This window comes from Netta rufina, assembly GCF_964035555.1.
Source record: "Netta rufina genome assembly, chromosome: 2".
NCBI classification, from domain to species: domain Eukaryota; kingdom Metazoa; phylum Chordata; class Aves; order Anseriformes; family Anatidae; genus Netta; species Netta rufina.
In genome coordinates, this window is record NC_140124.1 from 44,328,169 (window position 1) to 44,461,115 (window position 132,947).

Below are 132,947 nucleotides of genomic sequence, written 5' to 3' on the forward strand. Positions count from 1 at the left end.
TCTGATCTAATAGTGCCTCATGGATCTCTCTGTCCCCGAATGCATTTGATTGCTTTTTGAGCACGTGCAGCAGGCAAACCCACAAGGTGTCTGCCTGTTTCGTAAAAGTTCCACAGCAGCCTCAATGCTAGAAGTGGTCTGGTTTAATCGGCTTGGCTCTCTCGGTAAAGTCCAGACTTGCATAGAGAAACCTTGCCCAAACAATATGTCCTTTTTAATTTCATGAGACAGTGCTTAATTCTTTTTTAAAATCAGGTATATTTCTCCAGTGTTACAACTGTAGTTGCTTTAGAATGTATTTATGCTCACCTACTGCTTAGGATTAGATTGTTTTAGAATAATGATGAGAAATGAGATCATGAAATGCTCAGATGTTAGTGTTTCAAATTCCGAAGTCTACACATGTAAGCCCAAATAGGAGTGGAAAAGCCTAAGGCAGTCATAATGGTAATGATGGCAATTACAGTGTGCAGGCATCTAGCCTTTCATCCTAGAGGATGAATGTTTTGCACCCTGAGGTGTGGGCCCATTACGATAACAGTAAAAAAGGTACTCAGACTCTAAGAGGTATCCTTTAAAATGAGATTTATTAGAGCTAGCACCAAAGGAGAGAATGGTATAGATAATCTTGCATCCCTCTAGCTGCTGGGAGCCACAGGTGGTATAGCATTGAACAAGTCTCTAACCCATGTGCAGCATGCTCGGCACTTTCCATAGAAGAGAATTAAATTAAACCTAAAATTCTGGTTTTATCATCATAATCTGATCAGGAGGTGCTCCATCCTCTCTCCTTTGCCCAGATTGACAGGGTCTCTTTGGTGGGGTCTCTTTGACTTGGTCTTGGGACAAGACAACTCCCAACATCTCCGTGTGTCTGTGCCAGTGCTACACAGTTTGGGGTGGAAGAGCTGATGGAGTTCATTGCTTTATTGCCCTTAGTTCAATAAGAGCAAGTGCCGGGTCCTGCACCTGGGACAGGGAAACCCTGGCTGCACGTACAGACTGGGCGATGAGACGCTGGAGAGCAGCCTAGAAGAGAGGGATCTGGGGGTCGTGGTAGACAGCAAGTTGAATATGAGCCAGCAGTGTGCCCTGGCAGCCAGGAGGGCCAACCGTGTCCTGGGGTGCATCAAGCACGGCATCGCTAGTAGGTCAAGGGAGGTGATTGTCCCGCTCTACTCTGCGCTGGTGCGGCCTCACCTCGAGTACTGTGTGCAGTTCTGGGCACCACAGTATAAAAAGGACATGAAACTGTTGGAAAGTGTCCAGAGGAGGGCTACGAAGATGGTGAAAGGCCTGGAGGGGAAGACGTACGAAGAACGGCTGAGGTCACTGGGCCTGTTCAGCCTGGAGAAGAGGAGGCTGAGGGGAGACCTCATCACAGTCTACAACTTCCTCGTAAGGGGGTGTCGAGAGGCAGGAGACCTTTTCTCCATTAACACTAGTGACAGGACCCGCGGGAACGGGGTTAAGCTGAGGCAGGGGAAATTTAGGCTTGGCATCAGGAGGGGGTTCTTCACAGAGAGGGTGGTTGCACACTGGAACAGGCTCCCCAGGGAAGTGGTCACTGCACCGAGCCTGTCTGAATTTAAGAAGAGATTGGACTGTGCACTTAGTCACATGGTCTGAACTTTTGGGTAGACCTGTGCGGTGTCAAGAGTTGGACTTGATGATCCTTAAGGGTCCCTTCCAACTCAGGATATTCTATGATTCTATGATTCTATGATTCTTTTAATTCTCCATATTCCCTTTGATCTTCAGGCAACCTCTGATCCTGGAACTATCATGAGAGAACAGCTCATGTACATCTCATAGATATATAGGCATACATACACATACATATAATATATATACTATACATGTATTTTTATTTATATTTATTATATTTTATTTGTATGTTGTATTTTTATTTTATAATTATTGTTTATATTATATATATATATTATATGTATACTTTATATGTAATTATAAACCCTCATTCTGTGGAACATCTGAAGGAACCTGTCTTTTCAACAAGAATCAAACACGTAAGAAAACATGTGAATTAGGGGCTTTTGGAGCCAGAATTTAAGATGTAATGAGAATTAAAGACCTGCCTATATACTCAGAGAAACATAATGTTCACTTTTGTGTTAATTTACATACATTTGTAGGACTGTGTAGACTCTTTGAACAACCTGACCCTATGGGGAAATTGCATCCATTCATGCATACAGGAAAAATCCAGCAGGAGAAGTAACTGTTAGTGCTGCCTCATCCTAAATACAAGCCAAAATAAATAAATAAATAAATAATAATAAAAAAAAAATAAGGAAAGTCCAAAACTGAAACAAAACCTGGTTGATTCCATTCTGGGGTCTATCAAACAGGAGCTTGCTGCTGTAACCTGGAAAGGGTCAAAAATTGGCCTACGTTATACATCCTGCTTCCGTGTCTGCCCCCAGGGGCTGTCCACTCTCCTGCCACTAATTGCCAAAGGTATAGACTGGAAATTAAGGGAACACTCCAATTGCTCTCCTGAACTGCCAGGCTCCTCGGAGAGATATATTGAGCCAGAGAGGCAGCGTGCAGAAGTGAGGCCAGTGGCGGTTTTCTATAGCTGACAGAATAAGTAGGTTTATTGAAGAAACAAGTGGGAATAGAAGTACAGCATGCCCGGGGCAAAGAACAGTGTGTTTGTGCTCAGCACATCAGAGAGGTCACCAAAGAATAGCTGTGTGTGAACGTCTGACCTCTGTGCTGCTGCCAAGGGCAAGGAAACGTGGTAATAGGAGAAGTGGCTTTCATTAGGAACCTGCTCTTTCTGACATAAACACTACAAAAAAATATACAGCAAACTGTTTGCACTCAGTTATTTTGCCTATTTTCCCTCTTTCTCCAAGCAATGCCCATCTCATCCCTCTTACCTGGAGACATCCCAATACACTTTACAAACTGCAATAGGTCAGAAGGGAAATTTTGCCTAATTCAAAAAGTCATAGAGTCACAGAATATCCGAGCTGGAAGGAACCCCCAAGGATCATCAAGTCCAATTCCTGGGTCCCCTAGGGACCATCCCAAAACCAGACCATGTGTCTGAGAGCGCTGTCCAAATGCTTCTTGAGCTCCAGCAGGCTCAGTGCCATGACCACTGCCCTGGGGAGCCTGTCCCAGCGCCTGACCATCTTCTTGGTGCAGAACCTTTTCCTGATATTTCAGATACTCTTTGCTGGTAATTCAGATACTCTATACATTTACCCCACAAAGAAATAGAAAATCCAGCCATGAAAGAAAAGTATATTTAAAAAGAGCTTCGGGTACAGGCGTTTACAATTATTTCTTCACTCTTTTCCAGAGCAAATGCAGTTGACTTCTAGGAACTGACAGCCCCACTAACAGACTGATCTGTTGGAACTCCGCTAAAAGAACACGAGAGAGATTTATTCTTCTGAGGTCAAATTCTCTATTAGCTCAACTCCACTGGCTGTAATTGAATTGCGCAGCCATACATTTTACGAAATTAAACTTCTCAGACAAAATTAAAATACTCATTCTTCGCAGAATTTTTCCGTACGTTGAAGCTAACGATTTCAACTGATGCAACGGCTCGTGCAATGAATTCCTATTACTTTTATTTAGTGATAGTTACAATTCCATCAAGAACCTTCTCTCCTTCTAAGGCTGAAAATGAGACATAAAAGAAAAGTCTCATGTATTCTTCATAGCACTCGTGACATAAATAACACGCTGGGACTCTCCATAATGTGAAATTTCGGTTATTGACCAGGAATCTGCTCATTGCAGAGACTTTTAAAAACCTCACCACCTAAATGAGTTTTTAAAAATCAATCTGCTGCTAGAAAATGAAAATTTGGCACAGGAACGGATGTTTTTGATCAAAATTTTCATTCCAAAGCATTCTATTTCAGCTTATTTCAGCACTGGATGACATTAAATCAGTCCTCAAAGACAACAGGGAGCTTGCAGAAATTGGAATAGTTCAACAGGACGGACTGAAAATACCCCCTGGCCCTCCCCTCACAGTAGTTGGTAGCCTGTCGGTCCCAACATTTGTGTGTGAAATGGAAAGTGTGTTTGTGAATCCCCAGAGAAGGACTGAAATGCATCCAGGTCTCTTGTATCAGGGAAGAGTGTTTTTAACAGAGCTTATTATTGGCAAAAAAGGGTAAAATGCCTGACATCAGCTGAGCTTTAAAGGGTGATTTTCCTCTGCCAGTTTCCAAATAAGACCCTGGCACCCATTTCAAGGGAAGAAGGACAAGGCACACATCCCGAGAGGAACAGGGTGCTCCTCTGGGACCCCACATAAGGTCCTTCTGTCCCCAGGTCAAACAGGATCCAAGAGTCACTGCTTGATATTTTGCCCTCTGTTATCTGTGGCTGCCAGGAGTCCTGCCTAGAGGACTTGCAGAGGACAGTTCCTGCCTAAAAACACTTATTTTAAAATCAATGAGCAAGATTTTGTCTCTTAACATATACTTATCTTGCAAGCATTCTTGGTGGCTCATCCTTCTTTGTGTATGTTTATTTTTGCAGCATCCCAACTGTGCAGAACTGTGCCTGTGCACTCATATCACTGCTGCGACCTCCTCCTAGCACCTGACCATACGTAGATACAAAAAGCTTCCCAAAGCATTTTCCCACAAGCTCTTGGGAGCCTCCTCTGCTACCCTCATGCCAATGGCACTTACAAATATAAAAGAGACCTACCCCTTCCCGGAAGAATAAAGAGATACAAATCAGATCTGGGGCTGCGATGGGACACAATGCTGCATTAGTGCAGAAACAACTCCTTGAGGTTTGGCAGCTTCTGATTGTTATCAAGCTTAGCCCAGCTCCCAGTAAAGACATTTTCCAGTTGATTTCTACTGGCTTTGGCTAAAGCCCACCCTGCACATGCTGTGGATTATTCCTTTCATCCTAGGCTCTTAAATGCACAAAACAAACAGGGAGGAACTTAAAACAGGAAAGAAAGGTCCCAGCTTTGCCCTCTTTTTCACAAGGACAGGTTCAATGGGACTTTCAGGGGGTAGGTCAACAGTCTGAGGCCTTTTAATTCGATGTATTTTATTTTTTACAATATTGAGAGGATTTTCATGCTGTACTTGCAACACCAATTTCCTCCCACCTGGCCGGCTTTGTAATCATGAGTAATAACATCGTTCCACTGGGAAGCAGTAAAAAGGCACAAAAGCTACCATTTCTCTGATCACACACACTTACTGTTAAAGTCCTGAGAAGACCAAAATCTTCTGTAGAAAAATAAATAAATAAATAAATAAATAAATCACCTTAGTTTCCTATATTGCTGGTGCTCTCTGAAATTTCCTGCTTCTGGCACCAGCTCAATGATAAGAGAATTGAGAGCTATGTGGCTCCACGGGAAAAGATAACAAAGAATCAATGTTTAAGCAATTTCAGGATCATCTCTGAATTTGATGTCCAGCTGATTAGTTTATATCGTAATGGTTCCTCGGTCCTATTTTAAGCATCTTGGGGAAGAACACTTTGTAACCCAGTTAAAATGCTTCTTCATCGGGCAGAAATCAATATCAAACAGGTCAGAAATGACCTCTGCTGAATTTTGTTTTGCTTACCACAGGAGTGCTTCAAGTATTAATTCCAGGGAATTTTCTGCAAAATTGAACAGGTTTTAAATAATCCAGCATAGTCAAAGGAGCTCCTAATAGTTAATCCAGAGAAGATTACTTGTTCCAAGGACTGAAGGAGAATGGATTGGCCTTATGTTTAAAAGTCTGGTTTTGTCATCATAATCTGATTAGGAAGTGCTCCATCCTCTCTCCTTCACCCAGATTGACAGGGTCTCTTTGGTGGGATCTCTTTGACTTGGTCTTGAGAAAAGACAACTCTTAACACCTCTGTGTATGTCTGTGCCAGTGCTGCACAGTTTGGGGTGGAAGAGCTGATGGAGTTCACTGCTTTATTGCCTTTAATTCTCCATATTCCTTTTGACCTTCAGGCAACCTCTGTTCTTGGAACAATTGTGAGAGAACAGCTCATGTACATCTCATACACATATAGACATACATACACATAAATATATTTATATAAATATTCTTCACATAGCTAGATATATCGCTATGAGACGTGTCTACTTGTTTCGTTTTGGGCTGGGGCGGGTCGTCTGTTCCTGTTCAGTTTTGTGTCCACTAATAACTATTTTCTGTGCTCTCAAACACTTTGGGTTTTTGTGGTCATTCATTCCTTCCTCCCTGGCTCACAAGTTAGTTACAGTGACTACTCCTGTGTTAGACTTTCACTTGGTTTCATTAGGCTCTTATCACACGTGGCCAGGCCACACCATTGCAGAACCAGCACTGAGCCAGAGCAGAGTTTAGGCAAAAGCCTCCTGATGCTTTCCTGATTCTTGAGCAATGCCTTGCAATTACAGCAAAATACATTCATATCTACCCACAAAATCCCTTGGCCTGCTGCTAGCAATGGCCGTCCCATATTTACTGGGATTCAGAGGAAAATCTCTTGTCATCCCCTGCCAGGGAGTCCTCCCAAGGCAAGGGCTTGACCTTGCGATATAAGATGTAAGAGTGAATGACTTGTAGAGTCCATGCATTGTGGTGGTGTTATCTGAGGGCCTCCTTCCTCTTTTATGTTTATTCCCTTAAAAATGGAAAAATGACAAGAGTCAGAAGCATATGCCAAGACACCTTGAATAATGGCCAATACCCAAACCAGCCAGCAGAATATCACACCCAGATCTCTTGGATTAAAATATCCTCAACTTGATTTCTTTTTTCACTCGGTTCATTTTTTTTAACATTTTGCTAAAGACTACTCTGTGTCTACATAGAGCTTTCTGATCTTTACATTAACATCCCTCACCAGTTGATGGGTTTTTGTTTTTGTTTTGTTCTGTTTGCTTCTGTTTGTTTAATTCACAGAAATTCACTGAGGAATAGGGGGGCACCAGCTGGCTATCAGATAATTTTCCAGTCCTAGCAAAAACCAGGACAGGAGAGAAAAACGAAGGCAAATGAGAAGAGAGGAATCTGATCTGATTAAGGCACAAAGAAGCTCACGGTGCCTTCAAGAAGAATGGAATAAATTATCTGTTACGTTGATTTAATGGTCAAGAGATTATTAATCTTCAACAGTGTTTGCACAGCAAAGTGTTCACAAGGGGGAACATTTCTTGTCCTCTGGGGCACTGTCCTGCAAACACCACAGGAGCAAAAGTGACAGTAACACCACTTTGCGTGGCATGGGGTTTGAGTGGAAATGGAGACACAGTCCAGATTTGGGCTTTAATTTCTTCCTCAGGAGAGTTTGGTTATAACCACATTTTCACATTAGCAAGCTATTTAAAGCATAAGAGAGAACAGCTCTCCTGCTTGGCTCCAGTATCTTAGTCTGTATTCCAGCCAGGGAGTGCCTGATAAAGGCTCAGTATTTTTCCATGAATTAGAATGCCTTAATTAGTAGGGATGGCTCATTTAAATTAGCTCTAGGAGCGCGTGCAGCCATCGAGAGAGCTAAGAATAATGACTGTAGTTCATTCAGAACAGAGTGAGGAGATGCTCTGCTTTAGGAAAGACATTCAAGCAGGCAGACCAAGGCAACGTTGGACGTGCAGCGAGTCACCTACATGCATCGGGGTTTATTGTTGTTGTTGTTGCTTTGTGTGAGTGTATGTGTTTGTTGGTTTGGTTTTTGGTTTGGGTTTTTGTTGTTGCTGTTGTTTTTTCAAAAAGCACCCGTTGGTCCTTTCTGGAGCTACAGTCACATTTTTTTCCCTATGACGTGATCCAAGCTGGATTTTTGCCTGGACAGAAAAGGTACTTCTGAAAACTCAGTTTGCTTAATGCAATCAGGGCTATAAAGTGCACCCTGCCTGTGTCTTTCCAGTGATGGCATATTGCATTTTCCCTAGCTCTGAGACAGGGGCATGAGCAGTTATTTCCATTACTGCCCTTCTTGCACCACACCGATGGCACCTGCCAAGCAGGTACCATTTTCTGCAGGAAGAACTTGTTCTGCAAACCAGGGCCATCTGCAGGAGCAGACAAATCTGCAGGTACTGCAACATGCCAGCAGACTGGCCTGTGGAAGGATTTTGACCCTCTAGGTACAAATCAAAAGTGGTCACTGATGGGTGAAACATTCCAGCTAAGCAAAATTGCCAGAGCCAGGATGGTCTTTGTCACTGGCACAAATAACAGCTGCTTTCAAACCCTCCACAGACAGCTATTGTAGCAATGGCAGCAATTTTTCATCCTCCTACAGCTGCAGTTGGACATTTTTTGCAAGGCCACAACTTATTTGCTTCTCCCTTGCACTGGCATGCATCCCTCACATCACCTGTGAAGCAGAGCCCAACACCAGGGACTTGGACTTCTTGAAACTACTTCTTTTTTTCCTAGGAAATACCAATTTGAGATTAAAATACACAGCACTCTGTCCTGACAGGAGCACAGACTCAGCTTGATGTGCATGTAAGAGAAGATTCAGCTTGGTTCTGGAGACCGCTGATCTGCTTTCCTCCAGTTGGGAGAAAACAACACCATAGGTGTTGTGTTATTTTTAGCTCCTGTCTTTTAAAATGGTGATCTGTTGAAAAACCTGATTGCTGCTAAAGACATCAGGAAGACCTCTTCAAGCAAACAATTACACAATTAGAACAGAAGATATTAAAATAAGGCTTCTGCGATGCCATGGGATTGATTTAAGAGGGTTGCAGGAAGCTGAGCCCTGCTGTTCCATGATTGGTGTCCCTGAGAAAACCCAGTAAGGGACCATAACAAAACCACATAATGGAATTGTTTGTGAAATGTCAGTGGCTCTGGGGATTGCAATTCAACATCTAACATCTTTATTCATGATCTGAGAAAACAAAAAGGAAAGAGCATGGAGGATAAACCAGAAGGGCCCCCAGCTGAAGAAGACACTGGCAATGTCAGGCTTGTTAAGCCCATGGGGAACTTGAATGGAAAAAGGTCTGATCAGACACCTCAAGCAAGACGTTGCAGCCTGTCTTAAAAACCAAGTCTACTGAGTCATCTGGGGTTAAAGGAAGGGCAGCAAGGGCCAGCAGAATCGGAGGAAAATTTGAGTTTGTTGATGTGATGTAGGGTCACATCAGAAGCCCACATGGTGCCCCAAAGCCCTCTGAACCTACCAGGTCCAGAAGATCTTTGCTTCTCAAACACCACTGCACCCAAGCATCAGCCAAGACTGGAAAAACAAGGGTGGAGGTGCAAATTGTGCCTTTCCCCCTGAAAAATGAGGGGGGCACCTTGATTATGATTATGGCACCTTGGCACCAATCTTCCCCTGGGGCCACTGGTAAGGGCAGCTCTCGTGGTGACAATCAGGGAGGAAATCCTGCTTTTTTCCATGAAAACCAAAGCGTGCTCAGGGCACCAGAGAGCCTGTGGTGGCTGTGGCTCCAGAAGGTGCTGGTTTCACTCACAAATGAACTGAGGACCCCGCTCCCTAGGACAGTCACTTTCCTACACACCAAACTGTGTGCAGATGAGCCAGACCAGATGGGTTACGGAGCAGAAACCTTAGGCTTGAATACCATGGCCAGAACTGAAGGGTGACTGTTCAGTCCAGTCCAGATACGGACAAAACGAGTGACGCCTGGCTGTTCTGGCTTCTCCTACAAACTACACTTAGCCACACAGCTGCTCTGTATTCCCTGTGGAGCACGAGTGGCATCTGGTGGTCAGATCCCCCTAGCACTCATCACAAACAGATGAGTTATACACTCATATATATGATATATACACTATATGTATATAGTAACTACATCGTTACGCTTCTGCAAGTGGGAAGAGAGGAATGAGGACCTGTTCTATCTTGCTGAAGGCATTTTTTTCCAATTGCTTGGAAAAAATAATCATCAACATCAGGGCTTGCTATGAGAGTAGAGATAAAATAAACTTGTTTCCAATCAGCTACCGAACGTGCATCCCTAGAGATGCTTAGGGCCACATGTTTCTTGGAATAAAAGTTTGTTATTCTCCTCCTGCCTGTTTATCAGACATTCGCTGACCTGGCAGGACACGACTTCTGTAAGTCCCTGCAGCCTGCAAACCCTGTGAATATTGGGTGTGCTCGGAGGCTGAATTTCTGCCAAGGGTGCTCCTCACAGCACTGACGTGTCTGGCAAGCAGAAGTTTTGGTGCAGAAGGGCTGTGTCTGAAAGATGAATAGGAAAACAAGCCCACGCAAAGCACTGAACATAAGACAGCCTGGGTTTGGATTCTTATCTTGCAGGTGAGTGATTTTTTTACGGCTCATTAGAGAACAGAGACTGAGGGGTTGTCCCCTTAGCTCTGATAAACATGAACTCCTACTGGGAGGTTTTCTGCAGCTGGGCCACGGTCTCCCTCCTTTGCTGTCTAAGTGTGACTGTCCTCAAGCTGCTGCCTTTCCCTGTCTGAAACCTACTTTTTGCCTAGCTGTCCCCTTTCCTAAAACTCATCGAAACATGGAGTCACTGAGAGTGATTGGTACCTCTCTGCAGGTTTGGTAGGAATTGCTCAAAAGTCCCTAGGATGGACATTGTGAAAGTGAAGAAAGAGTGACATTATGTGAACACCACAATTGATTTCAATGAAGAGTGAGATCTGTGGGTGCAGCTTGTGGGTGGCTTCTCTGCCTTTTTTACCCAAGAGGCCCCTGAGGGATCAGAAATGTGATACTCCTTGATGCATCTCTGCTGTATCCTGGAAGGCTCATCTGGTGAAAGAAGCAGAGTGTTAGCACCCTTCCCTCCAGCAGGCTTGCTCTCCTGCCCCACTCAAAGGCTTGCATCCCTGATGTAGTGGAGGAAAGAGGTAAGTGAGGGTAAAGAGGTAAAGAAAGAGGTAAAGAGGGTAAATGCAACTGAGACAGACAGGGTCTTGCTGTGCTCCTAGCCTACAGAACGTAAAAGGATGAGAAGAAAGCAAACACACACTGTAAATAACAATAAATAGTAAATATAATAAAAATCATAAATGAAATGGACATTAAATAGCAGGGCTGCCTAAAGACAGCAGAACAGAGCCCTTTCATTCACCACTCTGCATTCAACAGTCATCTCACTCATGGAAAAAAAAAAAATCTCAAGTACTCAACAGGCTGCAGAGACAACCTGCTGGGTGTTTGGTGAGATGAAGTCTCAGCTGGAGAAGGACAGTGACGTGAACTGGTCCTCTGAAGGGACAGTCACATCTGTGGTGGGAGATGCCCAGCACCACAGAAATGTCATGCTAACAAAATCCTCCTTGATGCAGGAAAACCACAGGACTTCAGTAAGAATGGAAACTATCTTGACAAAATCCCATGTAACCATTTGCTTTGTCTCACTAGAGAATTGTTTTCATTCAAAGCAGCTTTACAATGAGAGAAGTAAAACAATTGGTAACAGGAGAAAAGCCAGATTTTGAATTTATTTGCCCAAAGATGAGCAGAAATTCAACTTCAGGCGGTTTCCACTGTACACTTGTACACAAGGGATAAAAATTAGGCTCCAGGTACAGCCTGCACAGTAAACCTCAGCATTCTTCCTTTGAAATCTGAGGTAATGTTTGGCAAGATTTTCAAACCGGTTGCTGAAGTCACACCTGCAAGTGCCTGCAGTCCTGTGAGCGGAGCAGAGGCACTCACGAGCCAAACCGACTCCAGCCAGCTGCGTGCCGCGACTGTGCCCACTGGGATCTGTTTGCAAAAGCTCCCTCCCCCTTTTCACATCTCCAGATTTCATGCACATCAAGTTATTAGCATTTTTCTTTTTACATAGATCCCATATGTCTTGCCCCTACAAGAGTTAGAAGGGACTCGAGGAGCTCGTCACGGTCCGCCTGCACAAACCTGGGTCGCAGGAGGTCCACACTAAAGCAAGGCAGAGATTCACATCCTCCTCTTCCCAATGTCTGATTAGGAGCGGGGAGTCGCATGGCTCTCCTTTCCCCGTCCACCTTCCTCAACCCCAAAAGGCACAGACCATGCAGAGACATCTCAGGACCACATTGAAGGTGAAGCATCCAGGGAGACCTCCGGGCTGCCTCAGAAAGGGCCCCAAACTCACTTTGGCATCATCCCGAGATAAAAAACAAAAAAAGGCAGGTGGATACATGCACAGACACAGGCGCTTTAACAGCTCATCTCTCCTAAATGACTGCACGTGCTATTTGCAGAAACATGTGAAAACAGAACTGCAAAATGAATGATGGATGTTCCCCCTGGTCAGAGCCCCGTGGGCCAGGGGCTGTTCTGTTGGAGAGGGCAGAGTGGGAGGCTGGCTTTGCACAGGATTTCGTGGTCCCTGCTTTGTAGGGAAAGAAGAAGTGCAGCAACACCACAGCACGTTGTGAAGTTGTTTGCATTCATCTGCATGAACGTGAAATCTCTGCGGACCCCCAGACCTTGCACGCTGCATCAGGAAGCTACCATCAGCTGCAACCGTCTCGCTACCATTTCCACAAAATACTAATTGCAGAGCACGTCCTGCTAGGGCTCCGTGGGGAGAAGGAGAGAAAAGCCATGGGGAAGACTGTACAAGTGGCTCATTTGCATCGGTTGCCCTTATTATTCCTCCAAGTGCTTTCTTTTTCTTGGGTATTAATTAAAGCTCGTGCAGTGACGGGGAGGGAGGCACACTGAATGACTGCCACGTGGTTCAGCAGGTTTAACTCATCCCACTACAAAACCTTTTTTCCAGATCCCGAAATCCTATGTGGGATATGAGACTGCTGAGGAATAAACTGTGTCTAGGGATAAAACACGATGAGGAAAAAAAAAAACAGGTTTTCATTGCACAAATAACCCTGCTGAAGTACCCCTGGGACAATGCACAAACCGCAGCATGCATCCAGAGCTTTCCCCCTTGCCCAGCCCTTGGGAGCCTCCCAAAAACGAGGCGTGCTGCTGACTGCTTACTGGGCACAGGTTTTGTGTCTGCAGCAAAGGGAAACAATGGCGCCCAACTGTTTGGGGCCTCTGACAGGTTAACACAGGGCTCATGTCAGCTGCTCTGACAGCCCCAGCACTGATTTACCTTCCAAAAACAGGGTTTATTTTAACGCCCTGCTCTCCGTGAGGTCTTGAACCAGCAGAACTGCAAAATGTAGCATAACCGTCAGAGCCCTGAAGGCTTCTCTCAAATTCTGACAGGAAAAGGCCTTCCACCCACCTCCATATTTTGTGTTTTTTATTTGTTGTCAGTTGGTAACATGGTTTCAAGCCAAGGTCTGCCCTCAGTGCCCAAGCATTCAATGTATGCACTGCCATGGTTTGGATGTACCTCAGTGGGAAGGGTGCAGTTATGAGGCCGCACCCTGAATACTGTGTTCAGCTTTGGGCCCCTCACTACAAGAAGGACATTGAGGCCCTGGAACGTGTCCAGAGAAGGGCTACGAAGCTGGTGAAGGGCCTGGAGCACAAGTCCTGTGAGGAGTGGCTGAGGGAACTGGGGGTGTTTAGTCTGGGGAAGAGAAGGCTCAGGGGAGACCTTATTGCTCTCTGCAACTACCTGAAAGGAAGGTGTGGGGAGCTGGGGGGTGGCCTCTTCTCACAGGTGATGAGTGATAGGACTAGAGGGAATGGCCTCAAGTTGTGCCAGGGAAGGTTCAAGTTGGAAGTTAGGAGACATTTCTTCTCAGAAAGAGTAATCAGGTTTGCCCAGGGAGGTGGTAGAGTCACTGTCCCCGGGGGTGTTCAAGGCAAGGTTGGACACGGTGCTTGGGGACACGGTTTGGTGGTGACATGGTGGTAGGTGGGTGGTTAGACCAGATGATCTTGGAGGTCTTTTCCAACCTTCATGATTCTCTGATAGGCTTGCAAAGCTTTCCCTCCAGGCCTGGTTCCCTTTTCTCCTGTGCTGTCTCGCCATCAGCACGGCCACACTGCTGCTGAGTTGCACCCAGGCACCACCTCCTGGTGCTGTGGTGAGAAGATACAGAAAATGCAGAGACTAATTCCTAGCGAGCATGAGCACTGTATTTGTGTGCTTGGATCAGCCAGGAAAACTTAGTTGTTGTGATGGTAGGCTTCAGCGTTAACATCCCCTCTTTAAAGTGTGTTTTGCATGCTAGGGAGGCCTAATTTCTACGAGCTGCTCAGTGCTCTTCATTAGATGTTGGTGATCTCAGAGCAGATAGTGCACATGTGGGTGCTCTATCAATAATAATTTTAAGAAAGCTTTTAAGAAAAAAAAAAAAAGTTTTATTAAAAATTCATAAAAGTTTAAATTATTTTAAATATTAGGGGAGGGGAGGGGTCTTTAACACTCTGTTGGGAGATGAGGTTTATATTTTCCAGCTAGTTTAAAACCAAAGCTTACCATGACTCTCATGGGGAAAAAACACTGTCCCATACCCTCAGTGTTGGCCCTTCCAATTCAGCTCTGCCATCCGTCACCCTTATGAATAGCTGACAGGCTAAACGTGACGTTTCCATGCTGCTGTGGGCTGTGTGCGGGGGAAGAAATGGGCTTCACAAGTGCAAATTGATCGACTCATTCAATTAATTAAAAATTAAACACTATAAATCTAGGGTTTACTTCAATAGCATCAGAATTAGCAGTATGTTATATCTAGAATAGGCAAGATCAACTTTTACCATGCACAACAGAACTCTGCTCCTGCCACTGCTCCTTCACTCTAGAGAAGGCTCAATATTCATTACATACTGTAAAAAACTGGAAACCTCAATAGACCTCTTTGGAAATACCTTCCTGAGTGATTAAATACTTAGAATTGCATGTGGCAGTGTTTTAAATTGATTTTCCCTCTGTATGTTTGACTGTAATTTTGCTAACTGTGCACAAATCCAGCCAAAAGCTCGGGGACAGCCTCCTCATTTTGTCAGTCATCTGACTTCATTTGTAACTCTCATGCCTAGATTTGAATAGCATTAAAAAGAACACAAGATTTAGGAGAAAACTGTTTCTTTTTGTTCAAAAATATATACGCTATTTGAATAAAAAATCATTGGAACTGCTGTTGAAAAACTAGGTGTTGGGGAAATAGCATTTTTGTACAGAATTTCAGGTTCCAATAATTTAAAAAGTGTTATGAAAGACTCCTTGTTAAAAAGTGTTATGAAAGGCTGGTGTTTTTTTGTTTTTTGAACATCATTTTGAGATTAAAAAGTGAAAATTGCTACATGCATCACTACAATTCCTACACTATTCCTACACAAAACCTTAGGGGTTGTTCAGCAAGCACTAGTGTGTGGGGAACCTGGCGTCCTCCAGGGACGCTCCCCGAGGCAGAACTATCGGGTGGATGAAGCCAGGAGGCTCACAGCAAGCTCCTCCACTGGGACGTGTGCTGTCCCACAGCTGCGCTCACACAGCAGCCTTTTCTGAAGGACAGGTATCACAGCCATCGCTGCCTATTTTCTTGAAACCCAGCAGAAAGTTAGTGACTTCGAAACCGCTTTGCTTTCTGTCATGTCTGGTTGAAATCAGCATTCCTGATGCTACTGGCAGAAGACGGAGGCAGGTATCTCTATGCAGAGTTCAGAGTAAGCATGGACACCTCCCACCAGACCAGGTTGCCCAAAACCCCATCCAACCTGGCCTTGAACACCTCCAGGGATGGGGCACCCACAGCTTCTCTGGGCAGCCTGTGCCAGTGCCTCACCACCCCCTGAGTGAAGATTTCTATTTTTTTTTTCTGATATCTAATCTAAACCTACCCTCTTTTAGTTTAAAGCCATTACCCCTCATCCTATCCCTACACCCCCTGACAGAGTCCCTCCCCAGCTGTCCTGTAGCCCCCTTTAGGCACTGGAAGACCACTATAGGATCTCCCTGAAGCCTTCTCTTCTCCAGGCTGAACAACCCCAACGCCCTCAGCCTGTCCATATAGGAGAGCAGCTCCAGCTCTGAGCACCCCTGTGCCCTCCTCCGGACTTGTCGTAGTTAAGACCACGTCCTTCTTGTGCTGCAGCCCCAGAGCCGAACACAGCGCTCCAAGGCGACTTATCCCAATTTAATACTGCTTAGGGGAAAACAATAAATAAATAAAATAAATGTAAAACTGCTGGACAGGAAGGCTCAGAACCACGCTTTTCGTTTAATGCATTTAATGACGAATTGCAATTTTTACAATGACCCCTGTAGCCCCCCCCCCTTCCCTCCCTCCCCCCCTCCCCAGCACCGCCCCAAAATGGCGGCGCCCCCCCCCATCCCCTCCCCTCCCCTCCCAACCCATGGCGACGTCACCCCCGCGCGGGCGGGCAGCCAATAGCAGGGCCGGGCTGCGCGGGGGTGGGCGTGGCCAAACTAAAAAGCGGGCGTGGCCAAGGCGGAAAACGGGCGTGGTTAGGGCGGGGAAATGGGCGTGGCCGGCGGGGCAGGGGGGAGCGTCCCGCGGGCGCGATGGAGGCGCTGTACTTCGCCTATGGCAGCAACCTGCTGCGGGAGCGCCTGCTGCTCGGCTCCGCCGCCGCGCCCTGCGGCACCGCCAGGCTGCCGGTGCGGGGGGACGGCTGGGGGGTCTGGGGAGGGGTCTGGGGAGGGGTCTGGGGGTGTTGGGGTGGGCTGCCCAGGGTGGAGGCAGCAGCCCTGGAGGTGTTGAAAAGAGGTTTAGGTGTAGAGCTGGGTGGTGTGGGTTGGTGGAGGGCTGGTTGGTGTTGGGTCAGGGGTTGGATACTGTAGTCTTGGTGGTTGGAGGCTTAATAACATGAAAATAGACTGCAAAGCCTCCGTTGTTGTTTTTTTTTTTTGTAAGCCTTCAGTTGCTCAATTTCTGCAGCCTTTTCCCGTATGTGTTAGGGCATATCACAAGAAGGTAACATGTCAGAAAGCAAATATGTTAATGTGCACAGGAGGCGTGTGTTTCAAATCAAAGTTTTTCTTACAGCTTAAAAAGGGGATGAACAGAAGTAAGCAAAGCCGTGAGGTTTCATAGTTGTTTTATTATTATTATTATTGTTGTTATTATTATTATTGTTTGGTTTGGTTTTATAATGACTTCTGCCTTTGCCAGTTTTTTGGTTTGTTGTTGTCATCGATCAGGTAGTCTTCCTTCAGGCTTTTTTCTTCCCCTCCTCTACAGCCAGTGAAAGGTGTACAAGTTGGAAAGGAAACTGGGCCTCTCTGAAGTCAGACATGAAATTACACTGGAAAAAATGCAAGAACGAGTTACTGTATTTTGCCTGTATGATAATATTTGGTATTGCTTATATGAAAAAGAAATACTTGATTTTGAAAGCAATGTTTTGACTTGCAGCACTTGAATAAGCTTACTGAAAGAGGCATATACCTTGACTTAAAAATACCCAAAAGTGTTCCAGTTGAGTGAGGAGATGGCACATAACACTGGAAAATACACAGGATGGTGTTGTATGCCTGGACACTTCTATTAGCATGTGAGGAAAAGGCTTACCATTTTGGAGGCTTATCATCACTGTTTTCCTGGACCTGTCATGGTAGCATTTACGTCTTAGAACAGCAGCAAAACCTCATGAGCTGAAGCTGGATCAGATCCTGGCTGCATGACTGTGAGTTCTTCCTTCTATGGCTCCAGCTGATTTCTTGTAGCCTCTGCTGTAGGTGCCCCCTTCTTGTCAAGGATAGCCACCAACCCGTATCATAAGTGGAAATTGATTTTTCTGCGTTGGTTTCATTTGCAGGACTTTAAGCTCGATTTTGGCCATCATCAAGGCAGGACAAGTCCCGTCTGGCATGGAGGTACAGCTACCATTGTTCAGAGCCCTGGAGACGAAGTGTGGGGAGTAGTGTGGAAAATGAACACTAGCAATTTAAGTTCACTGGATAAGTAGGTGACTTAACTTTGCTGTCTTCTGTTACTTTAGAGAGCAATTTAAAAGTACTGGCATTGTTTGTTTGCTTTTTGTAAAAAGCAGGATGGAAGCTTTTGCTGGGATCAAGAAGACACTGGATTTTAATATGTGAATTTCACTCTGTAGTGCATTTATTGGCTTCTAAAATACTTGAGATTAAAAGTGCCTTGTTTTCAAGCAAAAGCTAATTTAGGGCTATTTTTTGCCTTTTGTAATAATAATAGAATCATAGGCTATCCCAAGCTGGAAGGATTCCACAAAGATCATCGAGTCTAACTCCTGGCTCCACACAGGAGTATTTATTAATTCTGATAATCTTGGTTGGATTTCTCTTGTGGATTACAAGACTTGCACAGTACCTGAATCACAAGCAATACTCTCTAATCTCACAAGTTATCTGCTGGTCATCTTTCTTACATTGCTAGAATGATGACTAGGGAGCAGCATTCACTTTTAGAAGCTTATTTTTGGATGTGAAAGCAGTTAGCACAAAAAGTACCGGAATATGTTTTGCTTTAATTATTTTTCTCTAAGTCATGTAACCATGAAGATGAGTGTTCTGCCCTGAATTCTGTTATGTTAAATGCATAGGTTTAATTGCACAGTTTGTTTGAAAGATGTAAGATGCCTTTTACCCGTGCCTCAATTATTGACCGTGAAAGGAATATATGTCCTTTGCAGGCAAGAGGGAGTTGCAGATGGAATTTATGTCCCAATAGAAGTTAACGTCCACACTCCAGCAGGAAAGGTTCTGACCTGTCGAAGCTACCAGATGAGGGACTATGTCCGTGGTCCCCCTTCTCCCCAGTATAAAAAGGTAGGTGTTGCGCCTGGAGAGAATGAACAGAAACACGTAATGCAGTACTTCTGGCCTGTTTAATAAGGACCTTATTTTCGGTAGATAAAAGGCATGAGTAATTCTAATGTAGAGGTGTAACTTCATCCTTGTGCAATCTACTAGTGTAATGATGCTTACTGAGGACTGCCAGCTCGTAAAGATCCACTAAATCAGTTTTATTTTCTGCTTTAGTTCTGCTTTACATGAAGCCTCTATTTAATTCATGAATTAGTTATGACTGACACCAGGATTTCTGAAGGATGCCAGTTCCTTTCCATACATGCAGCAATTCTCTGTTTGGGAATGAAAAATTAATGCACTCCACTGAAAGGACAGAGGGAAGCTTCTGTGGGGAGAATACAGCACCTGGCTTGTAGTCCTAAGGACGTGGGTTATTCCTATTGCCTTATAAATTATCTTACTATCTTCTAATGCATGAGTCCAGCTGCCTCTTTTTACCAGATCAGTAGATTCACAGGATCTCTAGCACCACTGTTAGGCACTGCAGGGTTCTCACTTGACAGCTGGGGAGGCAGAAGTGTTTCAACACCGTTCTGCAACTCACTGACTCTGTAGAGACACACGGCCCAGTCACGGAGCAGGCCTGACCTGCTTAGCCTGTGAGATCTGATGCAGGACTAGCCTCAGGTGGCACGGCTGCGTGTCTGAAACTGTGAATTATGCAGTTACTAGCAACTGCAGGCAGACATCGCTGTAACAGGTTGGCCAAAAGCAAAGAAACGGGGCTTGAGCCTGTGAAATCCCACGTTCCTCTCTCAGCTCCCACAAATCAGCTTCCAGGAGCATAGTGAAGGCTTGCTGCTGCAGGATTTCTTAAGAGAAAGCTTGCTTAGAAAGCAAGCTTTGCTGCTTCCTGTCAAAACAGATCTTTAGGGTTTTTCAAGGAATTAGTACGTGGAAACTGCTGCTGCATGTGAGCTCTCACTAGGATGCCGTGAGAGCAGACTTCCAATATTGGCAACTTTATCTAGTTAAACATTCTCTCCCGCTGTTGCCAGCGTTGGTTTGTAGTTCTCTTTTTCTCCCCCCACCCTGCCCTGGGTTATTTGTTTAACCTAAGTTAACCAGACAAGAGGTCTAAAAATTTAGTACAGGTATCTGTACACAATGAGCTACATTCATCTACTGCAAGGTACTTTTTGTGGCAAAGTTTATCCCTTCCAGACACCACATCCTTGCATTTCCTGGTTGTTGAATGTGTGAAAGAATATTTACACTGGTGTCAGCTTTTAAAGTCTCTGTATTTATCTTTCTTCGTTTCTATTTGGCAACTTGCTAGTGCCTCTTTCAAGCCTTGGCTCCTACAGCCTCCTCTTTTCCTCTCCCTGTCACTTAGATTCTCTTGCACTAAAACTTAAGGGTTTGGGGTATGTAGAAGGAAAGCTGCAGTAACAAACTCTAAGGAATCTGTTTTCACTAAGCTAAGTATCTGTTTCTATTACTCCTATAACCTGTTTAGGTATTCACTGTTGTGCTTTGGATTTGATCCGAATGACTGAATTGGCAAGTTAATTGTGTCTGGGGCACTTTGGCAGCATTTCAAAATCTTAGGGGTCTCCCTTGGTGGTACCTGTTTTTCTCTTGGTCCTTTCTGTATGACTAAATGTTTGGAGGGATCTATCCCTCCTAACATTATTATTGACTCTTTTTTTTTTCCCCTTTTGACTATAGGTTATCTGCATGGGTGCGAAACAGAACGGCTTGCCAACTGAATATCAAAAGAAATTAGAAGCTATTGAAACTAATAACTATGCAGGACCAGTACCAATCTTTGAAGAAATTGAAGCTGCTCTTAAAGCAAGTAAAGCAAATTTTGCATAGAATACCTCTGCACTTGCTTGGCCATTCACCTTGATTTGGATCCTTCTCCTCACTGTGCTGATCAGCGGTTTCTTTGTTTATCAAGAAAATCTGAGTTTGCTGTGCATCTACAGGAAGCTGTTAGACAATTTGCCATCTGAAGACAAACTGACATTGATAACTTTTTTGCTTTGTATGTATAGCTTAAGTACACACTGAAGCTTTTGCAGACTTGTAAATTATCTTTCTGTAACTCTCATGGAGCTCTGCACACAAACTTATGCTATGTGTCCTGTTTACAGACTTTTTTTAAAAGAAAAAGGTCATCTTTCTAGGTTTTGGCATCTGTTACCTTCTAAGGAATAAGGGCTGCAGGATCAGGCCCTTTGTTCTTAAGTTACCAAGAATTTCAAAGACTTACTAGAGTGTAAGGTAGACTCAACTCTAAAGCAATACTAAACTTTTTTCTTCGCTGCTTCTTGTAATGGTCTTAAAGCCCAACCTGTCTGAAGCTGTGGAGTTCCCATTTACATAGCTAAAAATATTCCTCTTCTATTAACTAGCTCCATGTTTTTAAGTGTTAGCCTGAAAGGCAACGCAGGCCTGAAGATTGCATTCAGTAGAGAAACTTATTCAAAGTAGAACAGCCTCCCTCTTTCTATAGCTAATAATCAGCATAGGTGTACTAGTGAAGTACAACCAGCAGATTTTAAAGAAAGCATTTTAGATATTTGAAGTTTTAAAAATTACTTTAACTGTCTTGGTACTTTTCTAGGATTTGCTCTAAAGTCCAGAGAAATCAGCAAGACTTCTGTGAGCTCATCTTAGCATGTTTTGTCTGTTAAATCACAGATTAACAGACTCAGCCTTTTTTTCCACAGCTGTGACTATTTCCTACAAAACTGGAAGCACTTGGAAGGTTTACAGTACTTACCAATCTTTACGGTACTTGGCAACCCCTATAGTTAGTCTTCGGGGACAGGGAAAAACAGACAACCTGGAACATGTGAAACAACTGAACTTTGGTTTATTTTCTGTACTGTAAGGTATATCCAGTGTCACTGTGTGACTGCTTAGATGGAGAAATGAGAAAGCAATAAACTTACCATGTCTTCTCTGCATATTTTGTCTTCTGTAAACTTCTGCCAGGGATCTGTAGTTGCTATCCTGATGTCATATGACTGTTCCTGGAGTTGGGCACCACAACTCTAAAGCAAAACATGGTACTTTCTATATTAGCACTGTCTGATCTGAGATTGGAGTAAATAAAATTGCAATTACAAAACCTCTCCCGTGCCTATTCAATGCGTGCTTCAAGAATGTGTCACTTACATAAGCTGGAGCTGACGATGTGGAACTGTACCTGACAATTTCATTCTCTTTGCACTTTTAATGAGTGAAAGTGCAGTATTAAGAGGTAAAAGCGTGTGAAGCTCAGCTCCTCGATGCCGCAACCACTTGTTTTACTGTGTCCTCACCAGGCTCCTTGGGCACTTTTGAGGGGGTATTTTACTGTTGCAAGAAGCAAAGGGAAAGTAAACACCTGGAGGGAGTTAGGAGGGATACTTTATGCCTGCTGCTGAGGAAAAGGGGGAGCTCGGGGGGACGGTGAAAGCCTCCTCCGTCCCTGAGGAGCCAGCGGGAGGCACGGCGATGGCTGTGAGGGAGAAGCAGCCTCCGGCCATGGCCGTGCGGGGAGGAGCCGCTTCTGGCCGGGGAGGGGGCACCGTGTGCGGGGCGGGAGCCGCCTCAGGCGGGCCGGGGGCGGGGGAAGCACCGCTCCTCCCTGCCTGCCCTCCGTCCCGGCTCGCCGCGGTGAGTGCAGGGGACGGAGAGGGGAAAGGGGGCTCGGCGCCGCCGGCGGCATCGCTCCCTCCCCGCGCCCCCTGTGGGGGCGGCCGCCATGTCGCGGCGGGTGATGGGGGGCGGCGGAGGGGAGGGAGGGGGGATAATTAGAAAGCCTTTTGCTTGCCGCAGAGCTGCCCGAAGGGCTGTGAGTCCCGCTGACTCACACGGGAGTCGTTTAGGCCTCGCTGTTTTGCCCAGTTGAGGCAAAAATAAGCTTAAAAACGAGCGGGGGAGGTGGGAGCTGCTCGCAGGAGGATGTGGGGGGGTCTGCCACGCCCGCACCTTGGTGTCGGAGCACCCGCAGTGTCCTGCCAAATCGTGCCTCCTTCTTGTTTATTAAATCTTTTTCCTGAAACATGCCATAAAGGAGTTTTCAGGGAGCCCCATAGCATCTTTTTTGGAAAGGACTTGGTACCAGGGACTCCAAGCCTGGTAGCTAAAGCTCCATTTGTTTAAAAGTGTGCTGTTGGGAAATGCAGCAGCAAAACTCGTGAAGGATATAAATATTTCTTTAAAAGCCTCCGCCTTTTAAGCAAAAGCTTGTCAGGTTACCAGATGGAGTTAGAAATTATTTCTTACGTGTTCTTTATTACCTGTTGCTCTTCAAACAGCTAGAAGTGGCAATAAAAGCTTACGCTAGGAGTCAAAGCGTAAAGAGGGGGGGAAATCACTGAAAGGTGCTGATCTCAGTGACCCCAAAACCACAAGAATTGTAATGGATTTACACTAGTGTGATGTTGATGTATGGCTCCCAGGACATGTATTGATATTCTGTAGCATTGATTATGATAGTTGTAAATGGGAGTATGATTAATGAGTTTTAACTCATGGATACAGATTATCATTTTAAGATCAGTACAGGGACTCTCTGCAACCTCCAGAAATGCACCATTTGTGCTATAAAAATAAAGGGTGTTTTTCCTTACCTCTGGGAAATAAATGAATTACATCACTTCTTGTCAAAACATGCAGACTTTCCATGTAGTATACGTGCCCATTTGCTTCTAACATCTGCACGTTTTTACTGTTCTCGTACCCCGTAAAATAGTTAAGCTTCTTTTAAAGGTGAGGTTTCAATCAGAAACAACTCTGAAATTAACGCTGTGTGGAAATAAGTTCTTGTGTATTTGCTATGTTCAAAAAAGTTATGGCACGGATGAAATAAGATGTGGATAAGCAGTCTGTTTTCTGTTTCTCCCAGTGGTAGCAAGTACTTGAGTTTGGACTGGCCTGACTGAGTCAAGATTACAGCAATTAATGAAAAAGCATGCCAGGATCTCCAGTTCTCCCTTTGCTGTAACGACCCTGCACTGGGATGGTGAGCACTGTAGGACAGCTTTTCTCAGGAGACAAAGCTGACTTGAAGACTCAAAGGGCTCAGATTTTCTTGTGAAAGGGGGCACTGTTTTCGTAGAGCCACCTCCTAAGAGTAACCACACTTTGAATACTACAAAATAGTCGTTTTGATAACTACAGAAGAAACTTTCTATTGACTGAGTTTTCAGCTCTTTAGAAATACACTTGTCTGGTCTTAAATTAGCTGCTTCGAAGGACAGCTCCTAATTAATTTGTTCCTTGTATTGGCTTTGCTGCTTCTTCCTACACAATCTCCTTGGGAGCAGCGAGCTCAATAAGGAGTTAATTATTAAGTTTACCCAAATGCAGAATTCTTTTTAGCTACTCTTTAAGACCCTTCAGCCCCTCTATACACAGCATTTACATTGAGTAAGACCTTTTTGTGATAAATGTTGCTGCTACCAGTAAAACAGAGTATTCTTCGCTGCCAGAGGACTTGCGGCACTGGAAATTGAACAGACACAGCGGTTTTGTTAGAAGGAAAGCAGGCAATCTTCGAGAAAAGAGGATATGAGAAGGGCATGGCCAGGAAATATAACTATATATGCTTGTGCAATGCTGAGAGTTTAAATAGAGGGAAGTCAGAAGAGCCACTAAATAAAAGTGCCAATACCTTTTCTCGGAAGCTATCGGCACTGCTGCAGGTTATTGACATAAAACTTTGCTGTGAGCACAGATACTTCTGCTGTATCTCTTACTATGACGAATTTCATTTCCCTTTTTCATTTCCCTCTTTATTCCTGGCCTGATCCCCATCTTGCTTCCTCTTTGTTACTCTCAGTTTTGCAGGCCTGTGATAAGCAGCCCTTGCTAGTGTTGCTGTTGCTTCTCACATCGCTTCAGTCCCCACTGATGCTTTATTTGGCCAAGACTGTCTTCTGTCTCATTTGCTTTTGCAGTTGATGGGTGACCACTCTGCTCTGTGGCTCCTTTTAATTCCTGGTAGTCTGTTTTCTGTCCTCTCCACTCAGCTGAAGCTGTTCTCAAAGAGCCTCACTTAATTTCCTCTACAGCATCATTGGCAGCCTCTCGAGTAAACCTTTATTTTTTTTCTTTTTCCCAGCAGGAACAAGAAGCCCATTCTGTTCCCAGATACGAAGCTTTGCCCCATATGTGTCTGTCTCCTTGTCTCCCCATACCAGGCTCCTGCTTTGCCCAGGTATCGCTGTTCTTGCCTCTCTCCCTTCCTCCTTAGGTGGTCTGCTGATTCAGGTGCTTTACAGAGCAGGCAAATCTTTCCATTCCTCCCCATGTGTGTGCCCTTTGTACAAACCTCAGTGCTCATCTTCAGCTGTTGCTGTTAGCATCTCTGTTAGATCTCTCTTTATTGTAACTTAGCGATACCTTAAAAAGGACTGTAAGAAGCTCAGGGTGGCTTTTAGAAACGATTTCATTCATTAGGCCTTTCAGAAATGGAATGGCTGTTAAATGAGGCAGCAGTTCTCAACAGAGGATGTTTTTAGACCTTAGTGCACGGAGGTGCCCCCACATGAATGTATGCCTCAGCCTTTTCTTCCAGCATCCCCACGACTGATGCACGGGAATTGGATCCAGCAGCTGGAGTGCCTGAGATAAGAAAGAAAACATTGTACATGCTCCGTGGTCTAGCAAGTGGTTGCTTTCAACATAGCTTTCTAAGCCACATAAGCGTTTACCTTTAAACACGCTAGCTGTGTAAGCTAGCATTGTAAAGCTAACAGAACCTTGTAAGGGGAGACTCAGTATGTTGTAACCCTGTGATCCATCACTCAAAGAGGCCATTGTAAAGCACCGTGGAAGCTGGGACTCTTTCCAGAAGGAGATGATAGACTTGCAGATAAGTCTGATACCTCATAGTGTCAGCACATTGGTCTCCTGCTTCAAAAACCTGAAGCTAGCGAAGCAGAACTGTGTATGTCCGAGTCCTGTGGAGAGTTTTTCTGAAAAACTAAGCGCATTCCCACACTGACAAGGACCTGTAGGTGCTGCTGCACCTAAACCAGCTACTGTAAAACATTTTTGTGTTTGCTTTAGTCTGGGTAGGACCCGAAGTTTCCTCATGTAGCCGATCCACTTTGTTACGAACATGCAGGTACCTGCCTTGCTATTAGCTGCCTGTGCCAGGAGATAGGGCTGTTCTAACTTCAGGCGCTCAGCTCTTCATCTGACGTGACATTTTCTTTGTCTGGGGATGGTGGAAATTTTCCATTTTTCTTATTAAAAGATACCGGTGAAAGTTACTGTTTTCTCCAATACTGAATATCTTTTTTTTCTTTTTTTTTCTTTCTTTTTTTTTTTATCCTGAAGTTAATATTACTACAGAAAATATCACTGAGTACGTCATTGTGCGCGGATTTAATATTGCCAGCTGTAGCTTCCCCGTTCTGCCTTTGTGCTTTTTCTCCCTTTCTCCCCTGCTGCTTGCCTTCACCTTAAATGCTTTTCTGAATCCTCTCGTTTCTCCACTGTCTTGCAGCATCCATATGCCAACCCCTTCCAACAGCAACCATGTTCTCTGCTGACATAGACTCACTCAAATGGGGGGCACGCATGTTTCAGACCATCTGAACTTTCCATGTTTTCCATGTTTTTGTCTTTTTTTTTTAAAAAAAAACCTTCTTTATGGATGGATCTGAAAGAGTAAAGACAATATTTCTCTTTATTTTGTACCCGTGGCAGCACTTGGTCCAGTGTTACGGGCTCCTGGACGTTTGCCTTAGCCCTCCCAAACTAGGAAGAAAATGTGCTTTAGGATAATGTGGTCCTAGAGCAACCATAGCAAGCAGGAGATGTTGGGTAGGTGCAGTGGCTTGAAAGAGAAGTGTTAGTGTCTGTGTTGCCTGTGTTTTAGAGGCGACTCGATCTCTTTAACTTGCAAAAGCTCTGGAGGAAACGATGTTTTCAACATTTGTTTGGTCTTGGTGATGGAGTTCAGTTCTGAAATGAGTTTTCCTAAAGAAAGGGATGTGCCTGCGTGGCTCCTAGGCAGCGGGGTGACTCAGGAGTCCGCCACTCGATCTGCTGGGTCATGCGCGTGGTGCACTGCAGGGCTGATCTGTCTGAGCAGATGCAGTCACTCACTCGTGGTCGGAAAGCCAGCTCACTGGGTCACGTCGCGTTTGGCTGAAAGAGCTCTGCCGTTTTGGGGTTGGCTGCGACCCCAGACAGTTGTGCCGGGGATGTGCTTTGCTTTCCTTCAGCCAGGGCTGTCGGAGAGTTCACAAAGCTTCACTTCTGAGGACAGTCACCCTCCTGGCAAAATTATTTTACACAGAGGCTTTCGTTGCGACTGAAGACAAAGGGAATTGCTAGTAGAAATTAATTCCTCCTACAGAATTAATTGCTACGAAATAGAATTTGATTCCCCTTTATTTCCTTGTCGAGCTGCGTTTGGACAGATGCCCTGCTTTGTCTGTTGAAACACGAAAAGCTAATAAAAATATTCAATTATGCACGAGGAATGGGCAGTTAAAGCAGATGCAAGCGTTGTTGTTTGAGGCAAGCTGCACCGTAGTATTTATATTACAGGGGAGACTGCCTGCAGCAGTTTTTGGTTTGTTTCTTTTCCAAAAGCTGAATAAATGTCTGGAAGTACATGAGGAAGATAACAGGTTGTGGTTTTTTTTTGGGATAAAGTTGTCAGTGGTGTTTTGCAGAGGCTGGAATTACTCTTTGATGGCTACCTGCAGGATGTATCTGCACAGGATAATGTTTACATTGAGGCTCTGTGCAATTTACTTTTACAGGCTCGGTAACGTGAAGGACAGATCGCCCGTTTCCCTGAAGCTAACCCCGAGCTGACTCCTCACTGCAGACCGCCAGCTTGCCGAAGATGAGGCTAGACGGAGCAGCTTCTTGCTGTCTCGACTATGGAAGGCCAACTTTGTGCTAACTGGGAGATTTCCTTGGAAAAACCTCCAGCAGCAAGCCCGCCGTCCTGCATTGCTTTGCTGAAGATCTACCGAGAGCTTCTGGTCAGTAAGATCCGAAACACGCAGTGTTTGATCGACAACTTGCTTTACAATGAGTACTTCTCCACCGAGGACGCCGAGATTGTTGTTCAGTTTCCAACTCAAGCAGACAAGGTATTGTTTTCATTTCACTAGCCAACCTGAACTTTCTGTTACTTTCTACTTTACTGTTGGGTTTTACGGGCTTCGTGTCTTTCCCAATCTTTGTTATTTTGGAGACTCCCCACCCCGTTCCTTCTGGACAAGCATCTCCACCACATCTCTTTCCAACCCTGCTGGCACTGCTCGTAAGCCTGCTGGCAGCTGCCAAAACGAGCAGGTTGGTAATTGCTGCTCTGTGTCCCCAGCTGCAGCTTTGTCCTCGGATAAAGAGGTGGCCACCGTGGCTGTCAGTGCAGCTTGCTGCACAAGAGCCTTCATTATAATATAGAATATTTTAAGGAAAATCTACTTTAGGAAATGTTTGGACGTGGTAAATGTTTGTAAAACTGATATCTCCTGGCACGTTGGGGTTTGGAATTCAACTGTGGGCATCAGGAGCAAAAATTAATTCCTGTTCTTTTGATAGGAGAAAATCATCAGGTGTGCACAGTTGCTCTGTGCATCGTGACCCAAAACAAGCTCCTCGTTCCCCGACCAGTCGTGCAGCTTCAGAATAGTGTCACAATTAGGGGCAGGCAAACCGTAAAGAATTCAGAGAGCTTGGACTTGCCTAACAGTGCAGATTTTCATAAAATAATCGTTCTTGCTGGCGAGCTGAGACGCTAACACAGTGCTCACTGTGTGCAAGGTCAAAGCTGAATAAATGCACACTGTACCATCATCCCCTTTTCTTTTTGTTCAGCATAATATACATGCTTGTTGTAACAAAGCTGAGGGGGAGGCTGTGCACCAGGACTCTAAGCAGAGACAGGGAGCAGGCCACAACAGTAAGGGAACTGGACTCTGTGGGAGCTTGTCTGGAAGGGTTAAAGTTGTTTTTCAGAGCACACAAAATGTCAAAAAAATACCATGATTTTGCTGTGTCCCGTGTAACTCGCCCTGCTTTACTCACACAAGGCCATAGTCTCTCGAAACCCCTTGCTTAAACTGAATTCTTGATTCATTCTCAGCAAGAAGAGGATCCAAACATTTAAACTGAACCCCAAAAGGATTGCTCTGTCCTGAGGAGGATTCGGTACTGGGGTTGCCTTGTGCTGGTTGCACAGAGATCAGGCTCTGGTTTGCCTTTGGAAGGATTCACCTTGAGCTGCTCCAGACACTGTTTGGTAGCCATTGGCTTCAGTAACACTTGCAGGCAACAAGTAAATTGTACAGAGATAGCTTGCTGTAGTGAGTTGCTGTGCTAAAAGAAAGAATTGCAGGTTTTTTGGATCTGCATTAAGATCCAGAGAGAGACTCTGCCTGCCCCACCCTGGATCTAGCAGGATCCAGAGGTAAATCTAAAAGTGACTGGAATATCTACAAATAAGAGAAATTAATTTAGGGCACTGAGAAAACCCCTCCATCTTTTTTGTTTTAACCAGCCTGGGGTTTAAAATATACTCAGCCAGGCTGAGCTAATCCTTTAGTTTCCATGTTGAGAAGTATTTATCCACGTTGGGTTTTTTTAGCATATGATTTAGCTAAAAGTTGGGACCTTAATCTGCAGAGCTGACTTTCTTGCAACATCCCAATACAGACAGAAAGTGAGGGTTTTGATGGTTGAAATTCAGAGCTAGATTTTGAATTCAAGTTCTTCAAGCACCAGTTTTGATTTCAGGATCTTGTCCCAGTCCAAAAGGGATCCTAAAGCAGCCCAGCAGTACAACAGTCATCACTATGCATCACCGGTCTTCCATGTGTTGTTTCTTCAGGTTCGCAAAATCCTAGACTTGGTCCAAAGCAAGGGAGAAGAAGTTTCGGAATATTTCATCCGTGTCCTACAGAAAGTCACTGATGCTTACTATGAACTTCAGCCTTGGCTGGATGAAATAGCTTATGAGCCTTCGGAGAATATTTGTAGCAGACCTGTGGTAAATACAGATCCAGGTAAGGCCGTGCATCCATATCCCTTTCGTTAGGTCTGCCCCATACAAGAATTACTTTGCCAGTAAAGCTTCTGTTGCAATAAAAACCCAGTGCAACATTGCACAATAGCTAGGATTTTCATTTTCTGTGTCAGCCTAACAAAGATCTTTTGAGATGCCTGCTTTCTAAAGGACGTGCTTTCATGCGTTTGCAATAATAAAAATTACCAAACAAGTTAGGGAAGAGTGACCACCTACCCGATAGAAGTAACAGGTAGAATATAAACAGAGGGAAAAGGCAGATGCCAAAACCAATCTGTGATCAAAACCCCCTGCCTTTGCAGAGACAAATCTTTAACAAAGGTTCAAGGGCTTGACTTTGAGTCTCAGCTGAAAGACGGAAGCCTCGTAATGCAGTGCAGCGTCTTGGAGTCAGTACTGGTTTTCAGGAGATGGTGACTTACTCGTTAACTCTTTCATTAGCAAGTTCATTAGCAAATCTCTGATTTTTCCAAGAGACTAATGATGGCGGCCCAAATCCGTAGCAGCAATCTGCCAAGGAACTGATTTTACAGAAGAATTATTTTAACTTATTGCCCCTCACAGCTCCCACAGAGACGGGTGATCATACGCAATGGGCTTTTTAATAACACTTCCCTGTCTTTTCAGTTAGCAGGTATTGCCAGAAGCTCAGATATGAGCTGGGACGAGACTCCAAGTTCGTTATGTCGTATGCTCAGAGGGAAGAGATGCTGCTTGAAGAAACTTACTCTAACAGCGTTATGGAGCTGGTCAGTTTTACCAACGAGAGCCTAGGTGAAGTGTGTCAATTAGAAGCCCTTTTTGACGATGCAGTCGGGCTAATTAATGAAGATGGAGAGACGATTTATGTCTTCGGCGATGCAGGAATTGGAAAATCGATCTTGCTGCAGAAGATACAAAGCCTGTGGGCCAGGAAACAGTTGGACGTAGGGGCCAAATTTTTCTTCCGTTTCCGATGTAGGATGTTTAGTTGCTTTAAGGAAGACGAAGCCGTGTGTTTGAAAGACTTGCTCTTCAAATATAATTGCTACCCAGACCAGGACCCCGCGGAGGTGTTCCGTCACATCTTGCAGTTCCCTCATACGGTTCTTTTCACCTTCGATGGCTTTGATGAGATCTATTCCAACTTTGATCTCAGCAGCGTTCCCGAGATGTGTTCACCCGATGAGCCCAGCCACCCCCTGGTGCTGCTGGTAAGCCTGCTCCGAGGAAAGCTTCTGAAGGGATCCAAGAAAGTTCTTACGGCACGGACGGGAACTGAGATCCAAAGGAACATCATTAGGAAGAAAGTCTTGCTCCGTGGCTTCTCCAGCAGTAACTTGAAGGAATACACTGCCATGTTTTTCAAAGACGAGGGGCAGCGAGCACTGGTGTTGAACCAGCTGGAAGCCAACCCCAATCTCTGCAGTTTGTGCTCGGTGCCTTTATTTTGCTGGATTATCTTTAAATGCTACGAACACTTCCGCTCCATGTATGACAGCCACGAACTGCCAGACTGTTCTGTTACGTTGACAGACGTGTTTCTGCTCATGATTGAGGTCCACCTGAACCGGTCTCTGAAAACAAGTTTGCTGAAGAGCAACACCAGGAGTCAAGCAGAGATGTTCAAGGCAAGAAAGGAAACCCTGCTAGCCTTGGGTAAAATTGCCTACAGAGGGATGGGGAACTCCTTCTTCATCTTCGAGCAGGAGGAGGTCACGGCAGCAAACATCTCTGAAGAAGATTTGCAGATGGGTTTTCTCAGGACAGTCAAAGGTTATACCGGCTGTGACAGTCAGTCCACTTACGAGTTCTTGCACTTAACCCTTCAGTCTTTTTTCACAGCTTTGTTCCTGGTTATCGAAGAGAGAGTGGGCACCAAGGAGATACTGCAGTTTTTCAATGAATGCTCTTCCATGGAGACTGCCCAGCCTGCTTGCCTTCACATCCCTTGGCTGAAGAAACAGCTGGCAGGGGAGGATCCTTTCCGAAACAACGAGCACTTCCATTTTACCAACCTTTTTCTCTGTGGCCTGCTTTCCAGATCCAAGCAGAAGCTCTTCAGGCATTTAGTTTTGCCTGCGGTCATTAAGAGGAAGAGAAAGACCCTCATCACCTACCTCGGGGAGAGCATGAAATCCCACCTGAAGGGCCTCACTCGGTCCAGGCTCCTAAACTACAATCAGATTCAGGTGCAGCCAAACTTTGTCTGGATGCTGAGGTGCCTTTATGAGACTCAGAGCGAGAAGGTGGGGAAGCTGGCTGCCAAACGCATGCACGCCAACTACATCAAGCTGACGTACTGCAATGCCTACTCCGCTGACTGCAGCGCCATTTCCTTTGTCGTGCACCACCTCCAGAAGCGCCTGGCTCTGGATCTGGACAACAACAACATCAACGACTATGGAATAAAGCAGCTGCTGCCCTGTTTCAGCAAGCTTGCCGTGATCAGGTAGGAGTTTGTACGAGCTGGTTCCTCCTCAGCCTTCATTCCACTGGCAGCGGGGCTGGAGGAGGTGATCTTCAAAGTGGAGAAACAGAATTCTCACTGCTGCTGGAAATTAAAGTGCAGTTGGCCTTCAAAGCAGAGACCAAAGCCTGGAAGTAGCCCCACGCAGCATGATTTGGATTAGAGGTTTGATTACCCCCAGCTCTGCCACTTTCAGGTCTCATGAAATATTTGTTCAGTCAGTGGCAGGAGCAGGGGTGAGTGAATTTGGGAACTCGAACAGAAAAGGTGGTAAGAAGTCCATAGAAGCCAGGACTGTTTACATCTCTAGGTTTAGGTAGCTCTATCACAAACTTTTTTTTTCTCTCAAAAGAGGATTTTTATAGGAGAAAGTGCTTAAGGGAGATGAAAGGAAACAGAAATGCTTCCTCTTTTATCTGAAGATTGCCTGAGCTGGTCTCTGCCCTTGGACATACAGGGTGAGAGCGAATCTGCCATTCACAGTAACCCACGACCAAATGCTGCGAATGTCTTGCTTTTACATCCTGCCAAGGCGTCTGGCTTTCACAGAATAAAAGCTAACATGCAGTACTTCATGAAAGGAGGTGGCTGAAGTGTTAGTTGTGGGATTTCCCTGAGGTGGTGTGGAGGGAGGACGTGAGCTGCTGTGATCGGGGCAAACTCATTCATTCCACCTCTAACATCACAGGCCGCGTTGTTCCACCTGCTGAGGTTGTGTAATGTAGCCGGACCTTATTTGTCCAAATAGTCAGGTGCAGAAAAACAGGAACTTCAAGCATTTATTTTTTGAAGCTCCTTCAGCCTCACGAGATTTTATTTTATTTTATTTTTAACAAATGGATTGATGACTCTTGCTTGGCTTTGCTCTGCCTTTATTTTTTTCCCCCTCTATAAATCTTCTAGAACTAGATCAAAGCAAGTGATGCTCAGGGGGAGCTCAGCGCTGTCTGCAGCACCACACCAGACTGTTAGGCACCCACCTTGTTGTCTTGGTGGCTTTTCTGATGTTGGGACTTCTCCCGTCCTACAGAACTCGGTCATTAGAAATGAAAGGTTTCCAAGAGCTTAACGATTCATCAGAATTGGAATGTCTCACAGGAACACATCCCTTTAACAACAGTGAAAAAGCTTCAGGAGTTTTAAAAAAATACATATATTTTCATTCTGTGAGTGACTGACATTGATTTGTTTTGCGTGTAATTGGGCCAATAAATTGGAAGCATCTAGCATGCCTCTGGGACTGCAGTTCCATTTCCTGGCCAGAGCTTTTCACAACCTTTAGTCAGTGGAGCCTGAAAGTGCTGTGCCTTTCCAGACGCCTGGCTTTAACTAGGTGCCCAGAGAGAAGGTTGCAAGAGTGGTCTGGAAAGCTTGTTGTTGCTCGTGTCAAGGGGAATTTCTGCAGTCACTAAGCACGGGAAGAAGATGAGGTGTTTGTCTCTGGTTTCTGACTTACCGCTTTTTATGGTTTTCAGGCCTATGGGCAGCTTCCAGAACGCTGCCTTGGTGTTCGGGGGCTTTTTGTTTTCTTTTTTTTTCTGAAGTGAACCATGTAAAACTGAGTTCACATCTGCCTTAATTGATTTTAATAGAACTTATTTGATTATTGCTTTAAGAACCTATTGAAATGTCAGAGGGGACTGCACAGACCTCCAGTCATCCCTTAACTCATGGGGGATGAACGCATGTAATCCCTGTTGATTCAAACTCTCTTTTCTTTCCTCTCATCCCAGGCTCAGTGTAAATCAAATCACAGATCATGGAGTAAGGATATTATACGAAGAACTCTCCAAGTACAAAATTGTGACTTTCTTGGGGTACGTACCAACCGGGAGCACGAGGTATTGATACTGGAAAATAAAACTGCAGTGCTGACACAGCATTGGTGGGGTGGGAACCAAAGACACCTCCTTTTTTAACATATAAAGTAGCATTTTTTAAAAAACTTTAATTCTTAATCAAGTTAAAGCTGGTAGGCCTGTTAGCTCTGGCTTCCCACTCTTGGATAAGAGGCTAAATGAAAATGATTTTTTGAGAAGTGAGCGTGGATACCAAGAATTACCTCCTTGTTCCAGTGCCTTACTGTAAGTACATCTGCTCAGGTATCTGATCTTCAGTAATATTTGCAAGGGGATTTTATGACATTTTAAAAAATGAAAATACATTCTGCTGGTGTTTTCTTTTTCTTCAGACTTATGCGGTGTTATTTCCGTACTGACACGGGAATAAAGGGAAGATTTATTTGCTTGAGGAGACCGTGCATTTAAAAAATTATATACATATTTTCCCATGATTTACAGCCTGGTCTCTTGTATTTTATATCTAGCCCTTCACAATATTAACTGTGTATCAAAATAGAAATACAAGCAATTGTGCATGTGTACAGGGCCGTACAAAAAAGATTGATGCTCTGTGTGCTTTATAAAACATGCAGGTTGTAAATATTAAAGTAACAGCAGGAATAACCCATTTTTGCCAATGTGATTTTTCTTTAAGCTTATACAACAATCAAATCACTGATGTTGGAGCCAAATATGTTGCGAAACTCATTGAGGAGTGCTCAAGCCTTGAATATGTTAAGTAAGTGGGGCTTTTTTTTTCCCTTTATACTTGTACAGCATCATAATTAAGGTAAAGCAACTTGAAAAGGGAGGTAGAGTGAAAAAAGGCAAAAATCCTGTTGCAAGTAAAATATAATTTTGGTTGCATTTATGTATTTTTTTTTTACAGTAGTATAGCAGTGAGTGGCAGCAGGTGAAACTTTTTACTTAAATCCAGTTTGAACACTTGAGTGAGGTGCACAAACCTTGCTGGCCCTTGCAACGGGTGAATTCACCTGCATTTAGCACCAGGCTTCTTTATACCCAGCCTCTTATGGGCCTTTGGAGTCATACCTCAATGCTGGAATTACCCAAATTCACTTGGGAAGTTGTTCCCTTTAATTCCTGGAACTTCTCCACATAACTGTCTGGCCATGCACAGCACTGATTTGACATAAAGGTAAACCATTAACCAATGGTTTAATTATGACCGCAGCAGAAAATAGAGGTACCTACAACAATGCCAGCTGCTGGTATGAAGGCAGCAACCCACAGCCAGGGGTTGTTGGGTTCTAGGCTTTGTTCTGCCACTAACTGGCTATGAAACCCCACACAAGCCACATACTTCCCACTTGAAACACTTGCAGATTTTTGAAGGCCAAGAGCTCTCCAGTTTTTTTCACTGCTTTAACAGAGTGATTTGTTTATTTCGTCTTCTCACTTCCACCAAAAAAACCTGTTGGAAGACAGTTTCTGTCAGGCTACCTAGTAATCCCAGGGGTTGTTTTGGGATAGAATGCATATTCGTGTGCCTGAAGTCAGTCAGCCAAACCAGTTTTCATTTATGTAAATTCAGTGGCTTGAGGGGTTTGGGGGGTTGGTTTGCTCTTTACAGTAACGTGCATGCAATCGAGACTTGCCTCTTTCTTGAACTGCAGCCATGTGATGCTCCCACACAAGCCAAGGAAAGAAAAGGTGTTCCAGCAGCACCAGCCACTGACCAGTGCTGGACTGGCCTGTGCCACCACCTGTAGCCTGTGCTCGGAACAGAAAAACCTAAAATTATTAGTCTTCTCTCGAGCTACACTACCAAGAAATGCTGTGCTCCCGCTGGCATCGTGCTGCATGTAATTCATGTACTCTGCAGCAACAATTGATGCTATGAGTTAGATTAAAAACCAGGCAGGGAGCCTTGTCTTGGGGACCAGTTCCTAAGCCTCGTTTCTGACACACGGAGCACCAAAATCAAGGCTCTACCCAGAAATATGTCGTATTAGGAGGGCCAACACACAAAATATGTCTTCCTTTAATCGAAGGTCAAATGCCTGCAGGATTTTTTACTCCGGGTTAATCTTTGATAACTGTAACTAGCCTCCAGAGTTAATTAGCCTTAAATGCTTGTATTGCTTCATGAGCTGGTGTTCTGACAGCTGTAGTGTTGTCAGCGAGGTACCTCATCAATTCACGTGTTTTGTGCAGAATAGGAGCAAACAAAATAACAAGCGAAGGAGGGAAGTGCCTCGCCCAGGCCATCCAGAAGAGCAAGACAATGTTTGAAATTGGGTAAGTTCAGTGCTTAGGAGGAATGTTCAGGGCTTGGTCTTGGCAAGGTGTTCGTAAATCCCTTAGGATTTCTTCTTTCATTCTTACCTGCCCTCCTTCGCTCATTTCCTGTCTCCCTCCAGCTGCAGACCAAACTGGTGCAGAAGCACAGCCACGTTTTCTATTTAAAAAAATGGTTTTATGACTATTGGCGATGTACCTAGTTATTGAGTGTCAAGGTTAAGGTTGTCAAACACTCTGTGTCAAGTCCTGATAAATTTGTGAGCTCTGAGAATAAAAAGGAACTCCTCCTCATCCTTCTGTCCTGGACTGGAGAGCCCCCTGTTACTAGAGAGAGGTCTTAATGTCCTCTAAACCTTTGATCCCTGTCCTCTTAGGAGAGATGCTAGACTTGAGGGGTTGGTTTTTTCCCTCTGGCAAATCCCAGTTTTTCTTTTCACTCTGCAGGAAAATGTTCTTCTTAGGATCTAATACTCAAATACATGGAATTAAAACTTTTGTTTGGCCACCGTAACAAATGTGAAAGTCAGGTTTGAACAATCAGATTTCGGGCTTTATTTTTGAGAAGGAAATTCTAGGGAACTTACTGGAAGTGGCTGTGTGTAGATACCACAAAATTCGATTGATTTTAAGAGCTGCCAACTAATTACCCATCAAGCTGAGTGTAGCTCTGAGTCATCAAGACATGAGATCTGTGAAAAAAACATTGTAACTCAGCAGAGGCTCTTTCAAGCCTGAGAATACCCGGTGAATTGTCAAAGCCCTCGGTCTGCGTGGCAAGGATTTGACCAGATATTGCTGCTGAACGTCGATCAGAGCTGTGCAGCGTTTGCCACGTTACTTTGAGCTGTGTTACACCCAGTCCGTGCCCCACAGGTAAAGGAAAACTGCAGCAGGGGGACCTACAGCAAATGCTGAGGATTTAGGGCTTTGTCTATGTGTCACAGCAGCTCGCTGCACAGATCACAAAACTCCTTGACCCCACAAGGGTACAGGGCTGCGGAGGGTTTGCCCAGCACAGCAAGCTGATCCCAAAAGCATTGGCACTGCAGCAGGCTGTCTCCTGCGCTGTGGCCTGAGGGAACTGGTGAGTCAGAGAGGCTGATGGCGTGGTGTGCAGGGAGTGGAACATGCCCGGCTCGGTGGGGATGGCTCGTGCCAACTTTCTTGCAAGCCTCAAAGCCTGGGAAGTGGTGGTAGGGGGAGGGAGAGGGAGAGAAAAGGAGAGAACGTGATGCTGAGGGGCAGCAGGGCAACACGCCTGATTTCTCCTGGTTTCCTGTCTTCACCAGGATGTGGGGTAATCACGTCGGAGATGAAGGCGCCAAGGCGTTCGCAGAGGCCCTGAGGAACCACCCCACCTTAACAAACGTGAGGTAAAACCCCAGCCCAGCTCGACGGAGCGCTGGCTCTCCCACCACGCTTGGAAGCGTTGGTGATCCTTGCTATTTGTCTCCCATTTCCACTGGCCTCTCTGCGAGGAAACACATGAGGCTTCTTGGTTTCCCCACAAGGTGGCACATGGCACCGGTTTCTTCACAAATGCAGCGCTCGGGGAGTTTGGGGATCTCCTGAGAGCTTGCTGCTGCCACTTCAGATCCAGGGATCTCGGAGCTGGTGGCCTGTCCTCCTTTCTGCCAGCTTATAGCTGGCCTTAAAAAATTCAAAGCCGAGCAGGTGCAGTGACCTAGATACATTTAAGCTTAAAAGCTGTCTGAAATAGCCATCTCCCCCTCATTGCAGAATCCAGCCAGGTGCATCAGACTTGAAAGCAAACAGTTTGAGCCTGAATCACAGCTGGGCTACACCTGGGATGCTCGGACAGGAACAAATATGCTGCTGAATGTGCCTGCAAAAATAAGGAGGGGTAACTGCAAGCCACAGCCAGGCTTTGCTGGCACCCGTGCAGGGTGAATCTGCTGCTCTGCAGCATCCTTGCACTGGGGCTCCCTTCTTATCTGCCACTGCTTCATCGTGGTTCATGATTTGAATGCACAGCTAGCACCAGCTCACTGTGGTAGCTTGATGCAAAGGTTAAGAGAAGATGGTGCCTGCTACATCAGCTCACGTCAGCACATTTGCCATCTTTAGGCCCATTCATGAGGGACTGAGAGTACACAGTCTCAGCAGAAGTTAGCAGGGGCTCATGCTAGCACATATTTGTGCCATTGCCCCGTTTCATCCCCTTTCTGCCTTTTTTTTTTTTTTTTTTTTTTTTTCCGAGGCCTTGCGCTATTTTCAAGCTCTGGCCTAGCTTCTGAGGCTGGAAATGCTTTTTGAACCCTCAAAGCCTGAAGCGTAAGTTTTAACCAGATGATGTTGCCGACGTCTATTCAAAGAAGGAAGGGCAAACTCAGAAATGTTTGTGGTTTGTAATGGAAAGCATGCATTTACAAGCTCCTCTCTCCCTGCACAACAGCAGGTATTGGGTTTAGGAGTCAAAACACACCACGCCAGGATACTCATTAGTGTTTGGCAGCGGCGGGGTCAGGTAATGCTGGCTGGTTCTGAAGCCTTTGTGTCTGTTTGCTTCACAGTCTCGCGTTCAACGGCATCACGTCAGAGGGAGGCAAAAGTATTGCTGAAGCCATGCAGCACAACGACTCCGTGAAAATCTTCTGGTGAGCAACAGCGTGCTCTGCTTCTCCTCTTCCTTCTCCAGAGAAAGCCACAGCTTAGTTTTATTTCCTCTGATCCCATCTGCGCCTCCTGCTCTCCCTTCTCCCATCCCCTGTATCTCACTGCCCTTTGGAAGAACGTGGACATGAGGATCAGCTTTCCTGCTTGGAGGAGCACTGCCACACTTCCCGTGTGCATGCTGAGTTCTTTATGTCACCCGTTAACTTTAGAAAGGTTGGTTGGGTTTTGCCTTATGGGATAAGAAGTCTCCTATTAGTGTCTCTGCAGACTGCTGCCTGAAAGCAGTGATTTAACCCATCTGCTTCTGGTTTTGTCATGCCCAGTATTGAGTTTGGGCTTCTCAGTTCCCCTTGTGGCTACCTGCAGTTCTGGTCTGTGCTTATTTCTACTCCCTCCACCTTTCCTTCCCCATTTTCTCTCACTTCTTCATCCTCACAGGTTTTGCACCTCGTCAGTGCTGTCTCTACCTCTCCACCTTTTTCCACCACAGCTCACGTACTTTGTATTCACCTTAACATCATGAGAGAATAGCATTAGATAGATCATTGCTCCGAGAAGTGAAGATCCCTAATATTCTTGTCCCTTTTACCCCAGGGCTTCTCTTCAGCATGTCTGTGGCCCAGACTTTAGAAATTGCTCAGGGCAGGAACAGCACACGCCCCTTTGGCTGTCCAAAGCTAAGCCTCAGACGAGCTGGAAAAGCAGGGGGATGAAAAATAACAATAACATCTGAAGTGAACGTTTTCTCTCCCACTTAGGCTGACAAAAAATGAGCTGGATGATGAGGCAGCAATGAGTTTTGCAGAGATGCTGAAGGTCAACAAGAAACTGGTGCACTTATGGTGAGTTACATTCCACAGAGGCACAGGCTCTTTGGCAGTCACCGCATTAAAGCTTCACCTTCCAAGTCTATGTAGGTCACAGTAAGCTTTCTGTGCATGGTCTGGATGCAGCTGACTGCTTGTAGACAGTTTTAATAGAAAGCTAATAAAGCTGTGTCTAGCATCTAGAAACTGCTTTCCTACAGGGAAAAGTTGAAGCTATTTGTGTGTCCTGGTAACTTTCGAACCACCAGCTGATTTCGTTTCTCTTTAGCAGAGCATCACTGGCCTCCAACCTAAGTTTCAGAAATCTACAAGCAGACAGCTAGAATCAAATAACATTGTTATAATTCTTGCTATTTTGTCAGCACTGTCAAAGTAGCAAGCTCAACTCTGACTCCTCCACCAAGAAGCTACCTGACAGCCATTTACACCTCCCGTTTGCCTGATGTTTTCTTGTAGGCTCTGTCACTGAGGCAAGACACTCAACCACGAGACACAAACCTCCAGGAAAGCAGAGGTTATGGTTTCTAGCAATCGCAAAGGGACTTGTTAAGCTTCTAAGAAAACACAGCACTGGCTGTCCTAATCCAGAGGTTCACAGGAATTTCTCCATGAATGGGGTTGGGCAGATGTGGGCTGTGAAACAAACAGCCATCTGTTCATCCCAAGTGGCCAAGAAAATGCAATAAACAGAGTCCCTTTGCAGACTTGCATAAAATCTTTGCTAACCACCCTTCAGCATTCCCTGTATTAATCTTGGTTCGTGCCCCTTAGGAAGCGTGCTGATTGTCGGAGGGGCTGAGTGCTTGCAGCCTGTTGTGAAAGCAGTGCAAGTCCTGCTGCCCAGCACCCCGAAAATGAAAGGGGGGTGGGAAGGGCTGGATTTCTTGGCGCACAGCTGCAGATACGCTTCACTGGACGGTTCAGTTGGAGTCATGAGAAAACTTCCCAAAGCTCAGCGTTGTCAGAGGGTTTCTGCTTGTAGGTAAATTTATCTCCTGCCTGATTGGTTATGTCAATGGATACCTCCTGCTTCCTTCCTTCCCTCCATCCCTACAAGATCCTTCATTTCCTTCTGATTTTCAGCCTCATGAATCTTGTGGGATTCATTCAGGTAGCCACGTGACATAGTACAGCTCTGGGGCACACCACGATAGACTGAAAGGTGAGTAGGGAATTAGGACAGGATGATGAGTAGTTTTATGCTCATAAGTGAGCAAAATGCAACGTGTTAAGATCTTGCTGGTCCACACAGAGCACAGCCACGTGCAGGCTTAAAAGGAAGGGATTGATGCTTCGGGCTCTGGTTCTGAAAGTGCACCTGTGGGGCATTTGAGCAGCACTGGGCACCATCCTGGATGGAAATTGCAGCTGTCTGCCTGTGGCAAGACTGACAGCCCTGCTCCGTGATGTCAAGCTGAGCTTAGGCTGTGCGTATGCTGTGAAATGGTTTGCATGTGAGTTTGACATGAAGCGCTTTCTTTTTAGGCTTATCCAGAATCAAATTACAGCCAGAGGGGTGAAGTACCTCAGCGAAGCTCTCAAGGAGAACACGGCGATTAAAGAAGTCTGGTAAAGATCCTCTCCTCAAAGGCTCACTTTGTAAACTTTCTTTCCCTTCAAAAACACATCTGGCATTCACTTTCCAGCTTTAAAAAAATTTAAAAAATCAAGTTTATGTGAGGCAGGGGCTGCAGATCCAGCTGTAGGTTTCACAGAGGTAAAAAGCCTCTGTCATTGAAACACTTCCCTGCGTGTTAGGAACTCACAAAACTTTTTGACATTCATATCTGTCTGTATCACCGACTCACTGAATGCATGTGCTTGCAGACTTAGGGTCTAAATTTCTAAACAAGTTTGCTTTTCATGACTTTTTTTTCCAAACTTCTTAACGTGTTCATGCTCCTCAGGAGTTAAATCCCAACGCGCAGGAGATGGTTACATTTAATTAGCATTACTAATTTGCTTCATACAACTTGTGCTAGGATTTTTCTTCGGGCAGTGCTCCAGACACCTGAAAAGTGCTAAGCTACAAGGAGATTAACTTTTTGTGTAAGATTTGCTTGTTTTAGATTAGGTAGGCATCACCCAGTCACGCGTGTGCATTATAAGGCATAAAGCCAAATACCACATTCCTTCCCTCACCTCAGGGAGCTCGGGAGTCAATAGAGTGGTGCTGGTTTTAGCACTGCTGCTCCCATATTATCGAACCTGAAATGTATTTTTAAAAATACATATTTGTTTTAGTGAAAGGACACTGGATTCTTGCTTGGAAAGACAATGACTCACTATCTGACTAGTGGCTTCCCTGGAGATGTGGAAAAGATGCTTTTTATTTTATTTTTTTATTTTTTCAAAGGCCAGCATCAGCTGTCATCTACAAAGGAGGCCTCAATTCCCGCTTGAGTCATTCTGCATTTTCAAACCGAAGTCTGTCTTTTGATTCTTGCCTGGATTTTGAGAGGTGTTTGTTAGCCCTGATATTTCCATAAATCTCAGTGGCTTAATGGTATCCATCGTTTCTGAAAGCTGCACTTAGCAGGCTGCTTTTTTTCAGGGGCGTAAATATCAGCGTAGCCAGATTGGAAAATTTTCCCCTAAGTCATTTCAGATTAATAATGTCTGAGTACTTACGGGTTTTCTTCCTTTGCTGTCGTGGAAGACACGAAAGGCTGTGAGGATGAATTTAGGTGTTCTGTTTTTCTTTCTGAAGAAGTCGCCTTGCTCCTTGTGTGCTCAGTGGGAGCAGCAAGATGCAGTCAGCCTTTGGAGGCTGCTCCCACGCGCACACCCTTGGGAAGCACACGGCACTGCCGAGTTCTGATCTCTGCTCCAAAACCTTGGAGAAACAGAAGCCGGGCACAATCACTGCCTTGCTTTCACATCCCTTTTATTTTCCCTCTCCAACAGCTTGAACGGGAACCTGATAAGCCAAGAAGAAGCCAAAGCTTTTGAAAACGAAGAGCGGATCATTTGCTTCTGAGTGAGGACTTTGCCATTTCGACGAGCTTCGTGTTACAAAGACTGCTCCTACACTTGGACTGCAGAGTTCATAAAGGCATAAACCAGCAGTACTCGTGGCAGGAGAAAGAGACATGAGTAGCTGCGTTTTTATGAACAAGCTGCCCTCCCTCGGCTCCATCCCTTACCCTGCTCGCTATTCTTAATCCTTTCGGTGAGTGGGAAGTTGCCTTGGTAAATAATTCATGTCCGTGTGGTGCTTTGAAGATGAAACACAAAGTGCTAACAGACCAAATCCGGGAGCAGCTAGATGTATTTGGGTAACTGGGTTCAGATTTATTCTGTACACTGATGTAAATAATCTCTAACTTATTTATACGCACGCGTACACGAGAAGGGGTGCAGGATGCCCAGGCTCCACAAGCTGACAGTATTATCTGCTTCATAGCTGCAAACAATGGTCTTACTGGAAACATAAGCTGGCTGTAAGAGTTGTGTGGTACTGAAGTTATCAACACGAATCCTTTTCTCCTGCCTAGAAACGAGGCCTTCATCTTCCCACTGGAAAACAGTGGTCGTAGGCACCGTGTTTTGATAAACGTGAAATTCAGATTACCTTCAATAATCTTTTTTTTTTTCCATATTGAAACCAATACGTGTTCTTTTACAGAAGCAGAAAACCTTCCTACCATCACTGTAGCATCATAACACTGGCAGTAAAACACTTCTGCATAAGATCTCCTGAGGGCTGCACAGATACTGCCACCTCCTGCTTTCACAGTGTTTGTTCTGGGGAGAGGGGCTGGAGATAAATGTGAAAAATTAATTAGCAGCCTGTTCATTGCCTTGGCTCTTGGCCTAGACACTGTGCTGGTGGCAATACACCAATATGACGTTGCCTCGCTTCGGGGGGGTGAAGGGACAATTGAAAACCAAGTGCGTCAAGTGGAAATCCCTTCTCCCAGCAACGTGTAAGCACAAAAAAGCACTGAGATTTGCTGGGAAACCTTCTATCCTATGCTTCAACTAGTGCAAAGCATGAGGCGAGGTGCTCGTAGCGATGATAAGGACCAGCAAGAAAACACTACCCCCTTCCAAAATAATTAGCATTTAGAGAATGTTACTTTAGAAAGCCTTAAAAGAAACCAGTTTACAGAGAAGCAGGGTGCTTGATATTTATTTTTGGTGCAAATTAGGCATTCTTCATAAGGGGAATCTCAAGTTCTACCTTACGCTGCACACAAAGAGCGGAAAATGGAGAAGCATGATCCAGCTTCCTTCTTTCTGCCATGCTGTTGCCCCCCCTAAAATTTTGAGAAATGTTTCTCCAGTTGCTGAATAAGCCACAAAACTTCTTGATTAACCAAAAAAAAAAAAAAGGCTTTCTCTGTAGGTTTTCTCCTTTTCCTGCTTGGTAGCACACCTTTACCAGTCCTCAGTTCTGTCTGCTCTTTCCAGCTCCCTAACATATTTTACGACACTCATAAAGCTTTTCAACAATTCAGCATTTTTAAAAAAAAATTAAAAAAAAAAAATAAAATTAATAACAACCTAGTAATTATTTTTCAGTGACTTTTCCTCCCTGCCCATGCTATCAGCACTGATTTTTTTTACAGGGAGACAGGCAGACGAAGCTTTCAGACTGTGCCAGAGGAAAGCCAGTGAATGATTTCCGCACCTGAGCCATTTGTTTACTGAAGCAAAAGGGCACAGTTACATACGAGCTGGATTTCAGTTGCAAAAACATCTGCCAAAACAAGGCCTTTAAAGCTTTCTCAGCCACTTCAACAAATCAGACACCCGTGCGCCTCGTCAAAATCCTGCTCGTGGTTTACCTTGCAAAGGGAGGAGATACTGGGGTGAGAAGGGCCTTCCCCAGAGCCCTCACTTGCCTGTGTTGCTTCCAGGTTGCTCCAATCATTGAATTATTTGCTCGTTTCCCGTGCCAGTCACACCCCCTGGTGTCAGGGAAGATTTCAGGTTGCAAGAGCTCTTCTGGGCTGGCCCGCAGGTCTGGGTCCAGCTGGGTCTGGCTCTGAGGGGTTTCCCTGCACCCCGCTCCCAAGTCATGTCACAGCTTTGGGATGCTGGGGCTGGTGGAACTGCTCATGGGGTGGCCTGAGTGTCCTACTTTGTTGGCACAGCACCGTGGGCTCCATTTCTTTCTTTGTAGTCTCACCAGGCTACTTGCAGAGAGCTTTTGATCAGCACCTTAGTGGTCTGCAGCAAAAGCCATGTTTACTGGGAGACAGACACCGCTGGAACCTTTTTAAGACTTGCTTGTAATTTGCGAAGACGTTCTCTGTATGCAGCGTTACGTTTTTTTCTACTCGTCTGCTGTGATAATAAACAGCTTTTTAAAGAACCCCACCAGGCTGCTGCAAGTTCATTGGCCTTGCTGAAGCCGTGTCAAGCAGACACTTGGCCTGGGCTTCAGCCTGCACACAGGAGGCACAACGTAAGCAGCGGTGAAAGCCTCGTGAGCCGCAGACCTGGAGCTCGGGGACTGGCGCAAATCAAGTGTTCATGCCCCTGCTACCTGCCAGGCTCTTTAATGCTGAATTTAGCAGATGTGGATCCTGGCATGGGTGAATTTTGAAGAGCTTTCCTCCCAGTAAGCCACCGGGTCCCCCCTGGGCATGGGAGGAAACCCGTGGTGGGACTTTCTGGTTGGGGATGGAGCTGGTTTGGGGCAGACGGAGACTTTGTTCCTTTTCCTAGCATTTGAAGCCTGCTTAAAGGATCAGCCAGGAAGGGAGGGGAGGAGACAGACGCCTGGGTTAAAATTTAAACGCCTGTTCAAACAAAGAAATCTGTAACCAGGGTGAAAAGGAAAAGCAGGGCAGGAGCCTGGCACACAGCGCGGCTCAAAACGCAGGGGGCTGAGCCTGGAGGGGCACGAAACACCTGCAGCTCCCACCGCTGAGGGCCCTTCCTTTTAACATCTGCCTCCTCCCTCCCTTCTCTCGCCTTGAGGACTGAGTCATCTTGAGATGACCGAGGATGGGCTTCATACAATTATTTATTTATCTCAAACCCCTCCTCCCAGCCCCCACGCCTCCCTGACCTCATCCCCCTCAGAAAACAGGCGCTTTATTAAGCCAGGCCTGGAAAACCCTGTCCCGCTCGGATGCTGCCGGGGCTGCCCGTTGTCTGGGTGTGAGCGGGGTCATGCCGTGCTCTCGCCTTTCTGGACACGGGGCCAGATCCACGACCGGAGCTGCTGAAGGAGCACGCAGGGCTCCGGCCCGCACCCCTCAGGCACGGACATGGCTCCTCACGGGTAGCCCTGGAAGGAGCATGAGGCCCTAAGGACCCCAGGGGAGAGAAAACAACGTCCCCGTTTAGCTCCAGCTGCTGAAGGAGACCCTCCCTGCTCCCTCCTTGCTCCTTGGCCACGTGTTTTGCTCCTTGGCCACGCGTTTTGCTCCCCTTGCTGCTCCAAGGGACACCAGGTCCAGAAGCGAGCGCTGTCCCTGCCCGCGTCAGGCCCCACACACGCACAGCGCTCGCAGCAGAGCTGTGAGGGGAACACGATACCAACAGGCTCGACAGATCCACGTCTCACACCCGAAATCCTGCACCTACCGAAACGGACTCCTTTCCAGCGGATTTTCCTGAGGCGAGGCCAAACCCGGCGCTGCCTAATTAGCGACTGCTCCCGTAACACAGCTGCCATTTCACGTGCCCAAGACGGAGGAGGAAAACGTATGAATTACGGGCAGTGAAGGAATTCAGGCTTCCCAGAAAGCAATCAGGAGAGAAAAAAAAAAGAAAAAAAAAAGGAAGTTACACTAGCGAGAGATAGGAGCATGTTCCCTGGTAACCACATCCAACCCCGGCTGCTCTGACAGGCAGGGCAAAGCGATGAAGGACAGCCAGTCCTTCGGTTTTGAGTTGTGTTGTTTTTGAGTTTGTGCTGGTTTTGAGTTGTGTTGTTTTTCAAGCTGCCCAGGTGAATTTTCCACCTCCAGACCTGGCTGGCCTTGAAGGCCTCCATGTCTGTGAACGACCGCCGGAGGAGACATCAAGCAGCAGGCCGGCAGCCAGCAGGACGAGGGCAGCCTCACAAGGGCAGAGGGGCTCTGACAGCCTTAATTCTGGCCCCAAGGGTCGAGATCCCCACCTGCAGGGCCTCAGACAGGCAGGAGAGCCTTCTAGATGGGTCTACATATTTCTCCTCATCCATTTCCAGTCTGGTCTGTAGCACAGACATACGTACGGCAGCTCTGCCCCGCCGTGGTGGTGCCTCATCCACTACCTCACGACCAAAATCACCTGGAAGTTGTGAAGAAAACTGTGCTTCAAAAGATTTATTACATAGATTTGTACATATTTTACACGAATGGAATGTTAACAGACAACCTAAAAAATCAATAAAAAAATATTTTCATTCATGATTACGTACTGGCAGACCATTGGAAAAAGAGTACCTCGGAACAACTTAAGTCAACTTGCAATCATACTGCTCAATTAAAAAAAAAAAAAAAAAACAAAAAAAGAAAAGAAATACAAAAACGTTTTACATGAGACATCGCAAATTACATTCCGATTTCTGCTCAGGGTAATGAAGGAAGACGTCTTGTCCATTACCACTGCACGTACGTGTGGCGTCCCAGGAGCCAGCACCGTGCTCTGTGGGGAGAGGCGTAGGGATGGGGGCACACAGCCTGCACTCTCTAGCAGCAGGTACGCCTGCCAAAGGGTTAGGGAGAGCCAGAAGGGGACTCTCAAGTCAAGTAAGAAGGTGAATGCTGGATCACCGCAGCTTTTAAAATGAAGCAGTTCCTTAAAGCAGCCCCCCCGGCAGCTGAGCTGCCTCCTTTCTTCCTTGAAAGTTGGAGTACTTTGGCAATATCCGTTCTGACTGTGCAGTAACAAATACTTCAGCTTCATCGTAATGCGTACAGGAAGATCACAGAATCATGCTCTGATGTCTCTTCCTGCTAGCATTTCACACCCTGGGAGCTCCTGACCAGTTAGGTGAAGAAGTGTTTTTACTGCTACGTGTAACAAATTAGCAATGAACAGGGCAGATTTGAGGGAAAAACAAGAGGAACAGGATTCAGCAACAGATTATGTACTTGCAACACGGGGTTACTTACATTTGAAACTCTGCCAGTATCGAGCAAATCCTACTTATCGTTGCAAAATCTTTGCCAAAGCACACTCAAGGGCAAAAGTCTCTCAAACAAACATAAATAGATTAAAAGCTGCCAGAAGGATCGGCAGCTAGCTGGCTTGCTGCCTTCCAGTTATTGTACACTGGCAACCTATTAGATCAAAGCCAGAGCCACGTCCAACCCTTTTCAGGTGCAGGCTATTCCCGCAACGCTTTATCTGAGCAAGCCTTCAGCAACTGGACACGCTGTATGTACAACGAGGTTGTTTTACAGTTTGCCCCATCATCAGCTCTGACGCATTTAAGTGAGGAATTACTTTCCAGAACATTTTACAGCGGGTTGGGCAGCGCTCGGAAGATAACCAAATGCAACTGGAGAGAGTCGAGACTTTGTTTTGTTCCCCCCCAGTTGGCTAAACGATGCTCAACTTGATTTTAGAAACAATTTATACTGGAGAAGCATCGCATTACTTTTACATTTAGGAAACAAACACTGGACACAGCTGTTTCACTCACAGATTATTTTGAGTGACAAAAGGTTAAGTGGTACAAGCTGATGATGCTGGGAAAAAAAAAGACGTTTGGCTGGTTTGTAGCAAAACCCATAACAAGCCCTCCTCTTTCAACCACAGGAGCTCACACTAATTTTGCTGGTGCCAAAGAAAGGATTTCCAATGGGGATATGGCCCTAAAACGTAGCACGCCTTCAGCTATGAAGAAGGAAAGAAACTTACACTAAAATGGCTTTTAGGCTTGGCGGGGTGGAAAGTGGAGTAGCAAATATAACACTCATCGAGAACTGAGACAGTCCTCCCCTAGCAGAGTGAGCTGCAAGATCCCACGGTGGCATTTCTGCATTCCCCAGTCTATGGGAGCCTCTCAGCGGGTCCAAAAACACCAGCACAAAGACCCACATTGCTGACTAAAAATGATCTTTCCCACTTTTGGAGATTGTTTAAGTCATAAAAACCCCTTTACATCACGAAGGGGGAGGAGCATGGAGAGAAAAGAAAGGTCACAAGTATCCACCCACATCTCTGTACATTACTTACACATTTTCTGTTTCAATTTACTGCAGTACACTTACCCTGGAATATGAAAATTAAATTGATTACAAATAAGACCATCTGTCTTACGCTTTCTTCTTCCCAAAAATAAAATACCATGAATTTGCAGTGTGCTTCATATTATTTTTTTTTCCTTTTCCCACTGAACTCACCACCTAACAAAACACGTCGAAAGAAACCCAGCTGACTACTTCCGAAGGAAAATGTTATTAGAGAGAGCCCTGCGCCGCCAGTAGCACGGCTCTCTCGGCGTTGTACGGAGGGCAGGTACCTACAAACCAAATCACAGCCACCTCCGCTAGGAGCTTCCGAACACAAATTGCTGCTCAAGATACACGGGTAATGTGACGAGCTCAGAAAAACCTCACTTTTCAAGACAGCGTCGAGTCTACTCTTCCCCTTGCGGCAAGCAGCATGTTTGTGGCAGCCCTGAGTATGGGAATCATTTCACACCCTTACGTACTTGGGGAAGATGTATGCCAGACGACAGAAAATACTCCGGAACAGCACAGGATTGGCAATCTCAATGTATTTACAGGCAAAGAAGCGTATCGCACCGTGATTTAAAGTTATTGCTTCTCGTGGACAGGTGTGGGGTTCCTTGACTGAGACACAGGACTTGTTCGGTGTTTGTTTTCCCCTTCTGAAGGGCAAGGACTCGGGACCACTGTGAGGATGTTTTTAAAACAAAGGTGTTGCCTGTTATTTCAGCTACGTCTACAGCATGGTTGCCTCCAACTGGCCAACGCAGCTGGTGACAGAAAGCTTATGAAGGCGAATATCCACAGGTGTTTTCAAACCCAAGCATCGGTCCCATGCTTCCAGGGTCATTCTTGGCTCGGTCTATATGACAGGTTTCGAGAGAAGAAAACCTACCGTAGCCTTTCAGAAGGAATTTAGAAATACCAACAATGCAAAACCGGCCCCGTATCAGTTCCTCAAACAAACCAAAGTACTGCGGCTCTGATGGAAGCAGGAGCAGACTCCTGCCTGCAACACCCCGCGTCGACGCGACCGCGAGGGGACAGCAGCGAGAGCTGCGGGGTCTTTGCACCACCTCCTTGCATCCGAACGCAGGAAATCCAGCTGCCCAAAACAGCAGTGAATGAACTAGAAACATGAACTACCCAAACCAAGCTGAAGTTGTAAACAGGTTTATAATATTTATCTACCTAATCCCCCGGCCGAAGACTATCTATGACCTTGGAGCACAGGACACCAACACGCTAACCTACCCGCTCTACATATTACAGGTGAGTTTCTGTAGGCGTGAAGCCAACAGCAAACATCAGATCAACGTGAACGAGGAAGCTTTCCTCACGGAAAACAGCGGGAATATAAAACATTGGAAAAGTGGGCCTGCAGGCAACACCGCTGCTCGAGCACTACGGGTGCTGTAACCCCTCCTACCCCCCAGCCCCTGTGACAAGACGAGGCGACACAATGACTCTCGGCTACAAGGGAATCTGTACAGGGAACTACTGTACACGTGGTGTGACTACAGGATTGGGAGTTGTGACAAAACGGCTCTGCTCCCGCTGGAAAAGAGAATACAGCAGGGCCCCGCAGCTACAGGTTCAGCTGAAACCAGTGATGCAAGCCCAAAAACGTAGAAACTGCACCGTCAATTAGGGAAATGATCTAGTTCGGACTCCTTTAGATTTGCAGCATAACAATGGCATTTTACAGTGCAACGTCCAGGGAAAACTGTTATCCAGGAAAGAATTGCTCTGCAAGCGAGACAGGAGAGCCGAGTAACACGCACTGCACTCGTTCTCCTGGATAGCAGCAGTTGCTCCTGCTCTTTGCCCTTTTTGATATGAATCACAGTAGCAACAGAGAGAAATATGTATTTAAACAGAAGAAGAACAGCAGAATTATGTATGTACAAGAAAAACGTTTGAAGTGTGCAATTTATTTTCGCTACTGAAACCCACTAAAACTGCTGTCAGGAATAAATATTCATAAACTCTTCCCTGTACTGTGAAGTTCAGATACTACTCGGATTAATTCTTGATATAAAAAGTACTCTTCTAAGCCCTGATATCTGTTCCAGTTTTTTGTCTTTTTTTTTTTTTTGTCTTTTTTTTTTTTTTTTTTTGAACTGTAATACCTTACGGGAACTAATACTTAACCACAGTTTTACTTGGTGTACCCCCCAGAGACAACCGGTGTTTCATGGAGCCCTGGTTATTCTAATATAATACAGTAAAATAATAATAAATTAAACAAATGCAGGTGCCTTTAAAAAAAAAAAAAGAACAAAAAACCACACTGTCAAATGCTAGCCTCCACATGAAGAGACCAATGGTTTAGATGCAAAGTACTACAAATCCTGCCATCAGATAAAACATTCAAACAAGGAAACAAAGAAAAACTTGCACGTACGTGTTTTAAAAATTAAACACAATTCCCACCTCGATGTTATCTCACCCATGCCTATTAAAAAAACAACATTCTTGCTGTGCCCACATTTGTAGTTATTCATTTCCACCTCAGGAGGCAGTCTGGAGATGAGAGTAGTACAATAAAATAATTACCTGAAACATTTTTAAAAAAATACCCGTTAAACAAATTACCTTAACTGGCAGCACTTAAAATTGGTAATTCTTCTTTTTTCCTATTTAAAAAAAAGTTGCATAGCTGTAAGATTTTGCTTTGCTGCATTTTTTTTTGTTTTGTTTTTACTCACAAGCAGTAAAAGAGAAGTTTTAGTTACTTAAATAGCAATACGATGTGCAGATTTCAACAATCCCTATAGCTTGATCAATATAAATTAGTTACCTGTCCCAGTTTTACTCTTTGGACTGCATTGTGACAAAGGTTTAGTTACAAAATTTTGAAATATAGTATTCCTATGCAGAGAAGTTTGTTTTCTGTTCTTGTAAAAGTGAAGAACATAAAACAGGGTGTGAATTCAGTAAATAAGGTCACACTGTTAGATTACATTTAATTTGCCATTTACTCTTCTTCAGCCAACGAGAAGGTGAAAACGTTCCCATTTGAGAATGGGGCCACCCTCCTGCAAGGGTCTCAGAGAGCACGTATCGAACGTCTCGGCTTCCACTTGAGGCAGCAGGAAACGTGTCCAATAACCCGCTTCTTCACAGAACCAGAGGTTGGGCTGAAATTAGGAACTTTGGCCTTCAATACAAAAGAGTGTCAATAACGTCTGTGGGGAGTAGATTGTTACAGAATGTGCAGCATTTTCAAAATCCCTGTGTGTCCTTTGCATGAGTGTTTGGTATACTGAGCACTACTGGTGTCTGCAATGCTTTTTCCATGTCGCTGTCCATCTTTGCCTCTTTCAGCCACAAAGAACAGTTAAGTCTCAAGCCAGGCACGCTGTGTTCAGCAAGGGAACCGCAGATCTCCGATGTTTTCTGATCAGTGGAAGCAGCTGTTGAAAAAGCAGAAGACAAAGTATCAGCATTTCAGCTACTTCAATATATAACACACAGAAACAGCATGAACACAAACACTGTGTTTTCCTTCCCCTTTTTCCTAAAACCCCCAATTATCACCATCTCTGCTGTGAAAAGAAAGGGTTTAACGTGAGACTACACATCCATGAATATTTGAAGAGACAAACATGCTCATAAGCAGTATGTGGGCTTCTTCCACCATTCATTTGTTGGGGACAACACAGGAAATGCGTTTATTTATTTCGGCTAACATAGGCCCTGAGGTTAAAGTAATCATCCCTGTAGCAGGATATCTTCCCTCATGTTTTCTCTGCTACCCCTTCAATGATCATAGTGCTGCAATGTGACCTGCAACACAGACTTGTGAAGCAAGGTGAAACAAGTGAACAGATAAATGCCAACAATGAGGTCTTCAAACTTTTTTTCCCCCCTACATCTCTAGCAGAATAACAAAAACAAACCTTAACTTGCTAACCAGAATTCCAGATATCCATTCCTTTAAGAATTATGATGAGTGTTGGTGTTTTGCAATGCTTGAGGGCAATAGTTTAATGCAAGATAAAGATTTAGAACTAGTCAACTGAAAGAATAAACCTATCCTTTAAACCTTTGACACTGATTGCAGATCTGAAATGATTAACACCAAACATAAGCTGGAAAAATGTGAACCTCTCTGGGATGGGATGGATGGGAACATGTTAACTTTTTTTTAAAGTTAAAAAGAAAGAAAACATTCTGGAATGCATTAAAATGAAAGTGGTTTTGAAAATACCTAATTTCAACTTTTTTTTTTTCTTTTATGATTCCAAAAGCTTTCTGTCAGAAATAAATGCCAGTACTTGTGGAACAATCCAAAATTAAACGATTGTATTATTTTGATCTTGTTTCATTTCCATGGAAAAAGTACTCTTTAGAAGTTAATGCTAAAACTTCATTGGCACTGACTTGCCACTTTCCAGTACTAAAAATGAAATACACCATTTCAGACCACACCATATAAGGATGCAGAAACCTTTTACATATTGTAATATACGTCATTACTTACTGATTAATGTTGCTGTTCTGAGACACGGTAGCAAATTGACAAATTAAGAAAATAGCATCGAGAGTTATTTCAGATAATCAAAATATTTGTTGTTGAAATGTACACGTCTGAAAAGAAATATTACCTAAAAACATGAATCTTCTCTTAATCTGATGGATGCTCAGGGCAAGATCTATTTACTTCAAACCATTCATCTATGCAGCTGTTGGATGCAAGACAAAAATGAAAACAATTGATGTGAATATCACAGTAATATTTAGCAGTAATAAATGTGTATTAATAGGTATTTCATGATTTACACAAATAGTAGAATTTTATATTAACACAATTACATGTATATACACACATCCATGTACACACTCTATGTATTCACAAACAAGGAATATATTTAAACGTTCCTTGAAAACTTAATAACCTTAACCACAGGTGTGCTTGGATATTAAACACTGTTGAATAGTTAAATATCTTAAGTGTTAAAATCTGCTACGGAAGTATTTCACCAATTATTTAGTCAACCATCCAAAACTTTTTTTTTTTTGTTTCAGTTCTCCAAATTTCCTGAACATTTTCAATTTGTCAACTAAAATGAGAAACTCTTTAATCACTTTGGGATTGCTCAGACTTAACCAGAAACCCAACTTTCTTTTATCTATCTATCTAGTTATTTATTTTGTGGGAAATGGACGTTTCCTTTTGAAATTACGAATTTGGTGTCCAGAACTGCGTTGACAAAACATTTGAGCAAGCATTTGTGACTTAATTCTGTGGAGGATGCCTATGGCTAGGAGGTCTCTGGTGAGGTGCCCACCTCATGGCAGGACTCCTCTGTCCCCAGAATGGGTCCCACTATTCACACTCAGCCCAGGCTCACGGTGCCACGGGCAGCTGGTTCTCTTCTCCCCGGCACAGACAGGGCAATGCTGCTGGGCTGTTTGTGTTGGCCCAGCAGCCAACCCACCCTGTGTGTAGCGGGGAGTTTGTACGTTCCCATGGCAAGTGGCTGAAGGTCAGTTTCAGCTGGGCAGGAGGTGTCACACCTCCTGCTGCACCTTCCCTGGGGCTGCTGCCAGCTTTGTATCGGGTGGTGCCTGTAGAGATGAGGCCCTTCCTTGCCTGAAACCTGCAGAAAACCATGGGGAGCAGAAGAGTGTCTGGGATCACAGCGAGTCACTGACGTGTCCCGTGGCACTATCTGGAAATGGATATCCATCCTCAACCTCTTGCTTCTTACTGAAACGCATACGTGGCTCTGATGATGGCTTGTGGGCTTCCATCAGCCAGGCACTGGGACGGGTTGCCCAGGGAGGTGGTGGAGTCACCATCCCTGCGGGTGTTCAAGGCAAGGCTGGACGTGGTGCTTGGGGACATGCTTTAGTGGTGACATTGGTGGTAGGGGGATGGTTGGACCAGGTGATCTTGGAGGTCTTTTCCAACCTTCATGATTTGAAGGTTACTGCCTTACTTACATCATTCATTGACATCTTACTTCCCATAGTTACAGGCATTTGTGACAGTAAGTATGAAACAGGTTCAAAATGCACTCCCTCTCCCACCTTCATCTTTAGGGTTGTCGTTGTTCATTTTTTGCTTGTTTGAAGTGTAAAAGGCAATTAGGTTATAGTGAAGTTACCCCATAAACGTGACCTTCTGGGATTCTATCTACACCGTGAGGAATACTTGAATACTTGCCCTTTATGATATATGCAGAGGCAAGGCAGCCGTGCTATAGTATCTCCTTGCTGCAGCTCTTCCAGGCATATTGCACACTCCCCAGTATCTTTACTCAGCACATCCTCTGAAGAAAGAGCACAAGATTGAACAGTTAAAAAGCAGGCTACAACAAGCAAAGTGTTCTCTATTCATAATATCAAGGACAGCTATAGACGATATCCTTATCCTGCAGAAAGCCCTGTCAAGGTGAGGTTCATTCACACATGCCAGGCAACAGAAGATTCCTAGTGGGAGACATCTTAACAGCTTAAAATATGGTTATGATTCAGTTTCTTGCCTAAACACAGCTGTAGCTCAAAAAGAAGTCCTGTAGGAAGACAACCACATGGAGAAGAGGGGTAGCTATCATTGACAGCCAGTAATCCTTTGGCATTTACACTCTCTTAGCAGATGGACATCCACACAGATTGCTCTGATCTGAGCTGGGAAACCTGAGCTCTGAACCCCACAGCTGCTGCATACACAAGCTGTGCTGCTGACCCCAAGAGCCAACACTGGAAGAAGTTGGTACCATCGCCCAGATGGCACCTGGTGCCTCCAGGGCTCTGAGGGTTCATTCTGGGTGGGTTTTGCTCCGCTGTCCCCTCCTCTCCATGTTCAGTTGTCATCACAGAAGTTAAATCCAAGCTCAAAGATAACGTTTCTCTAGGCTAGACACTAAAGCTAATTTACTGGGTACAGATTTTATTAATTTCCTCCCTCTAAACACAGCCTGTCATTTGCTTTCTTCTACTACCCCATTCTTCTCTCTTCTATATATCTGGCTTTCTCTAACTTTTACCAGCTTCTCCAGTACTCCTATTTCACACCTTCAACCCCCTCCTTCTCACATCACATCAGCATGTTCTACTACGTCCCATCTACCTTTTCCTCAGTGTAATTAGCTGACTGCTGGCAACAGGAATGAAAGCTTTCCATCAGGGAAATATTGGTGCTGAAGACCCTGAATTCCAGGCGATACTCATTTCTTGCAGCATTACCAAGTCCCGAAAGAAATGAGGAAAAAGTAAGTTACTAGGAATGCATGAGAGCTGGCGTTCAAACAGAAGTTTCTGGGAAAATATTTTTAATAAAAACCTTCTCTCTTGGACGCTGCTCTCAGCCAGAAGGAGGGATGCACAATGCAGCCTTAGCACAACACAAGGCAGGAGGTCACGTAAGGCCTGGTTTGCCAGAGGCAGGTTAAAAGTCTTGGTTAGAAGCGACCTCACGTGGTGCACTGTTACCAAAAGGGGACCACGCAGCATCCAGGCAATCCCCGGCAGATCAGAACAGCGCACACTTGGCAAAGTAAGGGCCCTGTGTTTGAATTGCTGCAGCTTCTGGGGAAAAGTTTCCTGTTTTTAACCAAAAGGAGCTTAATGGGATCGTTTGTGGAGATTCTGATTCCCTGGCACGACCAAGAAACCATCAGCTCTAAGGTATGCTCTCCGGTGTCTCCACTATTTGTCACTGTGACTTTCCAAGCAGACAGAAGATGACAAGCACACAGCTAAAGAGCCATCACCGCCAGAATAAGTGAAATGAAGACACATGAAATCAGGTCTGCCTTGTTTCTCCAGGAACCGCAGCACGCTGTCTTGCAGGTGCTCGGGTTTCTAAAAGGGTACTCGTTTTGGTCTCTGCTATATTTGTTGGTTATGCTAAAAATACTGTGTAATGCCACGTGTGTGGCATCTTCATGGGGATATGTTAAGAGTATCTAACATGAGGTGAACTGTTATAAAGAAAAAATACCCCCTCAAACAATAATACACACATACCACAGTGAAGAAAATAAAAAAAAATAAATGTATTTTACACGTTAACATTATCTGTAGGCATTAAGAAATTGCTTCTTTTTTTTTCTATCAGAAGTTGTAAGCATCCATGAACCAAAGAAGAAAAGCAATTTAAAACAATGCAAAAGCTCTTGAAAACTCATCTGTTGTTAGAAAATCCTGGCACTAAGAACCTGCCCTGAAGAAGGTGCTACAGATAAATACTTTCTTGACTATTTTTTTTGTATGAAAAGATGTGAAAACATCTGACAGCAGGAGACAAAGACTGTACAGACAGTATTGTCCTGGTACAGAGATATTAATCTTTGCCCGAGGCTCTCAGACACTACCCTCTTAGACTGCCTGTTTGTTCAAATACTTTGCCAAAAGTCCTATAAGCACATCTACTCTTCCTACAGCCGGGTTACAGGAAGAAGTACCATAAATAATTCAAACACTTACCATATACACAGAGCTCACTTAATAAAAATCATTTTTTCCAGAGTTACTTTATCAGCAATTGGTGCCCAAAACAAAACGGCACTAAGACACCTCCGGTGAATTAATCCTCAGGCTCCTCTCCTCAGCGCTCTCAAGAGGGAAGCATTTAGACAAGCTTTGATGACAAAAATTAAAACGCTGTCCAGTAATAATACAACTTATAAAAGAAAACATTCCTGTGAGCTGCTTTTAACATCGCTCTCCATTGTACGTGTCTGGCTTATCACGCGCTCCCCAGACTTCACAACGTGTGGGTCAGACCTCCTGCTGAGCATTTTGACAAGACTCTGCACCTTTTGGCTAGCACCGGGGCGAGATGCCAATTTAAACATTTTTATCTCCCACCAGCCTAAGTGTCTGAGACTCCTTTTCTTTCCTCCAGTCCTCCTTTACTCTCCCCAGATGCCATTAGTCTCCCTCTTGCCAGTCCTGGCCCTACAGGGCAAGCCCCAGGCAAACACCTTGCCTCCCTCCCTGGCTTCAGCCCTGACTTTCTCACTGGGATGCTGCTGTTGGGTGCACACCACACTTGTCCCAGTCATGCCAGGAGGAGCTGGTGTGAACACTGAATGTGGCTTCGGAAACCCAGCAGGGTTTTGTCACGGCTGGAGTAGGTGGGAAAGGTTTTGTTAATAGGTTTCAATGGTCTTCTTCCTCTTAAACACCACCGAGTTAGCACTCTGCTCCTCTTGTGTCACCTTGTGAATCCTGTCAGGCTGTCACGACAGAGGAAAGGTAAGTACTGAAGAAACTGGCACAAAATACCCAACTGTTATGAATGCCCGAGTGCAACTTGGCACTGCCTGCCAACTGAGCCCAAACTGATGCAACTGCTCTACAAAACCAAAACCAAGTTGTTGAAGGACATGCCACACTTTTAGACCGACTCCATTTCCACAATTTGATGTGATTCAGATCACCAGTCTCAGATCAACAGGAGGGGAAAAATAAGCTGTCTGACCTGGACCCAGTCAGGCTTTCTTCTGTACTTGCTTCACACAGCCCTCTGTTATGGAAAAATGTGTATACGATTTCACACAGAACCACTGCAGTCTGAACAATTTTGTTGTTTTCATAATTTCTTGTAGTGCAGTGATTCAGCAGATGCATACTATTCATTTTACTTTTTTTTTTTTTTAGGAGAAAAAAAAAGAAAAAAGAGAAAGGAGAAAAAAAAAAGAACAGTTTGAGATCTCACCGATGTTATGGTTAAAACATTCATATCAGTGTATTACCTAAATGGAAGTGGGAAGAGGAAATGAGCAGAAGCCACATCTTTCCATTTCGCCCACACATGCATACACACACAAACACTCACCGCACCCCCACATCCATCTGCCTCGCACCAAACAGGAGGTAAACACTCCTCCACCTTCCCAGCTATTGCAACAAGCACTCACAAGCCCGAGACTGGTGTCAAAGATGAAATCTGGCAAAAGAGCAGAGTACTTCCCTCCTGTGTCTGCTCAAATACTTCCTTCTCCTCTATCCCTGCTTAAAAGTACAAGTATTTTAACTTTTGGTTGTCAGTAATTTTTCCTTCCAGAATCATACTTTTGTCTTTACTGAAAAATAATTTCTATTCCGCTTGAGCACTTGTAGCTAGATAGGCAGTAACCTAAAATACAACGATCCTGGCAACTTTGCATATAAATTTGATTAAAAATATTTGATAGAACTTTTGAAAAATACATCTAAAAATTACCAAAGCCACCAGCTTAGCCGTGGTTAGAATTATAGGCAATGCCCGTGATGAAACAGCCTGTCTTTAAACTGAGGACTGCAAAAGCACATGCAATACATGCCCCATGCATGAAATCATTTAAATGTGTGCTACTGCTTTCTGTTTCTCTTTTGGAAATGCAGATAGAGGTAGCCCTAGACTCAGGAAACCCTCAGTCAAATCATGAAGGCTGCACTTGGGGAGATAGCACCTTGCAGCTGCAGTATGTTGTTTCTCTCTAAACATTCAGTGGAACACAAATTAGAAAGACCTTTGATCTAAGTAATTTTTTTTATTTTTTAAATATCATTTTTTTTCCCAAATACTTATAATCTTAAATTTGTGTGGAAGTTGCCACCACAGGTAGCTTAACAGTGAGGAGAACACTAAAGCACACCCTACCATGAACGTGACTGAAACTGTTTGGAATACACCTTCTGAACAGTATCTTAGCAGCACTAAAACTGGCAAAATAAGAGCCTTAAGAGGTTTAAAAACCTTGATGAAACTTCAATAAACAGCATATTACCATATGTTACACATTCATTCATTTTTGTTACTGATCACTAAAATTCTTTCTTTTTTTTTTTTTTGTGTGTGCTTTTTTTAATGAAGGTAAACACTACATCGAGCTCTAAGCATCTAGAATCCAACATTTATTTGCACAAATGGCATTAATTCATTCACATTGCAGAATTCATTCTATGCTTTTACTAATATTGCCTTCTGGGAAGATCCGAAGTATTTCATTATCCAGTTATACAGACAAGCAGCCCAGCTGAACCTACAGTTTCCACAGGGAACCATTTGGTAGCCAGCAAGTAGGTGTATATGGTTAACACACTGTTAGTCTGGTCTAGTTAGTCTAGTGCTTTTACTGGAGCCTCACATAAGTGGTTTTCAACATTTACAGAGGCAGAAAGCTGAACACGTGGTAGTTCAGCATTCAGCTTTAGTCAGTAAGTCCAAACGTTATCCTTGTTCTCCCCTTCCCTCTCATGCTCTCAACGCTGGTCTGAGACCGAGATATCTGTACAGGAATAAATACCCATCATGAAAGGCTTCCTGCACCAATACTGCCTACAGTCTTTGGCTTTCCCCTCTCCTTAAACACGAGCGTAGCACCGAGGCACCACAAAAAACGAAGGAAGTCATAAGAAAAATATTTGCAGTGGGATACGGCCTAGTTTGCGACACCTGCGTCACAAACACCTAGAGGGAAGCGGCTGTAGAAGTTTCATTGCTTCTCAGCTGCAGCCCAAATTTTAAGAACTGCATTTAGATTTTTTTTTTTGTGCAACAGCCTCAGCCTTCAGAAGCCACTTCTCAGAAATAACTAGATGTTTCCTGTTGGGTCAGATAAGGATCGGGTGTGTCTGGTAGTGAAAAAATCTTCACTTCGTATCGAATAAAGATGAAAACAGGAATAGCAGTGATAGACATCATTTCTATTTGTCCTATTCCCCCACAAAAAAGTCTATATACTTCTGGCTACCTCGATACAATTCTAAACAGGTGAACTAAAGAAAAAACAGGAGAGGTATTTGTGCACTGAGAGAAGCAGTTCTTTGGTGAGGTAGCTTACCTCAGTGGCCACAGTGGAAATCTATCTACAACTTCAAGAGATGTGGTCTCAATACAAGCTACCATACTACAAAAAAAACAACCCTTCAAGTCACAAGTGATACGGCTTTCAGACAACATCAAATTAACATGTTTGCACCCCAGGACTCATGATGCAGAGCTAGGCTTTGAAAAAAGGCCAAGTCGTTTGGGAAATAAAGCTCCTCAACCCCAAACAACTACATCGTAACCACTTACTCCTAAGCTATGATGATCAGTGTACCAGCTTTCTCAAACCATATTTATGCTTTTGGCAGAGAATATTATGGTGAAATAGATACTCACACAGGTTAAGTTTTATTAGCCTGATTGGACATGAAATGCCTTGTGCTCCTGTCTTGAGATTTATTGCCAGAGTGACTCTGCTTTTCCACAGTGATTCAAGATTTGCTCTGGAGACAGTGGAGACAATTATCTGATTGACTCTGAAAGATCTGCTTAATCTATAGTCTTTCCAACTTGTACGTAATCAGTCTGCTCGCAGTTTGATGTCCTTGAACATTAAATCATCTCAGGATAGCTAAACAGCCTTCTCCTCTTGTGCTGACTTCTAATGACAAGTTCTGTTCACCACATTTTTAAGTACTGTGTCTTCATACTTTCAAATTTTTGTCTAGATACAGGTACCTGTTCACAACAGAACCACAAACAGCCTCGTCTTCCAGAGTGACGCAAGAAGACTTTGTGCCAAACTTACCCATCCTACACCATCTCCATTGCAACTGAACTGATGCATCCTTATGTTTCAACTGCCTCAAGGGGTAACTTCTTGAACAGTCTTCCTTGGGATGCTGTGTTTGTCCCAGAGCTTCCCCCTCCCTTCAGAAACGCTATTCTTGAGAGATAAAAAATAATTCTAAATATTTCTCACCAGTAGGGGATTAAGTGAAAAAGCCTTGAACATAGCAGTACTAAACTAGTGCCCCAAGGCACAACTTCATCATCAATGCTGTGTCCAGGCACTCACCATTTTGAAACAAAAACTTCTTTATGGCAGCTCATGGAACAGGGAAGCTGCCTTTTGGCTGTGTTTTTTTTGGTGTTTTTTTTTTTTTTTTTTTTTTTTAAACCACATGATCTCTCCAGCTAGAAGTTATTAATCTTGTATCGGTCTTGTCAGGAGTTAAATCAAAAGTAGCATGTAAAGGGGCAAACCCACAAGAAATGAAAAAGCAGCAAAAATGAGACTCCTTAGGAAACAGCGTGAAGAGCTATCACTGGAGTATTCCCCTCTCCATGGCTCCACTGCATAAGAATGATTTACACTTCTCAAGGCTGAGTTTACCATCAAAGAGGATCATATACCACAAATATGCTACAAAAAGGAGTGGTTGAGTAAGTGGCCAGAGGCAACCAGCACATACTGCTGACAGACAACAGGTCTGCAGCAGTTAGAAAGGATTCTTATATAGCTGGGAGTTACTTGGGATGAATTAAACTTACAGATGTGGGCAAGAAAGAGCATCACCGCGAAATCTGCGCATGCAGATCTTTTATCATTTTTATTCTTTGGTACACAATGCTGCTTATCTTTGAGGAATAAATCAAAGAAAAATATTTAAGGGCTACTTATACATCCTTGACTATTTGTACCAGCGCTAAGAAACTGCTGCCAGGTGCAAAATGAATTCAGGTCTGTTGAGAAGTAGGGATTGCAATCCAGAGATCCAGTCCAAAAGTGGCTGAACTGTATGGTTCCTGCTAGAGCAAGAGGCAAGAAATGAGAGAATTCTGTAGTGTAGTTTGCTTTGTGCAAAGTTAGCTTCTTTAGCAAAGTTAATAAAAATAAACAAACCAAAAACCACCACAACCAACCAGGCATAAAACCCAGAGCAGTAGAGAAGCATCTACAGAAGCATCTTCTTGTAGGAAGTCATGTGGAAATTAGATACAACAAGGAAAAGATACCGCTGTGGTCAGGAGGAGGGGGAAATAATTCCTGTCTTGCAGAGACAGTTCTCTGCAAACAGCTTAATGGTCAGAAGGAAGACTTAACTATGATGCTGGAGTCTGTTAAAGCAAGCAACTTTACCATATCAAGAACGGATGCTATTGCCAAGAAGGCTCACAAAGACTGGGAGAGGGAAACAGAGTGTGGATATGGCAAAATAGGTACTACAGAAGTTGACTGTCTCTGATCAAACTGAAGGAAAGGTCTGAACTGGCAAAGATCTGGCAAATGCAAGACGTTCCTGTGACTGTACAAAAGGATCCCCACTAAGGCTGGGAAATCCCTCTTGCCTTGGCAGCTTTTAAAAGTGACTTTAAGCTTATTTTTCCCCAGCATGAAAGGAGACTAAAATGACTACAGAAGTGATTTTTTCCAAACAGTGAGGTTCCAGCCATTCATTGTCAATGAAACTATGGTCAGAAGCCAGACAAAAGAAAGAAAGAAAGAAAAAAAAAAAAAAAAAAAAAAGGAAATCATTACAAAGCAACTTGGAAGTTTCATTCTAGTAATGATCTGTAAGAAAATGAGAGCGTTGATGGGGACCTGCTAGCTTAATGAAAGGTACCTATGAGAATTCTCATTTACCACAACACAGGTAAAGCAGGCAGATTAGAAACTTTTATAGAAGGAAAGGGTATGAGAACAGTTTCTCTGGAGAGCAGAGAGAATGAAGGCCAGCTGTAGTGAGCTGTCCTTTTACTCTGGGCAGCATGGGTTACCTTAATGGTGACTTGTTTTGAAGTCAGCTGTAGGATTTGATTCAGTGTCTTGTTCGCTTTGTTCTTTCTCTGGTTCTTATTCCAGTCTTCCTACAGATGCCCTGATCACACTGAATTTTCCCAGCTCTTTTCTCCAGCCCTTTCACGGTGGCCAAACAACTGGCTCATTTCTTTGCAAGCTTGGGATGGGGGTTGGTTTGATCTGATGCGAAATGAATGCACAGGGAGCACTCAGGAAGATGGCACGAAGGATGAAGCCGTGAGCCAAAGATCAAAACAAGAAGAGGGGAGAAAAACCAGGCACGTCTAAGATGCTATTCTTAGGGAGGATACGATGCGCTACTGAGCTCCACACGATGAAAATGCTGGTGCCAAAACTCAGCGTGCATAAATTCTGGTTTATTAACCCTAGTGCCAGGTGCTAGGTCGACAGGGTGCCATGCCCAGCAGGGTCTAGATCAGTCTCCTCCAAGCAAAAATTGCATGTCTGGTATCAATGTGCACACACAGGACAGGGATGTAATCACTGCATAATTTTCTCTTGTTTTCCTTTCCTGATCACAGCAGACAGACTGCTTTTTACGAGCTATTCCTATTTTAAATGCAATTAGCTTTGCTACAGAGATGGATCCCAGAACACATCCGTATGCAAAAACTTCCAATAACATCAAATATTGAGTCAGTTTTCAAAGTTATCTCAATTTTTCTGCTCTACACTAACCCATAAACCAGTAAAACAATTTATTCCAGCAAGCACAGAGAATATGGTGTTTCTGGTGCTAACAAGTACCTATAGGATTTTACTATCCCAATAAGGTACAGAGTGTGGGGGTGTTTAGCTCCAACAGCCTTCCTTTACTTTCTAAAGCAAACAGCATCAATTTCTAGAACCTGGTAATTAAGTCAAATAAAAGAAACATAATTTCAGCGTTCATCAGTCACGATCATTCCTAATAATAACACAAGATGATTAACCCAGGAGATGGATTTAAAAAAAAAGAAGTCCCTGAAGACAATTCTCCAACATTTGTTCAGCTTTCCACAGACAATCTGGCAGTGCACTTCTACGGCCGTATTGAAGTTTTATTTCTCTTCTCATTTTTAAATCTCCAGCCTATCAAAGCTATCGGGCACTGTTATGACAGCACGGTGTTTCGGCTAATAAAGCCATAGATCAAAACAGATTGCTCAGAACAGGAGGGAAAAAGATAAAAACATTAATCAAACGATTCCTTCCCCCCATCTCCCCACCCCCAAGCAAATGAGCATTGTTTATGGGCTAAAAACTTATCACTGAATCCTACATTATTGCTTAGTCACATGAAGGTTATCCATTACCTAGCACTATACACAAAGGCTACCTAGACTTTGCACAAGAAAATAGGGGATGAGGAAAGCAGTAAAACTGATTAAAGTTTGACGTGGCTTTCAGTTTCAGACAGGCATTGGCGCGGGGTTAAAATGGAAGCCACCCTAAGGTGTTTATGAAGAAATTTTAACAAGGTTTCATAACTGTTAACGTAGCTCACCACCAAACCTAAGTGAAGTTTTTCCTGTGCGGTAGAGTTTAGGGTTACTTTGCAGCTGCAAAAATCTGCGGCCACAGAAGAGACGGTGACACAAACTTCAGAGAGTGAGAAGGTTCCTCCAGCCTTTGCAGCTCGGTAGCTCTGTCAGTATACGATCAGTCACTGTCAATAGACAACTTACAAGCTGGTCTAGAATCACTGGATTTTGTTACAAATACCTGACTCTGGTAATTTTTTCTCTGTTAAGTAAGCAGTGACAATCATCCCCATCTTAGACGTGAGAGTACTCTACCACACTGTGTTTTCGTTCAGCTTGTTTTGGAAGAGCTAAGCTTGCTCTACCACTGAACCCCCCTGCAAAAATTGTACGAAATTCCTTTATCATTTTGAGTCTGCAAGTCAGAAGCGCAAGACTATTTAAATAACTAAAGGGTAGCAAGTTTTAAAGCAAGATTTTAATTGGAAGGAAAAACAAAAATAACAACAATGACAAAACAAAACAAACAAAAACCAAACAAAACCAAAGAAACCTTACAAATGGTATTTCAGGTTATATTTGCAATTGATCTGCCCTTGGGGCAGTTTCTGAGCAAGGAGGGAATGCTGCTTATTGCTTTGCATTTCCTTAGGAAAAAAAAAAACCATCCTGATCTACAAGTCATCTGTCCTAGTTCCTGCAAAAGAGAATGGAAATTTGGGAAGGAAACACTGTGAAATTCCTACAAAGACCACTCAGTGCAATGCTGTTTGGCATTTATTTTTAAAAAACCTAAGACTTAAAGTACATTTTATTTCAAAATCCAGCCAATGAAACATACTCTCTAAGGTTAGGGAAAGATGTGTGTTTTCAAGGGTATGGTTTCTGCAGAGCAGCTACAGAACATAAGTCGGTTTGCTACTAACAAACAAGTAAAATCTCAAGGTTTTAGAGGCATCAGACTTAAAGGCTGCAGAATTACTATTCAAAACTAGGAACATTATTTTCCCCGAAGCTAAATTCCCAGCAGTCACAAGACTGCAGCAGTTGCAGACACGATTTATGACATCCTCCGAATGACCTCTCAAAGCTAAAGACTGATTAAGCGTAAGACACGGAAGGTAGCTCCTATCTGCCCGGATCACATGGTGCAGAGTCACAGCACCGTGAGCGTTTGCTACGGAGCAAACCAAACTGCTCCTTGGCTCTCTGCGGCACGCAGCACCGCACTGTCTTTATATAACAGCAGCACAATGACATGCAGAAGAACAGAGTGAGTCCTAACCTGAGCTGAATCGCTCCTTTCCTCACCTGCAGCTCTTCTCTGCGGCACCAGTTCACAGGTGTATCTATGATTTTCTAGGACAAGAACCATTGTCATTTGACTTCAGCAGCACTGTCGGTACCGAAGCAAGACAAGAGCAGCATCTCAGATTAGAAGTAAGGAAAAGAAACAACTTGAGCTATTCAGCACATGAATGATCCTGTTTTCCCTCCTTCTTTCAGAAAACAATCAGGCTTGTTCTACAGTTGTCAAAAGCTTTACTGTATTTATCCAGGGCTGCATAGAAAATATTCCCATGGCACATGTGTGCATTTATGTAATGGTGATTCCAATGTACTGAGAAAAAAATTGTTGTCTCACCCTCAGGAGCTGAAGTATGAGGTGACATTACAGCTAGGTTGGCCAAGAGTGATTTGTGATGGCTCCGTCGCAGGAAGAACTGTCTGGCAGATTTAGGCCTGGCTCAAGGGCAAGTATGCAGAGAATCACCCACCAAAATACCCTGCTCTCCAAAGGTTCATTAAAAAGAGCCAGTCCCGTTCACAACAAACCAGAGAAAAGTTTAAAAAGATGAATGGACGTGATGTCCGATGTCCCAAAGTTTTATACTCCTTGGTAGGATGCGAACACGTTGACTCAAATTCATCATAGCAAGAAAATTTAGCATAATCTGTTGAGCATCCCCAAACTGCACCAGGAAAATGAGCTGTCATAGCTGCTTTACGAACCTATTCTTCATGTAAGAGAAAGGGAAGCACAAGGTAATGAGCAATGCTGGTATCTAAGCCACCGCCACCACCACTAAGCCTCCAAAGATTGTATCTTACCAAGATAAATGGGGCCAGTTTGCAGCCCTGAGAACTGCTCCAGACATTTGAGGCCCTTTTCTCTCAGTTACACTGTGTTCCCATTTCAGGAGCCTCCTTCACAGCCACGCCATGAGAGATACACAACTTTTTTTCCTGGTAGCAAAGGGTTGACAGTTTGTGGGTGCGGAGGAAAGATTAGAGACTGCGGCCTCTGAAAAGGCTCCAACTCCACACTATCACAGACTGACCCACTTCATCCACTGACTGAGGCTCAAATGGGGTCACAGAAGCATGTCCCACCTCCTTTAGGAGCCAGGTCCACACTGCTGCTTGAGCGTGGCTTTATTTAGAGACATTTCTCACCACTACTCTTTAAAATGGACAACCTTCTCCCCAGCAAACCCTAACTGTAACAGGCTGGTTTTGCATGGGGCACCAAAACCTGTTGAAGGTGATTTAGTATGGTTGGAAGGAAAACAGCTTTACTGAATAAAAGGGAAGAAGAGCTAGAGTTGCCTCTTCTTCTTGTCAGTCTCGTTTGAATGAGTAGCTACCCACAGCCTAGGCTGGTGAAAATCAGTGGAAGTTTTCTCCTTGCTGAAACGTTAAACAGTTCCTAAAGGGATGAAGGGCAAACTAGTCAATATACTTCAATCAAGCTCTTCAAACACAGTTTCCCTCCCTGAAATTGTGACAATGATTTGCACGACAAGCTATGAAATGTCCGAGTTGATGTTATACCAATTCACAGAGTAACAGCTGTGCAAATGTCTGAGATTAAACATTTATTTACAATAGTAATGCTCCTCCGCTGGCACATTAAACAAAATCTCCAAGTCCAACAGATGTTCAGCAGTGCAAGTTATTTTTAAGAAATACATTGGAAAACAGTTTTAAAGCATTAGGGAAACTGAATGAACCTCCTACATAATCTGGAGGGTTTTCATGGGTACACAAGATCAAAACAGGAGGAAATGTCACTACATAACTGCAGGCCCAGGCTAAGTGTCTGTTTATGTGTTAAATTATCCTGCAGGGTATGCTCTTCCCCTGTCACACAGCACCCCTGAGGACAGAATGCAGAACCACCTAGGGCAGAGCAAGAAGCTAGAAACTCTTGGTCAATAACCTTGTTAAACTCCAAAACAGGAGAACTGAAAATTTCTAAGGAGAATCCTGTATCTCATGTGAAGCGGAACGAAAGAACTGCTTTGCCTTGGTATTATTTTGTACTGCTTTGCTGAAAGTCTAGTCCTATTAAAGGATGAGGACAAGGAGGAAGGCTTAAGCTTTTCCTGGCAGACTGGCAAGATGCCCTTTTGCAAGGTCTTTTAGGGTATGGTCTCAGGAATCCTAGAAGATAAGTGAACTTGAGATTAGTAATTCTCTTCAGCATGAAGAAAACGAAGTTTTGAGTGCCTTAGTCAAGACAGGTAATGGCATCAGCCCTGCTGAGTAAAACACCACTCTCCCCTTTTTAGTGAACAGAAGTGATCAAGGAAATTAAGTCACTGCAGTGGGGATAACTACCAGCATCACAGATCTCAGTGGTCCAGATGCCAGGCTGTGGTGCACTTCCCTTCCACTGAGCAATATAAACTAAGTTCTGACAAAAGTAGCTTGGCCCAAAGATTTCAAAACAGCCACAAATCAAATAAGCTTACAACTTGTGCTGGAAAAAAAACAGGTCAGTCCCATTCACAAAGCATGTCTCAAAAATATTTTTGTGCAGTCCTTTGGGTCCTTTATGCATCGAAATGCACATGCTGTAGTTGTCATTTAGATTTTGAGAACTTCTACAGCAGGATCATTGCTCAGACAGATGCCATTTCCTGACTCTGAAACTCGCACGCAGGCCTCGGTGTCACCAAACACACAGTGTGACCACTTCTCTTTTTGAACTGATTTAGAATTAACAGAGTATTTACACCCTCGTGACAAAACCCTGCTTTGCTTCCTTGCTAATCTACATCAGAGCACTGCTGGAGCTTGAGCACTGCTGCGGTTCAAGTCACCTTGAGTTCAGTTAGTCGGCACCGAAATATTTGGCTAGCTGTGCCTGGTACTGGATTCAAACACCCTTAAAGACAAAGTATGTTGCTGAACAAGAAAAGCACGTCGAGTTTCACTCTTGTCTTCCTTCCAGTACACCTACCTTCATTTTCAATGTTCTGTCTGCAACAGTTTTGCCACGTACTAATCTTCCACTCAAAACAGAGCTGAATAAACTTTAAAAATAAACCATATATGTAATCAGTGCTGTATATGATGTTTGATCCCCTGCTCTTTTTTGGTGTGAGGGCTCAAAATTTCACTTACTGTAATTAAAAAAAATTGTGAAGCGGTTACCTTGAGGAAGGAAAACTCCTCTAACAGCTCACACACTGGCTGCAAGATGTAATATTAACTCTCTGAAATTAGACAAGCAAAAGTTTTTTCTCCAGGAAACTTGCCTCGCTCAGTATGTTGGCCCCTAACCAGACCCACTGCCGTATTTGAATTGAAGGCAAGGCGGCCTGAGTGGGAGCAGCCCCGATGTCAAAGCTTCCCGGAGGCCCGTTCAGAAAGCTTCCAGCAGGACGACGCTCCGACGCAAAGTGCTGACTTGCTGAAACCCAAAATATTCCGCAGGAATGTGCTACTTCAATCAAAAACTTTGGAGAGAGGAGAGGCCGGCTCGCCGAGCCAGCCAAGCAGTGCAGCGAGCCGACTGGCTCTCCCCGGCTCCACGGGGTCACTGGCTTCCCCAGCTGGCCGGCCGCCAGGCTGCTGGGCCCTGCTGTCAGAGAGGCCCTTCAACAATAATAATAAAGTCTTACAAAGTGTTCCGAGAGGCAAACAAAGGCATGGCGAGAAGACAAACAGAATTACTTCAGACACAACCAGCTGCGAGGTTTCTTCAGAAGGAACTGGTGCATTAGTTGCAGGCCCTCTAAAAGTAGTTTGCTTCGAGTCCCAAGCAGCTCTCTCAATTGTGTCTTCTCGGGTCTTTTTAAACATCTTCCAATGAAAAAATGCATCAGTACTGTAAAAACACAAACTGAACAATAATTGCATTCGAAGTTCGCCACGTAAGCCTGATCTTCTGCTGTTCAGCAGTTGGTATTTACGTAGACTGACCCAACAGCAAGGAGGCCAAGCAAGTTGCTTCCAAAGCACCAAGCCTTGCTTGAGAGAAGGGCTCTGCCTGGCCAAAACACACCACGGCTCCGTGAGCAGCATCTTTGGGAGAGTCGGCCTCCAGTGGGCCCTGTGTGCCACTCACCATTGCAAATTGGAAAGACCTGGTGACAGGGGCCTCATCGAACACACTGAAGATGATGAACGAAATTGGTGTGGCTGTAGAGTATTTAGTTTAGCAATGGTTTTCAAAAAACATCCAAAAAACAGGCCGACTACCAAGAAACACACTTTCTCCACAAAACTGGCTTTCAGCAGCCCGTGGCTAGCAAGTGCACAGGACCTATTCAGGCTCCTTGGCGACTCAGCAAGTAACGGTATGAAGGGTGTCCTTAATGGCTAAAAAAAGCAAGACTATGTAAGACAGTAACAGCAAACACCACAGAATTTGCACAATTCAGTTCATTTAAACAGCTTTTGTATCAAAATGACTATATACTGGTTCGTGGCTGCGCACCACAAGTAGTTGAAGATACTTGGAACAAAGTTCCATAGAAAAAAGAAAGAGCCCTTTTTACAGGCCCAACTGAGTAAGCAATGAGATCTCTGTTGGAGGCAAATCACATGATTTTAAAAAGAATAAGGCTAATAAAACGTACTGATTTACTTCTATGAAAATCAGCACAACTTGCAGCACACAACTGGGACAAGTTTGTGATCAGTCCCTTTCAGGAAACACGTGTAAATCAGGCAGCTGCCACAGACTGCAGTGCACTGGCCCTTCCTTCTGCCCAAAGGCAATGCACAAAGGTAGTTCAGAAAGCAGTTAGACATTGGCTGGGAGGACTTTCATAAACAAACAAACAAAACTTTCTAATCACAACAGTCTTACACCATTTTTCAGAAAGCCTTAGACTGCCATTGAGAAGAAAGAATGCTCGTCTTCTCAGAATCCCACAATAGGTACAATTTGCTCCCGACATTTCCTAGAAAGAGCTAATCTTCAAACAGTCACAGTATCACGAGGAAACATATCCAAAACAGAATTCGATATATGCACAGTTCAGCCCAACCACCTAACTTTTAAACATCCCACCGCTTGCAAGTGTAAGGTTCCTTTCAACTACTTGCAACATAAATGTAGAGAGAAAAAGTAGGTAAAAGAAGATCAAGAGTTCAAGAGGCATCAAGAGTTGATAGCAGCATCTTTTTTTTTTTTTTTCTCTAAAGCAAAACTTGAGATGCCCTTCTTATAGCTTACTGATCTCATCCTAGCAAACAGCAAAAATACAGGAGAAATGTATGCATCTAGACACCCGTGTGCAATTCTGGGCCTGTAATTACAGCAGCATTCAGTCAAGTTATTGATCTGCTAGTTAATCCTCTTTTATTAGCCTCATTAAATGTATCACAATCATACTACAAAGTAACTACGAAGTGGTGCACAACGCTGAAGCCATATCCTCAATTTCTCTGTGCTGCAGTACTTTAAGTAACCAACTATATTCTCTAATTTAAGATTCAGTCCACAACTCTAGGAGCTAACCAGCTGCCGTCAAAAGGATTAATGCACACTTCTATTAAGGTTTTATGAGAATGAGACCGTAATTCCAGGTAAGTGTCTCTCTCAAACCAATTTCTGCAATTTAGTAGTTTTCTCCTTTCAAGCTTCTATAACCACTTCCTAGAACGAGCATCCAAGGCTCTGTACACTGTAGACACGCTCCTAATTTGACAAATTACATGATTCAGGTAATACCTTACATTGCATTGTCCACAACTGCTTTTGTTGTGTTGCAAATTATCAAGAGAGTGGCTTCATGGGCCACACAGGGGTTTTTATTTGTGCTCATTTACAGGGAAGTTTTTTTTTGTTTGTTTGTTTGTTTTTTTGCTTAAGGGACTGTACAAAAGTAATGAGATGGCCCAAAAGAGCTCCAATTAACAACATACCAGCTGGGAGAGACAATGCAGAGGAAAAAAAAAAAGTTTGAATATGGCACCACTGCAATACAAATGAACGTCACAAACACCACTGAGAGGTTGTGTTATGTGATTGCTATTTCCTTGAAAAAAAGTAAGTCAGCTGAATGTGCTCGTACATACATATAGGAAGCAGCAGGAGCATAGGATCTCAGTCTGTCAGCTCGTAATTTGTGCACATCCCACCAGCTGGATTACAGCCAGAGCTTGCTCTCTGCCAGCTTGCCACCTTCTGCTCCACCCAAACTGATCCCAAGTGCTTTACTTCTCCCTTACTGGGCTGACTAGCCCACTTCTCTCTTATGCTCAGCAGCTCACAGTACACAGAACCCTAAAGACCCACCTTGGAAACTGCTTCGTCCTAATTTAAAAGACAAAAACAAAACAAAAATACCAGAACAAAAAGAAAAAAAAATACTCTGCTAGGTAAAGTCAACCTTCTCAAATATATGGTGCAACGCCAGGAGAAAAAAAAAAATATATTTATTTTACCTGAGTACTGTGCTTTGAAATGGATTTCACAACTGCTGGTATATGATTTCAAATTATTTTCACAATTAACGCTGTTTCTGTAATCCTGATGCCTTATTGCTATCCAGACAAAGAGTAAGATGGGTCCTACTATCTTTTAAGACTTCTTCCAAGACAAAATTCAGCATAGAATACCATAACAGAAGGGAAACCACAAAGAATCCATAACACTACCAGTTATTTAGACATTAACTTAAGTTGGAAGGGACCTCTGGAGGTCTTCTGGTCCCTCATTCAAAACTGGACCGACTTAGTCTAAGTTGCTCAGGGCCTTACCCAGCCACTTTCTGATGAAGTTGCACAGCCTCTCTGGGCACTTGCTTCTGTGTTGGACCATCCTCACTACGAGGACTTTCTACTTTACATCAAATCTGAATTATCCTTGCTGCAACTTGTGACCATTGCCTCTCAACTTTTTGCTGTGCACCTCCAAAATGAGTCTGACTCCCTCTCAGTTTCCTTCTAACCTCTCACATAGAGATGAGTGTTAGCCTAAACCACAGCGACAGAAGGGTTTGATCCCCAAAGTGACAAAAGTTCTGTTTGTCTTGCATCACAGGCTGCTTACAAGGAGAGCTTAGTGGTATGAGAACAGAGCTACTACAGTTGATTCATTTGACACTGGGAAAAGTCTTGCTAAACCCATAAAGACTGAAGGTCTTATCTACAAGTCCTTATGCTATCACATAAACAATAGGCAGTTCCTCAGCTCCTTCAAGAAAGCCCCTTTTTTGACTAAGCTATAAATACATGGTGCATCAATAACAGCTCTTAGCAATGGCCCCAGTAGGAGACTGGCTTGATCTTTCTGATCACTCAATGCCATTAGATGAGAGGTTGTTTAAGCTACACCTATCTCAGTTGCACCCTAACTGGACAATGACTAGCATATGACCTTGTGATCAAAAATGGAATAAAACATACTCAGATAAGGATAATTTCACATTTGTAGTACAAGTCAACAGCATAAATTATACTGGCATACAACATTAAAAAAAAGAGACCAGGTTCTCAGAAATTATTTTGAAAAAATTTACTACAAGCCAAAAAAAAAAAAACACATCACTTCTGAGTCCATTGGATTAGTTACCTGAATATCTTACTAAATAAATAATTATCATCACTCTAACGTTTAAAATGAAGAAATTATCAGCTTACTTCTTTCTTACCATTGTAGGTTATCCTTGGTTTTGTCAAACACATCACAAGGTGTAAATCCATTTCATCAGAAGATACAAATTTTGAACATACAGGGCACTTGAATCCTATGAAAAACAAAAACATGTAAGCGTGAGTACACTTGACCACGTAGCCAATATCCACATTTAAGCCAAAACACCATTCTCCACACGTTCAAAGCAAAAAAAATAATAATAATAAAAAAATAAATCTGGCAGCTTTTCAGTGTTGACCTGACTTTTCTTCCATGAATATAATTCTCTTGATTTCAAAAGACCTCAGAAAGGACCATTGTTTCTGCAGATGGATCTGTTGCCAAGTGTGAACATGTCACCACCTCTGGAATGTAAAGTTTCACAACAACCTCAAGAGCAGTTTAAGACAGGAGTGAGAGGATAACACAGCTCTACCAAAACAGAAATTAGAAATGTAGGGAGCACGTAATCATTAAAATCTGAACCTGGGCAGGAGCTCTGAATTAGCAGCATCGCTTTTCCCAGGAACAGCGTTGAAAATTTAACAAAGGATCTCAGTTTTACATCTCATCAGGCAAGCTGCAGCATCCTACGCCAGTCTGGGGCACAACATTAACTCAGGGGTGTCGCCTCACCTACTGAATCACTGATATTTCCTGTAGCACCGAATTTGTTTGACTTCTCTCATCCTAGCCAAGCTTGACCTTGTTTAGCTTGTGAGGTCACAGCCTGAGGCAACGCGGGATAAAGAATAATTAAGACAGTCTGGATTGTGATGCAACTGCATAATAGTCCATGACAAAACTACTTAATGCTTTAATTTATGTCATTACCATGTCTTCCAGTTAAGAGGACAAGATTGGTTGGACAAGTTTTAGGATCCACAGAAAAGTCTGAGTGGTAGGCTGATTTGGATCTGCTGAGTAATTAACGTGCAAGTGAGAGACAAAAAGCCACCCAACAGGGATCTTGATGCAGAAGAGCTGTTAAGATGTATGCCTACAGGACAACACGGAGCATAAATATCTACTTAAAAATATTCAAAATCCGTGCTCAATGCCAACTCTTTCATTGGCACCGTAGGAAAGGAATGACACAGGCGTGTGCAAGTGGACATTGCACCTCCAGTATCCACATCCCAGCCTGCTCCCATTGTCTTTACTTTGCTGTCCCTTGCTTTTGTACCTCCAACCTCAGGAGCTCGTGATGAATTGAGTCAGCCAAGGGTATCGAGTGACTCGATGTTGCACTTTCAAGTTACTGATGCCTGAGAATTTTGATCTTTTCTGGTAATTATTATCCAGAGGTAGATCAAGCAACCAGCCCTGAAGCATTAGCACTTGAAGAAATGCACTGAATTTGTGGAGGCAACAGTTGTTGGTTTTTTTTCTACAGCTAATAGGAAGCAAGTGAAACCAGACAGCTGGTAGCACACATGGGGAACTCAGAGCAGCAACTGAACGTGTACACTGGAAACCACTTCCTGAGATAAAGTACAGCTCTGATTCTTCCCATTTTAGCTACGAGTGCTTCGTATCTGCTTGCTCTTGTTCCAGTCTTGCACTTTATTTTAAATATTGCTCCTCTCTCCTTTTTTGACATCCCTCCCAAACCCACATGGTTACAAGTCACGGCTACACCCATGGATTAATAAGCACAAAACAACCAAACGTGTATTTTGAAGAACAGGTTGGGAGGATTCATTTACTTGGAGGAGGCTCTGTCAGTGACCCTTCAGCCACCGCGTAACCTCTTTCCCGCAGGCTGCATCTCAACATGACTAAAATCTAAATTAGTATCTCGGTCCTCCAAACACCCCAAACCACCCGAAGCCATTTCGTTATGGTTTTCTCCAAAAACTGGGCTAGGGGGAAGTTCTCTCTCAGCCATTATCAGCCAAATGCAGCTGATTATTCTCAAGTCTAGTCACAGTCCAAAAACCTACTAATATCCGTGCCTTATTCTTATTTATATGCTCCTACCAGGCACAACTGACACCGTATTCTGATGTAAAAAGGCACATAACTTCCTTACACGCTGCAGACCACGCCAGAAGGGAGTGTTTGCGTTACAGCACGTTAGCAATTATGTTCATGGCTAGTTGAGCGCTGGGGCAGTCATTAACAAGTCGCCTCTGCTTTCTGGACAGAACTCTTCAAGCTATTCCCCAGGGTCACCAACACGTCTAATTGGGAGTAACAGGGGCAGGGAAAACCACCACTAGGTCTTTACAACCACTTCTGAAGTTAACAGTCGTATTAAAAAGGTATCTATCCCAGGAACGTGGGGAGAGAAGCCCTGAATCCAAACAAAACAGTAAGGAGAAATTGTGTATATGGTAATAATAATAGCAGCAGCCTTTATCAGTGCAAGCAAGAAAAGGGTTTTCCTTAAAACCATGCCCAAGGATAGACAGCTGTGAAAAATCTTTATTGGTTATCCCACTGGAGTACTCAGCTGAATGTGCTCATTCGACCATGTGCCTGTCCTTAAGTCTTGTAAACAGCCCAGATTTTGACAATAGAGTACCTCGTGACGTATCCAGTGTCAAGGAGGAGCTGAGGTAACAGGTAAGCACATACAAATATCCTCCTGACACTGCAGGCCTGGAAGATGACTGCTGTAGCTGTATTCAACATGCAGAACAACACCCCACTTACGCTTAACTAAGACTTACGGACCAATTTAGCAGCCAGTGGTAAAGGTTTCTTTGTGGAAAAAGATGTTTTTCCACCAACCAGCATCAGCTGAGTGCCAGAGACCAGCATTACAGCAGACAAAGTGCCTTGAGCTCTCTATACCTACTGAAATGTTTTGCAAAGGCAAGTGAAATCCCACTTCTCATTCCTTGCCAGAGCTGTGCTGCAATAACCAGCTCCTGGTCTTAGCCATCTCCCTCAACAGATGCACAGTGCGTGTTTTGCGTGAAGGATGTTATCATTTCCAACTCCTTTAGCAGCCCCGAAGAACAAATTATCTTGAATGTAGACACTATTTTTAAGTGTATTTTCAAAGATAAGTGAGCTTCCAACACTGTCACCAACTTGGTGTTTTCCTTACCTCAAATCAGAAGGCAATAGTTTCATGACCCAGTTCACAATTAAGCGCTCTGCAGGAACAAAGACCCTATTGTACCACTGTCCAGCAGGCTAACAACATCGATAGCCCATGTTTGCTTTTACCACCAGTTTCAAGGAACAATTCTGATAAACTTTAAGAAAGTTCCACATGACTTCAACAATCAGCAACAGGTCAAAAATAACTTGTTCTCTACTTGACTTGTTTCCCTGGGTTTCGCAGATAAACACTGCTTTTGCAGATATGTGGGTGACAAAGTAGAAGTAGTCCTTGGATGAGGTGGCATCAGGTTAAGTGTCCTGTAAAAATTATCAAATGCTATCTACAAAAAGATAGCGTAACAGATGACCTATAGTTCTAGACAAAAATGCAACTCTTATGAAGTTGCTGGTTTCTCGGCATCCCTTATCCTCATCTAAGATAAGCAACCATCACCTTTGCATTAGGGTCACCACATAGTTGCAAGGCTCTCCTTCCTTCTCACATTGCAGAGAGGACGTTGCCTGTGATAAAAAAGCATGAGCCACCTCTCATCCCAACCTCAGTCACCTCTCAATCCCAAGCTGTAGAGCAGGAAAGAACTGAGCACGCACAAACACCTCGCTGACTTCTGCAAGTGCAGGCTTAAGAGACACCAGAGGCAAATTCTTTCAGACTCCATCACCTAGTTTCACAATCCTGAGTACAATACCGAAAGTAAGAGGTTACTTAAACCAAACCCACAATCCTGGAAAGAAGTGCAGTTACAAGAAAAGAGGCAGGACAGAAAGAAACAGAAAGTTACAGCAGAGCAACTAGAAAATTCCAAGATGGCACAGAAAGTTTGAAATAACTAAACCTGTGTAAGGGATTCAATATTCAGAAGTGAATTCTCTTTCTCATTTTCTCTTGAATGTATCACTTTATTCAGACTGCCATCTTTTGCTAAAGGGCCTACAGTTATCCAAGAAATCCTATTGTTTCCCACATCCCACAAAACAAAATCTCAAATCCAACAAATAATACAAACTCCTGGGCAATTTTTTTGCAAAAATATTTTGGTATTATTCTGGAATACCTTTGGGGGTGGTCCTTTTGGTCAATGTTAATGTCATTGATGACAAGAACATCACCAAAAACACACTAAAAGTATAATGAAACTAACTGTCCTTCACAAATAAATATCGAATGCAGTCAAGTTTTTGTATGCTTGTGTTTTCAGTGAAGACAGATAAATCCATCTCGGTTTACATTTAAGCAAGTTGTAAGTGAAGCTTTACATACACACACTTTTGCAAAATGTATTTGGCAATTAAGAAGGCTGACAAAAGTTACTTACATGCTTGCACTTGTTCTTCAGCATTCAGAGAAATAAGTACAGACAGTCTGGAAGCACAGCATCCAGTAAATATGACGGTATGCAGGGTGGTATGCAAGAGTATTGTCACAAATCATGCCTGCATAATGATGCTAAAACCTATCAAACAAAACGCCCTTCGCCAATAAACAGGAAAGACCTTACAGAGAAACGTGGTTAGAAAGGATGTCAAGAGGTAACTGAGTTCATCCCACACAGGGCAACTGGGTAAATGCACTTAGAGGATTTAATCTGCCCTGAAAAATCAACTAGTGAAAGACTTTACAACCATCCTAGCCAACTCGCAATGCTGATCAGCCACTCCTAGAGAGAAAAATCTTGCCTTCTCTCTCATTTGGCAGCTTTCACTTACAAAACAAGGTTTATTACTTCTTATGGGTTCAGTGGACATGGCAAACAGCTGGTAACTGTCTTTTGTGTAAAAAAAAAAAAAAAAAAAAAAAAAAAAAGAAAAAGCATGCTCAAACTAGGAAATGCACCCTTCATCTTTTTCCACTAGCCTGCACAAAACCAGTTACTCTAATCTTTCCTTACAGGCTCTGGTATCTAAAACTTTTATTCCTGTAGCTCTCTTCTGGGCTCTGTCCGACATTTTAATATTGGATTGCCAAAAATTGGGCAGAGCTTGCAGGCCAAACCTCCAGAAGTCCTAAGCAGAAATGCATGGTTACTTATCACCTTTTTCTGTTTTACCAGGTGTTGAGAGAAGGATTTATCCTTTATAGGTGTACACATACTCACCCTGTACACAAACCACTGGACTGCTGTCCCATTCCACTCACAACCACCCCTACACGTTTAATACTTTCAATTTCTCCTTTTTAATCAATTCTGAACACTTTTCTAATATGTCAAAACTAATGATGAATGTCAGTTTTGCTTCCAGATCTTACAAGTCTGGCTCTAGATTCCATTTTTAAAGTGTCTCCCAAGAGGATTAAAAATGAACCCAGCATGGACCACTGCAATACTCCACTTGAATTGCTCTCTTAGAACAGAGACAGGATTTTTCTAAACTATATCGGCATCCACCTACTTATTTTTTAATCTAGACTATATTCTCTAAGTCTACTGACGTGAATATCAAACAAATAACACCAACGTTTTATGTTTCTGTACAATGCATCTACTTCTTCCACTCCTTCCTTTTATATTCGACTCTGTGAAGGACTATGACGTGAGATCGTAAGAGCAGCAGAAAAATAGATGGAAAGAATTCAGATTCTTGCTGAAGTAACACTCCTGGTCAAGTCAAATTTTTGTCACACTCTTCTTTTGTAATCTAATTTGTAACGCCTAAAGAAAAAAAAAGAGCTCCAGTCAAGACCACATGTCAGAGTTATTTGGCCACAGAATTCCCTCTTCTCTTCTCCTCAGCCAGCTGAAATGGAAAGACAGAATGAGTAATTCCTTAAACAAAAACCATGAAGCTTTGTACATGAAAGCACATTGCTTTACCAAAGCTAACATCTTACCTGGCAACTTTACCCTTACCATCAAAGGGAATAAGATTAATTCACACTAATTTAAGAACAGAGAACTGGCATTTTTTAACTGTCTTTAAGAAGTCTGAAGGTTTATAAAATAAAGAGGAGAAGAAGAAAGAAAAAGTATTACCAGTTCCCAAGGAACCCTCAAAATGAAAATTTCTAATGCTGTAGCTCCCAATACAAGTGGCTACTTGGAGAAAATTTGTCATTTTATGTAGAGAGGTTTTTTTTTTTTTTTATTACGGGAGAAAAGATACATGTACATCTATTTGTTTGTCTTTCATCCTTCCTTACACTGCCAGTGGCCTAAGCTGAGAGAACCCATCTGGAAAGACCTCTGGAGATGAAAAGAAATAAGGATGTACCTCCCTCAGTTTGAGAGAGAGTAGGAAATCATATACTAGCAAAGACAACAACACAAAAATACCAAACTCTGTCATTTTACAAAACTCGACCAGATTATGCACAAGTATTTTCTTCTTCTCAGCACTTGTGATTTTGCGCTCCTAAACTATAGTGGTTTCTTCACCCGTCTTGTGCCATAAAACTGAAATAAATACACTTGTGAATTCCTTGATGAGAATAAGGGACCTTCTCCTGTATTTTTTTTATTTATTTAAAGCTCGCACAGCACTCACAGGAGAGAGAAGAACAAATGAAATGGGAAGAAAAAAAAAAAACAAAACAAGACTGAAATTTATTTCAGTTAAGGATAAACTCACAGGAGACGTGGAATAGTTTGAGAAGATGTGTTTGGATAATACTTCCTTCACCTCCTAAGCAAAAGCTGAAGAAGGAACACCTCACTATGTAACTTCTTTAACTCCCTTCATCTTGTTAATTGGGTCTTGCTAATTGTTATCTTCAATAGCAATCACTGAAAAATAACGCAGTACAGAACGAAGAGCAGGAATTGAACAAGACATTTTCTTATTCACGAGTAAAGCCTTTATCAACTGCACAGCTCCAGGTGTCTAACACCAATGTAAAACACATGATAATGACTATAATCGACAGCTGTGCGTTTTTAGAAACTGAAGAGCAATAAATACAGCCACGAAAGTAGAGGTCGGGGGAAAGCCCCGCGCTAAAATACCTTGAAAACCAGAAGATAAGACTGTAGGTGGGAAAGACTTGTGGAAAGGGTGATTTTGTCTCTTAATACAAGAATAAGAACAGCTGTTACTAGAGTGACAGCTTTTCGGGAGCGCTATTTTAGATCAAAGCTAGCACCGAGCACAAGTAGAAAAGACCCACTCGTGTGTAGGGGGTGTGTGGTCGGGTGTTATCCCCCCAGCCCACCATCTGTAGGGATCTGTAGTCAACGCAGACGACAGACTGCTCAAACCTCCTTCGTCTGAACTCCTCCTGAGTCTATGTATTTTCAAATTCACAAGCACGGTAACAAGACAAATTTTTAAAGGAGCATAAACTTGTGTTGGAAGTTGCTTTCAGTAGGTTTAAAGGTAAGAACAAGCCTCAGCTGTCTTGTACAAAAAAAAAAAAAGGGTCCACATGGACTCTAGATCCAAATTATTAAAAAAAAAATTAGCCTCCTGTGTATGATGAATGCTGGAAATCATAGAAATCATGCCAGAAAGCATGGTCAGTGATTCTGGGCACAAGTGTGTTTCATTTGCACGTTGTAGGCAGGATTAACTTGGCAAACAAGCTTAGTTTTTCCGTTACCAAATGATGCCAAATATCTCAGTGCAAGGCAGCTTGGAGGTCTGAAAACTTCGTGCAAATGAAATGACTTCAAACTCTTACTCGGTAGACATTACATATTCCTATCATTTTTTCCTACCTCACCTACCACAGTTTAAGTGCAGAGTATTCTTTTTTTCTCACTCTTATTCTCCCCTAAACCTAGGTGTTTGGGTTTTTTGTTTTTCTTCGTTAATTTTCCTACGCCCTCACTTTTCTCGCATTCCCCGGAGCCACATTTTCCTCCAACACCCGAAAAAGAAGGTCTCTTCCCATTCATCGCTTCACAATGGGAGGTGGAGAAGACAGGCAGGATAACAGTGTCCCACTGTTCTGCTGAAGTAGGCTCTTCTGGAGTGACTGAGTAATTTGGCAAGACAGCTCCTTTTTCTTATGTAGAGGGAACCAGTGTTTTTTTTTTACACCACCACCACCCTTCTCCACAGTGCCCATAATGTCAGGACTTTCACAAATCCAGTAGGATTAAAGAAAATACTTTCAACAGAAATCCCGTAAGTATAGGAAGAGCTGCTCCAAGATGAGAAGAAAAGAATGAAGTCCTACTTTTTGAAAATGCACGGACATCAATATCTCGAAAACTCGCACTGCACAACGCAACAAATCGGATTAAAATTACACGAAGCATGATAGTAAGAGAGGGGAGGGTGGCTGTATCATGCTGAGAGTGTATTTAATGAGAGCTAAAAGGAAAGAGGTGTGATGGGAAAATGGCTGAGTAATGGTTGACGAGGATGACTAAACCCAACACGTGAAGACAGAGCACCTCGTCAGACGCAGAGAAGTCTTCTGAGCAAACTAGCCAAAATGCATAGAAGGTCTTATGGAAAAAAAAAAAAAAAAAAAAAGAAATGGGAGAGACAAAGTAAACACTGCACTTGAAACGCAGCAGACGGGAACAAGGGAGCAAGCCCCAGGAGAAGGCAGCATCTTCGAAGACAGCACAGATATGGATGCTGCTCGACAGCATGCAGAAGACAAAGTCTCTTGGAGAATCTCAAAACTAGTATTCTACTACACAAACAAGGCGGTAATGGAGACCTGAGGAAGCACAGCATTTACAGACAACTGGTCTGCTGTCTACAAAGTTTTTACCAAAGTAAGTGAGGGTAAAAGGAAAAGAAAAAAAAACGTCCTCACTAAGGCAAAACTTTGTACGGTCTGGTTTAGTTGAAATACTTACCAGTAACCTACTTGTTCCTGCAGAAATAGAGGTAGCAGTGACAAAGAAAAAAGGGGAAAACCAATCAATGACAAAAAAAGTCAGTGCAAAATATTAAAGAGTACAACTGGGAAGAATACATGTAAATAAAAAGTTTAATTATTATATGGGATGTTCTCAGGAGTTTCAATATTAACTTTGATAAAGATGTCTTATTTTAACAGCATCATTAAATTATATATCGAAAGTAGTTATGGTTACATTTATCATTCAATGTAACAGAATTACACGAAATAAAAGTTCAGTTTCAAGAGAGTCAAGGATAATCGTTTCACAGCATACATGTTTTCTCATTGTTTTCATCCCATTTTTTAATTATACATACAAAAATTTTTAATGACTAGCACAACAGCAGACTTTCCTACATCATTATATGCAGTATTTTCCCTCCTGAGCTCTCAAAATAGCAGTCCTCCACAAAAGGCACCATTTTCTTAAATCTGCGGGGAAACTAACCTATGGATATTCATTCACTTGGAACCAGTGAAAGTCAAGCATGTTTTTTTTTTTTTTTTTTTTTTTTTTTTTTTTTTTTTATTATTATTATTTATTTTTTTTTCCCCAAAACAGAATAAATGATTTACTAATGAGGCCTGAATTCAGTAGCAAGGCCTGGGCTGAAAAAAATCATTCACCTTCAGCACAAAGGAATTTTGCTTTAGGAACAGCTCGTAAATATTATTGATATCTTCACTTCTCATAAAGCTGCCTTCTTGGTTGTAATTGGAAAATTTAACTAAGTTCACTCTCCAGTGACTGCTCTAGTCTTCCAACTTAGAAAACGAGTACCTTAGTATACAGACAGTTACAGAAACTAGAATATAGGTTTATAAGAAGCTAGATTTTTAACAGAATCATTAAAGAGAACCTTTCAAAATAGGGAGAAGACCAAGGGTTAGAAAATGCTGTAACGTCAGAAAGGTGTATATTGGAATTAGATTGTTAAATCTGTCAGGATTAACATCATTTAACTGTTAAACATGAATTCTGTACAGATTTTAATAAAATGAGGGCAGGTTCTTAAGTTGGAATGATATTTAAGTTTTATAATTACTAGTTCTGTAAAAGCTCTTACTTCTAAGACAGGACCGATTGATAATATCTGGGGAAATAGCAAAGTGAGGAAAGCATGCGAAATGACTGATAGGAGCAACAGGAGAGAGGATACATAACTGCTTCAGAAAAACATAGAACTGAACCCATAAACAAAAAACTCCCCTAACCAAGATTTCTCAGCTGTTGCCTGTAAAAGCTAAGGAAAATCAAGCTGGTGACTTGCGTGCTGTAAACATGCCAGTCATGACAGATCTGCCTCCATTTCCAGCCTTTTGCCTTCAAGAGAGCACACAACTGCAATATTCTGCAAAATCTTACTCACAAAACATCCACGGATTGCAAGCCAACCTTAAAATCCCGTGTCACATCACTCCTACCTCAGCAACCAAGTCAGCAATGTGATTCTTGCTCTTTTCATGTGGAAGATACCGCTGGTCAAACAAACTCTTAGGAAATATTTTGTGCATTACTTGAACTTCAAATGATCATTGTAGAGAATGCTACTGATTATTTTCTGGTTTTCTTGAGTTATAACTGCTGCGTTGGTCTATCAGTCAAACCCTTAGAGCAGAAACATCTCGTTTACATTAACCAGATCATGCTAAGGAGATGCACATATTCATGCACACACACACACACACACTAGACTGTAATTGGAACAAATTAATTCAGATGACAGATGTTTTGACTTTTCAGCAGTTTAAATAATGACATGTTAACTAAAATGCTTTTACTTATCCAATTATGGCTTCTATTTATTACAGTACATGCTTTCAGTGCTTTGTTTATCCATAACACTACTGAAGGCAAGAGAAGTTGTAACTAACTAGTATGGCTTGGTCTTCACCATTCATACAAAATCACGATCTATCAGCTGATACATATAAGCATTATACATTAAAAAAAAAGACACTGTCTTGAGTTTGTTTGAATACTGAGGTGACATGAAACTACAACATGTCAAGAAGTTATATTTTTATGTAAAAAAAAAAGCCTTTTTTTTTTTTTTTCCTGTTTTAAAATAACAGAATAAAGACCAATCACAATTAGTATTCATATTCCTGGAAAGCCCTTACAAGAGCAGGGTCATAGCGTGCCAAGTGCTGCAAGTATGTTTGTTTGCCTATGTGTGTTAGTCTCTCCTCTTCAGAGAGACTCCTCTAAAAAGAGGAGGAAAAGTAATAGTACAAAGGGGGCAATGCCTTCATTATACACTCCAGAAAGGCAGTAAAACTTGCCCCAGCTTATACAGCAGGCCAGGCAATTCTCCTAAATCACTAGGCATTACCTTATGTAAAAATGCCTAGCTGCCCACGATGACATTGAGGCAAGGGTAGCAGAAAGAGCAACTCATGGCATAAATTAGCGCTGCCTCCCCACATCAGATTACCTTCTTAACACAGAACAAAACCAAAATGACAACAAGAACAAAATCAAAATAAAAAGACTGGCGGCTTCTGGCACAAAAGGCAAGAGAATGAAGAAAGCACCCTAAAGGTGTGCTATATACATACTTCAGCAGCAAATGATTTAAAAAAAAAAAAAATCCATAATGCACACTACCTAACCCAGTATATATACTCCCGCTCAAACAACTAGGATTTCATTTTCTTCCAATTCCTGCTTTTATAAAGGGTAAGGCACTCATTAAAAATAATTTATGAATCTTCCATCGCTACTTAGACATCTAAAGTCTGGAGGTAAGGAACACTACCAATAACCTGATGCCAAAACAATTAGAGAGACAGATTTACTTCCATTTTTTCACTGTAGCCTTTTGCTCTAGGTTGAAAAAAAAAAAAAAAAAAATCAACTTCCCAAAATCATCTGCGAAACAAACAACAGTTCTCAAAAATGCTTTCAGTTAAAAAAAAAAAAGTCCTCCAAGCCAGAAAGAATTTGTACCCTTAAATATTTGGCTACAGAACAGGTTTTGAGAACTGCGAAGAATTAACATTATTTGTAGGCATTTTTCCATTTCAGATTAGATTGCCTCCTTCAACTAAGGGGCCCATTAGTCTCTTAGAGAGACTTCTCGTTCAGCAGACAGAAGACATAATTTCAGCAGCTTATAAAACAAAAACCTCCATGATGCCCTTGATGGATAACTACCTCACTCTTAAACCCTGTTGCCAGTTTTCCAGGAGGTGTTCTTATCCTGGGCTTTAGGAGAAGAGGTCAAAGTAACTGTTTTCCCACATGGACATCTGCCTGAATCTACTCCTTACCTGGCAAAAGGCCCCATAAGGCAAGCCCACTGTACATCAGTGAGTACAATAACAGCAACTTCAAGAAGTTTCACAGCGTGGCCACCAATAAATTTAGCCAACCATCAGCTATTTAACTCTGGTAACAAAACAGACTTGTTCCAGTTCTTCCACAGTAAACTCTATCTGCGTTTAGGCACAGGCGTGTAAAACACAATTGGTGCCTCCAGGTTGGTTTTTATTGTTGTTGCCATTGTTTTATAAAGAAACTTGTTTGTTGTTTTTAATTTATTTTGCTTTCAACTAGCATTTTCAGGAACACCTCCTAAAGGCTCCTGCAAGAAGCCTAACAGTCCTGTCAATCATTACAACAGCACACACTGTCTTCAGCAAAGGTTTTGCTGTACCTGTCTTTTACAGCAGTTGTACCAAATCAAAAATCAGTAAACCAGGAGATCTGCCAACAAAAGAAACCTACTTCTATTCTTTTTTCTCTCTTTTTTTTTTTTTCTTTATTTATTTATCCTTGAGAAGAAGCAATATTGAGTACAATTCCTGGCACTGTGTGGTAAGAATACCCTTTAAACTTGTTTCTTTGCTTTCTAGAACTGTGCAGACATTGTACCATTCATTCTATTAATCCCATAATCTACAACAGCAGTTTCTGTTTTGGAAGACATCTCCCCAGGGCAGTATGCAGGCTACAGAAGACTAACAGCTGCCTAATCTTTCAGGGAGATCCTCCAGCTCAAGGCTGAAGAGTAAGTGAATGCTAGACTTGTTCTGCTAACAAAAGGCCTTAGTCCGACACGCTGTCTGTCTGGTACTTTCCGCAGAACGTGGTAGGACAGATTGAAATTCTGCTCTTGGTGTAAAACCAGTCCTTAGCTAAAAGTGTATGAAAGCTGCCCAGGAAAAAAACAGATGCAGTTGGAAGGGCTGTATCACACACGTGGGAATATAAATATTTACACACAAGCATATGTTTTTGGGTAGAAGTCAAGTTAAGGAAGGGAGTTCACAGCACTTAACATCTATATAGTGACCTTCAGAAAGTAAAATAAAAACTTCAACTCATCCATCCAGTTTCTACGTGCAACAAAACTCGTACAAGTTGCACTATATATATATCTTGAAACAGACTAATCCTGGTAGACTATCATCTAGTTACTCTAGAAACATGCAATGGCAACATTTCAAGGGTAAAAAAAAGTTCATTTGAGCCCTTCAGAAAAAAAAAAAAAAGTTTCAGATGTGTTTATGTCAATTCAGCACATTACCTTCAACATAGGTGGGATCATAAATCCTGAAGTATGTTGTTGTTGCTCTTGACCCAGCTAGGTATCTCATAAAGTTGAGGGTAGTACAATCCAGCAAAATAAAATAGCAAGCCTTTTGGAATAAATTCAAAGTACTAAAAGAACAATACAGTCCTCTAATCTATTAATATTCTGGCAAGAGCATGTACACACAAGTCTGACTCTTTTAGATCAATTTACACAAAAATTCTGATCTAAAATGCATTAATATGAAGCTACAAAGCTTTTTCTTTTTTTCTTTTTTTTTTTTTTTTTTTTTAAATAGACAAACTGTTTGTACACAAGCAATTTATAAAAGTACCAATTATGATAACATTTATTATCAATCTCTGTTCCCTCGGGGACAGTTTTACAGAAAGAACTTGAAAAACAAAGCCAGGAAAAAAGCCTCCTATAAAACTACTAGTCTTTGTCTTGCACTGGCTAGTCTGTTAAAGCAAGTTTTAAATTTATTAAAATGTAAATGTAGATGGTGGGTTCCATATGTGTCGTTCTCCCTCCCCATCCAAGCAAGTATTAGCAGTGTTTCATTCCCTATTCAATCTTCATACATTTCTTTAGCTACACAGGAAAAAACTCAGTTTCTTTTACCAAACTTAAGGAATCACAATACCAGGGATATAAATTTTAGAATGTGACTTCATTAAAAACCATGAACTTATAAATAAAATCATGTTATATATGATCCCTCCAATGAAGTTAGTTTAAGGGAAAAAAATAATAATCCCACAAGTGGAAGGCACCTCCAGCAACTGTACAATAGCTTGCCTCAATTCCCAGACATATGGCAGAGACCCAACCTAAATAAAGCAGAGTTAGCCATAAGTTAGAGACAACTGATTTGGAAACACAGCTTTACCAGGACAATGAGGAAACTCTAATATTAATTTTGTTTAACGATGGTATTTCCACGTTTCATTTACGAGTTGAAATTCATGTATATTGTATATAATGTATAAATGTCTATTCCAATGATCGAAAGAGCAAAAAGAGGGTTTTCTTCTCCCCCTGAAATACACTATTTTTTCTCATGGGAAAAGAGTGAGTAAGAAATGCACGTGGTTTCCTCATTTATTTGTTTGCTAGTAAACTGAGTGAAGGTGCCAAAGTTCTTACAGAAGCTAGTGGAATGGTTTCGGTAATATACCAAAAGCTCTGCAGCATAAAAAGGAAATAATATTTACTTTAGGATTCCCACCCCTAAGGAAAATCCAGCAAGACGTTTGTATAAAGATAACAGTAAGCAGGGGGAAAAAAAGCACGTATTATCTTAAATAAACTGCACTTAACAATAGGGCAAAAAACATTCAATCCACATAGCTCTCTGCAGGCAGGGGCATAAAGAGAAAGGAAAAAGGTCACTGAAGTATTTACAAACCCCGTTTTCACACATGAATCAGAGTATTACTGTGTTTTCCATCGCGGCCTTGAAAGCTATTAAGTGAAATTAAATATTTACATGTTTTGTTCTTTTCCCCCCTACGCAAAAGATGGATCTTATCTTGTTACCTCAGCACCGCCGGACGCAAAACTATATTTTTTTTTTTTCACAAGTAAATATTTCAGAACCCCAGCTTGTAGGTTTTCACCTCTCGTCAAGAAAAACTAACGTTATTTCCAAAGGCTAGCCTCTGGCGAGCCTCCTGCTGCTCAAGCCTTCTCCCTAACCCTAACTCCCAATGTATGCGGTTGGCAGTCCTCGAAACCCCTCCGGCTGCTCCTGTGCTCAGCAAATGGCCGCCACTGAGGTGAGGGCCCTCCAGCAGCCTCTTGCTGGTGGGGTCCCAATGTGTCGTTTGGGTATAGGTGCTGAATGGACACCAGACACCAGCACCGGCCCTGTCCCGAGGCCCTCAAGGGCCCAAGGCCCTGGGCGAGCTCTCCATGACAGCCCCCAGACACTAAGCACAGCCCCACAGTGAGGAAACCGATGGTTGTAGGGACACTGAAGAACGTCTTCTGCAGGTCCTTCCAGAACCAAGCCCTTTCAGTGGGCTTTACGCTTGGTCTTTAGGCAATGTTCACCACTTAAAGAAGCAAAGGCGTTACTTTCTGTTTGTGCAAAGGACGACGAGACATATAGGGGCATAAAGCCACTGCAAACCGCCTCCACTTCCAGGGCCAACTTGCATAGGATGTCACAGCCGTACTTCGGTCTGTGTCACGGGAAGTCCTCGCAGCCCCAGACGCTTTCAGTTTTACAACCCAACCACAGCCAGCTCCCATGTTCGTACAGGAAGAAACAGCTTCGAGTTTACCAGCTAGCACAAACAGTAATGCCACACAACTCCCTAAGCACGTTTATTTTTAACAAATTCTGTTATCCATCAATCCTCCTGAATCTTTCTAGGCAGACAGTCAGTCGGTGACAGAAACTGCAGCTTCAGTGTTTCAACACAGTTACTTGGTTGTTAAATGTTGTCTGCCTCATTACCATCCTGGTCCTTCTTTGTCAGACATCTAGCAAATGAGAGCTTTCTACAAGCCTGTTACAAAGAAATTTAATTTAAAAATAAAAATGAGATACTAAGCCCTACCAGCTTTCAGCTACATTTCAAGACTCTACACACTGTTTAAATTATATCTAATAACTAGAAAGAGTCAAGTATAATTACAGAGGAAAAAGAGCCCTTGACATTTGTAATGAAGAGAACTATGTTAATAAAAATGCACCAATTTGCAAGTGATGCATTCAAAATTGGGAACCGGCAGTGAAACAGTAGGAGGAACTTGCTTATTAGGGAAAGTTTTCCAGTGGTAACATTAATTGTCAAACTGAAACTCAGAAGTAATGAGGTGGCTTTCCATTAAGACATGAGCAAAGAATAGATGATCATCATCTGCTCAGAACGGACTAAACCTAGCTGATCACTGCAGTACTGGGAAGCAGCTGTTAACCTCAAGGTATCTTCAAGTCCTATAACCACCAAAGAGACCTTCATCCACACATTATCATTACTTAAATCTATTCCTGTAACCCCTTTCGTGTACCTGTTTTAGGGAAAAAGACATTATATGCCTACTAACCTAAAAACAATCATGAAAATTCATCTACAACATTGAGAGAAAGGCCTGTTGCTTTCCAGTACACCATGAGAAAGGAAAACGCGGTGTTTAAGTACTGTATACAACATGAGCAGACTATAGAGCTGACAAAGTATCTTTCCTCTCTTCTTATCCCTCCATGGACAAGTACTTTTGGGGATATTCCTAAACCTCACTTGGAGGGTCCATTTTTTATACAGTTTGTTGGCTTTCAGAGTTAGAAAGGCACCATTAAAATTAGCTTACAATTTAGAACTTCCTGGAAAGGGACTAGAAATGTCTTAATTTCAAGGGTGAATGCCGAGATTACAAAATAGTTCCTTTCATGTAAGCAGAAGAAAGAATTCTTGTCAGTGACATATGACAATTCCTGACAAATGGGATTACGCTCTTCAAGGCAGATTTGCGTGTACACCCAAAATTTTGCACGTGCAAGACTCACAGACTTAGTTACAGCTGTCCTCACAGTGTTTTAGCTGTTCAAGTATCTTAAAAACATTATACCTAGTATGTTTATCACTGACTGAAAGAAAACAAAGGTAAATATTTTAGAGATAAAATACAATAGGGAAAATGCAAGAAAAACAAGGTATTGACTTGATGCTTTCCTTCCCTTCGTAACTGTGCATCAAATTTAACATGACAGAAATTGACTTACAACTGTGTCATTTGGTAAATTTGTACGTTTGGAAGGCATAAACAGAAAACTGATAGGATTAGGATTTCATGTGTTGACACTTGAATTCCAGGCCTTCATGACTCGTGCTGTATGTACACACACGTACCCAGTTGGATCTCTGAGGAAGCAAGTTTAATCAAAATAATTTTTAATTGTGTGCATTTCAAAAATATTGCTAACAAAAAGGAAATGTTACACGGCAATTTTTAAGCTAGGGGAAATGCAAGTTAGAAAAACTGAAGATAAGAAAATACCAAAAAATTGATACCCTAAAATAAAGAATTTCATCAAAATGACCTCTCTTCTTCTTGATGTACAAGTTAAGGATTTTAGTGTATTTCTCTCCAGCATTCCTCCCCCATTAAAACTAGGGGTACAGATTAAAAGAAAACATATATATATGTATATATATATAAAATACCCCAAATTATTTCTTTCTACAGGGGAAAGAAAAAGTTCTGAACTAATACACTTTCCTTTTTATTTCATTTTAAACAAAGGAACAATTTAAAATCTGGCTAAATTAGTATTTCTGCAGATTTATTTTTTTTGTTCCCAACAGCACTTCCATATTGGTGTTTAAGCTAAATGACTCATCCACACAGAAAACTTCAATAGGGCAGAAAAAGGGAAATAAAAAAGGGGAGGCTCTCAATAAGCTATACAGACATGGCTTTTGTGTGTTAAGGACCACAGTTTAAGAAATTGGAAAACATTTGTATTAGCACACTCACAGCTGTGCACCCTGATTCCCCCCAAAAAACAGTAATATAACGAACACCACCATTCCATACAGGTATTTTCCTCCTCCTCTTTCTTGCTTACCAATTTGGTGTATTTTTACAGGACTCCCCTTTGAAGCTAACGTTTTCTGGGGTGCTTACGTTTTTCACTCAATTTCATTCTGAATCTTTGTGGATAGAGTCAGGCCAGCCGCATTTGATACAAACATTTGATGTTAACATATTTCAAAGACTGTTTGCATGCTATGGCTAACAGAGTTTCAGAATTAAGAACAGGCTACTGCAGGACACAGCTGTTAAACAGCTGAGCAAGTCCAAATCCATGACAGGACAAGGACGAAAAATAAGAGACCTTAGCGATGAATCTTATAAAATTAGTATAGTTTTGTAGCACTTGTTCTCAGAATATTTTACAATCATCACAGTTAAATCAAGTAGAGACATTTTACTACTTGCAGGCAATTAAGAGTCTTCCTCATGTTGACAAATTATGCATCACTTTTGCTTGTCTAACCTGCAAGCAAAGAGAAGAACCTGAATATCCCTAAATTTATAGCATCTCACGTGGACCAGAATACCTTCAGGTTTCCCATTCCCATCTCTTTATATCAGAGCTGCAGCTAGAGAGATTTCCAGTATTAAAAGGCAGCTACATTAGCCCAGCACCCTTTTTCTCAGCATAGCTATGAAGCCAGAAGTACCACCAAACTGACAATGTGGCCATGGAGCTTTTCAGACTTGAAAAGCCAACAGCATTCAATGCCACATGCTATGCTGTCATTCAAAACCATGCTTACACCTGCCACTTTCATTAGTTAACTAATGAACTATCGTCACAATTGAGGAGATGGGAAAAATAAAATTATCTGTGGATAGTAAAATGCAAATGCCACCACTCCAGCACACTTTTTGGATACTTTTGGCTACTCCTAGCTTTGCTGTGGAGTGCATGTTTTGCACCAGCAAAATATCATGATAAAATATAAAATTTGTATGCCAATATTTTCATCAGTATGTTAAAATTCAGCTAAAATGGAGGTCAATATCATTAAAACACTATTAAAAATCAAGCAACAACGACACATAAGCAAGTATTTTGCAGAGAAAGACTGCCGTGTCTGTGACAACAAACATAAGGCAAGCCATAGTGAACATTTATAAAGACTGTTCAGAGTATTTTTTTTTCCAAGTGTTGAGAAGAATCCTTAGGAAAGAACTTAGAGAAATTCATTCCCACTGACTTTTCTAGTGCTACTAAAAGCAAGGACTGCAGCAGAACCACTGGAAATGTTTTGTTCTCTCACTTAATAGAAAAAACAGGCAAATACTTGATGAGTTTTATAAAAAATTCAGCCAGTAGTCAAAGTTACCTTGCCCAAAGATTAAAGATGGCCAGATCCTTAAAGAGAGTCAATAGGGGGCAGAATTTAAAAACTATGGTGCTTTTGACAGACAACCACTCCAAGACCTTAGGTTTCATGACAGCATAAGCTTGATCCTATCCACACGGATAAGGCAATCTCAACAGTGCTGTCAGCCCAAGTGGTCTTCATAAAGCCTAGTTCCTAGTCCACTTTTCACAGATCAACAGCTGTCATGAACACATTAAACTGCTTAATGTCAAGAAATGGCGTAACGCAAGCTTAAAACTCTTTTGAACTTTTCTGAAAGCAAAATGTTCAATCATTAAAGACATTTAGAAGGTTGATTGCTAGCACGACAGACACCTGTAGACAAAAAGTCACAACATAGCCACCAAGCCCACTAGAAAACCAAAATAAGAAGGCTTGCCCTCCGGCTCCAAACGTGTTGATCATTTCCTTTTGACTCCATCAGCTGAATGCAACTGCGTGCCTCACAAGTGGAGAGGCACAGCGGGGAGACAAAGGAGAGCCGAACACGTCATCTCCCGCACTTGCGCAACACAAGCCCCAGTATTTGCTTTAGCCATCTTATTTCTTTGTTTGCAGCAGAACCAGCCCCACGTTTGCGATGAACACTTCCTCCACTCCCTCAACCGCATGAGTCGCTGGATCTTGGACTTATCGAGCACACAAAAGCCAGTTTATTTTAGCACGTGCTTTATTATGCTAGCAATATAATCTGTATTTCCTCTAAACTGAAAGCTATTTCAGCATTATAGTTTCCTTCAAAAACATTTTAAACGCTTTGGCTTTTCACATCCATGATTACAAAGGAGCCCAGTTTCATCGGTCTTTGAAATGTTATCAGTCACAAAACAGACAAATTCATGGATATGAGACATTTGGATATAAACTAATCCAAGGCTGAACTGACGGAGAAACACAATTAAATCTCACTGAAGAGCAATACAGTTTGGTACTTAAAAAGCCAAGCAATTGCTGTACACTTGTCATCTAGTATCTAAATGTTAGGACAGCTGAATTAAACATTCAAAAGGAATTTCTTTCATAGCATGCAGCCCTTTACATACATGAATTTCAGGCTGTTTTCATTGGCATGTGGATCCAGGAATCATTTTCTCATCAACCAACAACAGCTTTATGGCTTTATTGTGATGGTGGAGTACATACATGACGCATTAAATATATAGAAGTAGTTTTACAATTGCATTTTATTATTTTGGAACTGCAATACGTTAATAAATCCACACAGCTTTAACAAAAGGGTTAGGGCTTTTGTTGGTTTTTGGTTTGTTTTTAAAGTCAGACAAGCAATCTACTTGGCATACATTTTATACTGACCTGAATATCGAAAGCAAACTAGTATCTATCCACACTGATCTGACTGCCTCTAACAACTATACCCATATGCAAATAACAGGGATAGGAAAGCTAACCCTAATCAGCCACTGAGGTTGCAAAATCACAATGCTGAGAAACGAAAGGAAAGGTGTAATGCACAACCCTATCTTTGGACAGTTCACACCTAAGCCCAGTAATACCGTCTTTCAGCACCCTTCTTCAAAATCACCTCTGAAGATGAATCATGGTTATCCGGAGGCAGAGGCTGCAGGAGCCCTGAGTCACTTGCTGCACAGGCTTCATATCCAACATCCAGAATGCAGATGTGTGATTTTTACACTCATTCTTGGCAAAGAATAGCAAAACTCCCAAGGAAAGGGCCAGCAAATCGAGTATGGCATCTTATGCTACTTCAGTCACCCTTGACGGTGCAATTAAGACTGAGAAGAAAGAAGACAGCCTGCTGGTGAAAGCAGTTAAATGACCAGAGCGCTGCATTTTGTTACTGCCGCCAGTCTTTATACTCCGGAGATCCTCGACCATTACCTCTGAAATTTACTTAACTGACAGTGCACTGCCCTATCTGGTAGGGCCACAGGATCTTCTGAAGCCAGGCAGGATTCCCTTCCATGCCCACGCTCAGGACTCAGGTAGGAGTGATGCTGTTTCAGTCCACAAGAAATAAAAACTCAGGATAGCCGCAGAAATCAGGATTCAATGGTGGCGTGATTTTCAGGGCACTGTACAGTGCCCTGCAGAGATTCTTGGCAGGGAGACAGTTGATTTTGTAAGTTTTCTGAAAGACTATCACCAGATTGGTCCAGTTTTCATTAAAAAATAAAGTATTTTCAGATTCTCAAAATACTGTCTCTGTGTTCTAGGAGCGTGCACAAAGCACGTCAGGGCTGACTTCTTTTTGGCTGCACATGGAAAACTTTACCAGTTTTAAATTCCTTTCATGAGGGCCACAGCTATTAGTGTGCACTATGACACAGTTTTTATTTTAGGAGTACAGAAGAACTGCATTTAGGTTACGCTTGGCAAAATTCAGCACAAATCCATCCTTCATTTTGGTGTCAAATTCAATATCCTAAGACAGATGCATCTATATTTTAACGAACCACAGCTCTCCCCTCGTCCTGCACTGAGTCTTAATAATTTCAAAAAACATGTTGGAAATGCCTTAGCTATATTTCAACTCAAGCAAATGTATGTACACCTATACTTCAGGAAAAAAAAAAAATAAATCCAGGAGAATCATAACTAAAGCTTCATTTGTCTCCAGAGAATAGCCATTATGCATGTTCAGGCAACGTGCTAGCACTGACATAGCAAAGAATGTAATCACCTAGCATTGATAATGCTCCAGATGCTCAGCTAACCTCTCACATCCAACAACTCCACCTTCAATTCTTGAAACAGTAATGAAATCACAGTATAAATCAACCTGACACAGGGACTAATTATGGCAGCCCAGCTAGGAAGCGTTTTGGAACACCACTAGTTTCAAAAAACATTTAGAGCCGGTGTTGCTAAATAATTGCTTTATATAAGTGACACTCGGTATGGAAAGCCAAATAAATTGTAACAGCTCATTTTTTTCTTGCCATTATTCTTAGGTGAATTTATTATAAGTTACTAGAAGACATGCAAAGTGCATGCCAGATGAGAACTCTGTATTTATAGCACGCTAAAGTCAGTCAGCAAACAGAATCTCCTAAAAATATCCACAATGGTATGCAGCACGCCCGCTCTTTGGGGACTGCTCAGTCTGCGGTGGTCTGAATTTTAGACAGAGCACACAAGGACGAAGAAAACACCCAGGTAGGTCAATTCCTGGAGGAGTATACGAGTAACGGAGGCGATTCACATACAACACTATTAATTCTGTTTGGCAGGCACTCAAACATCCCAAGCCCTACAAGACTTCCCTGTGTGCTTCCTGATCTCTCCAGGTCAATACGATGCAATTTACACGCAGGGCACAGAAGCGTGCACCCAGGCTGAACAAGCCTCATTCCTACTGTGGCTTAGCCTCCCATTTTTGCAGGTGTCAGGAATCTGAAGCCTATCAAATAACAGGCACCAGAGAGCTCTGGATGCACGCTGAGACATCCTTGAGAGAGTCATGATGACGATCATTTACAAAGAAAGGTGGCCTTGGGAACTCAGGCATTTGCTTAGGAGATAATTAAGAAGAGAGTAGAAAGCAAAAATAATTTCTTGTATGCATATGAAATGCTGTTCTGGTTTTACTCAGGTTATTTTTTTTTAAAGCATAAATCATTTGTTTTTGATTTCCGAGGTGCATGCCTTTAAAGATATTCCAAAAATAAAACCCCTTAGCAATCAGAGGTTTCTCGCTCCTCCTTTGCACAGGTTCAAGGACAACACATTCCTTTACCACAGTAAATGGACACAATCTGTAGAAACGAACACAGGTCTCTCCTGAAACTAATTAAAACATTAACGAGCAGTAGACACGCTGCAGAAAAATCTTGAAAATAATATAAATTTGGTTCATGCATCTGCAAATAGCAGGGAGAACCTCCCCAAAAACCTCGGTGACATTGTTCCAAAACTGAAAGTTTTGAGCAAGACTAAAACAGCAAATCAAGAACATTTACATGATGAACTTCTCCGTGAACAGCTGGCAAGAAGAGGAGAGAATGTACTCAAGCAGATGGGTAGGCAACGTGTTTTAAAAATAGGTTCGAATTTTTAGCAGTGACAAAAGGCTTTCTTCACAAGACAAAGAAATGCCTTGGAAGGTTGTTGGAGTGGAGTCTGCAATTACGTGAGAGAACGCAAGGAGAGACACGCTGTCAGGATATCACGGCTGGATTAGAAGAAATTAAAGAGGAAGGCCTTGTTTGAACTGGCACTCCAAAGGCTCGGTCAGGTGTTAGCGCCGTCTTGATAGCCAAAAGAAATATTTATATATGGCATTACAATTAAGCCAGCTTCCCTTTCTTCAGATCATTAACTATTTAAGTTTCTTCCCTAAACGCAGTACTGCCATTCTTATTATTTGGCTTCTCCTAACACCTTTTGTTTACCAGGCAGGAGATCTCTCATCATTGCAGAGCCCTGGCTCCCTCTTCATCTGAAGGAAACCAAAAACAGGTCCCAAGGGCTTCACTAGAGCTGCTGGCAGATCCAGACACTGCTCCTTTAGTTCTTTTAGCTCATTTGTCTGGACATGTAACATTTGAGACTAAAAGCACTCTTTGAGCTGGGGCAAGTGGTGGCAGACCTTCTACTTCTTTTTTCTTGTCCCCCATCTGCTCCTTAGGAGCGTTTGTGCCCCTGCTGCTCACTATATGTAAGCTGGAACAACAGCAGAGCCCACTAAATACAGAAGAGAAAGACCCTAAAAAGGGATCAGATTCCCCAAAGCCATCTGTCATAAAAAATATTCAGGAACTCCTTATCATTCGATTTGTCCTTGGACTGCTTTCCTAGCACAATGAATTTTTATTATTGTATTTTTTTTAACCTGCACTGTAGTTAATGGGATGCTAATACGTTTCCAAAACCCTTCATCTGATTGAAACATCTTCAATAACTGCTAACAAGACTCTTCTCTTTCACTTTGGAGTCAACTCGTAGGTATAACTGAAGAGAAAATGAGGCACACATCTATCTCCCTCACAATCTGTGGTTGTTGTGAAGGTGCGTGCATCTGTACAGACATGTCTGTATTTCTCCCAACTTGCAAACCTGTCTCAATTTTAGCCTTCTTCTACAATCAGCAGAAATCAGTCAGCCTTTCATAGTTATTGCTCTCATTTCCCAAAGAGGACAAACATGGATGTTATTGTGTTTCACTGCTGCAGCCAAGTGAAGAGGAAGAAATCAAAACAGCCCCTTAGTTTTCACTGTACTGCATCTTGGAAGACCTATGAACAGCAAGAGCAAGACTATCTGAAAACACACATGGGATTTTTTTTGTGTGTTTACAACTGCAAACAGCAGTGTTACCATATCTCTAAAGAAAGAGAGAGTTTGTATGGAAAAGCAATAACTTATTAGACAAAAACCTTACAATCCTTCCTCACTCTGAATGGTTGGGAAGTAATTTAGAGAAGTGTATCTTGTACTGAATATCTGCTGGCCTTCCTCAAACATTAAAAAACAGGGTGAAGCTTCAACAGCAAGTCTCACTGCTTCTAAAATGCTACACACACACACAGATGAAGGAGGATATCCCAAATAGTCTCATAGCAAAGCATGCTTCCCAACACTTTTCCCAAGTTAGGGGGGGGCAAAGACATCAGAGCTACAGCTTTGGCTGGCGAAACAGGAACAGCACTGAAATCTGAAGTGTTTAAGTTTCACACTCGTGGTTTCGCAAAGCAACTGAACTTGCATGACACTGGGAGAGAAGGGCAAGGAAGTGACCAGAAGATACTTGATGCCCAAAAAAAAGGTGTGAGAAAGATGAAAGGAACCTTCTTCCATAGCAAGGAGAAGTCATTCATTGCCTCCACCAGCTATTGTTGCAGTCAAACACTACTATAAAACACATACAAGATACTACCCATACAGCATTACATACATTCAGTGGCTGGCAATAAATCCTGCACTGTAAGATACTTCATGAAATAGCCTGATAATTATTTGGCTTGAGTAGAATGCAACAAACTTCCTTCCCCTAATAAAGTTGGAGAGAAGCAACCTAACATCTGAATTATTACTCCAAGTCTTGAAGCAGGCCTGAAAGATGTCAACAGTTGTATCTGAAATTATATATTTAAAACCTGTCTATATATGCACATCATATAAAATTGTGTATGATTGTATGTAAGACAACATGAGGTTTTGTATAACACTTCACTGCTCAATCAACCTTAATGAAGAACTGATGTGGAAAATTTTTAAAAAACATTTGTTTTCTACAGCTGGATTCTTACATATTTGTTTCTACGAGAAATCACAAAGAAGTATGTCTTTATTCTTGCCTTCTCTCAATGCCCTCAAGAAGCAATTTAAATCTGAACACTCCAAGTGTATTTCTAGCAGGTGATTTCACCAGGAATTCTCCCTGTTGTGACCACCCAGAAATAGGATCACGAACATAAAGGGGGCTCTAAGGAGCTGTCAGCATTTCAAGTGACAGAAGTAGCACACCAGCAGTTACCCAAAACAAAGAAAATTCTGTGAGATGGTCCAGTTTGAGCCAATTGTGGCACGTGTCATTGACAAAAAGAGGCTACATTACAACTACAGCAGTAGCTTCGCTGTAGTGGTGACAGTCGATGAAGAAATACTGCCTCGAAACAGAGTGGAAAAACGAAATTAACCGTGGATCCCAAGGCCACCTCTTTTACAGGCTGCTCTTAGAGAAGTAAGCATGTTTACTTTGGGGCAGGGAGAGAGGGGAAGTCCTATCTGTGGAGGACCAGAGCAGGAAGATACTGGTCACAGCTCCACAGTTATCACCCTACAGGCGCCGTGTCCCCTTGGACATCACGCGCAGGCCTGGCCCCTATGTCTGGGAGCACCATAAAGTCTTAGGAAATTTGGCCCTCGCTCTGCTTTCTGCCCTCAGCTTCCCCCAGGAGTGCTTGTCACACATTCAACTATGTTGCATGGGTTTCTTTTGGTTTTATTCTGTGGGACCAAGGCCTCAAGTTGTCAGCAAACCCAGCTCTGAGCTAACACGTACTGTGCATGGCCGTATTTCCTCCATTACACTCTGACCCTAAGGCCTGCCAGGACCACAAGGCCCTCAGAGCCAGAAGAGGCTGCCCTAACTACGACCTAACTACGACTAGACAGACTACTACAAGTAGGTAGACTCCTACCGAAGGAACAGAGCAGCTAACTCATCATACTTTCCCATACTTTAACGTCCCACATCATAATACCTTCTATTTTCTAGCACATTAATGGCATATTAATAAGCACTGTATAGGCTTCAGTGTGCTACGCTACAGAATTAATATTTATACATTACTTCTGTATGCAAAGCTGCTCAGTAAAAGTGACAATGGATTGTAATTCACTAATGGCAAATTAATTACAGTAATCTAACTAATGTAACGCCCACGCACCGCTGATTGATGAAGCCAAGCAGTATGCCTGAAAACACAAAGAGCCAAAGATTCAGTGCAACTTGTTGAAGTTACTCTTGCTCTTCTTTAATTTGAATAGAATTGCTGTGCTAATTCTCGAAATTAATTGAGGCAGTTTTCAAGACAAAAAGGAACAATTCAGTCAATTTGCAAGTTACAACACAAGGGAGGGAACTTCAAGCATGCATTTAATACACAAGTTAAATGCCAGATACCACACCTAGACAAGCTTGAGCTAGTTACCATCAGGACAAAAACAATCCTTCAAGTTATTTTTCACCATGCTGATGCTACCAATTTGTGATCTTCAGTGGGGCTACTCATTCCAAGCACTACTTGTTATGAGGAATCAGGAAGACAGACACAAAGCATGCAACTAGATCAGGATGCCTACATTCAATGTGACGTGGAGTTGTATCACTGATATCACAGAATATTTAAATTGAGGGGGAAAAAAAGAAGTGTTTCAAGTAAGGCTTTTTTCCACAAGTATCGCAGTATTATGATTAAACAGCTACTCACCCTGATAGGAAATACTAAGATTTTTAGAACACGAAAAAATAGAGCATTTATGATCATCTCATGACCACCAAAGGACAGTGCATTTTAACACTTGCTACCCAAAACCTCAACATATGGCATTCCTTATTCATTAGTGAGTAGATGAAGAGCATGCGCCTCTCCTGGTGCTTTTCCTCCTGCACCAGCAGAAGCAACAAGCTCTGCATCATCTCAGCCCCTATCCTCTTTAATATTCCAATTTCAGAGATTTGTGAAAGACAAAATATGCTGTAGTACAGCAACTAACACATTTTGACCTGTCATAGAAAAGCATAATCAGAGTTACCCTGAAGAGACCCTCCTGCATCTGAACAGTTTCCTAGATTGCTGCTCCTTGTCAGTGCACTCATATTTAATCCAGTCCCTCCTTGCAGCAAGTCGGGTTGTGAGACAACAGTAAAGCAGGGAGAAGAAATAAGTTCTTCCTCTGAGCAAGAACTGCCTACACGTTTTAATGATTCCCTCGTGCTTAGTACGAACCGCACAAGCCAGCGATAGGGCATCCTTTCATCACTGAAAGGAACGCATGTACCTTCTTCCCGCAAGCTACTGCGATGCTATAGCGAGCACCCCTGCAACAAAGCACTACTATTCGGCAGCTTGGTACTATGAGAACAGTTGTTTTCTCTCTTAAGGGCAAATACTCCTTCATTATGATAGGGCTTGACAGCTCTCTGTTGTGTCCAACCAGTGCGCTGGGAGGAGACGGTTTCAGACCCAGGCAGGAACAGCTCTGATGCCTCCAGGTCAGCACAGCAGCGATGGATGGAGGCTGGCACGTGACAGCAGCCCTGCGCTCCCCGCAAGGCTCGGACCGAAGGCACTCCTGCCTTGGCTACCAACAGGTCGCCTTACAGAGAAGAAAAAAACCCAGTCGGCTGCAGACGGCATTCACAAACCCATTAATTGAAATACAGCAACGGGGAAATTTCACATTAACCCTCCACCTTCCAAAAATAAAGCTTTTTTTTTGGAGGCTGGTTGGTAGTTACAACACGTATCTTCTCTGATATGCATTAGATTTATGGAAAGAGTGAATCCGTTAAAAAAAAAAAGGCAAAAAGGTCACCTTGGACCTTAATGTTTGACTTGTAGGAACAATGACCTTTAAATAAGCAGCACCCGAAGCACTCTGCAACTTCCGTGCTGAGTGTTTCTGACTTCAAGGTAAAGAACCCAGGTGGTGAAACGCAAACCTAATTCATCTAAACAGTGCAGGAAAGACAAAAAGACTGCTCTGGGTTTAGTGTGAGTCTTTAGAGGGCCTCTGCTTCTTGGTGAATTTGGGGTGGCTTCGCCTCCTGCCTCAACACCTTGCTCCTGTCTCTGCGAGGCTGCTCCCCGGAGCCGTGGACAGCGCTGTGCCCTGAGAGGCACAGAGCGAGGCACAGAGCTGCTGCTCTGCTCTGTTAGGGGGGGTAAAATAAATACAGAAACTTTTTGAGCTTCTGCTTTCCCTCGCCTTCCCCAGGGCCTCAGCGCGCCCCGCAAGCGGAACGGGCAGCTCCTAACGGGCAACTGCAGCGGGTCGGGGGCAGGCACATGATCCAATTAAACCCTAATTATGTAAGCAGCCGGCGAGAGCATTTACACAGCCACCGGCTCTGCGCTCCCCCCAAACCCCCCCCCCCCCCCCCCAAAAAAAACCCTTTTCCCTTACCTCCGAACAGGTGCGGCGAGAGGTGCGCGGGCAGCGAGCCGATGACGAGCCGGGGTCCCCCGGAGCCACCTCCACCTCCACCACCCCCGGAGCCAGCACCGGAGCCTCCGCCTCCCCCGGGGGCTCTCTCCCGGCCGCCTTCCTCCGGGGTGCTGCTGACCGAGTCCTGCGAGCCGTAGGGGCCGCTGCTGTGGGGGATGCTGAAGGCGGGCTGCGCTGCGCGGCTCCCGGCGCTGCTGGAAGCAGCAGCAGCAGCAGCAGCAGCGGCGGCTCCCAGGGACCTGCTGCGGGGCGCCGACCCCGCGGCTCCCCCCGGGGCTGCGGCTGCCGCTGCCGAGCCGCCGGGAGCGGCGTGAGGAGCCGGAGCCGCTGCCGAGTGAGCCGCCCGCCCGCCGCCGCCGCCCGCCGCCCTCCCGTTAGTGCTGGAGGAGGAGGAGGAGGAGGGCAGGTCCCCGCCCGAGTACGCCCGGGTGCGGCCGTTGGCGGCGGTCGGGCTGCTCTGCTTCGCCCCCATGGTCCCTCGGCTGCCCTTCTCCTCCGCCTCCTCCTCCTCCTCCTCCTCCTTCCCGGCGGCGCTGGGAGTCCGGCCCCGGCGGGGGCGCTGCGAGGAGCGGGGAGGGGAGCAGGCGAGCTCGGCGGCGGCTGCTGCTGCTGCTGGCTGCGGGGAGGCGAGAGCCGCCCGCCGCGATCCGGCTCAGCGGGCGGCCCCGGCGCGGACTCGGCGGCGCCACCATGAGCTGCTCGGCACGGCGCTGGCTGCCCCAGAGCGGCGGCACCGACCCGCTGCTGCCTCTGCTGCTGCTGCTGCTGCCGCTGCCACCGCCATCCTCCGCCGCCCAGCTCTGAACAGGGCACCGGCGGCGGCAGCAGCGCCGGCCCCGAGGCCGCCCGCCCAGCGCCCTGTGCCTGTGGCGAGGGAGGCGGGACGGGACGGGACGGGGCGGGCAGGGCGGCGCAGCCGCTCCTCCGCTCCCTGTCGCCATGCTGGGGGCGGCACCGCTGCCGGCCCTCCTCACGCCGCCAGCGAGCTGCTGGGGGTTGTGGGCTGCTGCCCGCCGCCAGGTGCCACACACCACCCCAGGACTCGGCCCTACAGTCTGGGTAGCACCCATCTATTCTACAGTTACCACAGTAAAATAAACCAGCACCTTAATCCAGACACAAAGCACCGCTCTGGTGCACCTGAGGATGCTCGCTCAGACGTGAACAAGCACACAGGCCTCCCTTTTCCCCCTCCTTTCCCCATCTCTGTTACACCTGCGTGCAGCTGGAGCTGACACTTGGGGATGTGGTTTACTGGGTGACACTGGTGGTTGGACCAGATGGTCTTGGAGGGCTTTTCCAACCCTCATAATTCTGTGCTTCCATGATTTATCTATTTTTTGGCGTCAGTGCGGCTCACAGTGCAGTTTGCCAGAACAGGTACCACCGCTTGGGATGGCAGAGGAGGTTACCAACACTAACTACTCATTCCCACACTGGTTTCCTGAATGGCTGAGCTGCTTTGCAAGTAATCCAAACCCTGTTCAGAGGATCCTGCTGTGAACTGTTGCTGGTTTCAGTACGAGGCAGCGATTCTGCAGCTGTCTCATGGACAGGTTGTTCGTGGGGCAGGGCAGACACCTGGGGTCAATAATGTGCTGTCCCATGCTATGCCATCCCCACTTGTGAATGATAAGCTAAAGTCTCTGCTAGCAAGGGGAGATACCCCAAGGTAGACCAAGCATGGTCATTTTCTAGCTCAGTTTCCTAAAGAAAGTGTGATCATGCTATCTGCTATACCACCAGTTCCTTTTGAAACCCTTGGACAGCTTGAGCCAAATCTCTCAGAGATGCCAACAGTGTAGAAAACAAGCAGTCATGCAGAAGATACCTTCTACGTGATAGAGATCCTATTAATGTTCCCACAGAAGGAAAAGCTACAATCGGAGTAGTTGCTTGATCCCAAGAATCCAGATGGGCAAAGGATGTTGCAGACATGACTGATAATTTCTGCCCCTCACTTAACACTCATTGCATGTTCAGCCCTATCAGAGAAGGTTTAGAGGACAATGTGTTAACAGGGTTATGGAGTTCTTAAAATTCCCACTAGTGAGTAGTAGTGGAGCTGGCTGGCTGGTAGGATAAGCAGCATTTTGAAAATGCTGCATTGCTACACGGTACCGTCTGTAATTTCCCTACAGTGGCTCTAAGGGTTGAGCAGGTATTAAATACAGATTTTATTTGGCTATGACTAACCTTTTATTCAGTTTAGAATTAAATAGTAAAGCCTATGGGGGGAAAAAAGCCCTCAAGACATCCAAAGAGTTATTCAGTGTTACAGTCAGCAAATTACCTTTAACAGCACAGAATATTTCACAGAAGAGAAGTCAGCTGCAGAAAGCAAGTCACAACAACAGGACAGCCCTGTCTCCTTCTCAGAGAGCATTCAGAGAGCACTCAGATGTGATTTTCTTTCTTTTCTTTCTTTGGCTTCCATGCATTTCAGGCATTTAAATTTAATATTTGCAGATCTCTCACTATCAAGTGTGAATCTAAACAGGACCCATACCTCAGAGAATGCCTACATCTTCAGAAAAGTGATGTGGCATGCTTCTGAGCCAGCTTTCTCCCCTCCATCCTTCCTGGTCCCTCTTGTAAATGATTGAATAGAATTTCTTCTGTGTATGGAAATTTGCTCTCTATAGCCAATAGTACAGTTAGGTTTTCAAACTAATGTTTCTTCTAACAAATGACTCCACAAGCACCAAGTCCTGTAGAGGCAAGTACCTGGCACTGTAGCTTCCACCCATTTGTTCATTAATATGCTCCAGAAGTAGTTTGCATAAAATTTTCAATTTCCTACCCAGCACAGAAAATAATCACTGGCAAGAGGAAACAGTGCAAAGAGAAAGCAGAACATATTGCCGCTGACCAAATTTCCATAGATCTCTGGGACTCGGCGGAAAGTACATAGCTGTATGAAAATTAACTTCCACGGGCCTATGTGGATGAATGCTCTTATTATTCCTGTAGAAACATATCTAGGGAATCTTATTCGTAATTAAATAAGCACAAAGTAGGCACTAGCCTTCTTGTTCCTTGTCCAGGATACTGGAAAAATTACTGGTTTAGACAGGCAGATACACTTGCTGTTCTTTGTTGTAAGCTGTATACCTCCATTTTAGTTCTGGTTGCACTACCTTGTCTATCAGCAACTGAAAATAATAAGCTTGTTTCTTCACCAGTTTCCTTAAAAATACCAAGTGGCAGGTGTGCCCTAAGAACACAAAATTGGCTATAAGTTCATAACATTGCACATCTTGGAAACCGTGTGCTGTATAAATGGAACAGGGTCTGAATTTTGGTTAACGGTGAGCTGTGCTGATGGATCATCCTCCCTCTCCCCTCCTACTCACTTTGGTGTCTTTTATAGGGTGACTACAACAATGTTTGAAGGAAGGTTTCATCTCTGGCAAAAGCATCTGACCCTGGTCTGAAAAAGCCAGCTGGAAGTTCAAATTCTGTTTAGAGTGAATCAGGTAGTCCTTTTTGATGGACAGTGGTTAAAAAAACAATAGAAAACATAACATAGATTTTAATTTTCAAGTAACTAAGATGGGCTCCTAGTAGGACATGGGGAAACAAGATTTTCTGTTCAGATACCAAACTAGGGGTGCATGCTGTGGTTGGAAAAGATCAGCGAGGTTTTTACATTACTGTACATTGCAGGTGTTTAAAACAAATCACACTGCACAACAACTCTCCACAGATAGTGAAAGCTGTGTTCAGTTGCTCAAACAGAAAGCAAAACAGAACTGTTTCATCCCTGTAAAATACGAGTTCTGTAAAATACACATGCCTTGCATCTGCAGGTCGTTTAAGCCATCTGGCTGACCAAACTGTCTTCAGGTATGTTCACATCTCTATGCTAAAAGATAAAGGCCCTGTATTGGTATTAGTGTATCTCCAGCTGGTAGCTGGTCTCCTGAAATATGTAGCAGACCTTACTATTCAATATCTTAGGTTTTTATTTGCACTGAGTAACACTTTATTCATGTTGGTTTTAATCCTGCAAAGATTTATGCATATGCTTACACTGTTGCAGTAAAAACAGTCCTGCACTATGCTGTCATCAGTCTTCACCAAATAATAATAAAAAACCTAAGCAACTCTGAAAGTCTTTCCAGGTTTGGGTCCTAAAATTATTCTGGAAATATGCGGTTACTTATGTTTTCAATGTGAGGAAGTTTATCCTTGTTTTTATAGATATTGTGTTTAGAACCTTCTGCCTTTTGTTTGAAGTTTATGCTTTTCTGAAGTTTCTGTCACACCATAAACAATATGCTGTATTTTGTACACTGGAGTCACCCATGTGGAAAGATAATGTTCACCAAAAAAAGATAACCTAGCCTTAAAAATAAATGAACATTGTTCCTTGTCTTACAGATCGACCATTTTGTACAGGAAGAAATACGTGGAAATAATCGACTTGAAGAAATGGCAATTTGTGCTGTGCATGTCACTACATCTGCTATGAAGTAGCATGATAAGAAATACGCTTTAGTCTAACAATTCTAATGGGCAAGTGTATTCACCATAATAATTTCTAAACTGTTCTCCATTCAGAGTTGGATTATTGGAGCCAGTGAGTACCACAGTACTCACCAAGGCCAAATGCCATTCACTTGAATTTGCCATTTGAGTGCATAATCAGACAGTAACTGGTTCTCCAATAAACTGCATTAGTTCTACTTGTTAGTTTTTGTTTGTTTGTTTGTTTGTTTTTTGTTATCATCTTTGCATGTAGTATCCCATTGTATATACTTCCTAACCTTTCATGCATCTAGAGGCCCCCCCCAGTGCTGTATTTCTTCAAAAGCTACAGCACAGACCTCTTTTGTTATGTTCTCAAGGAATAACTGAAGACAAGTAGTGGCTTAGACCATGCTCATCCCTACACTAAAGGCGTTTGCACCAATTCATAAATGAAGTGACATCAATCTATGTTTATTTGGGCAAGGCGTTAATACACAGATCTGTGGGTATGGGAGTGTGGGGGTGGATTAGTTGACCTATAAAGGTCCCATCCAGCTGATTTTTCTGTTTCTGTGATTTCTAAGAAGAGGGGGTGGAGGACAAACTAACAGATGGGAAGTGTGTTTACTCTCTCTTGTTTTCAGATCTCGTATATCAGCGCCCAGCGATGCCAGCTGAATGTGGAGTTGGGGGGGAGGAGTGTTGATGGCTTCAGCCCTCTTTATTTCTGCAGAGGGAAATAATACAAGTCTTTCAAAGTTTATTCCTGAATGACATTGTTTTGTCTTGCAGTTCAGAGTGCTAGACCATGAATCCCTTCTGCACCTAGAGAGGCGTAGTCTTTACAAAAAGCTTGGTCTGAACAATTCATGAGGGTTAATAGAGAAAGCACTCTGAGTCCTGACACACTGAATATTACACAGGTAAAGCAGTCTTCAGGAGCTGATTGCAGACAAGTTCTTTCACAGGATACATCTTTCATTAGCAGTACTAATTGCTTGAATGCTAGACATCTACTGAAAGAGATGAGTAAAAGGAAAACAGAGTTACAGAAACAATAACAAAATGTAGGAATGACAGCAGGTGGTAGAGCCATGTGACATTAGATTTGCCAAGTACAATTTGTATTCTCTCAGGTTCTGTGTTTTCTGCCAAATATTACCTTAAATTCTCAGAATCCAAGAGAAAAAAATACCTTTGTCTTAATTTTTGCACGGTATGTGGTAATATTTTCAATTGATAGTTGTAAGTACTGCTCTTTTAATATATTATATCCTCCTACTTACAGTCTGCTACTGATAAGCCTAATAACAAGAAATAAAAACATACCAGGTAGCTATTCAAAGGGCCTTTAAGCACAGCTGCTTGGGCAGTCATGCTTGCACTGCCGGGACTTGCAACAAGTCAAAGGGACAGTAAGGACTTCTAAGTACAATAAAAGCAAGGTGCACTAGTAAATGTATCAAGGTAATACTTCATTAATGAGTGGACAATGAAGAATATAAAAGCTTGTAACTGGATTTTTCTGAAGGCCGTACTGACTCGGGAGGAATGTCAGAGAGCTCCACTTCCCATTATCTGCCAGAAGCGTTTTTTGCCTAGGCTTCTGTGCATCATGCCTGGTGTAAACCAGGCACGAGGGCGGTGTAAAAGGCTCCATCTGTTGTGCTGGCTCCGATCCACTTGGCATAAGACAGAACCCATGAAAATAAGAGATGAGGAAAGGGAATTGTGAACCCACTTCCTCCTCTTCCCGCTCTATCTGTTCCTGGTATATTGACTAGGAGCAGGAGGAGCAGTGTCCTTGCTCTTGTTTCCTTAAAAAAAAATAAAATAGGGGAGTTGGGGTGCTTCATGCCTCTTGCTCTGCCCTTCGGTAAGAGCCCAGGCACCATTCATGGTCTGGATTCAGAGGTTTACATTTCTTAAAGAAGCAAAATGTTTTCTAAAGAGTGAAAGAAAAACAAGAGTCATTTTACCATTTTGGGAACCCAGCATACACTTCCTGGTTGGTTGCTCTGCTCTTAGCTGGTTTCGTTTCTGCATTGAGAAAATGCCAGGCAAATAACAAATCAGGTTCAAGTTAGAACAGTGCTTGTAAGAGTTTGTTGTAGCAAAACATTTCTAGATGATGAAATGTCCTAGACAATGGGACTGCATGAACTCAGCCTCATCAGGAGGTTCTCATTGGGATGAGTACTGCTAGTTAAAGGATTAGCCACTTCTGTAGAGTACCTGTACCCCTTTAGCAGGGTCACAATTCATCAAGATAATTCAGAACCTTTTCTTTGTCCCCATTACTTCCTAAGCAAAGCTTTTCCTCCAGAGTCATGGTAGCTCCTCTTAAACTCACACGCGATGTGATCACAAAATGAAGAGGGCCCCTTTACAGCTATACGAACCCATACCAAGGACAGACAGCTCTACACATTTCTTGTGAAGGTCAAACAGGAAAGGAAAGACCTGTTTGGTTGGAAGCACATCACGAGGCTGGGGAGAGACTCGGTTTCACTCTGAATAGCAATTCTTCCTCTCTTGTGAATGGAAAAAATGCAGAGCAGTCTGGTATCATATGTCCACACTGACATCTAGTGCTGAAAAAACTGCACTAGCCAGTGGGGAAACAAAGGCAAAAAGGTGTTGGACTGGAATGAAAAATTAAAAAATATAGCAAAGCATCCCTCCTGCTTTAGGAAAGTGACTGCCAGTGAGTGGCCCTCCCAGTGGGAAGGAGGTGTCATGGCTCTGTGAACTTGGGTGCTTTGGAGGCACCCCTTGGAGAAGCATCCCTTGGAGAAGCATCCCTTGGAGAAGCCCACAGCCAGATGCTCCTTGTGGCAACCCCTTGGTGTCCCTGCAAACCTCTCTTCAGGATGCGAGGAATCGTCAGTCTGTTTTACAGCCACTGGCACTGTGGGACTGAGCAGAGCAGTGCTGCCAATGACCCAGTAATCTCGATTTTTTCAAATGAAGCTTTCACAGGTATAAAATGTTCTTACTTCCCGATCCAAGAAGAGAATTCAATTCCCTGGTAAATCAGAAAGCCTATCTCCCTCTCTAAGCTTTTTCTAGAGAAAGGCATCATTTGCTTAACAGTGGCTTTTAGTCGTTAATGTTCTCTTACCTCCTATTTCAACACAAAACATTCTCGTTGCTTTCCCACATACATACAAAATTGCCCTTTGTAATATTTTGCTGTGCCTTTAAGGGCAGGCAGAGGCTGAAAAACAAAATATTTGTGATTTTTCATTGTGATTTCTATCTACCGTGGGGAGGTAAAAAGCAATAATAATGTACAGAATAATGAGTATTTTTCAATGTCAGCTGCCAGCATACTTCTTCTCCTGTCACCAGGGAAATTGTGAGATTAAAACCAAGTGCTCTGTGTGCTTCAGAAGTGATATATGCATGTCAGCATTGGATAAATCATCAAAGGAGAAGAGCAGAAAGGACGGATCCAAAACCGCTGAGATCAATGGACTTTTTTTTTTTTTTTTTCGTCCCCCATTGAATCCCATGAGCTTTGGATCAGGTCCCAGGGGAATGTCAGAGCTCTGCCAGCCCCACTGAGACGCTGCTGTCCAAATGCCGGCGTGCTGCTTGGCAAGCCCCAGCAGCAAGGTTCAGCAGCGGCTGGCAGATGCATGCTCCACAGAGGGAATCCTCTTGTTCATAAACTGAATTTCCCAGCGGGACCCAGCACAGCGTGCTTCTTGTTTCTCTGCGTGGAGGCAAAGTGGGTCCTGACCTACCAGGCCCTGCTGCTCGTGATGACATCCTCATCCTCCAGAAGCCCTGTGCTGGTCTCTGTGGTGCATTGGCAAGCTATCTCCTGCCGTTTGGTGCCACCTGAGAATAGCTTTTACCTTCTCCTCACAGCACAGCAAGCAGCAAATGTCAGGATTTAGCCCTGACTGCTTTGTGAGTGTGCAAGCCTCAAGAAGAAATATGGCATGTATCTTGTCATTAGTACCCTTCCCATCCTTAGAGTCAGTAATCCCAAGTATTAAAGTGCAATTTCCTCTTTTAATTTTGCAGTTCTTTATTTATTCTTTAACAATAATCACAAAGAAATAAGCATATTGCAACATCTAGGCTGCATTTTTTCCCATCTCTTGTAATCAACAACCATATGCAGATTTTAAAAAAACGATTCAGATTCTCGTGTCTGGGATGGACAGATTGGGATGAGCAGGGAGGATTGGCAGGCCCAATTAGACAATGAGTAGCATAAGTAGCTGTCAAAAATAAGGATAGAGCAGGAGAAAGCATGTGGCATCTCTCACTAGATAAGCTGTAATGATTGGCATGCCCAGTCAGAAACGTTCTTTTTCTGATTTAATGGGGGCTTAGAGTAGTCTATAGATGAATTGTCTCACAGCTGAGACCATGCAAATCAAGCATTAAAAAAGTAAGGTTAGAGTCTGATGTCAGTTTAAATTCCATTAATATCAGTGGAATCAGGCCAAATTCATACACCCAAATTTATAGGGTGCAAAACTTGGCCCGTATTTATTACTAGGAGCAAAAGCATGTGAAACTGCATCACATGTTGAGTATCTTCTTATAGCAAGAAGTAATACCAGAGGGAGAGGAAGAAGGAGCTGGAGAAGAAGGGGTAGGGGAAGGAGAAAGAGGAAAAGAGCGAGAAGGAGAAGGAAAGAGGGAAAAGGAAAGGGAAAGGGTAAGGGAAAATGAAAGGGAAAGGAAAAGAAAAAACATAGGTATTTAAGAAAATCGATGAAATTTAAAAACATGCACACAAAAAAAATATCTACAGTAATAACACTGAATTAAAACACTTCAACATTGATGTCATCATATCATGTCTTGTCCATCCTTCCCCTTCCAACTTTCAGGATGGCCAATAGGAAATTAACAGGTTAAAGGTGACCAGGTTGCAGATTATATTTGGTGCAGTGGCGGAACATCCAGAATAAATATATTCGGCTGCCATCAGTCCCTAAGCTTTTGGGAACGTTGCAGTGTGTAACAAAAGCAATGCCTTTTTCGGTACGAGACCGAGCAATGATGGATGTAATCCCAACTAGGAGCATGGACTTGCTTTGGGCTACGTGTATGAAATCTGAGTTAAATTTAGGGGAGCAGTGAGTTAGGCTGAATGGCAATAATTCAGCGTAGAGTAATTAATATTAAATTCATTACAGGCCTGGTTCGCCAGCGTGAGCACCGGCTGCTGCTCAGGGAGGCCTGTGGGACCACCACCGAGGCACAGTGCCCGTCCATGGCCTCTTATTTACTCAGTGGCTCAGCGCTCTTACAAATCCCCTGCCTGGGGTGCAGGAACAGCCCTTGTAGAGTCGGTGCTCTTGTAGGCTGTTTTACAAACAGTTGCTACCCGTGAGTGGGGACTGACAGGATTTTGGCAGCGTACGGCCTCCTGCGGTAGCAGCTTAAGCCGAGGAGGCTGACACAGCCACCAGCCCTGCCGGGTCATGCTGCCCTTGTCCTAGGGGCTGGCACCCTTGCCTGGAGCTGCCAGAAGGATATGGAAAGCTCAAAAAATGTGAGCAGCCCTGCTTTCATCCAGTGCCGCCTGCGTGCTCGCATCCTGTTCTTCAGACTTGGCTACCAACAGCTCCCAGATCCAGCTGGCCGTCCTCAGAGACAAAGGAAAATGTAAATGCAGGAGGGCAGTTATGGAGAGCAGTGCTTTAGTCTGTGATAGTGAAGGAAAATAATGCTTTAGAAAATTCACAAAACAAAACAAAAAAACTTGAACGGAAGAACATTTTTTTTTTTTTTTTGTCCTTCCTTCCTTCCTTCCTTCCTTCCTTCCTTCCTTCCTTCCTTCCTTCCTTCCTTCCTTCCTTCCTTCCTTCCTTCCTTCCTTCCTTCCTTCCTTCCTTCCTTCCTTCCTTCCTTCCTTTTCTTTCTTTCTTTCTTTCTTTCTTTCTTTCTTTCTTTCTTTCTTTCTTTCTCTTCTTTCTTTCTTTCTTTCTTTCTTTCTTTCCTTCCTTTGGCAACTTCATCCTTATATTTTGAATAATTGTCCTTTCTTTTATCTGAAAATGACTATTTCCAGAATCCTTTTGGGCTTCATATTTCAATTAAAATCGTGCTTTATTGTCTGATAGTTTGCTCTGTCCAACAAAATCCCAGTGCAGTTGTCATAAATGGTAACTCACCTGAACTGAAGTGCCTCTGCTGCTAGCACTCACTCTGTGTCTTTGACTCAGGTTCCTATTTGCAATGGAGATTGAAGGAAAGATCTTAATGCACTTCTGTTTTTATAAAAGGCTTTATGCAAAGGCAGTTGAAAAAGTAAAACTGAATAAGAATGCTAAAAAATAATAAAAAAAAAAGTGTTGTTGAATCCAAAAATATTCACATCAAGAATTCTTTCCCAGTGGAAGAAACTGGAAAGAGAGTACAGTGCTTGGAGAGAAACAACATAGATCATGAAGAAGCGTGTCCTTGCTTTTCAGCTATCTGGTTTGATTGTTTGGGCAACTTATAAGTCACTTTGTTTCTTGTTGATTCAGTTCCTCCCTTTCTACCTCCTACCTCTTTATCATCTTGTCAGGTTAAAACACATTATGAATTGTAAGAAGCTCAACGGGCAAGTTAAAAGGACCTTAATAAGCATGGAAGGTCAATACGCTTTATACTGGATCCTGATGATAAGAAGAGCTTTGGAAATACAGAACTCTTACAGAAGTTATCCAAGCAAATGCCATTTACACACACACACACACACATACACACGTTATTGATGCTAGGCTGATAAGCAGAACCATGAAGCCCACAGCATGCAATATGCATTTCTGCAAAAATACCCCATAAGTTCAGATACAGCAGGATATATCTTAAAAAATGAGTCCCAGAAATACTTTATTATGTAGGGATTGTAGTGGCTAAAGAAGCCTCTTTTGAGTTCACCTGGGGATTTATAGTTATGACCTATACTTGAGTACAACAGATAAATATTTTGTCAATCAGCAGCTGACATAAAGTAAATATGTTTGACTGCTAATGCTGCTGTCACAATTAATCACAAGATCTCAGGAATCAGATACTACAGCACCTACTGTTTTTCATTAACATCACTGCGCGGTGCATATTAGGGCTTTCTCAGGTAGGGAATGAATTCTTATTAAAATGTCTTGCAGGCATCAAAACTGAGGTAATGAGACAGGAATAAGCTGGGAGCCCAGAGGCAAATGGGGGGCTTTTATGTAGAACAGCTTCTTAAAAATCAATTGAGGGATACTCACAAGAAAGGAGAAGTATGCCAAATGGAAACATCTTTGCCTGCTGCCAGAATAGAGCCTTTCACCCCATTTTTAAGAGGTAGGGGTGAGATATTTTTAAGGTTGATCAGTCCCAAAGGCAGACAGCAAAGAATTTTCTCTCTCTCTCTCTCTCTGTTAACTGAGTTGATTGCCAGCTCACACTGTTGGTGGAAGTTTAATTATCAGCCCTGTTGTTTTCATTATGAACTGCTCTTCCTTGGGGTTTTATTATTTGTGTTCTTAAGGCCTTTCTACGTGTGGTTTGATCATGGAAGCAGCAGAAATAGATTGATGGAGAAACAGATTTAGTCAGACTGGTGCTGAAATTGTGTTTAAAAAAGCCTGAAATACCTCTTCACCTCTTTTGTAACATACATGCTAAAAATCCTGCCAGTATATTTACCAGAGTCCAGCATACCTGGAAGCACACCAATAGTCTTTGCAGAAAAAGCTCAGTGAGACACCTTTCTAAGAGGCATATGATTAATCCAGAATCTCTTAATGAGACTGCAGCCTAGCACATGTCTAATGGGCAGGTCAATTGGTCGACATTTTCTGAATTGTATCTCAAATTTTGGTTATTACAGAGCATATAAAATCTTTTCGCCATCCTCCTCTTCCAGATCTGGGATATACTAACCTCCCAGTTCTACTGGTTAATAAAGGTCTGAAAGCACAGCTGATGATGCAAGGCTTGGATATGTTTTACATACCAGCAAATGGATGTATTTCAGAAGTGAGAACCTGTAAGGATAGACAACAGACTTTGGTAAACAATATTGCCTTATACTGATTTTTGAAGAAAAGTGAAGGTTTTTGTTGCCACTAACCAAAGAGGATTGAGAAGAGGTGGTTAGCTCCTCTTCTTCTCCACAGCAGGCAGCATTTCCGAAGTCCTTCTAGAGTACTTGTCATCAAAGTACCTGTTAGCTACCTCTTCAGGCGTTTAGAGGGTTACAATACATATTTTGGAGGGTGTAATTATACAGCAGTAAACCCAACATGTTATGTGGCCATTTGTGTAGGCAGACATTGCATAATACTTCCAGAAAACTTTCCCATCGTAGCAAGAAACGAGTGGGAACTTACTAACCAAGTTTTACAAGGCCAAAGACAGCCACTCTTCATGTTTGCCCCTCAGGATGTGTCTTCCCTGCCCAAAAAGGTGCAGTCACTGTGGAGCTGTATCCTGGTGTCGCCATCCATCTCCATCCCAGCCTCTTCCCAAGAGAGAGCAGTGACGAATGGAGGTAGAAGAATTTGGGTTGTTTTTGGAAAACCGTTAACCCTATATATATATGTATGTATGTATATTTATTTATTTATAGCCCATAGATTTCAACATTATACTAATCCAGTCTGCTCTGTGATCCCTTTCCACTAAACCACAGGCCCATACCTAGGAGGGCCCACCACTCTAAGGGGTTATCCGTCGAAATAGTTCTCCGTAGCTTACCACTTCGACTGCAGATAGCGCAAGGATTTCAGGTAATAACCCAGTGCACACCAGCATGAAGGAAATGCTCAGATGAGGTGGTCCAAATTAGTGGACAAAGCAGAGATATGGGCATAGCACCTAGCTAAGAGCATGAGCGAATCCTCAGGGAAGGCTGGCCTTTGAGTCACACAAATGGCAGACAAATGGGGGGTCATCTTCAGTCCCCTGTTGTAATCTGTCTTCTTGTCACAAAGGAGCTGCTTGCTGATATCCTACCCTTCAAATACGTCTGCCATGCCCCAGGCAATGGCCCGATCTCGGGCGAAATCTATAAACCATTTGCAGATATGGAATGAATCCATTTTAGTGTATGGGGATATGTGTTATCCAGCCTGTCCAGTATGAATTTTAACTGGTGTGTAAGCAACCTGCAATCACTGTTCTGTGTGGTATTTACGGGTGTTTTTTAAAGATACCGCCCCTGCCTGGAGCTGCATGGCTGGGGTGTTCCTTCATCTTATGGTAATGCACCCCAACCGGGGGGCCCTTTCTGCCAGCTCCCTACCCAGTCCTGCTCCCTGGGGTGGCCCAGTAAGGCCCACAGCCCCTGGGGAGCAGAGGGAGGCTGAGGACAAAGAGACCCTCCCTACCTATTCAGGGAGAAATCTGCATCTGAAAGTGCCTGCTGGAGATGGGCAAGGCGCCAAGCAGCAGGGAGAAGGGCCAAGCTATAGAATATAAACGAGGGCACACTGTTATATTTTTCCGTCTTTAAGTCAGTGTTATCTGTTAAAAAAAAAAAAATAGGAAAGAAAGGAAACAAACACATGGAACCGCTTCATTTGGCAGCAAGACAAGGTTTATATTCATATCCAAGGCAGTACAACATCCCTTCTCTCCCACGGACCTGCTGCCTCTGTGACTTTTCTCCTCCTTCCTCCTAATCCCACAGCCGTGCCCCTGTCCTACCTCTCCCTCTTTAACCCACCACAGAGCCTCCACCAGCAGATAAATAGGCTGGATCTGCAATTGCCCTGGGAAGCAGCAGTCCAGGCAGTGCTTTCTGAGCATGTAGGTGACCTAAGCACTTGTTTTCAGGGATCACTGCCTTTGTGGCAGTGTAGGTTGCACTGTTGAAAAGCCCTGCTTCCTCCAGGAGACCCTGGTAGCCTTCAGGTCCCCGTGTTTAGCTGAAGGTATGTCAAAACTCTCAGCTCACCTCATAAAAGAAACAGAGAAGCATCTCAGCAGCAGGCTACAACAGCAGAAAAGTTCATCAGCATTCACACTCACAGAGGACAAACTGCTGCAGGAGCCTGGGCAACATGTAGAAACAGCCTGTGTCAGTGGGTGCTATGGACCAGGCCCCTGTAGTCTTCCTCCTCTGCTCCTCTTTCAGTAGCTAGACTGGTAGACAGCAGCCTTTCTTATGGGAAAAATAAATAATAATAATAAAAACAGATCTCAGAGTAGAAGTTCAACTGGCAAAGACAATCTTCCCCCAGCAGCCCATAAGATATGCTTCGCTCTAAAACAGATTTTCAGCACGGTGGGAAGAAAGCTTTGGGCCCCTTGGTGCAAGTTTGATAACAGGATGTGATTCGCATGCCAGTGGACCTGGGCTGAGAATTTGGTGTCTGAATCTGAGCTTCCCTGGTGCCAGAAGCATTCCAGCTGGGGCTCATCCAGGATTAATCTGCAAAGACTAAGAAAAAAGAAGGAGCAATGATTGACATGGTAATACAGCATCTCCCATGCAAAATGCATTCACCCCCTCCAGCATTATCATAACCAAATACACACCTTGTTTTGCACTATAAAGATCATGGGAATGAGATGTGATAATGAGACATAACGAGATGCATGTATGAGACAAGCTGTGGACAGGCAGTGAACATAAAAAGAGAAGTGTACATGTGCTCACAGGGAGGAAGTGGCAGATAGACATTTTCTTATAATCTAGCAACAACAATCATGATAATAATTAAGTTTTGTTTTCATTTTCCATCCCTTGCTCACCTCTGTGTCTGTTGAAAAATACACAATGCCAGAAATGTGTAAGCAAAAGGTAAACTTTCTATTCAGATTCTTGTAACTAGACTCCAGTAAGCTCTGTTAAAAATGTCTACTAAGATCCATATAAATCACGAGACAATTATACTTTAACTGACTTCCTGCCCTTGTGTTCTGCTTTTTTTTTTTTCCTTATTAGCAAAGACAAAGCTGCATGGAAAGCCTACAAGGGTGCATTTTATAGAGAATTTTGGAAATTATCAATTTGGAATTCACTGGCACACCCAGTACTGAAAACTGCATTCACCTTATCAGGAATCAGAAGCAATGCCAGACCTGCCTCTATTTCCAACACTTGCAAAATAAATGCGATCAAGCTTCATATCAGAAAGGATTTGGAGACATCGTTTGGCAAATATTTACAAATGATAAAAAATAGGGGAAAAATAAAACTCTCTGGACAGTGCACCAGCAGAAAAAGAGGCAACATTTGTTTACTAAACTCTCTTCTACTTATTGACATATTGCAACTAATCAGCATGAGAGGCAAGAAGAAGCTGTAATGTCCTTATCTTTTTGGAGCGTTTCCAGTACTAATTGCACCAGAGGAGGGTTCCGGGCGGGAATTCTCCTCCTTTTCCAGTTATTGCTTAGAGGAACTTGAAGCGTGCACAAAGCATTACAGGTTTTCTGCCTTTTTGTAGTAATATTTTGTCCTTCTGCCTTTTTGCAAGGCCATGGATCCACAGCAATGACCCTTTAGCTGAAAGCCTGTTGCTAGCTGAACCAATGGTAGCAGATGCACAGAGCAATTTCCTTCGGGAGAGAACATGAAGACAGCCCAACAGCAGCAGTGGCAAGGATGAGTGACATTCATTGCCACGGCCCGTCTTGGGTGTAAATGGCCCTAAGATGTCACCAACTGATGGCTGAGGTTGAGTAGTGTGAGTGTTGTAGCACAGGCTGTGTTCCCATGCTCTCATCGCATAAAAATGTCGCTGAGTGATCACCTACATTGGATAGGGTGTCACTACCTATGCCGTGGCACTGAGCTCTTGGGCAGGGCGTGCTGGGGGTGGGTGAAGGCAACTAGAAACAGGCATGCCACAATGACCAATGTTCATTGATTTGCCTCCTATTAATGTTCTGCCCAAGTGGAAGTTCCCTCTGTCTGAAGCAGAAATTGTCAATGTATGACGAGAGCTGCGCAAACATTAAAATGTGGGCACGATTCATTCCTGTGCATGGAAACAAACCCATGGCATATCAGAAGCAAGTTATTCCCTCTCTTCCTATGGTGTCAGGGAGGTCTCTGTAACTGGCTTTGGGGATTTCTAGTCCATTTTTGCTCCATAGTTGAAAGAAAACCTTTTCTTTGATCCCCATGGTGCAACCTTGCAGAAGCAGTTGTGCAGGCTGCACACCCTCTTTGGGACTTAGAACGGAGAAATGTGGATGCCTTATGACACTGCAGTCACCCCCTAGGCAAATTTTTCCTCTCAGCGATCCTGCCAGATGCGATCTTTTGGCCCTTTATGCCTTAGGGTGCAGGGAAATTACTGGTGGGACATAAACAATGAGGGGAATTTCACTAGCAGAAACACCAGCCGGCTTACCTTTGTTACTTTTTACTCATGCCTGGATCGTCTTGCAGCAGTTTCTATGACAACAGAAAAATTATTTCTTAACATAAATTAAGTTTGTCAGACTTATGCTTGTGCATAGCACTTGCTGAAGGCTAAATAAGCAAATCTGAGACCAAAAGCAGATAAACTGATCTGCTCTATAAAAATGGAGCTATCACAGCTCTGGTGCAGAGAAGATCCCATGCTTTCCTAGAGAAATTTGAGTATTGAATGTTGTTTTTTCTTTTATATTTTGAGAAAGAGAAGCACAAGAAAAGCAAATATCATGGATTAATACAGTGATCTTTTAAATGCAGAGACTTTGTGACTAATCACCTCTGTCTCTAAGAAAAGAAGTGCAAGTATTCAGTGCATAAACAACATAGGGAAAGGAAAAAATTCATACAAGCTCCTCCTTAGGAAATGTAAAGGAGTTTGTGAAAATCATTTTCTGGGCCTGTTTGATACATGGTAAACTATAATAGTTTTTGGTAACCTGGTCATTCGAGTGCAAAATATTAAGTTTACCTTTTGTTTATACATTTATGCTCTTCTCTGTCTTCTGGCATCATTTTATTAGACTCTAGAAATATAGTTATCATTTGCAGGTTGGAAGGGTTATTTTGCTAACACCTCATTCCTACTGTATGTGTTTCTTCCTTGTAATTATGAGTTGTTGGTTTTTTTTTTGTTTGTTTGTTTTGTTTTGTTTTGTTTTCTAAAGGTACTCATGTATTTACAGAGTGATGTGCGGTCGCTTCCCGTAACTATTTAATCTATAAGAATCATGACTTTTAGTTACGACAAAACCCTTTCAGAAGTTTAGTGCAATTTTGTAGCTCTGATACAGCTATGGGGTTTATGTTGTGAGTTGCTCTTGTTAATCTGAAGCAGCTGGTTAATAGGCTGTTTTAGTTAAACTGTTTCTGATATTAGGGGTATCCTGTGCATCCTGTGGAGAGAGCAAACTGCATGTGCCTGGATGTGGAGGATGGGCTGTGGCATGGGTCTACGCAAGCATATTGCCTTCTGTCCATACCGCAACTCTTGCTAGTCTCCAAGAGAGCTTTATACAATGTGAAAAGGCAAAATATCATCTTTTGCTGCAGCAGGTAATGCGTTGTTTATTGTTCTTTCACTCTGTTAGTGTTCAATTCAACAGAACTCAGTGGGAGTGATTTCTCTTCCCTCCCCATCTTCCTATCTCTGTTTCTGCTCCACTTCCTCCTTGGCATCTTTCCTCTCTCCATTCTCCTCCTTCCAGCAATTCAAAACCCAGCCTCAACTGCATATTGGCTTCATTTCTATTCCACTCCATCTGCTAAAATGTATTCATGTATTATGTATCAAATGTTGACATTTATAATGGTGTCAATAAGGTTTTGAGTCAAAACCTGAATGGAAACAAGCAGTTTGAACAGTTTACCTCTCTCACCACTATCGTTTAAGGCTGTTTTCAGACACAAGTAAGGAAACACCACACAGCTGGGTCCTACTAGGATGATTTTCTGAACAACCATGATGGATAGGTGCCTTTTTTTTTCTTTTTTTCTTTTTTTCTTTTTTTCTTTTTTTCTTTTTTTCTTTTTTTTCTTTTTTTTTTTTTTTCTTTTTAAAATGGATATGTAAATTCCAAAGAGTATGGTGGATCCATGTAGTTAACTCATAAAACAAGTGAACCCTGTGTTTCAAGGATTATGCATCAAAGAAAACATATGCAACTGTGGTGCAGCTAAAGTGTAGGTCTTCTGAAACATCCACATGCATGACTGGGAGTGGGGCTGTGTGCTTAAGGCTGCAAGTCCACAGCAAATTTATTAAGATCTAATGTAAGGGTGCTGTCCTCCTTTCTTTAGATGCACTCTCCCTCATTCTTATTGACATTTACCTGATCTTACAATGAGCCAGTTAAGGGAGAGAAACTTAGCAACTAATTTTATGGAAAAATAAAGAGACATTTCCTTGCAATTTTGTTCTCTGAACCAATTCACTGCAGGATTAGAAGTAACACCAATGTGAGGGAGAGCAGGAAAGTCCAGCCAGCAGTGCAGTGAGGCAGGTAGTCGAGAGGTAGCAGTAACTGAGATCAGCTTAAACTCTTACCAAACTGCAGCTTTTGGGATTTTGAGAATCCCAGGCATGACTTTGATGTATCCATAAAAGCACCATAAGTCTGTCAAACTTCCTTCAGAAGTATTGTGGCATTAGGGACGCTTAAATTTACAGCTCTGTTTTGGATTTCATGTCTTCAAGGTATTGCTTGCTGCTGTTTCTCCAAGCTCTTTGCTGTGCACCATACATTAATTTTAGTAGAGGTCTCAGACATATTTTGTCAGCTCTGGATATCTTCAGAGTAAGATGAATTTCTCCCACTGTACGTATTTATTTGATTTACTTTTATGGGATGCCCATAGATGGCTATTTGGATCTGAACTACATATACACTGGAATAATTTGATTGCCAGTTTCACAGGTCTTCCAATTCCAAGACACTATATTCAGATGGAGGCAAAATATGAAATAGGATCAAGGCACAGGACCAGCCAATACTTATTTTTCCCAAAGGCACATTTTTCCTATTTCACCCAGTACAAGGTTCAGCACTTGGAAGGAAGGGAACAAAGAGTATCAGAAATCCTTAGAATTTATCTTCTCTAGGGGAAAAAAAAAAAAAAAAAAAAAGAGAGAGAGAGAGAAAAGGAACTAGCTGAAATTCTTCTCCTTGACTAACATTATGAAGTAAGTGAGAACTACACAAGATGATAGTGTAGGAAGTAAGTGGCAGAGTCTGGAAGGAAACAGGTGAAAAGAGGAAAAAATAATGGTTTTCTGAAGGCTTCAGGCATTCAAAGCCCTGCACGTATGCTGAGCTGGGTGAACTATGTCCTCTTTACTCTCTGATCTTGGTCTGCGGATGGTTCATGGCATCTAGTGACCAGCTATGCCAGCTTGCCAGTCAGTGACTAGGGAGTCACCAAAATCAATCACAGCTCTTTCTGCATTACACCTTTTTTTTCTCCTCTTTCGGTTAATCTACAGGCAGTGTGTTTACAAGCAAGAGAGAAGCAGGAGCAAAATGGAGAAGAGCTCTCTCTGTATGAGAGCTCTCTCCCACTGCCACCCTTGCTTTTGTGTTTAAATGTTTTCTTTTGTGGTTGGCTCTTGTAGCTCCTGATCTTTTGCAATACATCACACTATCTTTAATAACTGTACAAGAGCAGACTGAGTCAAATGACACCCTCCAGGGGAGAAACAACTTGTCTTAAGATCAAAAGTTCTGCTTTGTTTGCTGTTAGAGGTCACCTGCCCTGCACATCACATTCACCATTCATTTTTGAGTATTTTTGATTTATTTCAAAATAACTCCCTGTGCTGTGCTTTAACTTCCCTGGTCAGAGCAGCACCGAGAAGCTTTGCCCTGGTGCATCTGCTTCTCACCGTTTCTGTTTGCTGACCATCAGTTTATAGACACACACCAGAGCAATACATTTCTTCAGATGTCTCAAAGAGAGAAATGTTCAGCAGCAGGTTTTGATACGTAGCACTTTTTAATATATTCTCTGTTCACTCGGCAGTAACTATAGGAAAAAGCAAACCTGCTCCTGCAGTGCTACGTGATGTGGGAGCCTTTTAAAAAATTGTCTGCCATTCACTGCTCTGTATGGTGGCACTCTGAGCCTGGAGAAGGAGCTGTGATTGTTTCCATCCTCTTCCCAGGGGTCAAAAGTTAGCCAAAATAGGAGGGCAAAGTCAGGCAGGGAGCTGCAAACAGAGCTGATTGAAACTCTCAGTGATCTCTTTCCAAAAAGCTGCTGTACTTGAGGTGGAACATGGCATAGCCACACTGGTAAAATTGTCTTCCTTCCCGATGGCTGTGTGTTGCAGGAACAAAAAAAGGTCACTAGCAGAAGAGACCAGCTTTCAAGGCCCTGTCTTAGATCACCTTCCTCTCACGCTGGAAATCATTAGTTGGCAAGTTTTTCCTCAGCAGATATCTTATCTCTGATGAAAGCCAAGCTCTGTCTAGCCAAAACCAGGTCCTTGTTGCATCTTTCCTTTTGTCCTTTCTTTCCAGAGCCATGTGCAGCATCCCAGGGGCCATGAGAACAATGCCATGAAGGCCAACTAGTGCAGGCTTGTTAAAAATTTGGATATATTTTCAGTGGGATGGGTGCCCTATGCTTAACTGGTTGAGGTAGATGATTTTTATATGTTAGAAAAGTTTTGTCATGTTCCTTAGACCACAGAGCACAAGTGAGAAGGAGGAGCTAGTTGTTGCCTATCAGAAGGGAAGGAAGAAAACCTGGTGTAATTTCCCATCAGAATCCAATGCCCTCTATCATGGCAAATATTAGTTTTTAGGTACTCCCACGGACATCAGTGGGACCACCTGTGGAGCAGGTTGCCATTCATTCTGAGGGTGGAAGGCTATAACCTAGCGTTTTATCAGCCCCAAAGTCCAAAGCCTGAAAATCCACAGTCCAAACCCACCAAGTCTTGAAGGTGAGCAGGGTGAGCAGCCCTAAGTGTCTCTGAAGTCAGGGAGAAGTGAGGGTGGAGAGGGAGCCCAGGAGGTTTCCTTGAGTTCTGCATCTCGGTCTTCAGGAACAACCTCCTGTAGCTACCCAGTCAAACGAGCTAATTAGATGTAGAGCTTAGGGATATGGTTTAGTGGAGGGCTGTTAGCGTTAGGTTGGAGGTTGGACTCGATGACCTTGAGGTCTCTTCCAACCTAGAAATTCTGTGATTCTGTGATTCTGTGATTCTGTGAATTTCATCCCTCATTAGAGCAGACCTTGGTGGGATGGACCTGCCTACAAGCATCGCTGGGAGGCTGCTTTCTGTATCAGTCACCAGGGTTTGAGTTTGAACATATCTTTCTGGTACATCCATGATTTTCTGCAGGCTACAGTCTAATCCTGACATGCCATCATAGGATGATACAAGTTTGTCCTGTAACAAAGGCAAAGTCCTTTTTTCAGGAGGTGAATTCCAAAATGTAGCCAGCCTACGTGTGACTCACAGGAAGGAGTGTATTATTTAGTTTTCCTTTGTTATTTATAACCACTGGAACCCATTAAAGCTGTGAAGCTGCACAAATGTTTGCAAAGCTAGGCTTGTATTCTTTTAACCCATGCTACACCTGCACGCACAATACAACACTGCATAATAGAAACCTGAGGGCGATGTATGAGGAAAAAAGTAATGTGTTGAAGATATTTCAAAAGGAGTCAAAGGATGTATTCAGTCATAAAGCTAATATTTGGCAAGGGAAAATGAAATGTCTATAGACAACACAAAAGATGTTTTCAGAGGACAGCGAATGGAGAACGATGTACGAGGGCTGTGCCAGATGGCAGCGCCAACAAATGAGAAAATAAACTGTGCCACTCACAGGAACTTCACACGGCAATGTGCAGCCTAGTGGGCTGTATTCTCAGCTGGTGTAGGCTGGGATAACTCCACCATAAAGTCAATGAGGCCAGCAAGTCCAGCTGAGGACTTGGAGGAAGATGCTTCTTTATGAAGCCTGCCTGTGTAAGCAGCACTTTGGTGCTTTCCACGCTGTTTTCCGCCCATAACACACTGTTTAAAGGCCACATGTGGCTCTCCGTGTTGCCAACACGTTTCTAATGCCGCCCATTTCAGCATCCTTGCCATCACGCTCCGAGCTGACATGTGGAGAAGCGCTGCAGTGAGCAGCAAACAGCACACCATGGACTGAGACAAACTGCCTGTGCTGGGAGATGCTAACAAAGGGCAAAGAGTCATCAATAGGCTGCAGCCTTGAAAAGAGCCATCGGGGCTTGCCTGTGCTCCCCAGCATGCACCGGAGGTGCTTGGGCAACCAGCACTCCTAGGCAGATATTGCACCTCATCTCCTCTGCATACCAGCTGCTTCTGTTCCTCCACTGTTTCCAGAGGAGGCAGAAATGAGCAATTGTAAATCTGTGTGCATTCTGGCTAATCTGCCGTCCCATTACAGTCCTATTATATCCCTAGGACTGCCCTATGTCCAATGCAGCAGTGCAGGGCACTGTGTGCATTCAAAGCCTGTGAGCAATTTCAGAGGAATGATGAAGCCTTTGACAAGAGAGAAATTCAAGGGATCTAAAAATTGTATTCTGTAGCATACATAATGTATGAACCAATATACACATACAGCAGATGACTTGCAGAACAACACTGCAAAGCACAAAGCCATTTGTAGGGAACCAGCGGACTCCTATGAGGTTTTGCATGTTTCTTTCATGTTTTCCATTGGCAGCATGAATTCAAGAGAAGAATATACCAGCTAATTTGCTTTTGCCTCCAAATCGTTGTCCTGGATCTCTGCAAGTCAGAAAACCTTCACAATCAAGGTTTAGAAGCAATGACCAGCTACATCAGACCTCCAGGTAAATGGACAGAGGGCATCTTGTAGTGGCTTGGAAAGTTCACTGGTCTCAAGGGCAGTCACTCTGTTATTTCTCCTCTCAGATTGCATCTGGCATCTCTCAAATATTTCTCTCAATTTTTTATCCACCATCAAATGCCCTTTAGCCCGGTAGACAACATCACATAAATCTGACAGTCAAATTATGGGTTAAGAGGAAGAGCCTGGAGGAAAAGGTAGGGGTTGAAGTAAGTACAGCACCAAACAGCTCATGTGTTCATCAGCTGGTCTCAGGTATGCCTCCTGAGATGTTTGCTGAGTGACATGTTGCCTTTGGGTTTGCCACCCATTCAGAATAGTCATTCATTCCTCTTTCAGTAAATAGGACTACTTTGGAGACAAGTACTGGCTTTTCTTGGTGACTTCCTGAACAGTTCCTTGACCATTAAAATTCATTAGCAAGGCATTGAGACTTAAAGTTTTGAGTCCATTATGCAACTCCTCTCTAGATAGAAGATATCCTAATTTCTGAACAATGTAGATAGATACTTTTTTTTTCTTTTTTTTTGGCATGGTGAGAATCTCTCTCAGGTCTTCCTCTCTCTGGATATAGGATCATGAATACGGAGGACTTGCTGCTGGTTTCTCAACATTTTTCTTTGACCCTCTCAGACCTTTAAGATATGAGCTCACCAGGCATCTGTTCTTCAATCATAAGTCACTTGCTGTAGGAAGGGCAATAATGAGTTGTTTTTCTGATTTGACAATGAAAAGAGACACAGGGACAACCTATAAAGCCGCGGAGTTTTGTGTTTGTTTTTTTTTTTTTTTTCTGTGTTCTTTAGTTCAGCATAGGTGCCTATCCTGGGTGTCCTCTCCATCCTGGCGATATCGGTTTGTGTTTGTGTTGGAATGGTTAAAGCAGTACAGCTTATGCATATAAACACATTCAAGTCCTGGTAAAATGAATGCCCTCCTACATGACTCAATTTTCTTAGAAGTTTACACGTAATCACCAGAGGCTACATCCAGCTTGGCCGCTGTAACCTCCCCTTTGGTGTCGCAGCCTCTGCTTCTCAGGCACTGCATTTTTGCATGGACATGGACAGCCAGAAGCTGGAAGTTCTGGATCACAGCAGTCAAAACCTGCCGCTCTTTCCTCCCTTCAAACACAAGAACTGTCAAACTTTATGTCTGGGATAGCGTTTAAATTGATTTGCTGCACAGCTTTCATTTCTTATTTATACATACATTTATTTGCCTCAGTAGCCTTGAGGGCAGGTTTTGGCCACCAAGACACAAAAGAAGCTGGTAGGGCTGGGAATGGAAGAGGATAATGTCTCACACGAGAAGTCAGGAGCATCTTAGGGACAAATCAAGTTCTTCGGAGGCAGGAAAGTGTTTTAATGAACCAGGGCCAGTAATTGTGCTGGAACATTGGTATGGTGAAGTGGAAATGGATGTTACGAGTGTCAGAGCCAGATTTGCAATGAATGCTTAACTGCAAGACACCCAGGCTCCATTTGCCATTGAGAGAGACCCTTCACAGTGGGGAGGACCCTCAACAGATGATTTTTGCACATCCTAAAAATGACAACAGCCCATATTATTTGCAGGTTTTATCTTTATGGCCTAATTTTCAGAGGGGGCTCTCTCTCACAGCCCCAGTGGCTGTAACTATACTTTGGGGATTTAGTCCCTGTAAATCTTAACATTAATTGTCTTATTACTGACACAAGGGAAAAATATTACTGCTGCGTATGAGAGCTGCAGGTTGGGCTCTTGAGGGTTAAGATTCTCCTGGCAAAGATGAGCTTCCCAATCTGGTCAGCCTCCAACAAATAGAAGACAAGCAGAGCATCAGCATGCAACATACAATTACATTTCTGACACATTACATCTTGCTATGCCATCTCTTCTTAAATCAGAACCAGTTTTCACTCTTATAATTTAATACAGTATGATATGAAGCCATATTCAGAAAACATTTTAAAAAACTTGACTAAAAATAGCTTTCCTTCCATGGTGAGCTCACTGATCTGTATTTTATCTAATGGTCACTTGGCTCCCCCTTCACACATACATGTATTTTTGAAGAGGATTTATACAAACGAGATCTCTAAATTATTCATTTACTTTGTGTTTTATTTTAGTAGTTTCCTGTTATAACAGTCCTCGGAAGAGGAGCTGGCTTTTTTGCAAATGCACATTTTGCAGACATGGCACCTATTTTTGTATATACTTAAACATAGTCAAGTATGTACTCCTACATTTTTCATTTGAAAAGCAGTAGCTTTTATGTTTGCTGAGGAAGAGTTTGATTTGCATACTTTTGTCACCCTTTAGGTCGTGTTAATTTCTGTGACTATAAATTTTGCAAAATAATTATATGCATTCATTGATCAGGCTTAACATAAGTAAAACCTGGGCTCCGTTCTTACTGAATATGCTCCCAGGCCTGAGGCTGAGGGAAAAGCTCTAATTTTGCACTTTCCAGCCCTCTAGGGCAAGACAGAGGAGCTTCAAGTCTGTGCTATCTTCTGCTTTCCAAGGTTTTCTGTTTTGTCTGGGAAGCAGACATCTGCTGGGAATGCTCTCTACAATTCCCGGTTAGCTGTCTGTCCCCTTCAGGCTCTACTTATCTCTTAAATCCCTTTATCCCCATTGCCAGTGTGATTGCCAGGTGTGATAATGATGTTTTCAGCCACTCATTGCAGGAGAACCTTGTGTTAATGAAATAAAGGAAAGAAAGAGAAACTGGATTCTGCATTTTGGTGCCATGGAGCTGTAGTTCATTAGACACGTGCAAGGTTTGAGAAGCTCCATGAAATTGTCTTCTCTGATGAACCATAAACAAAAATCTTCTGCACAATGCAATTCTAATTATTCAGGCTAGTTGCATCATTCATATGGGTGCAGTTTATTATTTCTCTTTGTTTTCACATCTAGCAACAGCAACAGTAGGCTTAAGTAATCTATTAACCACAACTTATGGCAGCTCAGTACCTTTTTTTTTTTATATACTTTATAATAGGTTAGGTCAGAATGAGGTAGGCAGAAATATTTAGCATTTGTGGCAACTTTTGCTCTTTTCCCAAAGGGCACAGGAAACAAAATCTTTTATAAAATATGTTTTTTTACAGGAAAAGCATATTCAGCCCCAGATAATTTACACCTATTCCTATCAAGATCATGAGTTACGATACACTTACCTCTTGGCAATTCATCTATACTTAACAGGGTGCTTGAGTGCCTTTCTGTACAATTGGGTTTCTTGCCCCATCGTGGATTGTCCATTTTTATACTTTCATAATACAATAGAAAAACTGGATGTTCTGGCAGGCAAATGTTCATGATACAATGATTTAAGTACGGGTACTATTTCATAGTGAGCTGTACCTCTGGGACAGAGGTTCTCTGCCATCTCCGTCAAAACCCAAATTGCTCAAGGATGGCGTGAAGGGAATTCACATTTCTGGAGTTCAATCAGACGAGCCCTGCTCATGCCGTCTCATTAGCCTGGCACTGGTGTGTGGGACTGTGTGCCACCACAGCCTGTGTTTGTTCAGGAGAGCTGTGACTGATTACTGAGAATGATGTGACTGATTACTCCGAAGGCCTGAAGAGACTTGCCAGGGGATTAACACTGGAGAACAGAAAATGCTCTTGGCACGAACGACCTCATTAGAATAGGTTTATTTATGGAAAGAAGACAAATTTGAAGGTGCCATTTATATTTCAAGAAAAATCTCTTTGTGATAGGTTCTTCAAGAGCACAACACATTAAACATATTTTCTCTGATAAGCATATTCAGGATCAATGCATTAAATGTTCAGGTGGTTCTGGTAAAATGAATAAGGATATTTGAAAAAAAAAATTAAAACAGTTAAGAGTCAAGGTTAGATTACACATATGTAAGAAACTGTGTCTGTTGTCTCAAACAGCTGTAAAGTTGGTTGAAGAGATTCTGAGCTTGTCTGAAAGAGGATAAAATTTCAACAGACTTGCAGAGGTCTGAAACATTAGAATGACATTAAAACACCTTGGTCACACCTCGTCAGTTCAATGTCACTTTTCACAAAGCATTTTTTATGTTGTCTGGAGATACCCTGAACAAACAGATTCAAGAGCTACTAGCCCATGATAACTGGAAAAAGAAGAAGAAAATCTAAGTACCGTGTCCTGCTTACCAGGATAGCTAAAAAGACTATTAGCAAGTTGAAGAAATTCAGACATTGATTCCTTTGTCTCCTGGTCCAAGTGGAAAGAATGGGAGGAGATGCCCTGTTATTGTTGCACGGTAGCTTGTTTTTGTACTTCTCACTTGAAAGAGGAGATCTTGATCTTCCAGATAAACCTGATCCCCAAAGAGACCAATGCAGAGGAGATAAGCCCTGAGCACTTAAAAAATCTAAACCCTGCAAGACAATTAAGGTGATGTCTAATTTCACAACATTATGATAGAGCTAGTCTGTCAGCACCACTGCTATTGATGTGTAAGTGCCAAAACAAGAGTCTGTTTCCATTCTGCTGAGCAACCCCTCACCACAGACATGTCCAGAAACTTCTTAGGAGGTTTCAGACATAGTCAGAAACTTCTCAGGAGCTTTACAGCTGGCTCAGCAGCCTGAAGCTCCCTTGATTCCAGCAGGGAGTTCAGAAGGTGCTGAAGGAGTAGGTCCAATGAGATGTTAAAATTAGGAGCATGGGCTTCCTTTTTAAGGAAGACCCTGCTGAAACTTAAAGGAACAGCTGTGTTTCACAGGAAGGTCCCAGCTAACATTAAGAGAATGTTACAGAGCATCATGACCAAGCACTAGAAATGTCAGCGTTGTAACCTTAACTCTGCCCCTTTGTCTGTCCCAGTGCCAGTCTGGCAGTGCACACTTGAAGATAAGAAACTGCCTGAAAGGAAATCCTGGAAGGCCTACAGCTTCCATTAAGACATATCTTGTGGCATTTCTCTCTGCATCTCTCAAGTCCGCCCCAACCAGTCTGACCCAACCCTCCAAAGCAGTAATCTTTCTCCTCCAGTACCCTTTTCCTCTGGAGTCCCAGGAAGGGCTAATTCTGCTACTGCTTTGTGAACTCCTGAGATATTCTGAGAAAGACTTTTATCAAATTTACTCTTGGCTAAGCATTACGCAGTTCGGGTAATTCCTGGAGGCTATGGGAGGTGGGAGTTTAGAGGGCAGCCATGCCTCTCCTCCCATGAGACTAGATCTTTTTCCTGCTCTAACAGGCAGCAGGAATGTGACACAAATGTTCTTTCGCTGTTGTGTTGTGTTTCTAAACTGCAGCCAAGAACACTACAACTGTAAATTCATCAGCTCAACTGATGTTAATAGTAATTGCAAGAATAATTTCCATAGGTTCATTAAGAAATGTTTTTTCTTCTGATGACAGTAAACCGTAAATGTTAATATCAATTGATTGTTCATTTTGTTATTTTTTTTATATATTTTTTGGTCATTCTGTTATAACCAAGTTATAATTTTTGAAGGAGGAAAAAAAAAAGAAAGAAAACACTAGAAAATTAGTTCTCTTGGCCTTAGTGGTAAATGTTTTGCTATATGGCGCATGACACTTGAATGTACTTACAGTCTGACTGAACGATAACAGCCTTAACAGAGGAACTATGCCCAGTTCCTGATCAACCATTAATAATTGTAGAGTTAACCAGTATCTGAGCACTGTATCACAGAACACGTGCTGTTTGACTCTAGTCTTGCAGATTATAATTTATACCTTTCCAAATTAGTACAAAACCTTACTTCAGCAAAAAAAGTGTAACTTCATGCTCACATTTTGCACAGATTTTGATAAACAGAAGCAGAAAATCCGTAGACTGAAGGAAAAAAGGAAAGAAAAAATGGTTTCACGTAGGTGCCTATCTCCATCAATTAAGCTATTCAAATCCAATAAACTTTTTAACCAGAGGGCGCTTTATCTTGTTACAGTTCTCTCAACTTAAACAATAAAATAAACAAGGAAAAAACACAAGCCTGGCCTTATTTTCTTATTGTCACAATGAGTTAATGGCCTGCTCGCCAGAAAGCGAGCAGTGATGCTAATGTTTCTGGTCAGGCGTGCTCTTTGCCTTCATCTGAAGGGGAGGGAGCAGCTCTAATGTTCATTACCAACATTCATCACAGTCACAAGAGAATGGCAAGCCTTCACACCACAACAGCAATGACCCACGATGGTCCTTCTCTTCCAGCAGCAAGCACAACTTCAAGACAACCTGCCGTTGTAGGCAGTCATGAGCTTGGCTACTACATTTGAAGGAGTAGCCAGAGCTACGCTCTTGGCCCCAACAGCACTGCCCTTGTGCTGATAGTGTAGCACTTTTGGGACCATTTCCAGGACCCAGGCCCAACATTGTTGGTTCCCACACAGGTCTGGACACGCGGAAGTGAAATGCTACCACACACTCGCTTGTTTTTGCCGTTTGGACACTGCTGGAAGGACTTTGTTTCCTGTAAGCAGACTGAGATCATCTTTCCTCATTAACTAGGCCTTTGAATTGCTAGCCAAGTTGTCATGCCATGTGATAACATGCAAACTTCAATGCCTAATCAGTTCTGACCAATAGCCAATTACCAAAATAAGGACAGATCACACATCTTCAATGTTCTTTGCCAAAACATACCCAAAACTCGTGTTCAATGCTACTTGGCTGTGTGAACGAGTGCCAACTCGTTTAGTCAACACTGATACTGATTGGCAGCCGTAGGAGAAACGCCCAGACATTCCTGTTCATTTCTTGCCACCTTGCAGGGCTCTGATGGATGATTGCAATCCAAGAGAGGACTCGTAAAACTAGAAAGAGGGAGAAATGAAAGCCAGACATGCTGGAGAGCCCATGAGACCAGAGAACACGCTGTTCTGCCAGTGACTCAGAAGGAACCTCCTCCCTTAGGAGGCATAAAATGTTTTTTGTTAGAGGGCAGGATTTATGATTAGGATTAATGAGAGACTTGACAGATATAAATAATAATATTGCTGTTTGGGAGCTTGCGTAGTCAAGAAAACTGATCCAAACAATTTGGCTGTGAGAGCTTGTAAAAATTTATAGCCCCTGAACTGAAG

The 132,947-nt window shown here is 43.1% G+C and overlaps 3 protein-coding genes across 6 annotated transcripts; 2 read left to right on the top strand and 1 right to left on the bottom strand.

Annotated features, from left to right (window-relative positions):
• Positions 1–16,331: 16,331 nt before the first annotated feature.
• Positions 16,332–21,732, top strand: GGCT (gamma-glutamylcyclotransferase). The gene is made up of 4 exons (XM_084281793.1): positions 16,332–16,453; positions 17,614–17,759; positions 18,466–18,601; positions 20,315–21,732. The coding sequence occupies exons 1-4, from the start codon at positions 16,358–16,360 to the stop codon at positions 20,462–20,464; spliced, it is 528 nt and encodes a 175-aa protein (XP_084137919.1). The 5' UTR covers positions 16,332–16,357; the 3' UTR covers positions 20,465–21,732.
• A 3,051-nt stretch (positions 21,733–24,783) lies between these two features.
• NOD1 (nucleotide binding oligomerization domain containing 1) lies at positions 24,784–44,916 on the top strand. Of its 4 annotated transcripts, XR_014618231.1 has the most exons (13): positions 24,784–24,806; positions 27,373–27,711; positions 29,454–29,628; positions 30,276–32,079; positions 33,831–33,914; positions 34,594–34,677; positions 36,117–36,200; positions 37,493–37,576; positions 38,738–38,821; positions 39,599–39,682; positions 41,153–41,236; positions 42,575–42,839; positions 44,242–44,916. XR_014618231.1 is itself a non-coding variant. In XM_084282303.1 (12 exons), exons 2-12 carry the CDS (start codon positions 27,496–27,498, stop codon positions 42,645–42,647), a joined length of 2,856 nt encoding a protein of 951 aa, XP_084138429.1. In that variant the 5' UTR covers positions 24,784–24,806; positions 27,373–27,495; the 3' UTR covers positions 42,648–44,916. The 4 variants fall into 4 exon arrangements, 2 of the variants coding, with proteins under 2 accessions (XP_084138429.1, XP_084138430.1); XM_084282303.1 differs by having other exon boundaries at positions 42,575–44,916; XM_084282304.1 differs by lacking the exons at positions 39,599–39,682; positions 41,153–41,236; positions 42,575–42,839; positions 44,242–44,916 and adding an exon at positions 38,956–38,977.
• Positions 44,917–50,443: 5,527 nt separating this feature from the next.
• Positions 50,444–103,499, bottom strand: ZNRF2 (zinc and ring finger 2). Its single transcript, XM_084282962.1, has 5 exons — positions 102,629–103,499; positions 73,696–73,791; positions 54,974–55,079; positions 53,409–53,486; positions 50,444–52,214 (listed from the first exon to the last, which is right to left on the bottom strand). Exons 1-4 carry the CDS (start codon positions 103,140–103,142, stop codon positions 53,429–53,431), a joined length of 774 nt encoding a protein of 257 aa, XP_084139088.1. The 5' UTR covers positions 103,143–103,499; the 3' UTR covers positions 50,444–52,214; positions 53,409–53,428.
• Between the last annotated feature and the right edge of the window lie 29,448 nt (positions 103,500–132,947).

Excerpts from the sequence above, each read along its gene's own strand:
- GGCT (XM_084281793.1), top strand. The coding sequence starts at position 16,358 with ATGGAGGCGCTGTACTTCGCCTATGGCAGCAACCTGCTGCGGGAGCGC. Across the intron at positions 17,760-18,465 it reads AATTTAAGTTCACTGGATAA|GCAAGAGGGAGTTGCAGATG; the intron begins GTAGGTGACTTA and ends TGTCCTTTGCAG. Across the intron at positions 18,602-20,314 it reads CTTCTCCCCAGTATAAAAAG|GTTATCTGCATGGGTGCGAA; the intron begins GTAGGTGTTGCG and ends TTTTGACTATAG.
- ZNRF2 (XM_084282962.1), bottom strand. The coding sequence starts at position 103,142 with ATGGGGGCGAAGCAGAGCAGCCCGACCGCCGCCAACGGCCGCACCCGG. Across the intron at positions 73,792-102,628 it reads CTCGCCGCACCTGTTCGGAG|GATTCAAGTGCCCTGTATGT; the intron begins GTAAGGGAAAAG and ends TGTTTTTCATAG. Across the intron at positions 55,080-73,695 it reads ACCAAGGATAACCTACAATG|AGGATGTGCTGAGTAAAGAT; the intron begins GTAAGAAAGAAG and ends CTCTTTCTTCAG.
- NOD1 (XM_084282303.1), top strand. The coding sequence starts at position 27,496 with ATGGAAGGCCAACTTTGTGCTAACTGGGAGATTTCCTTGGAAAAACCT. Across the intron at positions 37,577-38,737 it reads CCCACCTTAACAAACGTGAG|TCTCGCGTTCAACGGCATCA; the intron begins GTAAAACCCCAG and ends TTTGCTTCACAG. Across the intron at positions 39,683-41,152 it reads AAGAAACTGGTGCACTTATG|GCTTATCCAGAATCAAATTA; the intron begins GTGAGTTACATT and ends CTTTCTTTTTAG.